Source organism: Semicossyphus pulcher, unplaced genomic scaffold (assembly GCF_022749685.1).
Source record: "Semicossyphus pulcher isolate SPU_LCO1_2020_fin unplaced genomic scaffold, fSemPul1.0.p SCAF_2, whole genome shotgun sequence".
In the NCBI taxonomy this organism is placed as follows: domain Eukaryota; kingdom Metazoa; phylum Chordata; class Actinopteri; order Labriformes; family Labridae; genus Semicossyphus; species Semicossyphus pulcher.
In genome coordinates, this window is record NW_027211693.1 from 15,171,944 (window position 1) to 15,316,122 (window position 144,179).

At 43.4% G+C, this 144,179-nt stretch overlaps 1 protein-coding gene across 4 annotated transcripts; it reads right to left on the minus strand.

The window, feature by feature from the left end:
* Nucleotides 1–35,229: 35,229 nt before the first annotated feature.
* Nucleotides 35,230–94,451, minus strand: pcdh19 (protocadherin 19). 4 transcript variants are annotated; one of them, XM_069670481.1, is made up of 5 exons: nucleotides 91,986–94,451; nucleotides 89,426–89,540; nucleotides 63,166–63,224; nucleotides 60,280–60,452; nucleotides 35,230–37,898 (listed from the first exon to the last, which is right to left on the minus strand). In XM_069670481.1, exons 1-5 carry the CDS (start codon nucleotides 94,130–94,132, stop codon nucleotides 37,339–37,341), a joined length of 3,054 nt encoding a protein of 1,017 aa, XP_069526582.1. In that variant the 5' UTR covers nucleotides 94,133–94,451; the 3' UTR covers nucleotides 35,230–37,338. The 4 variants fall into 4 exon arrangements, with proteins under 4 accessions (XP_069526582.1, XP_069526580.1, XP_069526581.1 ...); XM_069670479.1 differs by having other exon boundaries at nucleotides 89,213–89,540; XM_069670480.1 differs by having other exon boundaries at nucleotides 89,426–89,558.
* Between the last annotated feature and the right edge of the window lie 49,728 nt (nucleotides 94,452–144,179).

Sequence of the window (144,179 nt, forward strand, 5' to 3'; positions counted from 1 at the left end):
TTTAAAGGCAGAGTACGCCGTCTTATTTTGTTTTACTCATGTTTGCTGTCAGGCCACCTAATTCAGTCAAGGAAACCGAGACACGGTGTTATCAGTGTGCTGATATGCTTCATGAAAACAGACCATTACTCTTCAAAGTGCCATGATGAGGCCCATCAACATGTTTCCTTTGAGCACAAAGAATCCAACATGTGTAAAGGAAATGGAAATGCATTGATTCCACATGCTGCCGCTTGTTCTCTAATACTTTCTGCCGAGTCTTTGTATGTAGACATAATCAACCTGAAAAGCTAGCGCTCTGATTTTAAAAATAAACCTCCTCTTTGAAGCCCAATTTACATCACTGCTGGGTAACTGCCATGTTGCTCACACCATCAAATGATTAATAGACAACCGAGCCAAGAAAGACCCAATCAATTTAAAATAGATACATTTGAAGTCGGCAAAAAATAAGATTTAACACAGTGTCACAGGCGGTTTTCGTTTGATCCTCAAAATAGGCCCTCTTCATCCTAATTAGCTGATGTGACACCTTTGAAATGATGTGCAAAGGTGCGGCTTCAAAAACTAAGAATTCAAATTGACTTTATTTCCAGTGTAGTATAGAGGTATGTTTAAAAATGTATTTTCCACTGATAGAGAAATCTGAAAGCTTTCAATCATCACTTTTCCATCTTCTGTCTCTCGATATTGACACTGGATAAAAAAAAAAAAAAGCACCAAGTAATCTCAGTCATCTTCCACTTTCTATATACCCTCTATCTTTTTCCCTTTTTCCTTCACAAAAGACAGATTTGAGTTGTTCAAGTGATAGCTTGAGTGATGGCCATCTCGGGGGAAATGAAATATTTGCTCAAACTCTGTGCCCTTGAAAGTTAATTCAGAAGAACACAGGAGGTATGGTGGAGACCGTGAAGGAGAGCAGTAATGGCTTTTCTATCTTACTTGGTCAACTTTTCTGTAGTTACTTCCACTCTGTAGTACCAGCCACTGAGAATACATTTCCTCTTTTCCTCAAACAATCACTTTAAATAAACGTGGTGGTAATACTACACAGTGAATTCAGAAATCTGTATCATCAAACAATTGACAGTTCTAAGAGTTATATGTAGAAGATGGTCTTAACATTGGGAATAAAGGTGGGCTCAGTTTACTCAGACAATACTGAACTAAAATACAGGTGCTGGTATAAGCTGCAATGAATGCACAGAAATGACTATGATTGGGTCCAGAGCTGACTTATAAATTAGCTGATTAAAGTAATAATCTCCAATTTTCATTTAAATGAATGTCTGTTAAGTCGCCATCTATCGCCGAATGAGGTAACACAATGGCGATTGAGCCTATGGCCCACTGATGCAGTATTACAGACTGGGTGTCTGGTACAACTTTCGCGGAAAAATCGCAAGCGGCGCCCAGTTAGTGACGCGTTTTCCATCAGCCAGCACTAGTTGGTCTGCCAGACAGGGTAGGCGGAGCTAAGCGGCTGCTTTTCCAGTCTCTGCATGTGTTGCGAGTAAACAGTAATCTACTATGGCTGAACAAACAAAGAGAAAGATGACTACAGATACAACTTCAAAAATAAGTGAAAATCCAAAGAAAAAGAAACAAATTTGACGCTCAGATGAAGGCAAACAGTCTAAAAAGGAAATAAATTCTCGTTATCATGGGCCACGTATTGTATCGTGGGTTACCCCACGATTCCTACCCCTAGTGAGGACTACCTATTATATTGCTTAATGCTAGAATAAACGTATCTCTGGGTTTTAAACTGTTGGCTGAACAAAACAAGCAATTCAATGACATCACCACTTCGGAAAATCTAATTGGCATTATCCTAATTTTCTGATATTCTGTCGACATCATGATTAATCTCGGAAAGGAACTGAATATTTCTTAGTTGTAAGTTGGTGCCAGAATTGCAGATGATGGATTCACGCTTGCTCTCTAGCTTGCGTGTAGTATTTTGGTGACTATTCATGGATTTGAGTGGTGAGACAAAAGGAGCAGCAGGGGAGAATCAGGAGTGATCAGGCCCTACAGTGCTCCTTTATGTCCTGGATGATGAAGATTTGCACTTGGACAGCCCACATGCTCAGACGATGTGTAAGGTCTACGGGGGCAGTCACATCTTTGCTGTGTTTATCGCTTTACCAAACAAGGCTGCCATGATCCCTCTAAAAGCCCACTAAGCATTTGTGGATATGTCGGCTGTTTGATCTGTGATACAAACCCCTTAAGCAGGAGAAATATGACTGGATTTTTCAGGGTGGGCACATTTTTTGACACAGAAGTGTCACAATGTGCAGAGTGAGGGGTTTTCTTTGGAGGTGCCACTGACTGCTTTTGACAGGAAGGAAAAGAGCTGATTTGACTGGTTATCGGTGACACCACATAATAACACCACGAGCAAACATTCAACACCATAGGAGAGTAAAAGTAACTCTCATTCCTACAGACTCAGGCTTGTAGTGGAGAAACTAGTCCCTACTGTCCATTTCATATTTCACTGTGACTGACTACACTGCAGCTGTAATCCAACGTGAGAGCAAAAGGCTGCGGTGCATCATCCAATCAGCTGAGAAAATCTCAGTATGCAGCTCGCCCTCCTCTCAGACCTTTAACCACATTGGATCAAAAAGTGCACTTAAACACACGTCTCTTCCCTGACCCCTCTCACACCAGCCAGAAAGCTTTCCAAGCCCCCTCAGCTGGAATGTTCTATAGAATTGCAAACAGCAACAACACATAGAACAAGCACAGCTCTTTGAGAGCCCTCTCCCCAAAGAATCAGAAGATCCAGACCCCTCTGACTCACCTACTACTAACGGTTACCCGGCTTTGTACGGATGCTGCTCTGCATGTACACCATGTCCATTTCCTGTTTTTTATTTTTATCTTTGTGAGGTTTTAGTCATCATAATTTAGTATTTCTGTACAAAGAGCTGAGTGCACAGTAATGTACACAGAGTTGTATTGGTGTAGACAAGGTTACGGTTCTGCACTCACTCATGCTAACTAACGTAAAAGGAGTGGCTAAAGCAAGCGTCCAGTATGCAACAGTTGTATTTGCACATGAGCTTGGAAAAAAACAGGTTCAAGTTTGAGTTATGGGTCTGATTTGTCAGTAGCAGAGTAGAGAGAGTCTCCTTTCAAATATGTGCTTGTTTTAAATGTTTAAACCATTTATGACCTCAGAATAGTTATGGATGCCAGCTTTTTACTTCAGGTCCGCAGCAAATCTCTGTCTGCAAAGTTGGTATGGAGGGAAAGCACAAACAAAATTAGATTTACTGTAGTTGGACTTCAATGATGTTTCACTTCAGACCCATTTTCCGCCCTCCAGACAGCCAATTGCAGACCACAGACTTGAGTAATTGGCCAAAAGTGTCAGCGGTACATCTGAACTACCTCTTTGTTTACTCTTCTCTCCTGTCATTAAGGCTCCTGCAGATACAACAGGGGTGTGGTGTTCTAGGCAGTAATTGCAAGAGGTGAGGGGGGCCACGGCTCTCTGTGAGGCGCCTAGGTGGCTCAGAGGTGACTGCAGTCCCTGCAGTTCGAAGGGCCGTCTGCTTGAAAGGGAGGTTGACCTTGACAAGGCAGGAGCCTCTCTTTGCCTTGTGGGAAGAAACGGGGAGGTCAAAGGGGGCCTCTGTCTGCCCACATTGCATTAGACCTAATGGCAAATTGTCACTATGGAACAAACCTCAGCCACAAAGACATGTTTCAGGACAGAGGCAAAAGCCACCTCGCCAAGGTTGGACAGTCATTGCCAAAGGGGAGGTTTGAGTTGATTCCAACAGTAGCATAGTTCATGGTCTCAAGGCTAAAAAAACAATCTCAGCTGGTGTGGGGATTTTTTTTCTCCTAGTAAATAAAAGGTGTAAAGGAAGCGCCCAAAGGAGAGCACTGGTTCTGTATCTGCTGCATTCCTTTAGGTGATGCCAGGTATACAATCTCATCCAACCTAACAAGGCTTATTAGCTTTAAATGTATTCTTGGTGATAACATCCACAATAATTGATATGACAAGTCATTATAAATACTATACTTTAATAATGATTGTATTTATTTAATTGTGTGTCATCATTCAACACGATGAAGCCTCATTCTGGTTTGAATTTGGTGTTTTCTAATATTAAATTTAGCCTGTGTCAGAATTTAACTCCCCTTATAATACATTGGACAATTTATTTTGTTTTATTTTTTATGCAAATCACAGTGCACTGAAGCTCCCAAACAGCAACTGTAGCCCCATGTTAGCATTTTAAAGTGCCCCTTTTTGCCATCGCTCTGATATTACATTTAGCCATTTCATATTTTTTGTTTTGCAATCTCTCAAATTAGATTCCAAACTGGTTGTTATTGAATGTCATCGCTCATCATTGAAGTGATATTATGAATGCATTGTCATACTGCCAGCGTTTTTCCAAGATAAAAATTGCTTCCCCCTAAATGTGAGTGTTAATTTGTGGTTCAGCCGAAATGCACGATTGCCTGCGTGCCAGGCTGAGCACAAGAACGGCTAGATTAGATCTCACATGTGAATGAGCTCTACGGGGGCGCTTATGTCCAGGATATTTATTTCAAACATTGTCTCAACTTCTGTCAGAGACTATTTCAAAGTATAAATTACAACACGATGGCTTATTATGGTGAGGGTGCGTCACTGTTTTTGGATTATACTGTGTGTTTGCAGGCATGTGACACAATTAGAGGAACATGCAGATCTGAGACCTCCCGGGGCTCTCCTGATCACTCTCTGCCAAATTTCTCATCTCTCTCCTCTGTACAGTTTGCTAAAACAAATTAAGTTCTTAGGGAGGGTAATTTGCACTCGCTCTCTACAATAAAAAGCATATTCTCACTATCTCTCCATCGCAATTCTACTGCAGTGTAATTCTCACTAAGTCAAGCATCCACAAAATTACAATGGCTGGACCTCAATTTCCCTTTGACCAAATGAACTGTGCTGTAAACGCATAGTAGCACTCCATTACAAAGTCATTCCACTCTGCTGTTTATTTTGCAATTGAGGGCCCTTACATGTACTTTATATCTGAGAGAAATCCAACACAACTGTACTAGTGCAGCCCCTGCAGATGTGAGTAAGACACTGCTTTTTCTTTTTAGTGTAACAACTTTGCTGAGATGAGTAGCAATCAAACTTTTGCTGAAGAGTCCTTATAAGGCTGAATTTAGTGTGCCCCAGTTAGATTACAAAATGTTCCAGAAGCATCTAATTTCAGCTTTTATACTCTCGCTGCAAAATCATTTCCTTTAGTCCTTATTTATTAAAGCTCCTGAGAGGAACTTTCGGTTTGTGTTAGAGAGAGACCGATATGGTTTTTTCAGGGCCAATACCGATACCGATTATTAGTAGTCAAGGAGGCCGATAACCGATATTTGAAGCCGATATTCATTTGCAGTAAAAGTGAAAATATTGGCGTCAAAATTTTGAATAATACAAACTCCAACATTTAACTTTGTTTAAATGCCTTTAAGCATATGCATCAGAGCCAAAATAACCCAGTTTTAAATTGATCTCTTATCAGCCGTCTGATTAAAAAAAAAAAAAAAAAATGCCGATGCCGATGCCGATATGCGTCAAAATGCCGAATATCGGCCCGGCCGATAATCGGTCTATCCCTAGTTTTTGTTGATTTTGGCGCCCCCTTTGGACAAAACCATACTGCTTATCTCTTTGCTGATTTTGTCCTGTACATGCTTAAGTGGTGGTTTTTAACAAAAAATCTCATCCTGCTTTCTTTAACAGTCACATGTATCACTCACTTTAAATTTTTGCCCTGGAAAATGTAAACAAAGGCAGCGTGCAGCTTTAATACAAAAATGTAGGCTAAATAGTAAACAAATGCTGATGATACTTTGTATACTGACAAAACAAGGTCAGGGCAGGACATCTTCTCTTTTTTGCACACTGTCTTAACAACACTGCAGCTGTTATAACTCAGCTGTCAATCATAGAGTCACTATGTTCCAATTTATGTCATGTGTATCCATTCACACAACAAACTACAGTCCAGTCTGCTGCTGCAAGCTTGCTCGGAGTCAGATAAAACAGTCTGTTCTGGTCTCTGCTTTACTGGAAGTACATTCTAACATCAACTTATCAGATTGTGAGAAAACAAGAGCATCGATCAATAATGTGAGTCACACACTGGACTTAATATGACCAGACCACAACCTGTTAACTGCTATTAGACTTATCACTTTCAGTGCATTTATTTCCAACCACATATTTGGAGTATGTGTCAGCACTCTTTTTTCACTCTGTCCGCAGCAGAGTATGACCAGTGTATCTAAATGTTTATGTAAGCCTCTCAACCATTTGACTGCAGTACAATCCACCTCTCCACTGTGTGGCACAGTGGTTTGCACCACCCCCTCCACTGGTCTGGAGAACTAGCAGAGTCAAGTTTGAGGTTCGGCCTCCAATAAATGCACATAAAATGCCTATAAGCAAATAAGCACAAAACAGACAGGCACATTCTGTTACATAATACATGCATCTAGTAGATTCAATACAGCATAACCTGCACATAGCTAAGACAATAAGTACATTTATGATTACTCAACTATAAATAATTGGCCACTCTATTAATATTTGATAACCACTTTTCAAATGCAAAATGTATGCTGGTTTCATGTTCTCAAATGGGACAATATGCTGCTGTTCTTCTTAAGTACTATTAAACTATTATTATCGGCATCATATTTATACTGTATCCATGCCAACGTAAGCTGCCACAAATACTTCAATGTTCAAAGGTTTCAAATAATTGAAAACAAAACCCAACAAACACTATTTGGCCTCAATGTCAAAAGATAAAACGAGCATGCGCATCTAACTTGTGTTAAGTTGCATGATTACAGTTTGATATGAAGGCCTTTCTGAATTACAGCTTCAACCCACCACCACCACTTCAGCACTTAACAGAGCCACTCCGCTCATAGCAACAAAGGTAACAGACTGTCAAAGAGCAATAACACCGACCACGAGCACAACAACAGGCTGAGGTGACTGTGTAAACTGCAGCTTATGAAAACAATGTCACACAGAGATGAATCCATAACAGAACTGATGTTCATTAAGCATCACAAGCAGCACAACCAAGCCAAACAGAAACCAGACACGATAAACACCTAATAACAAGGCTCTAAATACTGCACCATAAACAAACATCTTACCACCAAGCTGTAGCACACTGTGCAAAGTTAAGGAAATAAAGTCTTACCTCTAGAAGAGTTTCTTTCTTGACCTTGTGAATGCTATATGATCCAATCCTCAAAGTCCATCGATCACACCAGTTTGGACTCCAGCAAAGAGTCGGTCAGATCTTGGCCGATGGCAGCAATGCATAGTCAATGCCAATCCCTGGTAATGAAATAAACAATTCTCTTGGTACAGTTTGTTTAGAAGGCCAACCCCAGCAAGCATTTTTTCGCTGAAAAGACGTTTAAATGACGACTATGGCTCCCGGTGAAAAAACGTTCATAACTGGTTTAAAGGTTTTTGCACCGTCTATTTGAGGACGTTGATTAAACGTTTATGTTTAGACCAGATTTCATCACACATTCACACACATATTAACAGCAATTTTCAAGTGTCATAGTGCATCACAAATTTTTTTTGCAAAATGGGTTGAGCCGGATTCGAGCTGCATTCAAGCCGAGCACTCAACCCTGTCGGCTACCAACTTCTCTTGAGAAGCATCGAGGGGTCGTTCTGGCTTCATAGTCAGATCTGCACAGCCGAAGTACCTGGGCATGAGCGGTCTTCTTTTTCTTCTTCTGTGGAAAATTTTAAAGAACTGCTCCCCACATGATTTCTCTGAACCTTCTTGTTAACATCACACAGCCCATAAAGCGCAATGTTTTTTTCAGATTTAATCCACCACTGTAAAATAACTTTGCAGTCACAATATTCATTTCCATCCTCCTTTCAACCATAAGGTGAACAAGTTATAAAAATTTTAGATTATTACAAAAATATGTTTTCTGACACATTGATGTCATAGCCGTATTTTAGCTGAAATTAATTATTTTAGTTGAGATTAGGTCTTAGATGAACCTGTTTTCACCAAATTTCAAGGCTGAAATCCCAGTTTGTGCTCACTGGGACAGGCAAGGGAAACTGTCTTCAAAGTCAGATTAGTCAGCCTTACTTTTCTACTCATCGATTTGGGACCTCAATAAAATTATTAATTTTCTGACTTCTTACCTTAAACAGATGATGTCCCATGTTCATATTCAATGCTGCTTCCCTTCTCACGCCCATCATCTCTTCTTTCACAGAGCTGCTCCTGGTCTTATTCTTCCTCAGGCTCGTCCCGATTGCTGGCCCGCCAGAATCCCTCTCATCTCTGCTTTATCTGCCCCAAAGGAGCTGTCGTTCACGGGCCTTGCCAAGCAAACAGTACTTCCGCCGCTGATGACAGCCATGATGCTGGCGGCAGGACTAATGTGTCTGCTCCAACACTGCCACTATCCTCGCTGCTGATGAGAGATTGTGGCTTCTCTCTTGGCAGCCAGGCTAACTGTTGAAAGCACCTGTTGATGATCCCACTTGAGAGGTGTGCCGGCACGCGGTGTTTTCATCGACACGAGTAGAAAATTCTGGAACATTTAGCACGCGACCTCGCCCTGATACTGACCGTCATGCTATTTATTAATATCTGGATGCTAGCTTATGGGGCATTAGGTGCTAATTAAGAAGCTAATTAGACGCACGGTGAAAATAGGGACCAAGTGAGTTTACATTAATGTCCAACATCTGTGTACTTCTAAAACGAGTACTTACAGAGCGCAGGTAAATCCATTTATGTCGACACAACCCCATATAAATCCAAGATAGTTTATAGCCTAATCTCTTCATCGGTTATTCAATGCAGAGCTGCAGCCGCGCAGTGCTGCCTTCATGGGTGGCTGCCCCTAGTGGCCGGAAGTGGAACATCAGCTACTGTAGTAGTAGAAATGAACAATCCATTGCAATTCAGTACAACAACTCTGACATTAATTATACCTTTTGAAGTTTATAATATAACGTTTTTGAAGACATCCTTTATAGAAATTCAAAACTCAATTATATACGTATTGCATTGGTGATACAATGATTTTAACTTTTATCTTAATTGCTCATTACATGAGACTCATCATCCATTACAATACAGTCTAGTATAAAAACACTTCTAACTATGTATTCAATGCTAAAACTAGACGTGTAATATGTTTGTATCTACTTTGATTAAAACTAATTCATACCTTACCATTCTCACAAAGCTGAATAAACAGGGCAGCACTTCTGAGCTCATAAAAGGTGACTTTAATGAGACACATGGTTCTCCTTGGAAAGCAGCGCTCATATGATTATCTTATATATGTTATAGATTCCTACAGATTAAACTATGTAAGAGTGTATAGGGAGTAGTGGAAAAACCCAAATCTATATTTATATGTAAATATACCACTGGATTGTATAGTAGAACTTGAGCACCTTATCATTTTAATATAGATTATACAGCATTCATTTTATTTGCAATCAGATAATACAGCTCTCATAAGGCTCCGACAGTGTCCCGTTGGATCATACTCATGGGATATGTTTATCATTGACTGAAGGTTTACAGTTGGTTTACACAAGGTTTACAATCTGATTTGCATTGGCTGAAATGACTTGTGTTGCCTGGGTTCTGTTTATGGTTATTGCACTCAATCCCTGAGCTCTTTACAAACCTAGAGAAAACTCTAATTATCCATGGTTACACTACAATAGTGATGCATCGTAGAGACCAGAATTTTTAATTAAGTAAAACACAACTGTTGCTCAGTTTGGTTAGGTGCATCCCATATTTTCTGTAAGCGAGGGATCCTGTTTGAAATTGTGGTGTCTGCTACGTTTTGTATATTCACATGTCGCACTTTTCTTACTTATGTCTTTTCTTCTGTGCTTATAAGACCCAAAATTACAAAATACTGCAGAGGTCTGAGCTGGATAGATGTCCTTTGAAAAGAAGACTCTGATGGTTCTTACCTTAGAAAAAGGTTTGCCTCATGGGAAAATCTTTTTCAAAGATTTTTCAAAGAGATACAAGATAAAGCTATCATTAGCATCTCCTTGGTATGAGCTGTGACCAAGGATATTGTGCCTCTGAAAACAACACTTCCTATGACATTCCACTGTTTGATTCTCTGCAGTAACCTTGGCAATTGCCTCAATCACAGGGAATTAATTCCAGTCATGCCACTCTTCCGCCCTCCCCTGAGTTGTATCGAGACCATGCATCGTACTACTGGCCCTGGTTCACCCTGAATACCAGCCAAGCCCAACGATTTTCAGGTCCCCAGGCCCCTATTGGTCTCTGTCTGCCTCCTCTCTCAGAACGGGCCAGTCTTTGTCTACACACACTTTTAGCTGCCAGATAGTGGCAGTTTTTGTCTACACACATACACAGGATGTCAAAACGCAAAAGTTTGCTTTCATTAGCAATGTAATTTCACGAGGTAATCCATTCGACCAAACTGTAAAGACATGCTTCACAATGAAAAGTAAGGAACACAATATTTGCACTTATCGTCTTTATAAAAATTCACATTTTCTTCTTGTTGCATGTAGAAGGAAGTATTTCTGAAACATACGAGGCTCCCATTATAACAACATAATTATATGTTTCCTGTTGAATGCACTGTATTTGCTCTGCATGACATTTAGGCCAGCATCAGTTTAAAAACAACAGAATAAAGTTGTAACACTCTAAAGAGACTTCTGGTATTGGGGTCACATGAGGACTATTCCTGTTCGAGGTAATTTCATAGCAGCTGTGCATCGGTGCATTCTGGGTAAATGCACTTTTCTTTTCTATGGAGGTTGGGCAATGATTATTGCTCTCAGCCTCAATTCAGACTTCAGTAGGCAAACAGCAGCTGCTTACTCTCTTTGTGCTGAGTGCAGCCAAACTGCACCACTAAGCCAAGCTATTCATGAGGACCATGAAGTTGCACCATCCAATACAGGGGCTGCTGTGATGCCAGGCAGGTAGCCTTATTTCCACCGCCTCAGCTTTGTAATGCACAATTAATGAGCCATCTCATACGGGTTACACAAGGCCTTTTAAATACTGAGGTACTTATAACAGCACTCTTACTAGGAGCCTTTTGTAATGCTAGGCTGGCCTCCAACAGAATGCAATTTTACAGGTTTTCTGCTCTTTAATGGCATCCCTGTTGGAAGCCACGATGCAAACTCTTACAACGCTCTGTTGGGAAGTTTTTGATGAAGCGTAATTGACTATATAGGGCAGTCACCTCGCAGCAAGAAGGTCAAGGCTTCAAACCCAACTCGACCACTGAAATTTTCTTTTTGTGCTTTGAGTTTGCATATCCACTCTGTGCCTGCGTGGGTATCTAACGATCACAAAAACTGCATAGTTTAGAGAATGCAGTTTAGGTAAATGTCTGTAGATGTGAATGTGAGTGAGTGTCAGTGTGTATATGTTAGCATTGTGATATATGGGTGATCTCTCGAGGGTGTACACTGCCTCCTCCCCAGTGTGTGCTGGAATTGACTCCACCCCCCAATGACCCTGGAAGGAGCCAATCAGAGCATGGGTGGATGCATAATTGACAAGTGAATCAAATAATGCGTGCTTTTAACATTGAGGATATGAGTATACTTTAAAGAGACACTGTTTATGGTCTTTAGCACTTTAGTTTTTCCTTTTTGCTCAATTGTTGTTGGCTATTTTCTCTGCTAAATCATGCATAATGTATATCCTGTATGGATTTTTGTCAGGGGGAAATGATGTATGTGTGCTCATGTAAAGGAATGGTGACTGAGGAGGAGGAGGGGGTAGAGTCTACGGTGGGAGGTTGTCTTGGACCAAAGGCATCTGTCTGGAAGTGGCTGTAATTGGCTGCAGTGTGGCGTTATCTCATTAATATGGAGCCCAGGGGAAGGAGACAGCCATCTTCCCCCTCTGTGTTTGGTTGTTTGACTGTATCTCCATTGATGCTAAACGCAGTGCTCCCGGGGCACCCCATGCCTGTTGCCTGCTTCGTTAAAACCAAGAAAATGAATATTAATGTCATACAGACTGGAAGCCGCAGAAGCAGAAGGGGGTCGTCAGTCTAAAGGCTGTTACCGCCGATTTCTGGGTTTACTTAATAGGGCCTATTCGGGAGAGTCTGATCCTGCAGGAAGGGGTGCTCTGTCAACATGCAAAGTGCTTTTGACACCTTATTTTCCTGTCTACAGGGGACCATAACACACAGTGTCCCTAATCAAATTCACAGGACACATATGGAAAAAGTGGCCAACTAAGAAATTCATTACTTTAATATGCTAGGTATAGTCCCATGCCTTAATTCTCACTGGCCACATACACACTGCAGGAAGTTTTCTGGGTGTAAATATATATTTATGGAACCCACTGGTGCAGAGTGAAGTAAATTGACAAAACTGTGTGTGCATGGGCAACTGGAGTAGCTCCACTCCTGGAGCCTTGATATTGAGGAAGCAGTAAATAGTGTCTGTAACCACCACAGTCATATTTATGACAGCTACCACTGCCTGTTTTCAATTTACTTGACACCAGTAACACCAGGAAGTGGACGTGTCAATTCATCCATATGACAGCAGCATCATGCACTCCCTTTTCAGCTGATGAACAAGCCTGAAAGGACATCTGACAATACCTCAACACATTTTTTTTACTCTTTGAATGTTTCTGATTTAATTAAACACATTTAGAAAAGAGGCACAGATCCGACAAAAAACTCCTAAATAAAACAGACATTCAACTCTTGAAGGACTGGTTGGACATTTTTGAAAAACACGCTCATTTTCTCTCAAAGATTGAGAGAATATATGTCTTACATGTCCTTTTATTTTGAGGCTGCAGCAAGGAGACTGTTAGCATATGCTAGCTTACCTTAAAGACTGTTTGCAGGCAGAAACACTGTCCAGGAGTAAAATAATTCCCCCAAGAGCAATTCATTGTTTATAAATGTTTTTTGTACGGATTAATCAAATGGGATATAAACTGTGAATTGGTGAGTTTAGAAGGGCTGGTCAAAGAATGTTTTGTTACCTTTCGGCAGACCTGCTAGCTGCTACAGTCAGGAGACAACCTTCTGTCAAGCTAGGCTGTGTCCTGGCTTCATATTTATGAGAGTGGTTTCGGTCTGCTCATTTCTGCACCCATAAAGTTGACTGATTTTGTTTGTTTTGAATGTTTTTTTGTTTGTTTTAGCTGCATCATGCGCACAGAGCAATGCCGGAAGAACAGCACAGCTAGCTAAAAGCTATACCAGACTCAGATCTACCCTTCAGTGTTCAGCGTTTACAAGGTTTTTACCGGGAGTCAAATCATCCGCAAGTCTCTTACTCTTTTATAAGAAACAGAATTGATGATTAAAACCGGTATTAAAAAAATCTGTGTTTCCCTATCGCTCTTCCACAGTAGGCAGAGGTTGCAGGAGGAGCTGCTAGTTGAGCAGCTGCTAGCTTAATTTAAGGTGCACAGCTTAGGTTAGTATTCTTTCAGTGTTGTTCATTGTTCAGGTTTTTACTGAGAGCCGTATCAACCGCAGAAGTCTCCACCTTTCCAAAACAAACATGCTCGGTGATGAAAACCAATAAAAATCAGTGTTTCTCTGAAGCTCTTTGGCGAGGCTTCAGGGGCTGCCAGCTGAGTTGTCGCTAACGTTAGCTCACTACCTTACTAAAATCCTTCGTCCAGTTAAATTATATTGTTAAAAATGGAGGTAACGGCAGTTGACACTATGAGAAAGTAGTTGGCTGAAAATGTTTTGACGTCTAATTTACAGCTGGTGCTTATAGAAAATTCTAAAAAAAAGTGAGTCTTACAGGTAAAACATGCTAACAGCCTAAGTGAATATGCTCAAAATGTCCAACTATTCCTTACACACTTGGTTCAATGTGTTTTTGGTATAATAACTGTTATCTCAGTCCAAAAACTACCTTTTTATTCTTATTGTTTAAAGCTAATGATAAACTAAAATACTGTAAAAGGACAGAATAAGGTGCAAACTAAATCAAAAGGGTTAATAAATTGTCACTATGCTTTCTGAGAAGGGGTCTAGTTTATTATTTTGACAGTGGTAGGAAGAAAATGTCAATGTTGAATATAGTATTGTTACATAATCAACTATAAACACCTAATTAAAGTTGAGTGAAGCGACTGCCCCATACTACTAATGTGTCAGTCCCTCCGCCAGACTGCTGTCTGCTAGCAATGAGCTGCTGAATTATTAATTATAGAATACATAGAACTCTCACTAGGGAGCTACTCTGTATCCTCGGAGCAGACAACCGCAAAGGGACATTCAAGGTCAAATAAAATGGGTTTCTCCGCCAACTATGTACGGATAAAGACACTAGAAAATACCCATAATTGGTTTAAAACACCACGATGTGGAAGGCTCCCCACTAGCCCTGCGGTCATGTCTGCTCTTTTCCAGTCGAATTTCAGCAGCATTAATAAAACTTCAATTAACCATCAGGGGTCCATCTTCCGGCTCACCTTCCTAATCTAGTTTGATGGAAGCAGTTAAAGAATCAGCAGAGCCAATTTATGCCGCTCCCACCTTAGTAGTGAGTGCAAGTATCAGATACTTGTAGTCATAACAGAGATCCCCTTTCACTGTCAGACAGAGTGTGCCAGGCGGCATCATGTAGTGTCACACTTTCTTCTTTACCTTCTCCCATTATTTGTGGCTCTATAAACACTGCCACAATGTAGACCTGATGTCACACTGCTTAATAGGATCTGACCCCTGATGGTTAAATTATTTAGGTGCTTTGAAGAGAGAAACCCAACTAGCCTCCTTAATTGATACACTCACACACAAACACACGCACCGCTGTGAAAGGGTGTGCAGATCCCCAGCATTGCAGAGGCCTTTTGGGCCGGTTGCCATTCTTCTCCCAGCAAATTGGAGGTTTTTAATGAGCGACCACCCTGTCTGTCCAACATTGTCTGCAGCACAGACATCCACAGCTGGACTTTAGGGTCTTAAAGACCTTCTATTATGTTTCCTCAGTAAATGAGATGAACTGCGGTGATGGATTTTCTTTCTGTTCCAGATCCGCTCACAGTTAAAAGTTTCCTTATAGGTCCTTTTACGAGTCACTTGCATCTGCACAAAATAATCTGTCAATCTGCCTTATTGTTTGGTCAAATTATCACAAAAATATATATCTTTTACTGTCCCTTTTAGGCTGATTTAAAGGCATTAATCATTGTAATTTTGAGTTTGTCAATTATAGCCAAGTTTAGCACTTTTTGAACAGATTTTATGTCCTACTTTTGCCATGAGGAACTATCAGTTTTTGGAAGAAAGTAGTCCCCTTGTCCAAGTTGTCTCCCCCGCCGAAGCCCAAATGTGCTGAGCAAAATAATCATCTCATCAATAACATATCAATTTTGTTTGCCTCAGACATCACGCTGTAATTCCACCCCATCTTTTCCCCCTGGGGGAATCTTCAGAGCATTTGAAGGACTTGAAGGACAAGTGGCCGGAGAGCAACAATGAGCAGAATGCCATTCGGGAGCTCCATGGTGCGTAGGTAATAACATAACAGCATAATTGCTACACTTTCTTGAAAATAATCTTTATGTCTTTAAAGGGACAATTGCTCAGAAAATATCATACCTCAGCCAAAATTACAGTGAACACATTGTTGTTTGGGGTGCTGTGGCGGCTGTCACGGGTTTCATCTTTTGTCTGTTTTTTTAAAAAATGAGTCGTGAGGATTTTACAGGGAAGTTGATTGACCAGTTTTTTGTTTTCTCGTTCAGAATAGACATTTTTGGAGAATACAAAACTTGTACACAAACAAAATTAAACAATAGATGGAATAAATAGATCTGACAACACTCCCAACATGTGTTGCTGCAGCTGCTGTGGTCAACAAGAGGAACATTTGTATCTGTCAATCTTCACTTCACTCATCGATGCATCCTGTACTTGTGTTAGATGAAAACTTTATAAACACTTTTTCTTAATTCATAGCTCGTGGGTTTTTTTTTAACACTTACAGACCAGGGACGTGTACAGTGTGGTGGCCAGGGGTGGCCCACCCTGAAGTCTGATTGAACACCCTAGGTGCCACCCTATAATCCTTCACAATGACCGCAGATCAGAGGTGGGACTTAAGTTCAAATTAGCTTTTTGGGCTGTGTCTGAACAGCATGCGAATGACTTCTGCAGCATTTCAATGTGTGATGTGTATTTTTAACTGTATAGCCATTTTTACACTGCCAGTTCAAAGCGGGATTATTACGCTTCTGTTACGTCTTGTCTTCTATGTAAAATGCACAGAGGCAGAATGGTGGGGCGAAGTCGTACCGCCTCTGAGCCTGCATCGGAGGTAGTAACAGAGGTGAAACGGCGTGAGTGTAAATGACAGAGCGGGCAGGGGAGAACAGCGTCTTGTGTGTGTGTATGTGAAGCGCACGCTGTTTGTTTACACCTCGCCACAACGCCGGAATGCTATGTAAAAGCACACAACGGGGTGGCCTCACACCGGCGTTGTGTGGTCCAATGAAAAATGCGGCATGATGGCGGAGCTTTTTTACGGCGCTGTGGCGGAACCGCAGTGTAAACAAGGCTTGTGACTTTCGGAGATACATCTGTTTTTGATACATCACAGTTTATGTTGCTTTCTCTTACACTGAGAAATTATGGCATTACAGCAGCAGGATATCAAAGCGAGCACAGCACTGGAGAAAATAAATACAAAGTAAAAACTAAGCCTAATACTAGAAGAAGGAAGGGAATATATACACCAGGAATTCTAACAGCAATACTAACCTCAACTATATTAATCAAAAAATATAAACCAACAATCCCTCAACATCTATTCTGTTGTTTTGCTTTGCACAGGACGTTTTCAGGAGGGGCGCTGTTGTGGTTCCCTGAGCCAATCACAGCGTATAGGTGAGTGTAGGAGTGGTTCAAACTAGCAGCTGGGCCCCATTCAGACAGGAGAACATGGCAAAAGAGCGATGCTGAGTTGGCCTTCTTTCTGTTGGACAGGAAGATGCCTCAAAACGGGTAGGACAAGCTAACCAGCGGTTAGCATGCTAACGCAAAGATAACCGTGATGCTGCCGGTGTTAGCTCGGCAGGGTGGCCGTGTTCTCTCATGAGAGAGTAACAGTGAGCTTCTGGTGACGAAGAGCCCAGGAGGAGGGGCCCAGTTTGAATGTGTTATTGACAAAATGCAAAGAAAAATCCTTGTTATTAGACCTTTAAGTAAATATAAAATGTAAACTGACACCCATCTTCAATGTAAACATACATTACAGGGAGGTAGAGGTGTGAATGTGCCATACAGTCTTCTTTGCTTACTTTTCAGCGCCCACCTGCTGCTTTCCATATAAACATGCCACTGTGTAAATTAGTACAATATAAATAGCTGAAAATGGCACTTCATACATTAATTGAAAATGTCATTAAAATTAGAGTCGGCATGAGCATGTGTCAGTATGATGCACATCACACGACTTCTACAAACCTCTGCACAGGGTGTTACGATGAAAGAGCTCACCTGTAAAACATTCATCTATTAACTGAAATAAACTACTGTGTGAAGCTACATTAATTATGATCATGAGAAAGGAATAATGAAGCATTTTATAATGAAGCATGGTGTGTCTGATGCTGAAAGCTGTCAAGATGTCATTTGATGATGTCAAGTAACATGTCGAACCTTATTGCACAGCGAAAATAAAGTTGATCTACTCAGGCTGAGAGGACGGAGACTTCACCAAGAGATGCTTTTAATTCATTGTCATCATGGGTAATGGTCATGTTTTTGTTTAGGACAATCAATCTTAATTTTTTGAATGGAAACACTTCCTGCCAACACGCGCGCAGAGTGGTAAAGGGGGTATTGCAGCTGTCAGTTTGTGAAGCAAGGTAAGGGTGATTTAATGCTCCCTCCATATGCTTAATCATGTAAAACAAACAAACACGCTGGTGATTTGTTGGCTGCCACTCTTCCCCACATCCAGGGTGAGCCAGTGGATGGATCAAGCCAGCTGGATATTCCAGGTCCACTCTCACTTTAAAGCTATTAATCCAGGCCTGTCTTTGTGCTTTGCTGTTATTGAGCTGAAATTTAAAAAATCTATCTGTTTAATATGCAAGGAGATCCAACACCTCATATACAGCTCCGGAAAAAATCTGTTTTTCTCTGGTTCTACTATTTATAGGCTTGTGTAAAACGCACTTTTGTTTTATTGTCACAACATTTCTCCCTACTTCCAAATAAAGTATTCTCACTGAGGTCTTTTTTTTTGCAGAAAATGACGACTTGTTAAAGAAATAATCTCAAAGATTTTCATTGTAATAAATGTCTGTTAAGTCACTACCTATCAGCGAATGAGGTAACACAATGGTGATTGAGCCTATGGCCCACTGATGAAAGCCTTTGCATTTGCAGTATTACAGACTGGGTGTCTGGTGCGACTTTTGCAGAAAAAATCACAAGCGGCGCCCAGTTAGTGACGTGTTTCCCATCAGCCAGCAGTGGTTGGTCTGCCAGAGAGGGTAGGCGGAGCTAAGCGGCTGCTTTTCCGCTCTCTGCAAGTGTTGCGAGTAAACAGTAATCTACTATGGCTGAACAAATGAAGAAAAGATCGATGACTACAGATACAACTTCAAAAATAAGTGAAAATCCAAAGAAAAAGAAACAAATTGGACGCTCAGATGAAGGCAAACAGTCTAAAAAGGAAAGCGACCATCAGCGAGGAAAATGAAGAGTTACAACCAGAGCCAACCGTGGACGTCACACATGCGACACTGTCTGGATATCTGGGAAGTGTGCTCCCACAATTACCGTTTATCGCCACAGGTGCCGCCAAAGAGAATGAAACTGAGATCTTCAAGATTATCACTTTAAGAGGCAAAGAAAAGTTGTTTTTCAGACCTCGAATAAAGCAAATAAAACAAGTTTATGTTCATGTTTAAACAACAGAATGCTAATGTTTTAACTTAAGAAGAGTTCAGAAATCAATATTTGTTGGAATAACCTGGTTTTTACTTACAGCTTTCATGCATCTTGTCATGCTCTCCACCAGTCTGTCACAGCGCTGTTGGGTGATGTTGTGCCACTCTTAAAGCTTCTCTGCTTTGTTCAATGGCTTGTGATCATCCATCTTCCTCTTGATCACATCCAGGAGGTTTTCAATGGGGTTCAGATCTGGATTGGGCTGGACATGACATGTAGAGAGAGATGCTGATTTACGGAACATTAAGAGTGGTTTTTCCAGAGCTGTATTTCTTTTTTATTTTAAAGATTATTTGTTTGGCATTTCATGCCTTTATTAAGAGGACAGTGGATAGTGTTGGAAACGGGGGAGGACAAGAGAGTGGGGATGACACGCGGCAAAGGGCAGAGGGCGGGAGTTGAACCTGGGGCCGCCACATCGAGGACTTTGGCCTCTGTATATGGCTGCCGATTTAACCGCTGAGCTAAACCGGCGCCCAGAGCTGTATTTCTGTCACTTTTTCTGAATGCTGGATTCAATCTGTTAACATTGGTGTATGCATTATCGATGAATCCTCTGTTTATACAGTGTGTGCCTCCTTTAACAACAAAAAAAACACAAAAAAACAACTTACTTACTTCAAATGCATATTTAAAAACAAATACTATATGCAACCCACATTAGAAGTTGAACACTCAAGTTACAACAAAAGGTGCTGTTATTTTTTAGTCTACAGGTACACTATTGCAAACAAATCCAGGTTAAACTAAAGAAGTCAAGATGCTGAATAAGCCAACACAAATGTAGTTTTATATTCTAGGTTCATGCCAAGTGTGAATATGTATGAGTTATGCACTCCAGCTCCATTGTTGTCCGTTTATGTAAAGTAGTGTGAAGAGCCAGGTTCAAGTGGCAGGTACATTCGAAACATATTTAGATTTGGAGTATGGCTGGATCTCTCTCTTTTACTCTATCTATCTCTATATATATATCCATCTACTGTGCATGCATGCAGAGAACATTAAATTCTAGTATGACAACAACACTGTAAAATGAATGAACATAAGTGTCATTTTTGACAGGAGCTGGCTTTAGTGGTTTCTTCCGCTGTGTGTGCATGCTTATGTTCATGTGAAACTATCATTCTGTCTGCCATTACTAATCTGGCCTATATACACTGTAAATATGAGGTCATGCATGCGCATCTGCAGCCCACGATCAGTTGTTGACACCTAATCCAAAGCTAATCTATTAATGTTGTCTGGACAAGGCAGCATTAATGGATATTTAGTCCAGGATTTTGCAAAGGTTAGACTTTGCTCGTGTGTGAGTCGAACAAATATCAAACAAGTGAAATGTCAAAGTTTGTACCCCCGAACAAATCAAATGTCAAGGACAATACCTCGGCCCGAGCCCTGCCTCACCTGGCTGATCATCTCTAAGCAGTTATATTTGTAGGCAGACCAAATAGGCTTTTTTCCCCTCTAAGATGACCTATTAGCAACCTATTATTTGAGCTCCTCGATGAGAAGTGCCAGGGTCCCTTCAGCACTGAAAGTCAGGGTCACAGAGTCAAAATCCTCTAGTGTATCCCTCCTCCGTCCTCTGGCTCCTGACTCTGCTGTCTCCTGTTTCCTCTGCTTGGCACGGAGCCTCGATTCCTCCCAGTGTGGACATTCTCCCATGCACCAACTCTGACTATCAAAACAACAGTCATTACGCAAATTTGCTTTGGTGCAGGATTACGTTAATTATCATGGAATTATCACTTCATTAAAGCAGGCAGAGATAAATTATCTCTGATGAAACGAATGCAAAATGAGGAAATAATGATCAGGCCAGGAGAAGAAAAAAAAGGAAAAAAGGAAGAATGAAGAGACTACTCGTCGAAGGAAATCAAGTCATTGTGCTCCACGGAGTGTGTTCTCTGAGAGGCATTGCAGCACAGCGCAACATGACAGAGCTATAGTGGGTTTCCACAGAGAGGACTGAGGACCACCCACCCCCTTTACCCAATGCAGTACAATGTTCCTCCCTGAGCCTCAACAGAGCCTGTGCTTTTCCCTGCAAATTGCAAGTGTCATTAATCATGCCAAATACCAATTTTAATGAATGCCTGCATCTGCCCAGTGACGCTCTTTGTTTCAGGGCAAAAGGCTGAGCTGCTGCAGGACCACAGTGTGCTTTTTTTTGTAAATGTAATGATGATTTTGTTGCCTCCTCGATTGTGTTTTCATGGTCACACGCTTTGCTCTGCTGACCTCACTGCAGCCATGGTGAAATGATGGTTATTCAGATGGCACTGCCCAAAAAGGTCCATGTTTTTTTTGTGTTGTTGTTGCTTACAACAGAAGTGATTAAAATCTGAAAAACCTTGGCTGAAAGATTTGCTTATTTGCGAGAGCGGGGGGTAAAAAGGAATCTGGCAGATTTGCTCTGTTAGTTATTTATAACGCTGCACGCTCAGTCTTTACATTGAATTAATCACTGAGTCACCCTTGTTTTCCAAATGTAAAAGAGAACTGAGGAACATACATTTACAGCATTGGTATTGCAATTTTAATAACCTATTTCTTGCTTGATTTAATGAAGGTTTCGGCTTTGCACAACTTGTTTGCTCCTGATCTTTTCATAATGCTACAAGAGAGAAAAATGAAGTCCTTGGGGTGATCAGATATTCTTTTCCCTCCTTTTTGTTTTTTTAATCCCAAATGACTGCGGCACAAGGACACCGTTCTCTGCTTGATTTATAATCACCAGAATAATCATATTTCTATGGCAACGTTATGCATGTAGCAGAGGTCATTTCCATTGCTTAGCAGTAGCCACTGATGGTGAGTATAAAAGAAACAAAAGGAGCTTTGCACACTTCACAGAAACATGAGGATTCACATACACCTGTTTATAATCATTCCTTCTTACGTTGCTGTTTTTCTTCTGAATGCAGCAGGTCTAATAATGTGTTTGTAGCTTTTTTCTTGAGGCCGCACACTGTAATCTGTGATGTCATGTTGACTGGCAGATTGCTGCTCTGCAAAAAGCTTTAGTCTGAATGGAGCGTAAAATTATGTTGATATGAGGGGGCCACAACAATTCCTGTCTCCCATTGCCTCAATTACTGTTTCAGGATGCATTGAGAAAACATTAGCAGCATCTCCCTGTTAGGCGAGAGGCAGGAAATCCTCTGAAAAAGGATGCTGGACCTTGTGTGAGTACAAATCTATCTCTGTATAAGTTGCTGAATGGCAATGGAATTGTTATCATACTGTACAAAAAGATGGACGCCATGACAGCTCCCTAAAAGTGAAGCCAAAACATCTCTATCGCCCCCTGCTGACTGGCTGCAGTATAGGTCATAAAGCCCGCCTCCTCCATGTTAACAGGTGGGACATGAGTCAAACTATAAAATCAAAATACACGCCAAATAAATGTTTCTCAAACATGGTTTCTGTCATTATAGTTAGTTCTTATCATGCTGATTAATGTTCAAGTGTTCATTTTTCTGACAAGTTTAGTTTTAATTAGTTATTTGATGTTGTCAAAATGATGATTGACAGCTCTGTTGACAAATAAGGCTCCTGCAGCCAATCTGTTCTGGATTAGCAGAGTTTAGGAGGAACGGTGAGAGGAGACGTAACTAAAACAATCACTTCAGTCATTGAAGTTCATATCTGTGAACGTCTGCTTCAGACCAACACAAGAAGCTGTTCTGCTGTTAAACACGCCGACATGCAAAACCTTGTTTTTTTCCCGTAAGTTAAGTGTGTGTTTTGGTTAGCGGAAGAGGCTACAGCGGCTCCAACCGCTGATCTCTTCTGCGCAGCTCTGGCTCCAAATGATGTCACCATCGCAGGATGGCAGCGCCCGTGAAAGGGAATTATATTATTAGAGTGAAGAATGTATAATCTGTGTGAAACATATATCAAGTTGACCTAATCAAGTAAAGTATTGGAAACTCGTATAAAAATGATTAAATGGTAAAATTATTGCAGTTAAGGAACTGAAACTTATTGTAGCAAGAACAGACTGCACACAATGTACTTTATGCTGAAAAAAAAAGGGATTTTGCTGATTTTTAAAAAATAACGACTGACATTTGGGCTGAAATAACAGTGCCGCAAGTTAGCGGTTTTTCAGGCAATAGCAGACAGTAGCAGGTTTTTTTTTTTACACAAGTTAAAACCAGACGACCCCGAATGTCAAGGTTTAGGTTTTGCACAAACGGTTGAGGACCCAGATGCCGACTGAAATAAGAATGTATTTAAACAAAAAGGCAGGCGAAACAAAAAGCTTACTGATCTGAGGAAATCCAAGGGGTGCAGGCAAACAAAATCCATTGGCAAAAAGGTCCAAACAATACAGGCAATAAGTAATCCAAATAAAACCGGAAGGTGAAAAATCCACACAGGGAACACTAAGACCACTGAGAATAATACGCATGCATGGACATGGACATGGACATGCACAGACGACACTCCAGAGGAAGGACGACAATGAACTGGCCACGAGACAGGGGAGCACAAAGACTAAATAAACTTAGGAGGTGAGGCTAATCAGACACAGGTGAGACGATCAAGGGGCAGGTGAAAACAATCAGGGCAGGGCACATAATCAAACAAGCGGGAAACACAAAGGCAGGTAGTGGACCAACACGAGAGACAAGGTGACAAAGTAAAACAGGAAATGATCTATCCAAAGAGTGACAAGTGAAATACTTAACTAAACAAGACTAAACACTGACAAGAACACAGAATAAACTAAATACAAAACTAAACGATGAAAACTCATGACAAAGTGACAAGGTAAAACAAGAAATAATAACTGAACACCGAAATACAAGACAAAACCAGAACTAAACTAGAAACTCATGACACCGAAAGCAGTCAGTTAATAGCTGAAAGGTCAGTTTCGACCGACACCATTAAAAACATCCCAATTTGCACGTAACATTAAAAAAATGGAAGTTTCTATACATCTGTGAGCAGCATTTGGGTGGGACATCCCAAGAGAATATAAGAACGAGCTTTGTGAATGTTAACTCAGTCTCTATTGCCCGGGCTTAGATTCTGGTTGTATTGTAGTTCTGTTTTTGGACTCAATAAACCCTGTTGCATCAGATCTTGCTGTTTTCTCTCCTCATTGAGTGCTTTTAAGTGAAGTTTTGTAGCCTGATTTTTTTAGACTTATAGAAATATCACTTGTCAGTGTTTAGAGAGGACCAAGGCCTCATCTGACCCTAGGCCTGAGACTTTTTTGACACAACATGGACACCCTCAAGTTCAGACAGATATCCATCCAACCTGATTCGGGACTGGCCAATCACAACCACTCATATAATATCAGCAGGGTTTGATACAATGACTGACAAAGCATTTTTGTAAACAACTAAGATGGCCACTGCTGACGTGGAATGTTTTTGATCTGCTAACCTGTCACTTGACTGTGTTCCAGGCCTCTTACAAATGGTTAGTGTTGGCTTACACTCATGTCATGCCATACATTAGTGTATTACGATGAACTAGAAGCGATATGACTCACATGTTGGAACTAGCTAACTTGCATAGCAGCCTACCGCTACGTCAAATATTGTGCTGCTCCTATTTGTTGTAGCATCAAGAGCCATTTTGGTGTGCACGTGTTAATGGTCAGTGTTTGCTAGCAGTCATGTCATGCCATACATCTGTGGATTATGTTGAACTAGAAGCCCTTTGAATTGGATGTTGGAACTAGCTACTTAGCATGGCAGCCTACCGCTACGTTAAATATTGTGCTGCTCTGATTGGTTGTAGCATCCAGAAGTATTTTGGTGAGTTAATGAATACAACTATAACTGAAAGATTACAGGCTGTTGCAAATCGGTCTGCCAATGCTAAGCTACGTGGTTCTATTGCTAAAGAGAGCACTGATAATAAAATAATGTAGGTCTATTATCACTGCTGTTACAACAACCTTCCCTTTTCCACTGCATTTGCCAGTACCTGATGAACTGCACTGCTGAAGCTGTAATACACACTCCTGTAAATCCCTTAAGGACCGTCTTGTATGGGTGGAACACTGTTCCATAAAAATGCTAGTTTGCTTTGTAAATTGAGGCGCAGGTTCATTAGAAGCCATCCTGTTGAATTTGAGAAAAAGCTCCCAAGTGAGCCAGGGAGAGCGGCCAAAAGAGACGAGGGTAGGGAAGCTTCTAACACACACGCTTTCTCTTTGTGGCTCCACGGCAGGTTTTTCCCTCGTTCCCTCTCCTGCAATGTTGGTGGTATCACCCAGTCCTTCCACTGTTGAGGTCTGTTGGGGGAAAAAACCTCACACCGAGCTACTTATTCTTCATGAGGTCATATTAAACAAAGACACTTAACTCCCCTGGGTTTTCTGTGACTTCTGGAAGCATTGCAGTGCAAGACTGAGCTGCCAGGTGAGCCAAGTACAGCTTTCAGCAGAGGAGAAAATGCATTTACAGTTCGAACTGAATCACATGCACAGACGCTGGCACGTTTTAATGAAACCATTTGGAATGGTATTTAACAATAAATATGATCACTGCATACGGCAAACGAAGATGTCTTGCAGGCAAACATGGCCACAAGTGTTGGCAAATCTTCCACTATTGTGTGCTGAACAAGAGGATTTTACCGCTACAATAGTCCCAGCATGGAGATATATACACTGCTGTGCTGACTATCCCGGTGTCGAGTAACAAATTACATAAACCACCCACAAGAAATCTGTGAAGATGTATTTGTGATGATACAGCTCCCCGCCACCGTGGCCAGAGTGCACTCTTTCTGTTCTAACGCTTTATTCCAGGCACTATTTCATGTTCTGCCTCTCTCTTGTGGAGAAAATCTGTCTCCGACAATTTCTACAACTTAGGCTCAAAAAAAAAAAAAGAAGAAAAAAACCATGTCCAATTTCTTCCAGCAGCTGCAGCAGAAGCTACACACACCTGTAGTCAAAGCTCTAGGCGATCCGTTCCCTTTTGTTCAGAGATTTAAATAACATAGAGAACAATAAGCAGCGTGCACTCGACACACCGTTCCAATTTCAGCTCTCGGAGTAATCTCTCATTCTTCTCTGCAGAATAGTGAAATCCATTCAACCCTTTTTTTGTCGCTGCCTCTTAAGAGGAGTACAATGGCGTTTATTTGCAGCAGTCTCGGGTAAATATTATGCATACGGAAACATTTTATTTGCATGAAGTTGTCTTAATTAGTTAGACGACTTGAGAAGTGATTATGCGTGTTTGCATACTTTATGTCTGTGTGTAGCACTTTATTAGCTTCATGCAAAGGGGGAAAACACTGACCAGGATTTTACTGGTTAGCACAAAAGTATAAAACATAATGCTGCAGAATCACATTAGAAACGTTCGGATGTATCTGCCAAGTGGCAAAATGTTTAAGTATTTGCTTTCCCTTTAAAAGCAGCTCTTTAAATACGATGCCACTAGGTCAGTATGGGATCATGTTCTGTAAACGTCAAAAGGACGGTTATTTTATTAATATTTAAACAAAATATTGTTATCGGGGCAGACGGTAGTTTTCTGGGTAGACTGGGTAGAAGGAGCTGGCACCTCTCCAGCTACTAGCTCCTGTCAAGGTTTAGGTTTTGCACAAACGGTTGAGGACCCAGATACAGACTGAAATAAGTATTTATTTAAACTAAAAGGCACAAGGCAAAACAAAAGGCTTACTGGTCTGAGGAATCCAAGGGGAGCAGGAAAACAAAATCCAATGGTAAAAAAAAGGCGATAAGAAATCCAAGGGAACACTGAGATCACAGAGAAATAACACGATGCATGGACATGGACAGACGACACTCCAGAGGAAGGACGACAATGAACAGGCAACCAGACAGGGGAGCACAAAGACCAAATAAACTTAGGAGGTGAGGCTAATCAGACACAGGTGAGACAATCAAGGGGCAGGTGAAAACAATCAGGGCAGGGCACATGATCAAACAAGCGGGAAACACAAAGGCAGGAAGTGGACCAACAGGAGAGACAAGGTGACAAGTAAAACAGGAAATGATCTAACCAAAGAGACACAAGTGAAATACTTAACTAAACAAGACTAAATACTGACAAGAACACAGAATAAACTAAATACAAAACTAAACGATGAAAACTCATAACAAGGGACAAAGTGACAAGGTAAAACAAGAAATAATAACTGAACACCGAAATACAAGACAAAACCAGAACTAAACTAGAAACTCATGACAGCTCCTTTCCTGGGCAAGGCACTGTAACCCCAACTGCTCGGGGGCGCATGTCCATGTGCAGCCCCCTCGCTCTGACATCTCTCTATTAATGCACGTCCATAGAGTCCTGTTTGTGCATGTGTGTACTTCAGGCCTTTGTGTGTGTAGCAAGTTTGTTTAAAAAAAACAGAGTGAAAACATTGAATTTTCCCTCGGGGAAGAATATCTTCTTCTTCTAAAACTGTCTCTTTCTAACCTTGACTAAGTGCTTTCACTGCATTAAAACATTGGTATGGGCTTATTGTTAAAAGCACTGGATAATGTAATAAAGTACAAAACAGGAAGTCCAGTTTGAGGAAGAGAGTTGAAAGCCTTACCAAGACACGACAGAGAGGTTTGTAATATGCACTGAAAGATAGTCTCAGTCATGTATTTTATCTTTTACCACAAGGTAAACATACTCAAAATACATAAAGAGGAAGCGTGAGGAGTGTGTGCTTGCGTGTGTTCGATATGGCCGAGCAAAGCCGGTTGACGTCACCATGCATTACAGCAACATTTTTACTCTACTTCTTCTCGTATTTTTTGCAAGATCCCTATGTATTTGCATCCCTGCTGCGCCAACAGATTGCTTCTATTCAATTTTTTTTACGAGGGTCTACTCGCACGGAGGACTAAGAATTTGTTGTACAAAAATGTAACACTTCTTTCATTTGAGTCTATAAAAGTTTGCCAAAGCACACGAGGCGTATGTAACCACAGTTTGACTAGCAAGGACTGCGCCGAAGATGATGATAAAGATGATGCTTGGTCACACTTCTCGTGGGTTGGGCGATTTTGGGGAAGCTTTAGTGGTGAATCCGCGGTAGCACCCGGGCAGGAGCGAACACCCTCTAAGATGTGTAGGGTGGGAGGGAGGGTTGCAGAATGCAAGAGTTAGCGAGGACGAGAGGGTGAGGTTTGAATTTATTCCTGGAAGATGCATCTTGAGGTGCGGTGCTGCTTCTGAAACCTTGATGTATAGCATCAGTTTTAGGAACCGTGTTGACAAGGACTGAGGCAAAGGGAAGAACATGATTGTGTTATTGTAGTCCTAAATACTGAGTCATATGTTCCTTCATATGATCTATACTTGATATGCTGCAGGAGGATAGTTTAGCATAAATCTCCATTGCCTCTGCTGGTCATAGGATTACAGCTGAATCACAAAAGGCCGATATCGCTGTCTGAAAGCTACATTTCATGTCAACATTAAAACAAAAAGATGAATAATTTATAACAGTTAGAACCAGTGTTTTTTGGATCAGATGTTACTCATTTCTCCTCCTCTGCAGCTCAGGAAACAGGCAGCCTTGTTCTGTCACAATGGGACATCGCAGGGAAATTAATTAGGTGACATGCAGGACAAAACAAGTGGTTTTTATATTCCAGCTGCCTGCCTTTGATCTTTCTACAGTTTAAATCACGTTGTTTGCTCCGCCAGCTGGAAAACACGGTATATCTTTCTTTAAGCACCATATGCCTTTTGTACTAGTGTCTTTCTTCTTTAAGCTACACCGCAGATCACGACAGGTATGCACGCGGGGCTCTTGAGTGGTGGGAAACTCAACGCTGTAATTGCTATAGCACATCAGCGGCGTTTTGAGGTTGAAAAGATAATGTGTTTTATGCTAATAGCTAATATGGTTTATGACATTTTAATCACAGAGACGGAGGCAGACTTTCTATGGCCTTATTGTCGGCTCAGTTGCTCTGATAAAATCTCAAAAATAGCCCAAAAAAAACAGCTCACAACTAAGAAAAGATACTCTATTCATGACTCAAACTCATATTGGAAACAAGACAAATGAATTTGTCTTCTTAAAAGTCACATTTCGCTCCGTCAGACTGTGATCTTTTTGCTTGCAGAGGGAGAAAAGAAAACACAGCAAAAGGGCAGCGAACGAGTGGAATCACTGGTTTACTAGACCGCACAGCCAGTCAGACAGCTCTCTCTCATTTACCGCCTCCACTGACAGTTCAATTCAGCCTGTTGAATCGGCCGAACGACTGCTGATGAGGGCCGAGAGGAGCCAAACGGTGCCGGACACTCTGCAGAAAACAGGTGTGCGGTGGCTCTTAAAGTGCTCATCTTCATTCACCATTAGCTCGCAGAGCACCGAGCCGCACAGGCCTGCCTACCAAGCAGCTTATTTCCATTCTCCTCTACCTGCACACAATGGAAGCATTATTTCCCCCGGCACTCCGCGGCAAAACGCGGGGCCAAGGAACGAGCACCGAGCCGTGTAAACTGTACAGCTGGCTTAAAAACATTATGCGATATAGTAGCAGCAAAAACAAAAAGGTTAAAATCAATATGTCATCAAATGCATATAGAGGGTGATCAATACAGCCGGTTAGATTGAGTTACCGTGTGAGTCACGCAGGTGCAAAGAGAGCAGGTAAACACTTGGAGAGCACTTTGGCTCGGCTTATGTTCTGTCTTCACTCTGCACAAGTTTACTGTCAAAAGATCAGAGAGCAGAACAACAGCTGGAAAACAAAGACCTCTCACTCCCGTAGAGATTGTGAAGATATTGCATATTTTAGGAAACTGCTCTCTTGTCTGCGAGCGCACCTCAGTAACCATGAGAACTGACATTTGAAGTGACATGCTCCTTTGGTTTTTAGCTTTTCGCAGCACATTTTTGGTCGCAAGTTGGACTGTAATCCATCTTTCTGGATTACTGCAGGAGTGGAACAAGTGATCCGAACTTTTAAGTCCCCGTTATACTCCTGTAAAATGCTTCATTCCACAAAGGGAGAAAAAAGTATTTGAGATTGACTCCAAAAAATTGATTAAAAGTGGTTCCTAAAACTTTTTTCAACCTCTTATGATCCACTGTTTTCTGTCAATATGCTTCCCTCCAAAAGGGCAGAGAGGTCAGCGAAGGTACCAGTGCCAGGGTACAATAAATCATTGGCAAGCAGTGACTTTAGGTCAAATAATCACCCCTCAGATAATGCACGTCCATGGAGAGGACCGGAGAGATTCATTGCTGTGCTCCTGCTGACAATAATGGAGGCTTTCAGAGGCCACAGTCTTTAATTTCTCATCCCTGCTATCAGTGTTTTTATCGTCTGGAGAGGGGGGGGTGGGGGAGGTCAACCGCCCCCTGTTCCCCAGCCCTGCAGCCTGCATCCTGGGCATTAAGGGCTGAGAGAGGTGACCGAGGTCAGGCTGTGATTGCTGCTGGAGATGGCAGGCTGCGGGGTCCTGGGGCTCATCGGACCCTTCTCTCCGACAAAGAGGCTTCACAAAGCAGCTCCCAGGTCGGTTTTATCAGGGCATCGCTAATGGTTATGATATGATCTGTCTGGCATCACTTCCAATTAAAGCTTGCTGGGGGAATGTGGCAGCGGCGGCGTCCCATCTCACTGAGGGCCGAGCAGTGGTCAGTGAATGTAGACTATTGTTTGAGCCGCTCATTTCAGAGGCGATCAAAGTTCCTTTGTGACCGCCACAAAGGGAATCGGCCACTGGCCAAGCCTATTAGATATGTAGTTGTGTTGGGGAGACGGAGAGGGTAATCAGTCTTCTTACTGATAGCAACGACCAGCCCACTTCTCACTGCGACAAAGACTAACCTCTTCAACACAATGTAACGCTGCAACAAAAGGTTATTCTTCTTGTCTGGGCAGCCTTGCCTTTAAGAGAGGAAAAATATGTCCTGGAGAGTCTCCATAATTTCTGCAAACTTTCTCTGGCTTCGTCGTCTCTGAGCTAATATAGTATTCACTGAGCTTGTCACAGTCAAATGAGCGGGGCTGCAGAAAAGTCAGAACTTGTTCTCCACAAGCGTCCGCAGAGGAATCTCCGTCCAGGCCCAGGCTGAGGACGGTGCAGATGTGGTGTGAGGACACACGCAGGGCGAGGTGAACCCAGCTCCGGGGCGGACTGATTCCTCTCCAGCTGGGATGATAATCGTCCTGTTTAAAGGTGTGAACCTGCGGAACAAACCATTAGCTGTTTAGTAAACATCCGCAGAGAGTTGGGGAGGGAACACAGAGACTAAAAAGTTGCAGCACTCTTCTTTGAAGTTTTAATTCGGCAAGTTTGAGGAAGAGAAACAAAGAATTGCAATTAGAGTAAAAACTTTTGTTTCCTTTAGTTTTTGCTTTTTTGTTTTTTATGTCGACTACAGTGCAACTCTGGAGTCATGACCACTTTACCCGTCTTTCAGTGGATGAAATAAGAGAGGAGATGTGAGTGCCCAAAGTCAGTGTCTCATTTGCATGCCTGAAGTAAAATGAAATTGGCAAACTGCAGCAAACCCCAGAGAGAAAATCATTACTTGTAGATAAGAGTATTTGAAGGTGCAGCCATTGAAATAAACACTCTTATACGGTACTATTGGAATTTCCAGCGACACAAACAAGGCCTTCCAACACAAATGCCACTAAAATTGTTTTACTTCATCATCATCTCTGGCAGACTTGTGGTGTTCAAACTGTGAAGGTTCTCAGTCGTCCGTGCCGTGATAATTCAAAGCTTAATCCAAAAGGCAACTGGACTTGGTTGAAGTTTTACCTCTCATCCGAAAGGCTTCTTCAGTTCTGAGGTGAAACAAGAACTTCAACCAAGTCCAGCTGCCCTTTTGGATTCTTCTGTTGAAAGATTGCAAGTGAAGAACAATTCACTTTGTCAAACATTTTGTTGGCGGTCACTTAATCCCACGGTGAACCTCCACCAGAGGTCGGTGAAAAGAAGAGGTTGGTCATAATGAGGCAGGAGCAGCTGCGAGCCCTTCTGATAGAATGAGGTCACTGGAGCGACAGAGATCAGCGCGGCTGATCGGGGGGTTGGTTGGAGAGGACGACTCAAAAGAACAGACGACAAAGTCTTCTGCATTGAAGGAATGCGAGGCCGCGGGCCCTCCTCCTTCCTGCGCTTCTTCACTGCGTGTCTGTGTCAGGAATAAATCACTTTAATTGTTCTCTGATTCCCCCTCTCACCATTTTGCAAAATGATAATTGAAACATTAATAGGATGTTAATAGGATGTGTGTCCTGGTAACCTTTGATATAAATCTCGCCCGTAATGGAGAATATTCTCCATGACCACCATGAATCAGGAGTCATTAAATATGCGTGGACAAGCACCATTTGGGGGATTTACAAATACGGCTCCTGCATTGCAAATAAGCTTTGACCCAAGGGGATACTGTTGGAAGACAAAGTTTTACTTTTTTCCACAAGAATTACTGCGATATTGTGCTTCTGAGTCACTTTTTCCTGTTAATGATAATGAGTCTGCCTTCTTTAAAGTGGGTTTTAAAATGCATGCTTTGCCCTTCAGTCGGAGGCTGGGCTGCACCTTTAGCTCGGGCGGGTTTGTTGTGGAGACCCAGGGGTCTAAACACAACGGAAAGGGCATGAGGAACTCGTATGAGGGGGGGGCAGGGCTAGAATAGTAGTATTGCCCATGAGAAGAGAACTTAGCTGGGAGAAACAAGATCCTCCTTATAGACTAATGGATGTGTTAGCAAGTGCGCTTTCAGACCAGCTTTCATGTTGGCTCCACCAGAGGGTATAGAGGGAATGGCAAATTAATTATAGAAATGAAGCCAACCCTCCTTTTTTCTTATCATGGAGGGCAGCTGTGTCTTCTCCCCCCCCAACCCCCCGCCCCGCTTATTTCCCCTCTTCTCTGTCTGCTGTGGTGGAATGCGTCCTGTTCTGCATCTTTCCTCGGCATCTCCTCATCAATCCATACAAACGAACTCAAGAGAGAGATCCTCTGTGTACGAGCGAGGTGAAGAGTGGGGCCTTTATTGAGTGAAAATGTCATAGAAATAATTGCAGACTCGCAGAGAAAGAATCAGGCTCTGTCTTGCCTTTCGAATTACTTCACAGCTTTTAGACCCTTCCACTCAAAGTCGGCTAATAAATCAATATTACAAGTGGGATCTGGTGTTGTAATGACATCATACGGTTAGCTGTGAAAGCACATTAACGACCAGACGAATGTGAGGCTCGATGACAGGCTTCACGGTCCTGATCAGCGGCTGTATTGTGGTGTTTTTAGACACATTCGGAGATGTTAAATGTCTGAAAAAATGGTACGTGTGACCCACTCGAGCAGATGAAAAGAGCACGGGCATGAGAAACAGACACGAGCGCACGCTCACCTCACTTGTTGGATCATTCCCTGAGGTCTGCTTTGGAAATAATGGGAAAGAGCAACAGCGAATGCATGGAATATTAATGCAGAGCTGCAGCCCGCCTCGACTCAAACTAATTTCCATTTTATCATGACAAATAGAAGAGACATCACTCCGTGTGTTATAATGCTGCTTTCAGGAACACTTCTTGGGTCTTTAACGGCTTATTACGGATTGTAAATATATTATGTTGGACACAGATTTGGTTCAAAATTGACAGCTTAATGCAAAAAGGAGAAATCCAAGTTTAGTTTTCCTGCTGTTGGTGTTTGCACTGGTAATCTGGTTGACTCAATATCTGTGTGGGTGGGCAGTTTGAAAGCTCGTCAAATCACCTCCAGGGGCCACACAGGCAGCAGCTGGGAGCCACATTGTTAGTCGCTGCTTTGTCCTATCTGTTGATTGAGAACTCAGTGACTCTGTACAGTCAGAGTGCAGGGTGCTGAGGTTACAGGATTACTGCTAATGTGACTCTTGTCAGTCCAGTCATTCGTCAATATCACATCTAAATATGGTGACCAGATGTCCCTGTCTGTCCGAAACTGTCCTGGTTTCAAGTTGGGTGTCGCTATCGACCCAGCTTAGACCTTATGAAAATACAGAAACAATGTGCAATATGTCTGAATTCAACACTGATTTGTCCTAATGAACACCTGTCAGACAGTTGGTGATGAGACAAGCAACATCCCATATGAAGGCTCCTTCTCTCAGGACCTGTCTGTATGCTAATGGTTAGCTTTCATGCTTTTCTACAGAGCTCCAGGAGGCGTACTCCTCCCTCTATAAAGAACACAGCAATGCAAATTTTCTGTACATGGCCTTCAAAGCGTTAAATATAATGTCCCCTAGCCTGATGAAAATGTCCGTGTGTAAGCGCCTACACATGTGGAAGCACATGGTACTCATGTAAGAAAGGCAGCTAACACATGCTAACCCTGTGCTTTGTATTCAATCGGAGGAGCACAACAATGATTAAGAACTTTCAATGACTAAGCACGTGTTGAAATAACATGAACAAAAGTTAACAATATTGGGAATGTGTTCCGATATTAGCAACTTAAGCTAACTAGCTTTCATTTTCCCAGTGTAAGTTAGCTAAATAGCTAGAAGCCTAGCTTCCCTGACTTCCACTGTCCTAAAGAAATACGATGCTAATAGTACAGTAGTTCCTCACAAGTGTTGAAAGTGATGATATAAATAGCTAACAGTCCAAGCCGACGCTATGTTAGCTTGTTGACAAAGAGGGGAAAATGCTATGTCAATCTTATTTTGCTGTAGGCCTACGGGGCTGTGAGGTTCTACAGCAGCTCATTACAGGGATCCGATGTTAGCAACTTAAGCTAACTAGCTTTCATTTTCCCAGTGTAAGCTAGTTAGCCTAGCTAACTAGCTAGAAGCCTAGCTTCCCTGACTTCTACTGTCCTAAAGAAATACAATGCTAATAGTAGAGTAGTTCCTCACAAGTGTTGAAAATGATGGTATAAATCAGTCCAAGCCGACGCTATGTTAGCTTGTTGACAAAGAGGGGAAAATGCTATGTCAATCTTATTTGGCTGTAGGCCTACTGGGCTGTGAGGTGCTACAGCAGCTCATCATGGGGAAAAACGGCTCTTACCCAAGCAGTGCTGACCCTCCAAAAAATAATCCAAGCAAAACACCCCCACAGAGGCCTAATGTTCACACAAATAAGCCCCCCAAAAAACGTTTTATCCTCTTCTGAAAAATGGGAGAATTCAAATATTAAAACCGTCTTGTGTTGAGTAAAGACAAGGAAGCAAAGCGGAGGACATTTAATAGTTTAATTATAAGCTGCTGTATACATTCAGTGATTATTCCGATTTTCATGTTGCCAGAAGCCATGGGTGAGACCAGCAAAACATTCAGCTACAAGTTCTAGTTTGTTGTATGCAATTTTGTCCATTGTCATTCATATTTTTCCACATTGTACATAGTTTACTGCAAAGCAACATAAAACCACATTGCTGATGTGCAACACGGTTCTTCCGAGACGTTATCCACTCAAACATGATTCCACCCGGTCTGCTGTGTGGTGTCTGTGGGAGGGGAGAGCCCTGTTTATACCACTCTGCTCTGCGCTTTATCTGTGAGATCAACTGAACACAGATGGCACAATGTGACAGCAGTGCTGAGCAAAGCACGTCTGCACGTCCAAATGCCCTCAGTTGAAGCTGAAAAAGTCTTGTTTTTAACGTGATTGGGCCCGATAGGAAGCCGACTTATTAAAATAGGTGGAACCCCGTCACCAGTTTGAAGAACACTGGGAGCCTTTTGTTCTCCTCCTTAGATACTAAGATTCAGCAACATCCTGCAATCTTTAAGGTTCTGTTTGCATCTTTTTTTGGTATCTTTTGCTATCTCACTCTAAGCTCGTTGAACTGACACACTAATGTTGGTGCTGATATCGCTTTTTTTTTCTTGTTGATTTTTTTTTTTTTGTCTTTTTTCACATTTTTTAGTAGCCCACACAGAAACTTGATGGCACAAGAACTGACCAATAAGAAACTCTTTACAACAAGGTAGACTGCAACAGTTGCCAGGGGGGTCACACGTTTAAAAAAAAAATTATAATCCATTTTTCAAAATAAAAAAACAAATCAGGTTCAATATAAAAGCAAAAGACAAATAAACAAAAGCAAGTTAATTTCAAGTATAACTTACTCATAAAATAACTACACAGCATTAAATATTCTCATTATACATTTTTAAATTATTTATAAAATATATTTTGGCATATATGTTTTTTTGTATTTTTGTGTTTGTGTAACAAACGCTACTGTAGCTTCAGTTGAACACCAATGTTTATTTGTTTTTTTCTCTTGAAACAAAACATTAAAGGGATTGTCACATAACAACGGGTTATTAAAAATGATAATAGTAAACCCTATGGAGAGTTTCACATAGCAAGACATGAGTGACGATCCCTTCTATCCTAGCCCCATAGTCAAAAGTCAAAAAAAGTACAAGACCAGAGCACAGAGTTCTAACTTGTGCTCCACTGGCTACAATCAAGGTTGGGCACAGGAGATTTCAAAAGCAGTAAGAGTCTTTTTTTTTTCTGAACACAAGGATGTGTCTGTCCCACTTCCAGTGTTCGCAGCGGCTGGGCAGATAGCGAGAGTTCATTTAGCTCCATCCTTGATAAAATATAAATACTGTAAAGACCTCACAGTCTGATGACACTAGGATGTCCTCAGGGATACGCAGACAAAGTTTCTCTTATTAGCCGAGGAAAAGGGCAAAATGAGACTGCGAGGCCTCCCTCTGCTTTCTCCCGAATGCACTGAAAACTGTTGAAGGAGTAAAATGGAGGATATTTTTAGATGAGTCCTGTGTGTGTCTGCTGTCGTTTATTACATTGATGAAGCTCACTATACAAAGGAACAAAGAGCGATTTTGGCAGCTAGAACAAACTGCAAAAACCAAAGAAGGCAAATATCAGTTTGTGATACAAAAGTAGTTCAAAAGGCATAACTGTACTTAAGAATTGGCACCTCGGGTGTCCAAACACGTAGTGTCCTGCTTTGGCGCTGGAGAAGGCTGGAGAGCTCCGCCGGCCGTGTCCATGCAGTCGACAGTAACCTGCCTCCCCACTCATTGCAGACCGATAGAAAGAAAACGGAACGAAAGCAAACAAGGAAAAAGTACTGCGACTACGACAAAGCCACATCCACTACCTCGGCTTGAGCACACAACTAGCTGCAGCATACTACAGTTCCTCATCCTCAGCCCCGGCTGCTGCTTGAATATTGTATACTGCAAATGGGTGTGTCAGCCTGACTTTCTTCTGTGTACACACAGCTATTGCGGGGTACATATATGTGAGTTTACACTGTTTGTGTGTATGCATGTTGGTGCGTGTCAGAGAGAAGCTCGCTAAAGCACAATGTCCTTCAGGCGCTTGCTGCTGGGGGACTCCTTGTCTCGGCCATCATGGAGAAGCGTGTTGATCTCCCTGACGGCCGGCTCACTGTCCTTCCCCTCCGGCTGCCGCAGCAGGCTGTGGTTGGCGATTCGCTCTGCGTCGCGGCATTTCAGCGTGTTGTAGGCAGACGACGGCTTGGACACGGGGCTCTTCAGGTGCACAGGGGAGGTGATGGGGCTGGCTGCCTCGCGCCCGTTGCCAGCTTCGCGGACAGCCCCTCCATTGGCCTTTGGGCTACACACCTGCGACTCCTGAGTCCGCTTTCCCTTTAACTCGCCCCGCTCCACGTCCTCGGGCCCATCCTTGCCGAAGGTGGCAAAAGTCCTCTTGGTTGTGCCGTCCTCGTAGTGCGGCACGTCCACCGTGGTGGCCTCGATGGACAAAGCGATGACGTTGCGGGCGTGCTCGGGCGACTTGGCGCGGGCCGGGATGGGGACGCGAGGCATCCAACAGCGGTCGGAGTGGCCGAGGATGCGACACTCGTCCTGGCAGTGGAAGCCTTCGCTGGGATCTGCGGAGGACAAAGAGGACACGTGATTGTTAGATTTGATTATAAAAGCAGCTTCATTTTCAACTCTTAAACACATTTTAATTTTAATCTTAATTATATACTTTGCATAAGTGCATCATCTCAACACAGCCGCTCACTGATGTCCAAAGCTGGACGTTTGGGGCGCCTCTAATATGCCAATTAAATTAGGTATTGTGAAATCAAAAGTCCATTTGCAGCTCTTGCATAATCGGGTTTTCTGTAGCAACAGCAGATGAAAGGCAGGTTTAAACAGTGCAATCAGATAGCTCACACGGAGAGACAGCAGACGAGTTGCGGTGTTGTTGCCTGGTTCATCCCTCGCTCCCTCTCTGTCTCTGTCATCTGGCGCCGAGTTATAAATATGTAATGATGTTTAACGCTGGAGTGAAAGAAAGATTCGCCTGAGTCTGTATAACTGTACTCTTTTATACTCCGTTGTGTCGGAGGGGGAAGGACTTTCAAGACAGTTTTTGCATCTTGTAACAACAAAAAAAGTGTCATGCTCTTTTATACTCAAACTGAAATGCTGCAATTTTTTGTTTTAATCCACATAAAAACACTCGAATCTCTTAAAGAGCTCGACGTCTTTTAAAGACACTTTCTAGAAATAGACATAACAACGCAGAAATCTCTGTCTCCTATGTCGCCGCGCGGTTGTGTTTTCCACCTGCTCCCTTCCTGAGAAGGAACCTGCCGCTGATGACACATTTCTGCGCTCCCCTACTGCTCGTTTCACTCCAAGCAAGAGCCATCCTGCGTTCCAGAGGCCCAAGGTGACAAGCAGGGGATTGTGAGAGGGATTGCCATCGACCCAAATGCATACGCTTACATCTGGCAATCGCAGCTTGACAGATCACCTAATTAAAATCACTAATGATCTGTTTTTCTCCCCTTCTTTCCTGCGCTCATGAGAGGCACCTCCGCTAAGGCCCTGGGGATCGATATTTAAAGATCGGAGACGGGCTTTTCGGGGGCAGATACGCCAGAGCTGTCCCTCATAAAGTATAATCTGATGAGAGTGACAGATAACATGGCGACTAAATGACTGGATGAATGAGTAAAGGGTATCGTTTGCCGTTTGAAGCCACTACAGGAAGTGGAGTTGTGGTGGAATCATCGCGCTCGGAGGCTGAAAGCATGAACACCAGCTACAAAAATGCAGACACATGACTGACCAGTGTGCACATGAATGCCTCACAGTGAGTCACAGGCGGCAGGGAATTAGCTCCCTTTGATGCTGCTTGTGTGTAAATGCACACACGCACGCACACACAGACATGCCATTCTCTCCTTTAAACGCAGATTGAGACATCGTCTTTCTTACAAGGGCCGGCGTTTTAATAAGAATCTCGTATGTAAATGGCTCCTTTTACTGTGGGAAATATTAACTTTATGAAACATCATTACATACTATTATTCATTTTGCAGCATAAATAGGCAGTTTTATACAATCTCCGCGCAGTTAAGAGCATTTTATGAGGCCGAAAATGAGCAGATTGAATATATTCTCCGCTCCCGTATGTGTGTAGATTTGCATGAATGCTGATTGGTCGTCGAGTCTGCACAGGCGGCAATCAAGGAGACAAAAGGCACAAAGCTGCAGGTTTTGTTTAAGGAGAAGGGATCCAATCAGAATGTAATAATGTAATCACAACAGAAAGTCTGCAGCCAGGTAGCAGCAGCATAATGGAGGGCGCCGAATAATATAGAAAAACATGCCCACACACTAGATTACATTGTCCGGTGCAGCAGTATTTTTAAAGCCTTTATAAATCCCGTGTTCTTTTTATAATCCTATGTGGCTGCTTTGTTATTAACTGTACTTTGAGCCTCCTTTTTTCATGCCTTTTCCTTGATAACTTGAGAACAACAACTAAAGCTTTAGGCCGTCAGCGCTTCACTTAAAGCAGTAATGAAAATTAGATTACATGTTGTACATGTTTGCATTGGATAAACTATATAAAATGTGTTTAGAAGTGTTTTAGCCCTCAGCTCTAAATCCGAAATTTCTCCCCGAATCTTGTTTGACATGTTTGACGAAGTCGATCTTTTTTTTTCTCCCACTGATTAAAGATTTACAAGCATTTCGCTAATGAATGCAATTTCCTCTAAACACTTTGGCTTTTTTTCTATAGCCCGCAGCGCTTTCTAAAGCACGAAAAGCCTCGAGGCACAAAGAAATATACACAAGTTGTATGCTCTCTACTTAGCGGCGCATGCATATGCAGTGAATACCACTTTCCCTCCTTTCCTTTAGGGGTCTATGGGAGAGCAACTGGGTTGTAAATGACATTGTTATGAAAGCCAAGTGCCATTAACGCTCACACATCCTGCCTCTGCGCTGAGCTTCATAAAACGCAGATGTTGCTTTAAAAAGACACAAAAAAATGGAAAAAGACCAGATTGAAAAAAAAAAAGTGACAGGCCATCGACCTCTTACAAAACACAATCTCCTCCTATTGCAGAAAGTCTAATGGTGGAAGATGAATTAATGGCTTTTATAAGTACGGAACACAAAGACAGTGAAGGCATCTCCTGCTGTGAATGTGTATTCAAAGTCATCAGGAGAATAAGCCCGCCAATCAGTTCCAGGAACAGACTTTAAGGTTCGGCACGGAGCAGGATGTCACTGGGATCATTTCCTCTCCTCCATTAAATACCTATTAATCACTGAGGGAGCTCGTACTGGGAGGGGGAAGCTGCTTGTGTTTTTAAAATATAAACAGTCTAATGGTAGCGGAGGCAAAAAACACATGCATCAAGTAGCACAGCACTGCGATCAAATCAGACTCCACTGTAATGCTGCAGGGCTAAAGACAGGCAGAGGCACATGGCAGCTCTCTAAATATGTATGTACTGATGCACATGGCTTAATATTGCCACTTCAAATGCAGGAGCTAAACTCTCCTGTTAATGTCGGCCATGTTTTTCTGTTTGCAGCTACCTGGAATAGCATCACTTTGCACCAGCACAGGAAGAAAACCCAACACACCTCCTACAATCTCATCCTGCGTCTGCAGCCGATTCTCTCCCATCTCTGCGCCTCAATCAGATAAACGCGTCTTAACTTCAACTTACAGCAGACAGATCCTCCGCTTCAGCACGGGGGATTCCACAATCCGACAAGCTCATTTCTCAATCCCCCCCCCCCCTTGCGCGCGCCATATAATGATGCCTTCATGTCATACAGCTGGAGGTGCTATTTGTTTGTTGCTAATGTAGCAAAAAAAGAGGAATCAGCAAAAGGCTAAAATCCCCCGACACAAAAGGGAAGGGATGCGTTCACTGAAAAAAAAAAGAGGCAACTCCCCGAAAAGCTCCCTGAGCCATCGCCAGCTATTTTGTGCCCTGTTTGGCTAACACGCGGAGCCTGGCTTGGAAAACAAAGGCGCTTTTCCCTCCAAAAGTAGCGCACACAGCCCGGAGGTTGAAAACAATGATGTAATCCTGCAAAATGAGTGTAAGCGGCAGCATGAAACAGGAGGGCAGATTGGAGAGGGCCCGGATACAAGACGGGGCGATGCGGACGCCACGTCCAGGTGACAAAAACCTCAGCGTGTGTTTCTTAGTTTAACTGGAGCCACGAGGCGATGGGGACTAGCAGTGTGACACAATTCAGTCAGTTTGGTTTTACAGCGAGATGAACCTAAAAAAAAAAAATGGAACAGCAGCGTGGCACGATAAATCATTCTGCAAAGACTGTCTGCCACTTTTGGCTTTAACTTCCTTTTTTTTTTTTCTCTATGTGACATTTTTGTTGTAGCAGAAACAATAAATGTCCTGATTCTGTTTGTCATATAAAAGAAGACGCTCCTTAACAGACAGCCAGACAGTTTAATGTAGATGTAGCTGTTATAAAAGGAACATGATTTAGAGCTATTTAGATATACTTAACTTCTTGTGTCTCGCGCAGCCTTCCCTTTGATTTGCTGTTATTTCCTCTCTGATATTAAACCCTATAACAATACACTAACAAATACAGCCTGTCTATACTGATAGACAATCATGGAGCTCTGGTGTTGGGGACGCAGACAGCATCTCTGGCATGCTGCTTTCTGCCTCCTTTCATCGCTGCGTGCAAAATCCAGAAGAATTAAATCTACAGAAAGTTAATAAAAGTCGCCGTCGCCCTCATGACCTTTCCTCGGACAGCCTCGGACCAAACGCCCGCGTTGGACAGAAGGATTTCATTTACTACAACAAGCAAAAAAAAAACGCTGTCCACTCTCCTGCTCTCATCTCGGCGTATCTCTGACAGCGCGATGGCTGTTTTCTAATTGCTCTCCATATTAATTTTCCATCCTGGCAGTCACATGGCAAAGATTGATTAAATCTAAATTGTTACTACAGAGTCTTGATGGAGCCTGTGATGCAGGAGCTGAGAGCAGTATCACAGGGGAGGGAGGAATGTGAAAACATGGCACCGGCAGAATAGACGACGACTGTCTTGTAGCTCGGCGTCCAAACCGTGCTTGAGAGCTAACAGGCTTGGCCCCCGCCTGATCCTAACACTGGGGATGGAGTTTAACATCCAGTCTGCCCTAACTTCAGCAGAGGGCAGCTCGGCGGCCAGCTGAGGCCGAGGCTTGGCCGAGCAGCCTCCTACACCACTCACCAGGGAGAGTCCAAGCACTGCTGTCATCCCAGCCAGCCAATTCAGTCTGCGGGCCATAAATCAGCCTGGAGGCCCGGCTCCTGCGGGAGCGGCAAGATGGAGTGTGATGGTCTTGTTTTTACAAACAGTAGAGGGGCACCCTTACTGCGCCACGCAAGCCATCATTCTCCACACAGCATCGAGTCCTCTCCTTCTCCCCGCAGCATCTGGTTCAGTCACATCAAGTTACCCCCCCCAAACATCCCCAGATTCATCCCCGCGCAAGCCCCATCCTTTACACCTCTCCTCCTTCTGTCCTCCTCTTCGGGCTCATCAGTACCGCCGTCTCACGTACATCGTTGTAATTAAATAATTCCTTCACCCAAAAATCTCTCCCTCTCGTTTCTGCCGATCTGACGAGAATTTTTCTACTCAGTCAAATATTAATTGTGGAGGAAATGAGACTCACTGGGCAGCCTTGTTAGTGCTGTCGTACGGCTGGTGAAGCCAGGGGTTCACGTGGCCCTGGTTTCTATTTCTGAGCATTAGCAGCAGCCAATTTATCAGGAGTGAATTCACTGTCTAATCCATCCAGGACTGCAGAGAGTGTCTGACAGCCTGTCGGCCTCTGTCCTCCCAGAATCGGATGTAAAATGGCATGTTAGCTTAATTTTAAACCACTCCTACATTCTTTAAACACACTTGTCAATAATTGTTTTAAAGCGAGGCAACAGTCCGAGCAAAATCCTGCACAATGTTTACCCTCGCTCCCTCCCCTGCTGCCGGCCCGTCCACCCAGCCAGCACGGTCTCCAGCCGGCCCCGGTATAAAGAATGAATTTCCAAACTGGTGTTGACAAACAATGCACTAGCTTCTAAATTGGTACAAACAGCATCTGTTTAACAGCTGTGTAACAGCAGCGGGAGGAAAAAAAGCAATCGCTGCGCCGTTTTATAAATCACTATGTCATCGCAGTGCACTGTTTTGCTCAGAAGCAGGACCACTAGGCGATGGACTGCCTGATGTAGTGGAAACGATGCAGCGGTGCTGCTTGTCAGGAGGACATACATGAGTGGGCTGCTTTCAACAAATCCCGTTTTAGCTGGGAGGATCCTCTCACCTCGCCGTGCCCCGCTCGTACCAGCTCTGCGTCCGAGAGGTTGTAAAGTCTCTGAAACAGTTTGTTGACTTTTGGCTTCTGTCACGACATGCGCAGCGCTCGGAGATATAGAATTTATGGTGGTCAGATTTTGTGTGATCTGTAGGTTTTTAGACCAGAAGTTATGCGCTCGCTTGTGTACGGTAAATGAGCCAGTGACTGTTTAACACTCTCGACAGGCCCTTTGGACGGGATTTAACCCAGGCAGAGAGGCAAAAAGCCAGGCTGCATAATGCTTAACTGGGCTGAACAGAAAGAAAGAGGTTACAGAGAGGCTCCCGAGACAGAAAGAAGCAACAATATAACAAAACTTACAGAGCAAAAATCTGAAAACTTTTTGCATCACCCTCGCCAGAAGGAGTTTAATGTTTATAAAAATGCATCACATAGATTTTTCAGATGCTGTTAGATATCTTATACCTTATCTAGTTCAGGGTCACAGGGGGGCTGGAGCCTATACCAGCTGTCATTGGGTGAGAGGTGGGGTTATACCTGGACTGATCACCTGTCAATCACAAGGCTGACACATGCACCCCTTTCCCACCTAAATTTAGCGTGCTGACAGGTTTTTCAGACCCGGGAAGGGACCTGCTTATAAATGCCGATTGTCTCTGTTCCCATTGCCAGTGAAGTATACTCCTGTCGGTCTCTTTTCTGCTGCGTCACCGTCTGGCGTTACAAACACGCCAGAAAAAGGGTTAGTAAACAGTGAAGATGTTACGGTGGTTAGGTCTTTATTGTATCTATTACTCATTCAGTCTGTGTATCAAACTCGGCGCCGACAAATTTGGAACGATGTTCTAGCGCTGCTCGGACAGATACAGGAGAAATTTGTAGCTGAGATGACAAGGAGTCGCAGAATTTAACGACGGAGCATAGCATCGTGCTGGAAAGAGGGCAGAGATTAGCGTGTCGACACAGGTTTTGTGTTTGCATCAATGCCGATCAGAGCCGAGGCGATAATTACCCGGGTCTACTGCAGAGACATTTGACCCGGGTCCTCAGTTTGTAGCCTTTCCCATTAAGCAAAAAAGCCGGGTCTTAGCAGGTTGCAAACTCCACACAGTAAGGCATCTTTGTCCGAACCGAGACTCAAAATTGGAACCTTCTAGCTGTGAGGTGACAGCGCTAACCACTGCACCACTGCACCACCGCGCAGGCCGAGTTCAGGTCACATAAAAAGAGAAAGAAATCTAATCCCAATAAAGTTTGAAAATAAGGTTTTTTATGCATTATGATAATGGGAAGAGTGTCATTAGGTTTATGTTTTTCATTTCAAACATTAACTCTTTATTTATTGTAAGCATTGTACGTTTTTTTATCTGGACCTCGAGTCTTTAATAAAGTTTTGATTGAATTGTACATTTGTTAAATGTTCTGGTTCTACAAACACACAGCAAACACTTAAAACCTGCAGAAGAACTTGTAATAAGTCTGAGCTTTTACAACAAGATAATGATGCCGAGCGTATCGCTGTCACAGGAACGAGACATCAGCTTAATAACTTTTTATGGGACTAAATTAGATACTTTTGGAGCCGCATATATAACATTACAAAGTAAAACTAATCAGGGATGTAATTCAGTGATCAGAGTAAATTCATCTTTTTGGTTTTAACTGTTTTAAAGGGATAATTATTTTAAAATATGAAAGACAGGATGGGAAAAAAAATGCAATTAAAGTCAAAAGAAACTGCAGTTCGAGCTCGTTTTACTCGTTTAATTTGATATATTTCCAGTTAAAATAGGATATCGTGGGGAAACATCATGCGGAGAGGAATCATCCCAAAAGGCTAATGGGAGAAAAAGGTAATTTGATGTGATTGAGGAGGTTTTTTTTGCTAAAAGATTTGCTGTGGCGCTGCTTTATTGGTTGTGACAAATTTTCATACTACCAAAACACTTTGTAAGTAAACTACGGGTACTATATTGGGTTTCTGACCTCCCCAACACTTTATCTAAGTAACAAACTTTATCTAAAACACATTCAAACCGCTGAGTAAAATCTGGCAGTTTCCAAGTATTGTGTTGCACTAAGGTGTGATGTACTTAGCAATAATCACAAAGCAAACATCACCCTTGTCAATTCCCAGCGTCCCAAATCGGCCTTCTAATGACAGGCTTCAAATTAACCTGTGCTCCGACGCTCCACGCCCACAGCACGAGGAAAATACACCCCCCCAAAGCACAGCTCAGCAGGCCACTGGCGTCCAAGCAGCAGACCTGCCCACTCCACAACGCCAGCCAGCCTGTCTGCCTGCCTCTTGCCTGCCTGTCTCTGTCTGCTCGGCTCGTTTCCTCTAAAACGCATTGGCAGAGGACATCTTTAAATACACTGGAACAAATACAGCAATTCTGTGTTTAAGCTTGACCGATCTAGCAAGCTAATTTTCTCCTAAACCCTGGAGTCTGGGAGAAACAAGGGGGGGCACAGAAACAGACTCTTAAATTACATGTGTGATTGGGGTGGAGGGGGTAGGGGGAAGCTAGACGGGGAGAAGGGATGGAGAGGAGAGGAAGACATGGCTTAGTGATGGAAATAAACAATGCAGGTGAGTTTATTTAAATCCAAAACCGGGAGGAACAATTAAAAATTCCTTAAATAGAGGCGCCGGTTTAGCTCAGCGGTTAAATCGTGCGTCCCATGTACAGAGGCTCAGCCTTTGATGCAGCGGCCTCAGGCCGGACACCCTTGCCGCGTACCCTCTCCACTCTCTCCTCCCCTGTTTCCAACACTATGCACTCTGTCCCCTCTCTCAATAAAGGCCAAAAAAAATATTCCATTAAATAATGTATTGGCGTGAAATAGATCACTATTATAGAATTAAAACAGTTCTGATGTGCAGGAGAGAAAAGATAAACTGCAAACGTCGATGACGATGATGGAAAACAATGCTTTTTGTGGCATGGGGGCTTTTCCTTAAAAAAACAGCAGGCCCATGACGAATTAAAGAAGCTTCGCAGACGCCAACAATTCTATTTTTAAATCCTATTTTTCTTCCCTACAGCCAAAAAGAAAAACACAACTAATAAAATGTGGGAAATTAGATTTAGAATTTAATGGTTTCGTGCGATCTATAACCCATAAACATCTGAGCGTAAGAAACCATTACGTTCTCACATTCGCCATAAAGACACATTTCTCATAGTTTCCCCCTTTTTGGATGATTTTTTTTCCTCTCAAGTGCTGTTTCTATTATCCGTCTGAAATAAACACAATACTTCAGCACCTGTCAGTGTGTCCGGCTCTGAATAAGTGGAGATGGCACACCGGGCAGCATACCAATATCTGAGGACTTCCACTCTCTGTGAGCCGCAGCTTCGCCTCAAAAGAAGGGGCCTTACATAATTAATATAATGTGGCTTCTCATCCAGTCATGTTCACTTTGTGTCAGCCAGGACTGTGTGTTTTATATTCCATTTTATCTTGTCGCAGAAGCACCAGCACGCTCGCTGCTCTCTCTCATTTTCTTCCCCTTTTTTTCTTCCTCTTAAAAAAAAAAAAAAAAGACTTGTCTCCTTTCCCGACAGTTTTAACAACCTCTGGAAGTAGGACAGTGTAGCGTGGTGAGTGTGGTGGTATGCAGAGTGATGGGCAGGTTTAGCTCAGCGTGCGGGGAACACATACAGTATGGCCACATCCGCGGGGGTCGATTGTGGTTTGATAAAATAGAGCCCGCCTTCTTCACACTGAGCGGAGCTGACAGTGTCACTCAGGGACGAGGAGCAAATAAAAGATGATAAGTAAAAGACAGCGAGGTCCTGGCTGCGTGCAGATGCATTAGATTTACACCTACTGGGCAGAGGAGAAGCCGGAGGGAGGCCTTTCTTACACGTTTCATTTCCCCGTCACAAAGGCCATTCTGTTTGGCATCTGGGAGTCACGCTGCTTCTCTCCTAGCTTCTCCATTATTCACCACAGTGAGGTCTGCACCATGATACCACTTAATATCAGGCAGTCAGAAGCAATGTCCGTAGCATTAGCCACCCACTAGCGAGTGCTACACTATATAGAGGATTGTCAGCGGCGAGGAAGCTGCAGCTATCTAAGACACACAGATTGAAATGGAGGTGGGAGACTGGGTCTGAAGAAAAGAGAAGAACTAATAGGCACATCTCTCCTGATTTGAGGAACATGAGTATAGCATACATAAGGATGATGGCAGGGGTCTGACACAGTGGTAGTAATTGGATTTCTCAGGCCCCGTGCCCACTCATGATAACATGCTGAGCTGTGACATGAAAAGTCCTTATGTGTGGCGAGGGGAGCAAGGTGCAGCAGAGTGGAAGTGACAGGTGTCAAAGATCCAATTCCCTCGCTCCTCTCCATCCTCCGGTTCCCTTTTCTCTGGAGGAACAACCTGCCCTGTGGTTAAGCCAAACACAGTGCTTGACATTCAGTTGCAAATCCAAGCTGGTTAAACCTATGTAGACTGCAGAGGAGGAGGAGGAGGAGGTGGTGGAGGAGGAGGAAGGAGGGAGGGAGGGGGGGGGCCGGCAGCAGTGTGGATATAAGAGGTCACGGCCTGATTGCTTGCTTTATTTATTTTCTGATGCTAATGTGAGCTGAATGCAGAAGGAGCGCAGGATTGCTACGATGTGCCGGAGAGCACACAAAGGAGCCCCAAGACCCCCGCTGTGGGTCTTAGAGATGTTGTGTGTGTGTGTGTGTTGGGGGGGGGGGTATTGCAGCGACTGGCCGCACTCTCCCCCCCCTATCTCCGTCCTCTGCATGCATCCTGGCTTCGTCTTTAACGAGGACTGCATGAGAACAGGCACATCATTAAAAAGAGCCATTCTGAGACTTTCCTGTCTGCCATTAAACTTAACAGCCAACCTCTCCCATTACCTTTTATCCTCCCCTTTAAAGAGGTGGGGGACAGCGGGGTTTGAAAAGTCACATTCGGCTGCCGACATGCGCGCCCATTGAGTGAATCTTGTCCTCCAGTCAATCGCACATAAAAGGAACAACAGTAAAGCCTCCCTAAATGCTGCAAAAGCACAGTTTTTGCATGCTAAATCAGACTAATGCAACACTTACTGTAGGACTTCCATGCTTCTTACTGACCTGATTTTACATAATATACTAATGTGATATGATAATTACCCTAATGCCCACAAATATGTGTCGTAGCCTAAAGGAAGCGTTGTCAGCAGCACAACACAAAAAGCAAAGCTCTGGTGAATTATGTTTCTAATGTTGATGAAGTTACTCTAATGTGATTATCCAGCACCGCCAGCGACGCCACAATGCAGCAACACCACGCGGCTTCCTGTTCGGCTCTTGACCTTTCTCACACATGAACATGAGACGCACAGCTGCGAGTGCGTCACACAGGCGTTCACACCGGCTAGTGAACTCCATGCGTGGTTTGGGATCTTAATTCAGCTGAGATTAAAACTGCTCAGTAGCCATTCATGTTTCCTTTAAAGCCTCTGCAATTTTTTTTGTCTGTTAAGACTGTGTGGGTACGGCAGACCAGGTTTTGATTGACAGCTGCCTGGTTACACACAAAGCAATGGTGCACAGCACAGTGCAGCATTAACAGTATGTTTGAGTCGTCTGAGTCAGAATGAGAGGAGGAGAAGTAGAAGCCCTGCTGAAGGAAAATACTCGTTTCAACAGTTCACTGGATGATGAGCTACTAAATGCTGTCATAGTTAGCAGTTAGCATACACATGCAACGTTAGCCGCTATTTGTTCTGTTGAATCGTCACTCAAAATTGGTGAATGTAGCTAGTTCCTGATTGGAGATCGGGGCGGCTGTGGCTCAGAGTCGGTCGCCTCACAATCAGAAGGTTGGCGGTTCGATCCCCGGCTGCTACAGTCACACGTCAGAGTGTCCTGGGGCAAGACAGTGAACCCCAAACTGCTCCCAGGTATGAACGGGCATAGATCTGATTGGAGATTGGCACTTAGGCCTTTGCCATCAGTGTGTGAATGTGTGTGCGAATGGGGAATGTGACATGTAGTGTAAAAGCAGCTTTGAGTGATTGCAAGACTAGAAAAGCGCTATATAAGTACAGTCCATTTACCATGTGCTTGGCATAGTAGCCTTTGCCATCAGGGTATGAATGTGTGTGTGAAATATGTGAGTGATCAGAAGACTAAAATAGCGCTACATAAATGCAGTCCATTTAGCAAAGCGCTAAATGATAGGATTGTAGCATTAGCGTAGCGTGCTTTATTAATCTTAGGCGTGCTTTAAACTCCCTCCATGCTCATCAACGAGCTAAAACAACAGCCGGTGATAGGCAGGTGATAACAGACGCCCGCAGACGGCATGGACGATGCTAATGCGGGGTGTAAATAGCCACACGGCTGCTGCATAGCTTGGATCGTGGCATCGATCGCTCAAACCGATATCAGCAAAGTTTACAGACACTTAACTAAGAATATTTCCAATTTAGACTTACTTTTTAGAAGCTTATTATTTTACATATAAGACCCTAAATTACACAGTTATAAGTTGTGGAACGTGTGCATGATAATTCATTGAATAGAAGACAGAGCACAAAGACTCTCCAATATGAAGACGTGTTGAAAGATCTTTCATGGACTGAGAAAAGGTCGGGGGGCGGCTCCCCAGGTCCGCACACCTCAGCAGGCCCCTCCCCTCTCTCTCCCCGTGCCTTCACTCCATCATCAGTAGTTTATAATCCGGGTCACGAGCAGCTACATCAAAACCTCCCACTATTGAGACCTACTAAAAAATTGTTGAATTACAATACAGTGAGATCATCCCTGCAAGGTCACGCAGAGGGCAGCGGGGGAGCACTGACACTAATTGCTGAATGAAAGATAGTAACGATCGGGGTGATTTGGATGACTCCACTTTAACCTCTGCTACACTTCTGCCGAGCACAAATCCAAAGAGTACATCCTGTCGTGCCGTGTTTTACAGTATATACACAGGCTCTGTGTGCGGGAAAAGGCTGCATTTCACAACTATAAAATGCTACAGAATAAATTATTCTCACTGAATATACATGAGGAGAGCAGAGTAGGGGAATATTACAGCACCATGCCTGAGGTAGTAACCTTTTGTTGGTGCAACTGAGGAGGGCGATATAACTTTACATATTCCTGCTACATATTCCGGGTGAGTGATAATGTTGTCAGGAGAAACAAGGTGATGAGAGGCGCGATAAAAAGCAGGAAGGCGACGACAAAGGCATTAAATTGAAAGAAAAATAGAACGTAGGAAATGCATGAAAGATTGGGATGTTTTTCCACACAGAAAGGGGAAGTAATAGGGGTTAAAAAAAGAAATGCACATTGCTGCAGCACAGGAGACCCCCCTCCTTCCCTCTCTCTCTCTCTCTTTCTCTCCAGCTTCCTCCCTCACCCCAGCTGCAGTGATAAATGTCTCTTTGTATTCTGGACAGAAAACTGCGGGCTACAATGTACTTGTCAGAAGACAGCTGATTTTCCCCTTAAACAGAGCAGAGTATATTCCTAATCTTTCCCTTTCACCCAGGGAGAAGATAAAACAAATGCCTCATGCCAAGACACATAATGCACGGAAAATCTCTCCCTGTTCGCCGCACACACGTGTAGCATGTCATCTTAAACGTGCAATGTACGTTTCTGCAGCAGGTGTAGCTATAGCATGTGCGACCGCATGCTACTTGTACTTTAAATTCACAGCATCTATAAGCCCCGCAGTGTAGCCGTGGTTCCACTATGAGGGCTCATAAATGGGAGTCAGTGCTACAGGTAATGGAGCTGATTATAGCTATCTGGGCTGCGGGCCAGCTGCCAGGCTCGGCCCTGCCTGGAGGGAGCACAGGCCGCCTGGTGTCTGATATCCTGGGATCCCTGTAATACAAGCCCGGCTTTGGCAGTCACTCGGTTCCCCACTTCCAAGCCACACACTGAGGCTCCTTTGAGTTAGTCTATGTGTATAGTATGTCCTCATCAGGGTGTTTACTCCACATGCGAGCGGGCTATAGTCAGAGCATTTCAGCAACAAGGCTGTGGTAAAGGTGGGGTAGGGGAGTCTTGAGGGGAGGCCAAGATGAGGATCAGGATCAGGTCTGGAGGTGGACTTTTTGTCCTTGGGGTAGAGGGAGGCAGATTTAACTGTTAAGCACACAAATTGCATAATTAACAGACAACAATGGCCAATCAGCTTCGGACACAATCCCCTGTTGGTTTCATGTCCAGTCCAAGCGATATGAGATAAAATGTTAGCATCATCAGATTGCTTTTCCCAGTAGGACCGTAATGTTAAAAGCCATTGTTAAACTGAGTCACCCAAATAAAACGGCAACTAGGTAGTGAGAGTCCAAGGACTTTAAAGCCCCCCTCCAGTGAATATCAAGTGTTTAACCTTGTAAACGTCTCCATGTGGTGTTTCTCATGTGCTACAAGACATATCAGGGACAATATCAGCAGTCATCTCCATGGCTGGGCCTGTCTGCTTTTAAACTGCAGTGTACCAAGGACAGGCTGAACAACACGTTTTCAGATTGGCAGGTTTGAGACGTCACAAACCTAAGGAGCCAATCCCGTTAATGGACGGGGTGACGCTATGCATATCATTATGTTGCCAACCACTTGGGCGATGCGCAAGCCAGCTGTAACTGTCATTTTTGCCAACTCACCAAGTTACTACCACTAGTTACCAAATTTCAAGCTAGCTAAGTTTCAACAAGTTGCCGCTAAACGTTGGCAAAGACGTGTTTTGTTTTCGAGATGGAGGCGGCCGTTGTAATTGTGCATAGCGGGCGGGGCCTATGCAGATTGGGGAATTTTCAATGAGGGAGAAGGAGGAGATGCCTTGGAAGCAAGCAATTTATATGTCTTTAAACATGACTGGAGCTGGTCTTGCTGGTTTAGCTCGGTCGGTAGAGCAGGCGCCCCACGTACAGAGGCGTACAGTCCTCGTCGCACTGATCGCAGATCGTCCCCAACTCTCTCTCCTCCTAACATTTTCTGTCTATCTTCAGCTGTCCATCAATAAAAGGCAAAAAGCCCGAAAAAATAATCTTAAAAAAAATAATACACCAATGTTGACTGTCGACAGAAACCAGGAAACAAAGTGTGCTCTATGTCACGACTCGTCGTGTCGACCCGGGCCACCTCCCTCTGCAGACTCCTCTGATGGAAAAATAATTTGCCTCGGCTTCACTGTCGATGTCACTGTCACAATAGTGGTACGGCCTCTGCACTGTTTATAGGTGGGATGGATGTAAATAAGGAACACACTGGCAGAGGAGGCTTTGTTAACCTCTCATTACAATGAAGATAAGATTATCACTGTCGAATGTAAATCAAGTTCAGATAAGAATCCATGGCAGAAAGCCCACATCAACCCTGTGGTGCAAGAGCTCGTGTTAATAAAGATACACCTCACTGCTGAACGCTGGTGTGCGGGGATGTAGGGACAGAGGGACAATTAAAACACTTAATGAGTAAAACTATCTTTATAAGATTACTGAGTAATTATCAGAAGTAACTCGTGTCCTTAAGATGAGTGTGATTTAAGTACAGATGGAGCTGCACTCCTCTACAGGCCTCTGCTTTACGCCGAGCTCTTATTACCGTTTGCTTTGTTTTGCAGTGGCGGCAGGGTTGTGCCCACGCCTTGACCTCAAAGAATTAAAAACACAATGGTGCGGTTAGGAAAAATGGCCGCTGCCTCTTTTCCCCCGGACCAGAGCTGGAATCAATGGGAGCCACAGAAGGCGAGCAGACCGGAGACAATGCTGAAGCTCTGCTGCTCGGATTTCACTCCATTTCCCTCCCAGCCCATCGTTATCCCTCTCCTCTCTCCTCTCCTCTGCCGTCTCTTCCTCCCTCACTCTCCGCCTCCTTTTTTCTGATTAACCTGCAGCCACACACACTCCACACACTATGTACACACACTCTCAGGCAGATTTAAAATGCAGGTACTCTCCTCTCTCTTTAATACACACTCGGCCCCCATCAACTCCAGCACATTACCTGTTCTTAATCTCCCTCCCTCTGTCTGGGATCATCCTGATCCCCCTGTTTTCCCATCTGCTGTCGATTGGGGCCCAGCTTGGCTAGGTGTTCAACAAACAACTGTGATTCACTTGGTTTCTGCGGAGATTATTAACACACCTAGCATGCCACAGCGCCATGAATAAGCAATGGAGATCCGGAGCCCTATTTTCTCTCTGTCTCTGTGTTTCCTCACTCTCTCTCTCTCTGTCTCTCTGTGTCTCTCTCTCTTGCCCTGCCGCGTTGTGAACTGAATGCCAGGATTGTCTAGAAAATGAGCTGTCAGTGGAGGGCCTGCAATGAGATACATCAGGCTCATTGTGAGCCCTAGAAAATAATGAACTATTCCCATTTCTCTCTCTGATATGTTCAATACGCTATCCATGACAAGTGCAGAGAGATAAGCAGTCCCCTCTTGAGCTGATTAAATACACTGGGTATATTTAGGAGAGCTGTGGCAGAACGAGGGTTCCATTATACGATTATAACATTACTATATGTTTTCCAGCCCGGGCTGGAGAACAGAAACCTTCTGGTTGCAGTTTTGTTTGCGTCTGTGCTGGCGGAGGAAGAGCAGCTAGAGGCGATGCTTGTAAAAACTTAGCGGGGAATCAAAACATGTCAAGTTTGTTTAAGTCTTTCTTCACATCTCTTAACTTATTCCCTCCTGGGATTAACTAAAGAACTAAAAAGAGACGGGCGCGCGGATGATTTTTAAAAAAAGATCTGTTGACTTACGCGAGAACTGCAAACAAACAGTACCGAGAGGCCAGGGGAAGATTCTTCAAATTTAGAACAGAGCGGTGGAGTTTGTGCAGAAGCAGATAGAGGGAGGGAGCACATCTTCCCTTTAAGCAATCGCGGTCACTCGTCCGTTTTACAAGGTGCAGAATCAATATTTGTTTTATTACATTAGGTTTAATTTCAATGAGACAGAGGCAGAGCTCTCGCTGCGTCGCACTGTTTCACTCGGAGACGATAAAAGAGGCGAGCGCAGATGGACACAGCTTGAAACGACATTTTATTTCCTTCTTTTTTTTTTACCTCCTCAAGTCTCCACATCTCAGAGGCAGAATCTGCATCCTGGTTGTTCATTACAGACTTCATCACACCTGCTCGCGAGCATCCTCTGGTGTGTTTGAGCCTGCAGTGTGTGTGTGTGTGTATGCGTGCACGTGTGTGTGCACTCTGTCTTCCTTATTGCTCGTATTGCACCGAGCTCTTTGTCACTGTCAGCCATTTTACCTCCACCACGGGTTACACATTAGATTAGACAAATCCAAATCAAAATGGATGGTCCCAGTATGGAGTTTGTGTGTTAATCTAATCAGGAGACATCATAAGAGCAACACATGTTGTCTCCAGCATCGGAGAAGAGTTTTGGTGCTTAATTCAATCAAATGTTGTTTGAGAATCAGTCAAACCCTTTGGCACGTTCACACACACACACACACACAGAAAACACAATCCTACCTGTCAGAGAGATTGTTCCTCTTTTCCTCTCTTTTATTCCCCCTCGCTCAGACTGCTTACTAGACTCTCAGCTCATCTCTCCATCTCCGTCTCCCTCACACGCAGCCTCCCTCTCTCTCTCTCTCTCTCTCTCGTGTTGTCAGCAGCACGGCCCTGTTCCTGTTGCCTTCCTCATTCTGACACCTGTCAGCATTTTCGTTAGTAGATCAGAGGACTGCAAACTCGAAATGTTCCCCGTGTTGAATTTAGGGCAAGTTTGCAGCAGAAACACGCGAGGCTGCTTTTACTCTTTCTTTAATTCAACAGAGGGGGGGAGAGCAGGGGGGTGCTTGAGTGGCGCGAAGTTGGGAGATGTTTGCAGGCAGCAGGAGGATGTATGGAAGGAGAGGGGGAAAGAGGAGCGAAGGGGGGGGCTGAAATCAATTAGGGACAGGGAGACCCAGCGGATCTGCTGATGGAAGAAGGGAATTTGGAAGAGTCTGCGGCCCACAGAGGGGGCTTCCATTCCTGGGCTGCAGCTTCAGGCACACACCCACAGGGAGCGAGCAGATAGATGAGAGATATTCTCCAGAGGTGGAGGCCAAGGAATGTGTCAGAAATAAAAGAGGCCTGTTCCCTGCTCCGGCTAATTGAGCAGTCTTGGATCCCTTTGAGTCTAATAAAGCGAAAAGGGAAGGGCTTTTATTTTCTAACACTTACATATTGACCTGGTAGTAATCCCAAAACGAAGCGCCACAAACCTCTAAACCCACAAATCGGACGCTGTAAAGCGAAATCACGCTCTCTCTCACTCTCTCTCTCTCTCGTTCACCCCCTCCCCTCCTGCTGAGATAACTCGAGCGATTTAACAATACATGAATCTTAATCCCTAAAAACCATGGCTCATCCATATCCGGGAGGAATTAAAGTGTGAGCTATGACAATCAAAGGAAGTCGGGAAAAAAATAGATTTAGCTCCCTTTGTCGCCGGCCCCCTCCGAGTCTGTTCCCTGGCTTCTCCCCTGACACTAATGGTTCTGCAAGAGCCAAAGCTAGCATGTCGCACATTTCAACCAACCCCCCCACTCCACCAACTTCACAGACATGCCTATAAAGATAGAGAAGATTTTATATAGCTCTCACTTTTTAGCTACGTCCCTTTTTATTCTATTGGCAGATATGAGGGAGCCATTACATGTTTAAGAGAGTCCTTCTTTTATAGATTTGAGGAGATTTAATGTAATTTGTTCTTCAGATACTTCCCTAAATCTAATCCACTGGGTGAGGGAGATTTCAGGTCAGGTTTTTAAAAAAAAGAGCGCACACACACACACACACACACACGCGTGCGCCTCTTTAGATTCTTGGCAGGGACTCAACGAAGAAGAGGCAGATTTAAGAAGAAAATCTCTTCACAGGCACTTCTCTGGAAGTTACCTTGGCGGCGGCTGTGGCGGGAGTGTGAATGGCGTCGTTGAAACCTTTGAAAAACACGAATGATTCCCACGGACAAAAGCCAAATATCTAATAAATTGATACAGAAAGAAAAATAGTGAGCAGCTGATTCTTGTCACACAAACAAAAGCCCCCGACGTGACGTGGTTTCGAGGTCTTTGTGTAAAGGTAACGTCTCGTCTCCTGGACGACGTCTTTTACACGACGCCGTGTAATGGCAAACATTTGCACTGAGAGTTTAACCCCTTCCTTCTCTTTCCAGCCTCCTTTTGTTCTCAGCACTTATCAGCACAAGAAAACAGAACAATAAAAGCACACAGGCCTCTTCGCTCCTCGCCTCGTCTGTGTGTGTGTTTGTTGTCCTTTGGCAATTGCAGTCTCTCCACTTGTTTTCTGCTTTCGCTGGCAGGAGAGGCGCACTGTACAACACAAGCTACTCCCAGAAGACATCTTAGCAGCGGGGTGTTTAGCGAACATGCCTATTTGTTTTCTGACAGTTCCCTCTCTCCGCCCCGATACAACCAGCGAGAGAGTGTCCACTTTTTGTCAATTAAGACAGATGAGCTCAACGCGAAACCGCCGTCGTCACGTGACTGTAACCACGGCCGCTCTCGAATTCTACAAACCCGCACTGTTCTATTTCTGCCTTTGTACTGGAGGCTCAGAGGAAGCAAGGCAGGAGAAGAGAAGAAAGTGTACAGTCCTCATACAAGAGCAGAGCGTCTGCGTCATGCTGAATCTGTGCCTCTCCGTCAGCCCTATAAGCATGTAATTAGACCGTCAAGATGGTAACAGAGGGACGATTTCATGTGCTATGTCATTATATTTCTGCATCTGTTAGGATCTTTGGTCAACAAATTTAAAGGAGCAGTTCGCCACTGGAAAAAGCTGCTGTCAGTCAAAGCTGGTGTTCTCTGTAATCCATAGAAGCAATAATATTTGAAGTTGGCGCCACAGCTGAGGAGAAAGTCGTACAAACAGCTTGTGGTCTAAAAGGCTGAAGCCGACTGGGTCGCATTTATCACCTTGATTGCTAGGCGTTTAATATTACTCAGATGGAAGGATGCTCACCCACCCACCTTTGCACATTGGATACTTGATATACTCTATTTTTTTAAACTAAAGTACTTCCTGAGAGGCTCCACAAAGACCTTTTATAAACTATGGAATTCCTTTGAATCACATTAAAGAAGAACTCAGCTGCTGAATTTCAGAATCATCATATTAAACTTCCCCGGAATGACACGCGTCTCATGCGACATCTCCTACATGTCTTTTTTCTTCTTCTTCTTCTTTTTTACAATTTTCTATTGTTATTATTATAATTATCATTATTTTATTTGTTTATTTTATGCGGGTATTATGTTTCCTTTTTGTAAATTATGATCTTTTACATTGTTGATGACTGATTCCAACCTTTAATCTGTAATTTTTTTTCTACCACTTTTTGTAAAAATCCCAATAAATGAAATTGAAAAAAACCAGGTCGTTGTTTCGCCCATTCTACATTCCTACAACACCCAGCATGCATTGCGCCCCTCCCTCTGAAAGGGAACGGCCCAGCGAGAGACGCTGGAGTGAAATACTTAAGTGTCGCTGCAGGCAACGGCTCAGAGCGGTACAGAATCTGAAATACGACCAGAATATACCGGTGGATCGTCTAAAAAGTCTTCGGGTCTGGCGTCTACATTTCAAACCTTACGATTTATAACATCGGAGGTGGGCGTCCTATAGTGAGGAAGGTTGGCGGAGGTTTTCCAGGGCCCATCGGAGAAGCGGATAGCATCCTCCAAAGGCACAGAGCGAAATAGCATTTCTTTTCCTACCACGACTGCATTAGCTCCCCATAACAGCATGATTGGACTGTGGATGAAAATCGGCGAACTGGCCCTTTAATTATTATGAACAGCTTCTCATTACTCTCTGGTAGGACCACTGCTGCAGACTTCCTCTAAACAAAGCATGGAAAGATTCCAGAGGAGACATTTTTTTTTCAAGGAAAACTGCCCGCCAATAACAAAGCACCTAATTGTGATTCCAAACAGATCCTTCGCTATCATCGCTTCGTTCTGGTCAAAAGAATGGACAGCTCTGTGAAATAGCCTCTCGTCTCTGTTTACCGCCGACGCGTCGCTGCATTACACATTCAGCCGGCGCGCGTCCATTTTGCTGAAACAGATACAATCATCGGTGGTGTTAATGAAAAAAGCAGCGCCTCAGAGAGCTCTCCCCACTTGTAATATTCTTCATGTACATCATTTCTAATTGTCTCCAATAATGAGATACTGCTACAAGAAGGCCTGTCAGCGCGGATGCCTTTTTTTTTTTTTAAAGGCCTGATTTTTCCGCCGCTTGTGAAGTCGTTTCAGCCGGCAACCAACAGTCAGCAAATTTTCATTGTTCATTAGCGTCTGCTGCCGGGCGCCGAGGGAACACACAGTTGATTCTAACGGTCACCATACTTCCTGACCCCCATAAACGTCTCAGCTAATTCATTACAGTACACGGGCGAGCCGCCATGAAGCCATATCGTGTGACTCTATTCTGGATTAACATAAAGTGCAGGTTGCCTAATGTTATTATCCTCCAGTCAAACAACATCATCGGCCACATTGCTCCACGTGAAGCATCTGGTTAGTTAGCTCTGCCAACGGAGAGCCCGCACATGTCTGTTCCTCGCTGCTTCAGCCACACCCACACACTTCACACTCCTCGGATAAAAATAGATGAATTATTTAAGATTCCTCGATGCGTTTTTTTTTAATGTAGGATTCCTTTTCGTTATCTTTTGCTCATTAAAATGTCTCCCCCGTACGAGGCGAGGAGGGGGAAAATGTAGAGTGGGGAGGAAGTCAAAGCTTTACTGGGGTTCGGTTTGGAGAAAGGGAGAATTTGTTCCCAAAATAAAGCTCAATGTAAAGAAGAGATAGTGCGAGCGATATCTGCAAGTGTCCTCGGGAGAATAAAACGTCCGGTGTTTCCTCCTCACTCCGAGTAAAACTGCTAATGTGAGTCATCCTCAAATGTCTGCAATTTCCACACAGTCTGACTCTGGAGCTCTGCTGAGCTTCTGCACCTGTGCATGCGGCGCTTCCTCTGAGCCCGGTAAACACCCTCAGGTGCATATATAGTCACATCCCGGACAGCTTTATCCTCCGTTCTCCTCTGTCTCTCACACACACACTGACCCGCTCCCTCCCTCGCTCTGACTGGCAGCAGTTAAGAACGAGCACGACCCCTTACGCTGACTCCTGCCAACCAAGCGGATGTCTTTTTAAGCGGCGAGTCAGAAATGAAACATCCACGTTAATTCGCCGCTAAATGATCCCGCTGAATAATGGATGAGGGCACGTGGAGATATGTAGATTCCCACCTTCTACCTTTGTGAGCCTAATTGCTGCCATTCAGGCACATCTGAAGTCGGCCGCACTTCAAGAGCCGACATGGCTACTATCAGTCAATAATGTTGCCTAAGCCTGTATCAAAGGGGAGCCTTAGCTGTCAGAGATCCTGCACATTAGCTGCTCTAGCGGGACATCAAAGACAAAAAAACTGCGCTGTTATTCATACTTGCACATCTGAAGCTCGTAATGCACCTTAAAAGATGCTCCTGTGGCAGAAAAACAGACTCACACAAACACATATTGGCCTCATCTTCTCCAAAAGATGTCCCAATCCTCTGAACACACACACACACACAGGCACATACAAGCGCAGATTTTCCTTACCTTGGTCTGGCAGCTGGCAAACATTAGGGGGCACGGTCATGTTCAGCACGTCATTGACAGCCGTGTCAACATAGTGTCCTCTCTGGACGTCGTGTTCGCTGTCGGTCTGGTCGCTCTCCTCGTGCCCGCTGTCCTTCAGACTGTTCCCCTCCAGGTCCTTGAATGTCGACGTGCTACATGGGGGCCAGAAGGGGGGACAGGGGGGAATGTTGATTAACTGTCACGTCGCCTTTTCTCGCAAGCACACCTTTCGTTTGTGATGAGCCGTCCGTCTTCCCCTGCCCTGTCCTTTCTGTGATTTCTTTGCCCTTTTGAGAGGCCTATTTTCCATGAATTCAAAACAGACAAATAGTGTTTTTCTGCTGTTGCTGCGAGTCGTAGTTAAATGCTACACTTCTGCAGAGAACAAAGCTTCTCCGCGGCTTCTTTGCTCGCAGTAATCATGAAATAAGAAGCAAGTTTAAGGGAGCCTTTCTGGATTAAGTGCACATTCTTTAACTTCACAGATAGCGCAGCAGCTACAGGGTGTCTCAGCCGGGGACATTTTTGGATGGATGCACTGGCTTCAAGGACATCGCACAGAACAAACAGGAGGCACTCGCTCACTACAATCAAACAAATACTGCAGTAATCAGGAATTCCTGGAAGGAAGATGGATGCAGGAAACGCTGGAAGCATACAAACTGAGCATCTGTCTTGTTTGGGGCTCACAGTCAATAAAGAGGGTGGGGTTGGGGGGGGGGGGGTTACAATCAACAGCTGCACACTAACAGCGTGATTTCCCTTCATTTGATTTCCATCCCACTGGAACAAATTCTGCTTTACAAACAACACTAAATAGGGGGGAATATATGAACATGTGTTCGTGCAGGAGGAGGAAGAAGTATGTGAATGACTTGTATAGGAGGAGAGAAGAGGTTAGAAAGCAGAGAAAAGAAAGGACGGAGAGTCAACAGAACTGTGCAAACATAAAGGAGAGGTAGAGGAAGTGAAGGGCAGTACAAGGTAGCTGCATTCCCCAGCCAAAGGCTCGCATTCTGCAGCCTGGGAGAGAGGACTGCAGGTAATGCTGGCTCTCTGATGTTATCACTGTAATTGCACCTGTCCCAGACCATAGGCTCCCCGGCTCCTGAGGGGATTTCTTTGTAGTGTGCTGCAGAAGGCCCCACACTTGAATGCTCTTTGTTTACATTAATGCGGGGGAATCTTTTGGGGGGGAAATTGCCATAATGGGTTTTCAAAGGGGGGCCGGGATGGCCTCAAACAAAAGGAAAAAGGGCTGGAATGATCCATGGCTGCAGGTAAGAAGGGGAGGGGGATTGTAGTTTTCCAAGTGAGCCTGGTGAAGAGAACCTTAATGGCTGGAGGCAATTATAATGTGACCCCCCTAACCCCTAGCCCTGCATTCCTGCTATCTAATAAGCTGGTTCAGGTGGACTGAAATACAAAGAACAATGAAAACATTTTATTCCTCACTCAGGGGGAAAAAGAGGACTAATAGTACCCCTTTCCCACCAAAATTAGCGTGTTGACGAGATGTCGATTGTCTCTTTTCCCATTGCCAGTGGAGTATACTCATGTCGCTCTGCTTCGTCACCGTGTGACGTCACAAACACGTCAGATTCAGGGTTAGTAAACATTAGCCGCCCTGTCGCCGTATTTCTTCTTCCCCTCAGATCAGAGGACGCTCTCTCACATCGCTGCCTCACCAGTGTTGCTCCATCTCGCACGAAACAAAGAACAAATTCGCCGTTGTATGTTCTTCTGTATTTACAGCGGCCAGAACTTCAATGCGCGGCATAGCATTGCACCGGAAAGGGGGCGGAGATTAGCGTGTCGACCTGGGTTTTGTGTTCCCATCATTGCCGATTGGAGCCGAGGCGATAATCTGGTCCAGGTCTGAATGCCGATTGTAGCCTTTCCCACACTAAGATTTTTCAAATCTGAACAGATGTTGAAAATGCGAGAGAGCCCACACCTGACGATATGTAATCATAGATTGAACAGTTTTGCTCCTGCAGTACAACTAACTCTCCAACTTTCAACACTGGAAATCTCACGCGGACAAATGAGACTTTAGAGTAAACAAACATGGCGGACAACAGGCCGGAAGAATTGGCGATGATTTTTTACTGAAAATTCAGAAAGAAAACAGAACAAACTGTGGATGAAGAGGTGGAGACGGCGTGAACATGGGCTACACGTGCTACTTCGCGTTTGCGATTGTTGTGCTTCCTTCTTCAGTAAGCTTGCTTCACCATTGGCTATCGTTTCGCTCCACGTGACAATCCACTGAGTGCGTGCTCGCAACAGGAAAATGGATCGTAAATATTGAACATGTTTAATATTTGAAATCGGTGCGGCTACGACGGCCTTCCGAGCAGAACGGGGGAAGTAAGATCACCCCTAACATGCCTCACACCACGATTATCTTGTCGTGTGTACCACGCCAGGTTTTTTAACCAGTGTGAAAGGAGCTTAAGTGTGCTGTGTTTAAAAACAGAGGAGGGAACGCGCTAAAAGAATATCATTCATTCAATGAGTATTTATTCAAACCCGATCAAGGCACGAGTCTGCTAATGAACCAAATTATCCAGGAGTAATAAGGTTATCTGTAAATGTGGGAATCATTGCAAGCTGCAGCTCGGTGTGATGTAATAATCTGCTAGTACGAGCCCGTGCCTCATTTCAACAAGTGTCTACTAAACGCACTATGAAGGGAATTCCATTCATCCCCCCAAAAATCTTATCCTCCCATTACAATTACGCTGAATGAGAAACATGCAGGAACAAATGCAGCACCGGTAGCTGCGCGCTCATTAGATAAAACAATTACAGATAACAATGGTAACGAGGTGCTGGTAACAATTCCTAATCAAGACATACCTTTTAATGAGGTGGGCTCTGCTGTTCACGTAACTGGAGTCAATGGAGTAATTCTCCGTCTGTAAGAGAGGGTAGGGAGGGGGCGAGTGGGTGGGGAGGGGGGGTGGTGGTTGAGGGATGATGGGGGGGGGGCAAACAGAGAGAGAGAGGTACTTTTAATAATGGAGGCAACCAAAATAATGTTAGCTAGTAATTGGCTTTCAGTAGAAATGTTATTTTACACAAAGGCCCCGGTGAGCAGCCCGGGCTTTCAAAGGGCTGAATCCTATTCTCTTTCAAAGCACACACACAGAGAGGCTGACTGGGAGTCGAGAGCTGAGGAAGAGTGCTGCAGCGAGCGCGCGCGAGCCTCTCCTCTCCTCTCCTCCTCACCCCTCTCCCTCTGCTGCCGGTCAGCCCAAAGTCTTTAAAATGGAGTCATTAGGGCGGACAGACGATCACGCAGACAGAGGGAGAAGAAAAGTTTCCCTTTATTCTCCTCTGAACTCTTCACTTTTTTACCATGTTTGAGCAGACATTAATGTGGAGATATTAAATAAATAACTGCGAGAAAAAGTAGATGAAATTAAGAGCGCACCGAGGGAATCTTAACTCGGCAATTGCAGATGAAAAGGCTTCCAGAATATGCATACGATAGATCTCTGACCCACATTAGAGAACACAGTTCAAAGGCATCCTACATTCATTTCTCCCCCCCCTCCCCGACATTCATTTAGTGAGGAGAACGTCTGACGAGAAGGAGCACATGGACAGAGGAGTTAGTGTAACGCTGAGCAGGTAGCCCCCCCCCTCCTGCATCTGCAAAGCATCTCCTCACACTGGGGGGAAGATGTCAGAGGGTATCAAAGCCTCTCAAAGGACTTCCCCGGTCATGCGAGAAAGCCAGGATACGACCCTGCCGACAGAGTTTGATAAGATGCAGGTGTTTGTCGCAAAATGAAAGCAGAGGCTTCGCTTAAAATTCCACGGCACAGATATTGTATCCAGATAGAAGCTGCAAGTCGATGGGTTGACTTCCGAGGAAAGCCTCGCTACGGATATAAAAGAAAAAAAGTCACCCCCATGATAAGAAAGGTTAATGCAGGCTCTGGAGCACAATAGCTGATTAGGACGTGAGCTACACGTTTGACACACGGCCTGCTTGGTGAGGTAGAAGCAGCCTCGTGCAGCTGCCATACACAAAACATTCCCCTCGTTAGATGTTAATGGGTTTGAACATTTTGAACTTTTCCAGCCTCTGCGTGGAAGTGAAACCACAATGCTCCGGAGCGCGAGCAGGCAGGACGGGGGAGCAGCGGAAAATGCCAAACATCACAGTTCCAGTCACCTCGCATGGCGTTTGAAATAAAGAAATAAACGCTTAAATAAATAAAAGTGATGCTGTCAGATCACAGGAGCCACCGCGTGGTGTTTACCTCTGGCAAATCGCTCCCGTGACCTGTTTGTAGACGATGAAAAATGCAAGGGCTTGTTAATGCTACCAAAAAAACATGCTCGTGTTTGTTTGGTTTCTTGGTGTTGATGGAGTTTTCATGTGTCTTCAAAGACAACACAAACTGGTGGCTGAATGGGGGAGTCGGTCGTCTCTCAATCGGAGAGGTTGGGGGTTCAATCCCAGAGTGCTACAGTCACATGTCGAAGTGTCCTTGGGCAAGACACTGAACCCCAAACTGCTCGTATGATCTAATAGATCCTGATTGGAGATTGGCCATCAGTGTGTCAATGTGAGTGTGAAAGAGTGAACGTGACATGTAATGAGCGGTGGGAAGACTCCAAAAGCTTCATATAAGTGCAGCCTATCTATAAACTGAGCAGCTTTACTGTCTGACCTCTCTCAGATGTCATCGGCTAAGGTCTCAAGACGATATAGCCTCTGGGGACAACGGTGAACATGCCGGGCGCATAGCCAGTGGTTAGTGATAAAGGACTTCCTTTTCCGCGTGCCGCATTGTTCACAGAAAAATAAACTGTAGATTTACTTTGATTAACGGGTCTTAAGTTTGATGATGCAGATCAGTAAAAAGTCAAAATGAAGCTTTGTCAGGTCTGTCCTAAAGAGGAGAAGAAAACTACTTTTAAAATGCTCGTTTGTTGAACGGAGGTCGGATCGACCATTTCTGATGCATTTGAGGAAATCGGGAAATCTGACACAGCTTCAAGGGAATTCAAGTTGAATTTTAGATCTAGAACAGATTGTTAGCGGTTAGCATGTAGATGTCTGTTTAAAGAGATTAACAAGAAGCTAAATCGTCGTCAGATGACGCTGATGGGAGCCGGGACGTCATGACAGCGCCTGCTTTTGCTCTCCACACGGACTGTTTTTCTTGCACACGCCGCAGCCTGCCGATACGTGATTGGTCAATATTACTCAGACTACAACCGTACTACAAACGGACTCCACGTCCCTGCCTGTAAATAGAGATTATTGCCTGACTGATGCTCATCTTCAATCTCTGCAAACTTTAAGGAACTCGTGCATCTCAAAGATGACGTTCCCCGTCAGTATTCTCAAAGTGCAAAGGTCTCCCTTCAATCATGAGCAGATAAGCTGTTGTTTGCCATCTCCCCTCTTTCCCTCCTAATTATCTGTGCAGGAAAATGAATAATTAGCAACAATACGAGGGCAGGCCTCTGACTGCGCCGAGCTGCCTTATGATGCAATGTGTTTGCGCTGAAGGTTAGCATCGTCGCGTCTCCTTTTTACCATTTAGCCCTAATTAAACTTTAACTCATTACGATACAGAAGATAATTTATAAAAGGAATTTAATTAACATTTTATTATTAGCCTTTAATTTGGAGCGCGCCATGTTTGTTCTCTTGTTATTACCCCCGACTCCTTTTGTTCCCGTTCAGTTTGACTCCATTAAATATCAAAGGTAACAGCAGCGGCAACATACTGCAACACAGATTACGTTATTAATCACACATATCATGGAGTTCATTTATAAATTAAGCCACCTTTTAGAAATATATCCGTCTTTTAAAAGATGCACGGCTGTATAACGCGTCTGTGTTTGCATTGTGTTCACCTGAGCTCCACTCTGGTCCTGAAATAAACCCGCCTCGTCTTCGACAGTGCCTGCGCGTCCAGAGAGAGGCTAATGAAAATGCAAGGCATGAGTAACAAGGGGAAAACTTCATTTAAAAGACAAGATAGGAAATTTCTTGTGAATGTCACTCGGGCTGCAGCCTGTAATTGGTTTGGATGGCAGGTTTGTGTGCGAGCATGGCCTGGAGAGGGAGGCAGTATGCCCCTGCTCTCAAGCTGTTCCAGTCCAGAAATGGAACTGTACTTTCCATAATGCAATTCTCTCTCAGGGTTTTTACACGGAGCTCTCTTAAATGTGCAGCAGTCTTCATAGTACTCAACCATTCCATGCCTTGGCTTCTTCCTCCACAGCGACCCGTTAATCAAAGTGTTCGGCGGAGATAACCGCATTTCCTCCATTTATCAAACTGTCAGTGGAAATAAACAAACACCCATGTGAGGGCATAACCTTGGGCAGAGATGAGTCCCTCATAAGCACCTATTCTGAGGAGGAATCGGATGCATTAGCCGAGGCTTCCTGTAAAGAAATGTAATGTCTGCCCCCACGTTTTCTAACCGACCTCAAATTGGAGGACATGTCAATACATCTCGCTGCGAGGTCAAGTTTCAGGCAAGAGCACGAGGGCTGCTTAACTACAGCGAAGACGCCACAAATGGCTCCTTAATCAGGTTGGACAATGTGTTGTTGTGATCTGAGCGGCCCCGGTTTGGCGGCCAGAGCCACTCTATCCCCGTAATTATTGTTCCGTTTCATCCAGAGGACCAGAGGGAGGAATGTAGTCCCTGGTGTCGCCGGGTGACGGATAGGTAGTGTCAGGATGAGTGCGGAGGGAAGTGGAAAGAGAGTGGAGGGTGAAGATGGAAGGGAAATGGGTGAGACTTGACCTGCGGGAGACTTGCGGTCCAGCTGCTGCAGCCCAGTAGCTTTCCCCTTTTCACCCCTTGCGCTTCTTTCTCTCCAGTAAAACCCGAAGCTCAGGGACGCCGGGCCTCGCCTCTCTGCCACTGAGAGGAAAAGCAATCTCCTCGCCTAGTTGCTGCCGTAAGATTTGATTTGCCTTCCTCCCAGCGTGACAATTGGTTCTGTAGTCTGGATGCAAGTGTATTCATTGTGTGGGGGCATGGGGAGCAGCAGAGAGAGGAGGAAGGAGGAAGGAGGGGTGAGGTGGTGGTGGTGGTGGGGTGGAGGGGAGTGACGACGCCAGTTGTTACACCAGTAAACACCCGACAAGTTCAGCAGATGTCACAGAGATAGGAGAGAAAAAGAGAGAGAAAAATGTCACACAGCTGCCCTACTGTATGCATTATGGAGGCTGATAAAGCAACAATATAACATTTAAACAAGGAAGCAGGCTGCAAAGAACCCACTGATGCAGCAGCATGCAGAAATAACATGTTATATTGTATCAGCAGTCTGTTTTCTTACTTATAGACATTATTTTTGTCTTAAATTTGCATTTGCAGCTTAAAAAACGGACGAACAAAAATCCAGAATACTGCGATTTTAATGAGGAATGTTATCCTGAATTAATAGCATTTCTAAATCACAAGATTAAACCTTCCTTTGGGAGAAAAAGGCTAACATTTGAGATAATCTGTGTCTATTAAACAGCTTAAAAACAGAAGGTATTTAAGCAGGGCCGAGCAGGTTGTCTCTAATAATTTCATAAGTGTTTGTTTCATGTCTGTCAACTCTTTAATGTCACCATTAATCTGATTAAAAACATCCAGCCGTGCTTAAAACGTTCTTCCTGCCATATTTAAACGCACACGCTGAACATACAGGACAACACACGAGACAGAATCAATTAAAATCTGTCGCATCTAATTTTCGCCGCTCCGTGTGCTGCGCTCGAGGTTGTGCCTCAGCCCTTTTCTCGTTTACTGCCGCCGCAGCTCGCTCGTGGACTCCCCTCGGTCCCGGAAGGAAATGTTACTTCAATGTGCCTTGTTATTGATATCCCACTGCTAAAGGAAGCCATGAGGAGAGAGAGAGAGAGGCAGGGGGTTTACAGGGCGAGCCAGCTGCAATTAGAAAATAAAAAGGCTTCATTATCCGGCTAGGTTTTGGTTGTGGAGAAGTTAAAAGACGAGAGATGGATAAAAAAAATTAGGAGAGCAAAAGCATGTGGAGTGTGTGTGCGCGTGTGTGTGTGTGTGTGTCTTTGTCATCCTATCCACTGTGACAATGAAAAGAAATGCTTCACTCTGAGCTTCTTGCACATTCTTGCACACACAGACTCTCTCCTACAAAAGCACTTCTCCAAAAATCCCCGACTCGCAGGGCTGAGCTGGCGTGCTCCCATCATGCCTCGGGGGTCGGCAACCCGGCAGCACCTCTAAGCAGCTCACAATCAGCCCGTGTGACGCCCCATGACAAAGGCTCAGACCGCGGAGGCACGTTCTCCACGTGGGTTTACATTTTGTTTACCATGTGAGGAGGAAGACGCGCTCGCTGGGCCCCGTCGCCGTCGTATCCCTCCACCCGTCTGCCCTTTGCCCCCGACGACCATCATCACCACCATCTTCCACATTACAGAATTTCCCATAGCTGCTCTGCCATCTGCTAGATTATAGATTTCCCTCTTCCTTTAGAGAGGGCAGGGCCCCACAGGGAGGATCAGCGGTAAAAAGGGTGAAAGAGTGCCTGAGGCGCAGCCATGGTCGAGGATGAGATTACATTTTCTATTTCTGCCCGCTAACGGGGGCCTGCCGTGATGAATACAGAGAGTTGTTACCATTTAATATCAAGCGGCTCGCCTGCATACTCAAATTATACACAATCAATTGTGACAGAAGGGTACATGTGTGACAAATAACCTGCCACATTCTCTGCATCATTTCACTTCATCACCCATCAATTCACCTCAAACCCAGCAGCCCATTTGGGAATCAATCACGTTGTGAAAGTGAGTGATTCTGCAGAGAAAGGGGCTTAAAAGCCTCCTTAGCTCGTACGTTTCTGCAGCCGGAAGAAAAAAAAGCAAACAATCTGGGAGAATTAAATGCTATTATGAGGTCACTTATGCCCTTGACCACATGTGTTTAAGCGTATTGTCTGAGCAAACCAAATAACAGCCTCTGTGGAAACACAATGAAACAGACACGTAAACACAACACCACTTCCTGCTGGCATTTCCTCCTCATTTCTCTCGCCTTTCCGTGCGGAATAGAACAAATATTTGCTCATTCTGACCAAAACAATCAGCTCCCCGCTCTCATAAAGTGAGGGAAGAAGGCCAAAGGCTATTGCTCTCCCCACCTGTGTGCCCCCCTCCTCTCCTCGACACACACACGCGCAGGAAAAGTGCCGACCGCGCGGCTGTCTTTTATTCTGAAAACAGAGACGACGCTCCCGACCAGTCTCCATGTCACTCAGGCCTACAGGCTCCACACAGGTCCAGTTAGCAGAGATGTGATTAATTATACATACATTGATAGAAACAACATTCATTATTCATGAGCTTCTCAACGTCAAAGCTATTTCCCTCCCTTTCAGCATGATGAAAAGATTTTAAATAATAGGCCCCCTCTGCAGACGTCTGCATTCCAGCGGAGTCGGCTGACGCTAAAGAGGCTTAAGTCAGAGCTGTTGTCTTACCGGGGAATCACAGCCCTGCACAGGCATGTTTCGAACTGTTGGTGGTTGTGCGGGTTCCGGGGGTCGCTGTTTTTGTTTAGTCTTTGTCTTAAGAGACAAGGCTGCTGCGTTTAAGCCTTTCACATGGAGTTATAGTGTCCACTTAGCATGAATAGGGGAGCTAAAGCGTCACCACGAGGCAGGATCCAGTTTCATTGAACACCTGTTCTGCGCTCAGGTCTGCCTGTGTTTTTTAAAGCTCATTCTATCTCAAAGTCAGGAAGAAAAGCCGAGTATCTCTATGAGATTACGATTCATGGTTTTACATAGTAAAAAGGGGGGTGGGAGGAAAAAAGACTCGACTATCTGCGCTGTTTCCTAAGAGAAATCGGCTTACTCTTCTTAAAGCCTGCGGAGCCTAATCAAACTCAAATAGCAGGAACTTCCCCTTTAGGCAAGTCTCGAGGGATTTTCTTTAATTTGGATGTCAGATGGAAAAGTTTTCACACTCCTCTCATCCCAAAATCCGTTAATGTGTGTATGCCGCCACATGAGAGAGGCAGGTAAGTAGGTGGGGATTTTTTTTGTTCTCCGGAAACGTTGAGGGTGACGTGTAATCCAGGTAGGCGCTGCGGTTTTCCGGGCCCTCCGGGAAGGAGCGCTTCGACAAACATATGTTTTTAGCAGCCATTTAATGTCCGTGAGAGAATTGCTCGATAGCGTTTCATCATCTCGGTTGTGGCCTATATTAGCCAGTGTTGAGGCGGAGGGGGAGGGGATTCCCAAAGGGCTCTCCCGCCTCCCCTGGGTTAGGCCTTAAAAATAAACACTCAGTACCACTGCAGATTATGTAAACACGTCCCTTTAAATGCTCACACGAGAGCAGTGACCGAGTAAACAGCGTAACTTTGAGTCATTTTTGGAATTAATTTTAGATTAATTCAATCCACACGAGGACGACACAATTAGAAATCGGTGCATCTGCGAGGAGACCTAATCAACTTGTACTATACGCTTTCTCTCAGCAGCTTCGCTCTGGCTGCGAGTCACACCGCTGCAGCTGTAGTCTCCCTGTCTGTCTCTCTCTCCTTCTCTCTCGCTCCCTGTGACAAGGCATCTTTCCAGACATTTTAGTTGGACGGAGATTTGCAGCAGCTCATTACAGACTGGGAGGCTCTGTGAGCGGATGCAGTCACTCGGAGATGGATTGAGTGGGTCTGTTTATTGACATGCCTTAATCTGACACTGGGTAAAGGGAATGAGTCACCGCCTGCAGACACACTACCACCACATCACAGCCACTCCGGCAAACAGGGAGGCAGCACCCGGGATACGAGGGGAACTTCATCAGCGCTCATTAATCCAACTACCCGAGGCCGCTCGCTCAAACAAACCGTGTTTACACTGCTGGATGGAGGGGTGATGGGGCTTTTCAAAGGCCATGTGTGCAGGTGCTCGGATCCGCAACGCACACACAAGCATGTACTCCAGACTGTACTCCAAACCCCACCCGCCCTCCTAACCCGCAATCCCCCTAAACATAATATCTGTGTGCACCAGCTGCTAAAACTCACTCCATGCACTTTGTCTGGCAAATCAGGGCCGCTGCTCAAATCAGGGGTGGACGCTCGGGCACGGTGCCAGAGAGCGTATCATAGAAAGGGGCTTTTTATTAAACAGATGGGCTCTGGAGATCTTTTAGCTCGCGTCACAACAAGGCTACTCCGATCCAGCTATACGGAAGCCTAGTTAGCTTTTTGATCCAGTTTGCTTTAATGTGAGGCACATCTGGTGCTAATATTTGGGGCGGTCCCTCCAGGCAGCTGTCAGCTTGAGATTGACAGCAGAGTATTAGCTGCTCGCACATTATCACCACATCTGTAAATCCTGCTTGTTAACAGGGCTGGTGCAGGGTGCAGGCAGAACAACACAACACTATGTGGTCTGACGCCACTGTGCAATGCTGTTTACTACATTGTCTGAGAGATGTGAACATGCGAATCCACTATATTTTACACTTAACTGTAAACTTACTAAAATATAGACCCCAGCTGAAACAAGAGATATGTGCGAAACGTGTAAGCCGGGCACAAACAGAGATAAAGCTTTCCTGGAGAAGCGCACACATGCAGACACACGGGCGCAAAGGCAAAACAAGCAGAGTGGAATCAACAGCGACTGAGTCAGAAAGGGAGTAACAATACAAATTTACAGTAGAGCACACGTGTTCACACACAAACACTCAGTACAGTCGCGGCGGGGGCCGTCTGTCGTCTCCATCAGGGACCGACTGGGAGGCTGGCAGCTTGAGAGCACGGCTAGTTTAGAGGGGGCCAGATGCAGTGGGCTTGACCCACTCGTTTGTGTGTGCGTGTAGGAGAGGAGGGGGGGGGGGGTCGTTCCAGCAGCTGAAACACACAGGGATTAGCCGCACTGACTTCATTTAATTTAATTTGTATTAGGGCCGTCTTTGGGGGCAAACATCGTTTTTCACTGCGGGGGGAAATATACGGGGTCACGGAAAACAGCAACAGACGGTGGATCTCTGCCTGGATCCACAGGGGAAAAAAGGCCGCACACACACACAATCGCACACACACGCCAGCATCTTCTCTCCCTCTAATTATGTCTATATTATGAAGCCAAATCTCTCCCATTGAAATGCATCTTAGACCCCGCATCCACCTTTCCACAGCTTGATTTCTTGAAATGAATACCTTGAATCCTTTTGTTCTGCCACCATAAACAACATGTAGTAATTTTCTGTGCTTATCAAAGCTGCGCTCGGCGTGTCAGTGTTTGTGTGTGCGTGCTGCAAACACACACACACACACACACACTAAGCTGTTATCTAGCGAGAACATATCTTAGGGGTGGATGTTTATCTGTGCTGATGCAGATTGGAGTTCTCTTTGTCTCAGTGCTGTGGTACATCATATTATTTGTCTTTTGTTTGTTTTTTTCCCAGCGTTTATTTCTCCAAGGCTGATATGGTTTCATATCCTATAGTGGAGAAATCCTTTTAGTTACCGCCAGGCATCTAATGTGCTTTTACTTGTAATCTGGGAATTTAATAAATGAGAAAGAGAGGCGGGAAAAAAAAGACTGCACACAATCAAATAATTCAACTCCCCGTTGTATTCCTCGGAACATGACTTACGCTGTTAAGCAGAGGAGGAAAACAACGGCAGAGAGTGAGTGAGTGCCCGACATGCCTCCTCGCAATTTACAGTATCGCTGTGGAAGAATATGGCAGCGATCATCCATGAAGCCTGCTGTAGCTAAAGCCCGCGGCCGTGTGAAAGCTTCCTCTTCTGTCACATTCTGCAGGTGACACACACTCTGAGAGAACTAATGTCACGTGCATTGGGAGGAGTTGTTATATTACAAAAAGCATCCAACGTGCGAGCTGCAGAAGAATTGCTTTGTCTGTCTTTGACTCTTCTGCTGCAGCCTGTACGCGACTATCAGGCGCTCACCAGCAATCTCCCACCACCACCCCCCTTCTCTCTCTCTCTCCCCCTCAGCCCCTATCAAAAGATGTTACTGTGTAAAATGTCAAAGAAAAAAGAGGCAAGAGAAGTAATCTCTTCCTCCTTTTTGATCGCAAGTGGAATAATTGGAACCCTCTTAGGCTCATTACAAGAGTTGCCCGCCAGCCAAAAGACGACTCCAACTGCCCCTCTTCATTCATGTCGGAGCTTTGAAAAATGCGGGGCTCCTCTGGTAACAATTCTTTATGAGATGCGATGACGAGAGGTCCTGGTACCTACACACTAACGGGTGATCCTGCAACGCCTTTGAAAATATATCTTTTAACTAGCGCCGTCAAACATCGATTCAAAGCAATGGGAAGGAAACAGCAACAACCTGCTTCGGTAATAATGTCTTGTGGTCGTGACGTTCTCCGCAATAAGGTATTGCATCCAGCCAGTTCATTTAGATCTCTATTACTAATAACCTAGTCTTCATTGTTATTACAACTATGCTTGTAATTATTGTGACTCTAATTACTATTACTGTATTACCCAAATTAACCTTATTCTGGGTTTAGATCACCCCCACTGATGCTAGCCGAGACAAGCCCATGAAGAATGGCACCAATGTCCCTTCAGATAAATCCAGTATAATTAGCTATGTGCCTTACAGGGCCTGTGTGATGGTAATAATTAGAGCTACTGTAGCAAAGGTCATGCAAAACAATTTAGAGAGGATGCGGGCTGCATGGGTAATCGGGGGAGAGAGGGGGAGCGACGAGAGCTCGGGTGATCGTGGAGACTCGTCTGCTTCTCTCAGGGATGGGAGATGTATGGTCGTTACTCTACCTCTGCACTTGGTTCATTTTTAACCAATGCTCTCAAAATAATAGAAATTGAAAACCCATTTTGACGGCAAGTAGACTCCCAGCTAACGCGGTTTAAATGGATCCGTGATTAGATTGGAGGAAAGTGCTACAGGGTGTAGCTGTGAACCGGTATCAGCTGAAATCGATTCGCTGCCTTGGAGGTGTTATAGCCGCCTCGTCGGCCCCGTTGTTGCATCTGTTCATTAGCCGGAGTGTAATGTGTTTATGCGTATGCCCTTAGTTATCATTATTAATTGCGAGAAAGAGAGAGAGAGAGAGAGAGAGAGAGAGAAAGCGGGAGAGGTGTTGCTTCACTCAGGTGCACAGGTTAATGAGCTGAGTCAAAAACGTCGACACTGAAGTAAACAAGTGCTCACAATAAGCTAACAGAGCCTCTATTGCTGCCCCCTCCCTCTGGAACTCCCTCCCCCATCACCTCAGACACTCTCACTCACTCCCCCACTTTTTCAAATCTGCTTTTAATCTGTTGTAACTGTTTTTTTCTTTTTAATATATACACATTTTAACTTTATTTTTCTGCACCTTCATTGTTTTATACTGTATATTGCTTTTATTGTCTTTGCTATGTTGTTTTTTATATGTAAAGTGTCTTTGAATACCTTATAAAGCACTATATAAATAAACAAGATGTATTATTACTTCTATTTCTGCGCTCCCCTCCCCGTGTGGCCGTAACTCCCAGAGTGCTCCTGGGCGGTAGAGCTCAGGGTTCGCAGCCTCGCTCCACCAGGAATTCGCTCCGCTCCCTCACCTGGCGCCCATGATCTCACCCGATGAGATGAATAGCAGCATCTCACATTTAAATATAGCATGTCAGACAACAGATACGTGTGCTAGATTGGTCTCTATTCCCTGCTTGCCACCCCCTCCCAGGTCCTAACACCACTTCATTAGCAGCGAGTGATACAAACAGCCCTAAACTGGTAGGATAAACCTTCTCTTTAGCTTCTCTCTGTTTGTCAGGATCTGAGCTGCTAACAGATCAGATCAGAGTTTCAGCTCATTAACTACATATACATTACTTTGTTCTTTGGCCCCTGGGCAGCTGATGGTTTCAGTTACGCTGTTAAGGACTAGTTTGACATTTTTGGAATCACTTGCAGAGAGTTAGAAAAGCAGATTGCATCCATTCATCCAATTCAGCATACGGTTAGCTTAGCTTTGAATTGAAACAGGGGGAACAGCTAGCTCTTGCAGCACCTTTAAAGCAGATTAATTAACATGAAATGTCTTGTTATACTGGAGGTTATGTGTGGGACTACTTTTTGGCTTGGAGCAGTGGTGGATGACAATCTCATGGTGACAAGAACACAACAAAATGTCAAAATATTCCTTTAAAGTGATAATCTCGAATATCTCAGTTTTGTTGTCTTTGGCGGCACCTGTGGCGATAAACGGTAACTGCAGTGTTGCATGTGTGACGTCCACGGTTGGCTCCGGTTCTAACTTGATTTTCCTCACAGATGGTCGCTTTCCTTTTTAGACTGTTTGCCTTCATCTGAGTGTCGAATTTGTTTCTCTTTCTTTGACTTCACTTATTTTTGAAGTTGTATCTGTAGTCATCGATCTTTGTTCAGCCATAGTAGATTACTGTTTACTCTCAACACTTGCAGAGACCGGAAAGCAGCCGTTTAGCTCCGCCTACCCTCTCTGACAGACCAACCACTGCTGGGTGGTGGAAATGCGTCACTAACTGGGCGCTGTTTGTGATTTTTAAAGATTAAAGAAAAAACATGGTTATGATGCTTTGATTATAAGGTATTTCAATATATAAGAGGAGTACTTATCAGCACCATTGGCTCTACAAACAGAGAGAAGACAACTTTATTTTGTGAAAAATGTATAATCTGCAAATCATGTTAAATCTTTCATTGTAACTTTGCTGGTTGATTTCTACTCGTCCAGTTTTCCTTATTTTCACTGTGAGCCATTGTGTCAATCAGTGATTAAACGTCTGTGTGAAAACGATAAAAGGCAACAATAATTGTACTTACAACACACTGTTGGACTTCTGATTTAGCTGCTTTATTTAGTTAGAGCAGAATAACTGATGAAAATGACTGGGGTGGGAACGCGGGCCTAAGCTATGATCCATATGCCTTTGTGGCTGCGAGGCTTTAAAAACTGTAAATTGTGATTATCATTGATCTCAGTCGTCAGATGCCTAATCTCTTTGACTCATTTCCATGCAGGCCACATTGGGTGACGATGAAGCGTCCTCCCCCACATCTGAAAACCCAAACAAGTGGTGAGGGAAGCAGTGATAAGCAGGTCCTTATCCTTTTAAAGACACTCCCGTAATCCAACAGCGGTGGGGGGACGGAGGGGGCTTCAGCTTTAAGGGACTTAGTCTGGATTATAGCTAGTCCTCCAAATTAAACCAAAAGTCAGCTTTCTGCAGTTGCTCATGCAAGCTGGCGACTGGCTTGTTACCAGCTCTACTAACAAGGAAAACGATGGAGGTCTATAATTAGAAAATGCTCTCGTTCAGCCAGCGGGCGAACAAATGCGGCTAATGCTGTAGCAAAACTCGACCCCTCCTCACCTAACCTGACTGTTCTGCCTCTCGCTCCCCTTTCGCTTCCCAGTTGACATCCTGCTTCTCCACTCAAAATGTCTTCCCTGCTGTGTACCTGACTCTCGCTGCCAACCGGCTTAGCCGCAGACAAGCTCCTCAGCCAGGACAAGGCTGCTCTGTCCCCGCTGATGCTGCTTCCCATAGCAAAACAAGGCCAAATCTGGGGCTTAGAGGCCAAAATAATCATTACTGGGTAGCGAACAAATGAAAAGTCAGAACATCACTCCCATGTCTGTCCTCCCCCACCACCCTTGGTATTTTGTCTGATGTCCTCTTCTACACAAACAAAAAGGGGGTAGTCACACATTAACATTTAGGATGGACAGTATTTTGGTCTGATAATGGCAACCAAGAGAAAAGCAGTGGTAAGACTACATTAAATTTTTTTCATGGAAAATGTATTTAAAGATAAATTTAGACAACTGACTTTTGGGAAAATTCTCCTGTTTACTTTGTTGCTGAGAGTTAGACGAGCAGATTGATACCACACTCGATGTGTGCGCTAAACATAGAGCTGTAGCTAGGAGGTGGTTAGCTTAGCATAAAAACTGAAAGCACAGAGACACAACCAGCAGTGCTCTGTCTAAAGGTTAAAAAAATCAGCATATGAAGCCAGTGAAATTTGTCTTCCAAAAAAATACAACCAGTGGAAACTCCAACAAGTCACAACTCCCAGCTGACACATTTCATATGAAAACTTTCTTGTATAACTCTAAACAAAAAAGCAAATTAGCTCATTCAAAAAAATATTGAATTGATATTAAAATACTCCTGAGAACATTTTAAAACAGTAAGCCCCAAATAAGTTGTAAATAGTTCCTTTAAAGGGGATATTCAGCCATTGTGGGAAGCACATTGTTTTTCCCCACCTGCATTGTTTGTGCTAAGCTAGGCTAAACACATTACACAGCAAAATTTTCATAATATTTTCAAAATATGGTGAGATCATATTATTTTCTTTCAGTAGTTTTAATGACTTAATGTTCCATTAATGATTTAAAGAACGATTAGGCTTTAACAAAACAGAGCGTTCATATTCCCATACATGAGAGCATCTCTGCTATCTGTTGATACATTCACAGTCCTCCCAGGCTGCTTTGCTGTAACAATCCTTGAACGAGATAAGGGTACTCAAACTCAGCTCCATGGTGACCTTCCTGTCATCCTCTGTCATTAAAGCTCAACATTATAAGCAGTTATCCCTTTCACGAGTAGGTAGGCTGCATGCCTTCTCACTGGCTCCCCATAAGACTGGACTGGGAACCGCTCTGGAATAAAGAACAGGTACAGTAAAGTAATCTTGAACTAAGGAGGTTACTGGGGAAAGAATAGCACTCCGAATAGTCTCACAGAGGCCAAGTGCTTTTCATTCATTGACTTGGCTGCCTATGCTGTGGTATGTCAAACTGTGGACGTGAGGGGAAAGTCAAAGCTGACGTCCCATTGTGCTCCGCAGCCAGACACTGACTCAACCCTGAATATTGTTTTCTGATGCCATAAGAGAGCACAAAGAGGCGAGTGAAGTCGTTATCAATCCCCTTTGCGAGGCAATCATAACTATTATCATTAGTAGTGTTTTCATCCTCTGAGCTCAGCACAGAGAACATATCTAATCTCTTCCCTGGAACACACAACTTGACCTGTAGTGGTTTCACGCCTCCCTAGAAACCAGATATGGGCGTTAATAATAGGACCGAGCTCTTTCTGAAAAAGCCCTAATCCCAGGGAAACAAACCTGAGCGAAACAGGCCCACCTGAATTGCTTTCAGGAGAACTAGATAATCAAAATGCAAAACAGCCTTTGATAGAAAAATGAGCCGACTTCTAACAACAAATCCCCTACACCTAACATCAGCGAATTCTCCTCATGAACTTTTATGTGTGTGCTGTGTTTGGGTTTTTAATGTAATCACACTGCACACGGCGCTCCATCAATGAGCTGCTCTGATTTATGTCAGCCTGAATCAGACTGACTGCTTAGAGCTTTACAGACATCATGAATGAGAAAAGGAGCCACACATAGAACACATTAGGGGTCCCACCATCTCCTCAGACAGGGGGACAAAGGGTAAGGGGAGCGGAGATAAAGGAGGGGGATAACAGGGGGTGAAGGAATGGTTGACGGAAGAAAAAGGGGAGACTGGGTGAAAAGAAAAGAAAGAGGCCCGAGACATTGGCCACACAGGGCAGGGGGAACGCGAGGGCTCTGAGAGGCCTATACTCGGTCATAGCCCATTAGGCTGGCTTGGTGAAAATGCTACAGCTCATTACATGCTCTGCCTCTGTTCTGTGGATGAACAATGCACAATTACGCTACCCTGCTGCTCCTCCAGCCATACTGCTGCATGCCTCTGAGGCGGCCGATATTGCAGCTATAGTGGCTCGCCTGCCAACAGCCTCTGCGCTCATCAAACGTCCCATACATGCGCTCCCTAATGCGCATCCAGGTTTATGTCTAGAAACAAAAAAGCGGCATATGAATTTACAGAAATGAAAGGAGGGGAGAAACGGGAAGGGCTGCTCCGCTACGAGAGCAACACAAAGGTATAATGCAGCATTTGTGTGTGATACAATGACTCCCCTTTTGTCTGCGCTTTAAAAAAGACATGTGACAAAGGGGATATTCTTTCATCTTTTTGCAGCTGAATTAAGTTTCACTTTACGTTGCGATCACTGTTAGGCGCTAACATGAAGGTACGACAAAAATAAAGAGCATAAAGTGCAAGCGAAAAGTTCTGTGACAATATCTGCAATGCAGTGAATACTAAGCCCAGCATCCGTCTATCCACCAGCAAATTGGTTCCCTCCAAGTCCTCCTCCTTTCCTACAATTATGCATGCAGAAGTTGACATTTAATCTGATGGGGGGGGAAATGCTAACTAACATCCTCCTGCTCCCTCTTTGTTTTAGGCAGAAAACAGGACACTTGGAAAGGTCATTCTTCCCTGGTGTCAGAGCTGGCTGCTTGGAAAAGTTTCCGTTCACAGCGTTATTTCTCAGAGAATCCCTCCCCCCCCAGCCCCATTTCCCTGTCATTCAAAAGGAAGAGCATCTGCACTCAGAGGGGGAGGGGGGAAAGACCCTGGGAGCTCTCTTAACAATGTGGCAACAAGTCTCAAAACCTGCAGTTCAAGCGAGAAAAAAAGATATCTATGAATATTAATTAAACCGTTTTCTGTCCTAACATTGGGATGGAATTAGTTTGTGGCACATTTTAATCATATCGTCATTAGTAGAGGATTGTAATTACTTTTCTCTCACTTTAAAAAACATTCTGGTTTTGTTGTGCCACAAAAGATCTGAAAAGAAAAAAATTATTCCCCCACAGACTGATTATGAGTTCCTTGGTATGCTTATCTGCAAGAGGGGACAAACACACTGGAGCTAACACACAACGCACCAGTGCTGCTGTTTTAATACTTTGAAGCCAGAGGGACAGAGGTGGGCACATCCCTCTTGACTGAGGAGTAAACAGCATTGTAAGCTTCCACAGCAAATAGATTTCACTCCTGGCAATAACAAGTCTTAGCCTTCGTGTTGTTAAATATGTAAGCTGACCTTTTCTAGCCTATATTAATATAACTATAGGCAAACACGGGCAGCAACATCTGCATTAATGAGAGACGGGGTTATTTCTTTATTCTCCTGCAGCCTTGTGTTGTCATAAGTTTTCCTGAGACTTGTTTAGCTGTATTATTTAAAAAAAAAGTTGCAGTGTGACAAACTTTTTGGCAAGAAAATGCATATACGATCGCTGCGAATCCATTTTCTCTGATGGTAAATTTCCGCACGGTAACAGGCACTTTGCCGGCACTTGAGAGTCCGAGGAAAGAAATCAGAGAGTTTAATTTGAGGAATAAAAAAAAAAAAAGCCCAACTCCGCGGGAAACTCATTTCAATGGGTAATTACGTCCACGCAGCATTGCTTGCAGGGCTTAACAAGGTGCGTAATGATGTCCCCTTCCCCTGCGATAAACATCATCACTATGTCCATTTCCTTTCCTTTCCATTTAGCCGTCTCTCATTTACGGGTGGACCCATCAACCTATGCGCCTAATGCCATTATAGGCCTGTTTGCAGTTAGGTACGTGTCCAGTAGGAATCTCTTCACATAAATAGTTGGGAGAAGTAATGCCATTATCTTTGGCTCCACAAAAATCCACTTCCTTCGATGTTTACGAGAAAGTTAATTCTTTCCACATGATGCGGCTTTTAAAGCATCCTCTGCTTTTCAGGGCTGTTGTTTTAAAACAGGTCGCATTCATCGCAAGAGATGGATGAATCATTTAACTGAATAGAACCACATGCTTGTACTTTATTTTAAAGTAATTGCAGGTGTCTGACACAGCTTAAAAAAATGTCTGTAGCTTATACAGTCTGACGCCTGTATCCTGGCCTGTACCATTTAAAGAAAATAGCTGAAAAACTCTACAGCACTCTCCTTTGTTATCACTACTGTCGACGTTCACAGGAACACTGAAATAATCACATTGGTTTGTTTCTTTTCAGGGGAGAAACAGCATCTTGTACTAACAATAGAAGCGTGGTATTATTGCTTTCTGTAGAGCCTGATACGGTTTGTGCAATAAAACCTCTCCTCTTCCTAACACTGCATTTTACAGAGAGAAATAACATGTTTCAGGCAGTAGCGATACAGGTTGAGCAAAATCATTGGCATTCTATAAATAGATCTGCCTGCCCTCCCCTGCTCCTCTCTGTCTCTCCTCGTTTCTCTCGGCCTCTCCACCATTCCTCCCTCTGTATGCTCCTGCAGTCGCACGCTGTTAAGGACACATACAGTGACATGTGTACATCAGGCGCCGTCACTCGTGTGTTTTGACTCCGCAGCTCTTTGGCTGGATGCTCTGATCCCGACGAGAGGGTGGCAGCCCGGCGGGCCTGGCCGCTTCTGACTGGCTGCCTGCGGTTGTTATGTCATTTCATTGTACCTCCGCGACATCGGGAATGACATGCAGTGATGGGGTGTTGCGGGTTGGGGTCAAGGCTATAAAAACCCAACCGAGTGTAAAAGTAGCGCCGCTTGTGCATGAAGTGAAAAGCATCTTGTTGAGTAATGTCACAGAATCAGCCTGCAGCTTCAATTCAGTGTTAAACATAAAGGGAGGAGCCAGCTGAGGAATGCAATAAGAGGGCGCCGAGTCCATCACTGTCATGCCGGTAATTTATTTCTGACAGACTCGGCTTTATTTCACCTTATAAACACTGACACTTGAAAAGCAGAGCATTCTGAAGCCCGTGCCTTACAAATAACCTCTCTAAATAATTAACAGGTTCATCTGCCACTCAATCAGCACGCAGCTCAAGCTTTTGGAGATGAAACGATTCTCCCTCAAATCCTTTGAAAGGAGGAGACTTTAAAGAATGTTACATACACCTCCCACTCTCCCAACACTTCACAAATAAATATATAAAGACGCTGGCTTTTAAGAACAAGCAGTTATGTATCCGTTCCCTTATTGAACAATGTCTGTGTATCTGCCGTTGTTACTTTTCCATCGGGATTGACAAACTGTTGAGAAGCTTCTTTATTATCACAGAATCTGGCTGTTTTCCCATGAAGACATTGGCTCTTTCTCTTTGAGCTTCTTGTACTGTAAACAAGGGCTTTGTGTTTGGCAAGAATCTGGTGATACAGGGGTTATCTCAAAATATACTGCAGGTCTGAGCGGAAGGTTAGATAATGCAACTTCTTAGACTTATTATAGGAAATAAATAACAAACCACAGTATGCAAAAAATCTAGGTTAAGAGTTTTTGTTTATGCAATCCGACCAGTGGGATCTACTTTTTGTTTCAGCACTACTGCTGCTGCTGCTGCTGTGCACAGCACTACTTTTTGTGCAATCTGAGCAAAGAAATAGATCGACATTTGCCAATTTTAGTAAAGATACCTTTGCATGTAAACTTTAGAGTTAAAATTGGAACCGTATGTTTGATAATAGACATTACTACACATCTGTGTTAAATACTCGATTCTGATTGGTTAATTACAGCATTCCGAGGTCTGTTATTTCTCGATAACAGACTGCTGTTATGAAGAACAGATGGTTGCTAGGGATGCAGCCCTAATCACACAATCCGGAGGACTAACTGTAATCATATCAATCCGCCGAAAGAAGTCCGGTAAATCTGACGTCGGTTTGTTCACAGAGGGAAAAAAAGACGGCGTTTAAAGAACATGAAGTAAACATTAAACAGAACACAGCACGGGATACGGCGGTGTTTAAAGGCGGTGAATGGAAAAGAAAACGTCAACAGACTCTGACAGCGACGAGACAGGAAACCTCAATCAGGTGCTGCAGTCTCGTTCAACTTGTCTTACTTCATCATCAGTGCAAATGTTTCCATTTAATGTGAGTAAAAACAGCTAGCTTAGCCCATTTCAATGTGAGTAACACAGCTTTGTGCTGCATTTAGAAAAAAGGGATCAGGAATCATTACATTTACAAATACTATTATGCATTAGGGAACTCTTGTTTACTGGGAGTGCACAGGGGTTGGTTTGAGCTGCTTCCTAAATTCTTGTTATGAAAGTTTTTATTTACTTAAAGATAAACAAACCTATTGCATCATTACGGCCCGTGGTAAATTTGCACATTTAAAACAAAATAAACAAACATTTAGCAGTTACAGAAGTTCAACCAGATCCTCACAGTGTCCCGCTATAATGCTATGAGAATGAAAGCAGTCCTCTTAAAGCTAGCATTTGTTCATATGAAACTATTTCTAACATTAATTCAATCCACTTTTTAAGATCTGGAGAGGATGTACTTCCTCCTTCGAGCAGCCGTGACAACCCCCGACCTGTATCCTCAAAGGATGCAACATTTTGATGTTTTGTTTCTTTGAGTACTGAGTCAAATTCTGATGTTTATCCTGTTTGAAATCAAAGACCATGACTCGGGACATTTTCAAATTAGTTCTTCTGGAAAAAAAAAAAATCAGACTCATTCAGTTCTATTCACTTCCAAATGGCATTGAAGCCTGAATACAAAGCTGACAGTCAGAATCTGCCGAGCTGAAATCAGGCTGAGAGCTTCCACATTGTAAAGTACCTGCCAGAGTCTGCTGTCGCACTAATGCGTGCATTCAGCGACATTGAAGAGCTGGAGAGAGAAAGAGTTTTGCTTCCACTTTGTGCATGTTGTCCTCTCCTAATTACACTTTAGACTACTTTTTGTCAACGCTAAATGATTCTGCCGGAAACAGTCTGTGAAGGTAAAACGAAAATAAAACTTGAATTCGCACTCAAAATCCACACAATCCTCTTGACTCAAAAAAAGACCTTCAAAATGTTCATATATATTTTACAGTTAAATGGGAAAGCTGTTAAGAAGAGGGGGAAATATAAATTATTTCATAGGCTCTAAAACTGTCTGCACTGAGGAAGAACTGAGGAAGTGCAGTAAATGTGTTATGTTTTCATTAACGCTGGAGCTGTCAGAGGAGAAACTACTAAAGAAATCTTATTAGCATCATTTATAGCCGAGCACATCTCAAACAACAGGGAGCGATGACAATACCAGAAACAGCATTACAAGAGTAGTTTAAATGCAGAATCACAACATTGTTTGATTATCCAAAACGCTGGATTAAGCCTCTCGTTCCTGCTTCTCTGAGACTCCTGAGTCGGCCATAATGATGTAAATGATAATGTCAGAGCCCGTGTTTCAAATAAATGTGACACTCCATCAGAAATGTTTGCGCGCGTGTGTATTCATGAGGATATGTGTGGGAGGAGATTGGCACTTTCAACAGATGTGTAGTATGCGCTGACAGCATGACATCTACTTTGCATGCTCAATATGACACGTCTGAATGCTCCCATGCATATTGTCCTGATGTGAAGTGATAGCGAGGGATGTGCAGCCTCGCTGGAACCACTCCCTGTTGTCTCTGCTGCATCCATATCAACAACATCTTCCTTACTAACAGGCAGAGACGGCTGCACACAGACACCTTGTCAGATGCTTTGTTTCAATTTTCATTTTCTCATTTGGGCGACTTTGATTGACTGTGAACAAACTAACAGAAAATGTACATCCTATCTCTTCTGTCAGAAGCTGAACCTGACACTAAAGACAGGCTTGGGGAGTAACGGAATACAAGTAACGGCGCAATAAGGATACAAAAAAAGGCGACGGTATTATGTTACAGTTGCAAAAAAAGGAGGTACTTAGATTACAGATACATTTATTAAAATGGGGATTACTAGCAAGGTTACAATTTTGAAACACATTTTATACGATATAACACCAAAGATGCTCTATAACATCTGGCGTCTCATTTCTAAACCGTACATCTGACCGTCTCTGATAATACCATGCACCTGCACGCACAAGTTTCGACACTTCACGACACAAAAGTCGCATGACACCACAACTCAAAAGTTGCCATCAACAGTCTGTGGTTGCCAATGGCCTGTGGTGATAAAAAAATGCTTCCACACCGTGGAAATTTCATCATCATTTTGTCTTCAAACGAGAACAAAGTTCTGCCTTCCAGCTGTGAAGATGCTGTTATTATCCAAGGACTCCACATGTCATTTAAAGTAACATTTACAGGTAAGACCAACCGCTAACGTTAGCTGCACAGAATTCCAGTTAAAAACGTTAGCTAACCCGTCGTCTTCTACTACTACTACTGAGAAACTGTTTGTGACTGTGGCGATGGCTGCGGCCGGGATGGTGCGGGTGAAAACACAAGCTCCAGACTGGAATAAGTTTATGGCAGTTTACTTGAAGTTTGAGAGTGAAGTAGTGTGAGTAACAGACTTAACAAAGTACATTTAAATGCATCATTATCACTGTTAATTTAATTTGCACACTTCAAAGTATTGAAGTTTCTTTTCTCTCGTCTTTATTTGCAGATTTACTATTGAAGTAATCCAAAAGTAACTGAAAGTAATGAGTTACTTTAGAATTGCGATACTTGGATTAAGTTAGTGATTACACTATTTAACAGGTAGTTAGTAACTTTATCCCTGCGCACAGACTTCTGTAGCTGCAGCACCTTAAAGGGAACCAGTACAGGGAGCATTTGGACGAGGACTGCATCAATTATCAATTTACCTCACTTGTGAATATTCACACCCTGTAGCACAAACTCCAACCCCCTTTTTTTACTCATTCATCACCTTTTTCTCGTTCATTTATTATCCGTGTAAAAGAAAAATCGACAATCTCCTACCTGAAAACGGCTAATCAATAACATAAGATAAGTTCTTTTTCTGCTCTGCTCATTATCTGGAATCACAGGTGTGCGAAGCCTTAGTGCACATTACAAATTCAAAAACACATTCTAGCCAAAGGCCATTCCTTTACTGTATAATTGTCTCCCCCACCAAGTGATTCACTATAATTAAGCCATGGAAGACAGCTCTATTCTCCTGTGAGCATTCATATTAGTGCTACCACGGGCAGGTCTAACAAACATCTCACAGCTGAGGCTTTTCAAAACAACGGACAGCCATGTTCAGGGAGGTATACGCTGGTACACGTTCTCACAGGGGAGGCTACAATATACACAATGCAATAGCAGGTATGAGGCCTTCGGGGAGACCTGTCACTGTTATCTTGGCCGAGTCTGCTGTGTTTGTGTGTGTGTTTTTTGTGTGTGTGTATGCTTTGTCTGAAGCAGGAAAAGCTCGACTCCAGCTGACATAAGCGGGATGCTCACTGGCCCAACACTACAGGGGAACTCTGCACTGATGACACAGACCCGAGCCTATACACTCTTTTAGCTCCATTAGCAATCAGCTAATCTGACCTCCACAATCTGATCCCCGCGATCACTTTAAGCTAAATGTTAGCAAAATAAACAAACACAGAGGCATCATTGTGCCCCTGTGCGAGAAACAAAAAGCTCTTCCGCCAAATAAATGAATCATGGGTAATTATGAGGTCGCCCTCAGGATGAAAACAATTTTTTGGGGACAAAAGCAGCCTCAGTAATCACAACAGTGCAGCCACTCGTGTGTCCTCGCCAGTCAATGGGATACGGGTTGAGGACTTGTGGAGTCAAGTGGTTTCAATCCCGGGCTTGCTCATCGTAACGAAGCAATTATCAGTCATTGCACTGCTGTTTGTTTGCGCTATAAATGGCATTGTAATTATAGTGAAACATTTCTTATTTAAGAGCAACATTTGTACGTACTGTAGAGCTTCTGTCTGTGCAAAGAGCCACAACGGGGAGGAAAGACAACAACGACAACTGTTGTGTAGCTAACACTAGTCCTCGCTAGTCCTTACTTTCTCCGTCACACACACACACACGTTCTCTATTCTAAGTCCAGGGAAAATATGCAAAGACCGGGGTCAAAGAGATGTTTGTCAACATCATGAGCAAGGCGGAGAGCAGTGGAAGCTGCATGCTAAGCAGGCCCGGCCTCTATCAAAGCCAATCAACCGCCTCTAAGAAGATGAGAAAATGTGGATGGGCTCAGACACCTGGCACTGAGACTCACTCACCCATCGCTCGCTCACTTCATCTCCTCCTTATCTCTCTATCTGGCCTCACGCAGCTCCCAGCTTTGCATATGGAATCATCAAAATCAATCTTCGACCCCGTTTGTCTCCCTCTCCACTTTTTCATTAGCTGAAACAAATAAAGGCTCTCCTAATCCTGCGGCAAATGGGCTTTTATTGGATGTTTAAGCCACAGAGACGGGGTGCTAGTGGAGCCTTTCACAGCGTCCGTTGATTTCCTTCTGCAGTCAGACCCACTTTTTTTTTTCTCCTCCTCTTTGGCAGGGAAAAGGGTGGTGTTGACCTGCGCAGCGCTACCTACCAGCAAATACAATCACAGCATACGGGTCACTGCATGTGCCCGCTGAATCCCCCCACCTCTGCCTCTCCACTGACCGGATAACACCACAGGACAACCCCCACCCCCTTTCCCTTTTACAACATCTCTCATTCTTTCCACCTGCGTTATTCACACACACACTCAGTCAGAACCGGCTCAGACAGGCCCAGTAAATCAGCGTGCCTGTAAGTAGGTCTCATTGACCCCTCAGGATCCATCGGTGCCTGGATCTCTCTGGATCACGCAGTCAATACATCAATATCCATCTTGTGTTTCTTGTTTTAAGACCCCCGCACCCCACCTTCTCTTCTTCTCACTGAATGTCAAACGGAGATTGGAGTCATCAATTACAAGCGTGTGTGTGTGCAAGGAGCCGGAGCTTATTTGCTGCTGTCTATGGGAGCGAGCATTCTTGCGCACACACTGATAAACATTTTCACGCACACAAACAAACATAAACGCATCGTTTCTCCCGAGGGATCGAGGAGAAGTGAAAGGAAGTGGAGAGGTTGCCCAAACAATCCGATAGACCAGTTCATACATACAAAAATCCATAAACTAAAGATCAGCTGGTCTGCATATACACTCTCAACGCCAGACCTTCACTGCTCTGCTGGAGCCATGCGTGGTATGTCAAGCTAATTCGATGGCTGGCTGTGCAGAGCGGCCATGCGCTAACACTGCAGCCAAACGGACAACACAACGGATAAAGCATTTAAGCAATGATTATTCTCTCTGCTAGCACCTGAAATGACTGCTGTGTGCTGGAGCTGATTAGCCGGGTCAATACATCTGGCAGGTGCTCAGACTCCTGTTCTGTTTTTTTTTTGCAATAGCTCAGCAAACACACACACATAAAAAACAAGGAAAAACAGAAAACAAGTGGTGCGATGGGGCCAAATAATCCACTTTGTCAGGCCTCCCAATTCTGCTTGGCAAAGCGCTCCATCCGAGGCGCAGGTCAGCGTCGGTGTCTCGGCACCTTGAAACGCCTCGAAGGATTCCACTCAGATGGACGGACACGACGTCAGGCGTGTCATTTCTAATAGCTCAGCGCTCCATCAATAGCAGACAGAGAATTTCATGGACACTTTAAACCGGGGTATGAAGGAATGAAAAATATCACTGGACCTTGGGATGTGTTGAAAGGTGGTGCATTGAATCTGTGTGTCTCATTCAAGGAGGCCTATCATTAAAAATAAAGAGATGTTCCGATACCGTTTTTACTTCCCGATACCGATTCCGATACTTGGACTTGAGTATCGTCAATACCGATATTGTTGCTTGTTATTGTACATCATAATTTACTTGAATCTTTTCGATTCCTGGTGCACTGACAAGCGCATTTGCCGATTTCCCCAATACTTCATTTTAGGCGGTATTGGAGGCCAATAACGATACTGGTATTGGTATCGCTATCGGTATCAGTATCTGTACCGAGACTAGTATTGGTATCGGGACAACTCCATAAAAATTTAGGAAAAAGGGGATTTAATAAAGCTTATTTATCTTCTCTACACTTAAACCTCACGTTCAGTGTTGGGAATCATTTTTTAAAAGCCAAACTCCCCCGTTTTTTTAACCCCCTAACAACCCAGAGCAGCCCAGCCAAGGATTCAGGACAGAGCACAGCGAATTGTATCTCACCTCTGGCAGCGGCATGCCGTTGATGATGAGGTCTGGCTGCTGGTGGCCCTGCCCAGTGAACGGGTGCTGATAGCCGTGGTTGGGAGCCGCATTGCGCGAGTTCTGGTTCTCCACGTTGAGGAAGGTGCTCTCGGAGCGCCTGCAGCCCAGCGGCAGGCTCTGCTGGTGGTAGTCGAAGTAGTTGAGCGAGGAGGTGAGAGACGAGCAACTCACCACATTCATCTTGTCCGTCTCCTCGACGTCTCGCGGCACCAGGCGGATGTCGTTCTTGCTCAGCTTCTTCTTCTTGCTGGACTTCTTCTGGTTGCCGTATGAGTACTCCGCCACCCTGCGCAAGTAGAAGAAACTGAACAGACTCAATAAAGCAGTGTTCTGCCTTCCCCCTCCCCTGTCCACACGGTCACAAAGCTCGCCCGCCATGCCAGCTAGGCCCACTGTTCAACCATGGGTGCCAGACGAAGGCTCATTGCTCGTGTCCGGGGGTGGAACGGCACACTTAAGTGACTCCCCACTCCCCGGCCTGCAATTGAACCCTCATCCCTTTTTTTTGGTTTGCATTTGCATGCTCAACAATCGACATGTCACAAACAGGCAGACAAAATGCAAACATGCCAAAACCACAGAAGCAAATAAAGCAAAAGGACACACGGGCACTGAGCAGCACTACCGGTATATGCAATCATATTCAAAGCACACAGCCAACACTAATTCCACTTTTTCTTTCATTATCATGCTCCCCAGTAGCAAGACGGAGTGCAGGAGAACTGCAGATTCACATTCATTTAGCTGCTCTCTGTGGCTGCTGCAAACTTGAGCTGAGTATTTTGACTTTAATAAGAGCAAATGAGCAACACAGCCATGTTTTATCAAAGGGAACTCCGACTGGGGGAAATATTCATTCTTCACACAGCCTTGCAGTTTTCAACGGGAGAACAGATGCTCTGTACTCTATAGTGAGGACTACAAATTCCACTAGACATATTTCATACAATTTGAGATCTTTTTTTATCGTCTGCATTGCTTGAAACTCTGGTTTGTGGCCTTTTCTAAGCTTAAGGCATGGAGTAAATGATTTATTTTCCTATAAGGCCCACAACAGAACCATCGTTCCACATGAAATTGGAATATCTGGAATGTGTCTGCTCCTGCCACTTGTATTGTCTAGACTGTCTCTGCTGCAGCAGCCCCCACTGGCCTCTGTTTCCCACTAAAAGGCAGCTCTAATCCTCAGTCGCTTCTCCAATCACACTGGTTAAGATGCACCAGTGTACTTTGTCTTTTTCATTTTTCTTTTAGATTGCATCTTGGAAACAGCTCCCCCATTCTGCTCCCCTCTCCTGATTTAGAGCAAAGAAAATGGGAAGCTGCATGAAAATACTCCATCTCTTTTCCATTTATCATTTTAGCATGTAGTGTCTCTACTTTGTGCACAAATTGAAATCGTGGAGGGGAAATCTTCAGAGTCAGACGGACTGACAGAGGACAAGCAATAAATTGGAGATAACTGCTCCTCAAATTCGAGGTGGCGACTGAGGAGCAGAGCACATCAGGGCTGATTAAAGCTCCCAGCAGGGAGGGAGGCTCACACGAGAGGAGGACTGAGAGCAGTTTGAAATGTGGGATTTGTTGTTGTCGATCAGTGTTTCTTCTCTAAACAAATGTGGAAGGGACGCTGAGGATATGATAATGCAAGAAATAGTCGTGATCAAGATGTCAACACTGGTACTATTTTATGTTAAATCAGGCTTTTGGAGCAGTGATAAGGAGAGATGTAAAGTTGATTTCAATTAAGAAGAATTTATTTTAACATATAAGTATAAGAAAGGCTGATATTTTCCACAATATTAAAAGCATTTCAGGGTAATGAAAAACAACCATAATTAATCTATATAGAGGACGAAAAACCAAAGCAATATTTGGGCATGTTTAGAATATTCTCCCCGTGCTACATGCTTGAAATACGGCCTGAGTTACCTTCAAATTAACAAAATTATGTTTGGAGCAAAATATGATTATAGCTGCAGGTTAAATTCTCAAATCCAATCTATATGTAAATTCATGGTGGTAATGTGGCACAGGGAAATCAAAGCCAGAGCTGATGATCAGATCGATGAACAAAACAGAGTGTTCAATATGCAAGGTCCGGAAATAATAGTGTGCTCCTTTCAGGGGAGCTGGGTAAATATAGTAGATGGTGACTTATGTATCATCTTAACAGCATTTTTTCTTTTAATGTTATTTTTATCTTTATTTTAATGTATTGTGTGTTTGTTGGTGCATAATAAAGCAGAGGTACATCTGAATGACAGAGAGGACTGTCCATAATCAGCTCAGATTAGGGCTGATAACAGCCAATCAGCCACGGTGCACGTTAAATAATAAATGTCTGGGACTGCTATTGAGCCAGTGGGACGTTAATTGTCCGGCTACACACCCGCAAATTGAACATGACAGTTGAACGGTCATATTTATGAGTCAATTGGTTACAATGGGTGGATTAAATCAATCAATCACGTTGTCTTTAACGCGGAACAGTGGGCCTCCTCAGCGGATTGTGTCTGATTTAAAGCAGACTGCTTCACTTTCAGCTGTGAGGAGGAGGAGGAGGGGGGGGGGGAAATCTGCAGTCCTCACATTCAGGCCTCTACATGCTGCATGACAAAAGCAATGCACTGACAACTCGCAGTTTTACAGGCACGATGGCGGGCACACGCACGGGCGCACATACTCACACTAACACCCACACACACACACTCACAGATTTAGTCAGTACCTGCAGTTGTACGTCCGGATCTCCTTGTTATCCCTCTTGCACTTGACCGCCACAAAGATCATGGTGACAAACAGGATGGCTGCGATAGAGCCCAGCGCGATGATGAAGATGAGGGACAGGTTGACAGGTCCGATAGGCTCCTGCGCGTTCAGGTCCGGGGAGAGGTACACCACTATGTAGGCCGAGGCGGACAGGGAGGGCTTTCCGTGATCACGCGCCACCACAGTGATCTCATACGTGGATTTGGCGTTTTCTCCAAACATCCGGGTGGAGCGCACCTCTCCGTTCACCTGGTCGATCTCGAAGAAAGCCCTGTCCCCCTCGGAGATGGTGTAGGTCAGCCTCCCGTTCTCCCCCTCGTCGTAGTCGTCTGCTTTCACCTGAGTCACCATGTAGCCCACCCCTGCGTTTCTAGGGATGGAGACCTCCGCTGTGCCATTAACCAGGGGAGGGTTTGTCATCACAGGTGTGTTGTCATTCACATCCAGGACAACAATACGCACAGTGGCGTTGCTGGATAAAGAGGGGTTGCCATTGTCTCTGGCCAAAACTTTAAAATCAAAAGTCCTGGTGTACTCATGGTCGAATGATCTCATGGAGTAAATGCGGCCTGATGGGTTTATGCTGACATATGTGTTTACATCCATGTGCTTAATCTCACCGGGGACTATGGAGTAGGAAACTGTGCCATTCATGCCCAGATCTGGGTCTTCTGCTGACACAGCCAGCAGACACGAGCCGGGGAGGTTGTTCTCCATCACCATCTCTTGATAGTGCGGTTTGAGGAAGTGGGGAGGGTTGTCATTCTCATCAGTGACTTTGACTACCAGAGATTTGGTGGCGCGTAAAGGAGGGATGCCACTGTCCTCCGCCTGGATGGTCAGGTTGTACGTGTCCTTTTGCTCCCTGTCCAGCCTGCCATCAACAAGTATGGTGGAGAAGCTCTCATATTCTTGCAGTCTGAACGGAACATTACCCTGCAGCCTGCACTGCACTTTGCCGTTTGCCCCTGAATCCTTATCTGACACCCTCACCAGCGCGATGACATACCCGCGCTGCGCGTTCTCGCTAACTTCCACCATCTCCGTGTTCAGGGAGAGCAAACTGATGACAGGTGGGTTATCGTTCGTGTCCATCACGTTCACTGTGACTTTGCAGTGCGCTGGGATCGAGTTGGGACCTAAATCTTTAGCCTGCACGTCGATCTCGTATATTTGCGCCGTCTCATAATCCAAAACCCCGTTGACGGTGATGATCCCGGTTCTGGGGTCAATTTTGAACGCGTCCCTCGTTTTCTCGGTGACGTAACTGTGGAACGAGTACACCACTTCTCCATTAGTGCCCTCGTCAGGATCCGTTGCGTTCAGGTCTATGACTAATGTATTAATGGGGGAATTCTCCATCACGTTCACTGTATACACTGTCTCGTCAAAAACAGGGTTGTTGTCATTAGAGTCTATTACTTTGATATTTAACTGGACCGCGCCTATCTTAGGAGGGTCTCCTCCATCTTCTGCGCTGATTTCATACGTATAGTGGGACTGGGTCTCTCTGTCTAACGATTTTTGCACAACAAGCTCCGCTATTTTGGACCCATCCCCTCTGGTCTTTATTTCTAGTCCGAAAAGCTCATTTGGGGTGATGGAATATGATTGCACTCCAAAGATCCCCGAGTCCGGATCGCTTGCCCCCTCTAGGGGAAACCTGGTACCAGGGGAGGCGTTCTCAGAAATCTCAATATCAATGTGGCTCGTTGGGAATCTGGGTGCGTTATCGTTCAAATCCTCGATTTCAACTTTGATGACACAGATCTCCATAGAGTTTGACATCACTTCTAGGGAAATAATGCACTTGGGGTTCTGTCTGCAAACTACGTCCCGATCTATTTTCATTTGGGTTGTAAGGATTCCGGCTGGACTCAGTTCCACCCATCGTGGCTCGGAATTGGAAATAACCCTTAAGTACGGGGGCTGCGGTGCAATCTGAAATCCTTGCTTTAGCGCGTCCTTTGTCACATTTCCAATCACGGAGCCGGGCTTCATCTCCTCGTTTATTCCATACTTCAGATTAATAACAGCCCCAGCCCCGACCCAAAACAAGAGGAACACAGCAATTAGTTGTATTAATTCCATCTCCTTGCTTTGCATTGTACCTGTTGAGTTTTTCTAATGAAGACCTTGATTATTACGCACAAGAACGCTCGTCAGAGAAAAGAGGAAAGGGGTTCCAGATGAATCATCTCATTCAAGTGTCCGATAAAAAAGTGTTCTGGTGACGAATGGTTCGTGTGTATGCAAATTAAATCATGGTGTGGACGCTAGAATTGTTACAAGTGCCTCAGCCTATTTGACTCTTCTCAGGCGCAGCACATCCTCCGGTCTGCTGCAGCGGACGGAACAGATCTGTGAAAACATGCTGAATCTTCTCACAACACTGATTTAGCCGTGTAAATCCGTGCAGCCCTTATCAAGCGGCAAAAACATGATGAACTGTCCATATTCAAGTGCGCTGGAAGGAGGACACACGCTCGGACTGCATAGACGCAAAATGAGAAATCCTGGGAGCCAGAAAAGTCCAGAAAAATATTACAAAAAAAATCTTCCGTGCAGATGAGGTGGTGAGGTTCAAAGGTCCGTGTTTAAGTCTCCTCCTTTATGCTGATATTTAAGTCGCATTCTGCACGAACATCTCACTCTGTGATAAATTACAAGCAGTGATAAAATTCCTCTCCGGCCGGCAGCTATGGTGCTTTCAAACTGCACATCTGATGAAAAAAGGTACAGGGATCTGCAGTCACAAAATTATTCAACAGCTTAAGTCCGGATATCTTTGCCTAAAGAACAGGGGAATGTCTCATCACATCACTGAAGTCCCGATTACCTTTTTTATTATTTCCAGCAGATTTAGTCTTTCATCCCCTCCGCAAGTCTTGAAGCTTTTACTTACTAATTAATTTCCTCACTTGGAAAAAAAAAGGCAGCACGTATCCCGGTAATTAGTCCATGCAACACACACAGAAAAATCCGATGAAACTGTGGCAGCCAGAGGCAGAGAACGCTGGAAGAGCCTGCTATATGTCGCCTAGAAAACGCATTCTGGGCTGCAGCAAAGTAGAAGCACAGACGCCTATATCCAGCCTGGTGGAGGCAGAGAAAAAAAGAAATCACCACTCGTTGCCAGTAGGCTGTCTATAGTTGACTCCAACAAGCGCTCCTCTCGCTTCACTGGTGCACACTGGCGGACGCGCAGCTCCGAGCTGAGCGCTCAGTCTCAGGACCCGCAATCCCCTCAGCCAATCAGGGGTTACACAGGAGGGCTGGAGCTGCTGGTGGGAGGGGCAATGTACAGGCGAGGAAACACGGCCAACTACCTGTTCTGCTGCAGATGGACGATTCAACGGGCAATTATAAAGTACAAGTCAAACAGGAAGATGTGTATAAGATTATCTTTTAAAAATAAGTGCCAAAAGTCTGGATCTGAGGACGCATGGTGTCTTTTAGAGGGCCCATGGGTGCTGCAGAAAACAGACTTATTTCCTTCCGCAGAGGCACAAAGGAGATACTGAGGATAACTTTCCCCAGATTTACCCTTATTTCCTCCTTTTTCTGCAGCAGATTTTTTTAAGGTTACAACTCAGATCTCAATGGGGATCCTGGACTTCACGCGGATAAATTTAATCCTCAGAAGTCTTCTCACCTCTGTGCCAAAAGCAAACATAGCAGTTTCCTCTATCTTCTACTGCATTTTACAAAGTCAAGTGCAGGAGGCCCTGTTGATCTATACAACCGTTGCAACTGTGCGCGTTATGTTACATCATTTATAGCCTAACGTGTGTGTGTTTGCACTACATCTGAACTGAACCCCGGCAACAGCATGGAGACGGGCACCATAGTGAGCCAATTCCCCAATAACTAACAAACATTATAGATTATGGGTTTCCATGTAGCAGCATGCTGGGAGGAAATCTCGCCATAGGGTAAATCAATACATAAATAACGAAGGTTTTTTATTCTTAGTGGATGTCAGGGAAATAAAAAACCTTTAAGGGTTCCACACTAAATATTGCCCCTGAGCACTTCTATCAATTACTCAAAACACACCGGGACACAAAGAGTTAAATGTTGTATATTATATCCATTTAAATGCCAAGAGCACGAGCTGGTCAATAATTGTTTTCGTCACGAGCGATGTCTCTACTGTTAATGACTCGCAGGTTGGATTTTTACATTAAATACGTTTAGATGGATACGTCATCAGTGGGCGTCAGAGTCTAATGGAGCGAGTTTAATAACAATTTAATAAAACAGGAAGCAAATTCATACTGTTAATAATAATAACAAATTGCCTTTACTGTGATTAAATAGCGTTTTCAGCTACACACTCCTTATTTATGCAGGTTAATAATAAGTGTGTGCACTTTGACCTCATTTCTGTCGCTAATCATCATAACAAAAAGCAACAACAAATCAATTATTAGCTATTATTCAGTGCGTCTCTTCTGCTTTATCACCGTGTAACTCAGGTTGACATCATAAGTAGGCTACTTATGACGTACAACTCACGCCTGTCACGTGTCAGCACCCAGAAAGTAAGGAAAAAAAACTCTCTCAAAAAAAGGGGGTGAATATAAAGTTCCACATATTGACTCCCCTCATCACCCTCCTCCCTGAAATCTCGCTCTTCTCATTCAGAGAGAAGTGTCACGCGGTCACAGCCGGTCCCTCACACTCACACACATACACACACAGCCTCCTCCCAGCCTGCCTGCCTGCGTCTCTACAGCACGCGCTCAGCCGCCATCACATCCTGTGGAGGGCAGGCCGATTTCAAAGTCACAAGGGTGACACCTAGCGTCCGCTCCAATCTGTGATTCCAGTTTGTCCATTTCTTTTTACCCCCAGACTGTTTCACCCCGATGCAAAAACAACTAGAAGAATAACAATGGCAAACATTAGCTAATCAATTTCCGCTTTATTTGGGACTCCAAGTGGACAGTTTGGCCACAATTAATATGCTGCTCCTAGAGGTGAACTAGCTCTGAGCTATAGCCAATCATTGCTAATCAATAAGGAGTGATTGAACTGTTTATGGAGGGCAGAATAAGGTCATTGCTGTGATTTATGGACGTGCAATTTAGCATATTTATTAATGTTTTTATTTATTACAAAAACCTAAAGTGTGTCAGACTATTAAACACTTTAAAGATCAATAGCAGCAGCTTAAATCAGCCTATTTTAGGATGCTAGACGGAAATAAAACTGTGTATATCAGTCAGAATATATGCAAAGGAACACATTTGTTACTGTATCCTACAAAAGGAGATCATTATCCTTAAAAGTGAAGAATGACTGGCCAGCATTTCTGAATAATAAGGTTGTGAAATAAATGAAGGAAAGGCCAAACTGTCTCCTAAAAGAGTCCCTTAGTGTGGTGACGTCCACGAACGATCCGGTTCTTTTGAACGGCTCTTTGGTGCGAACGACGGGAACCAAGTCGTAGGTGAGGTGAGAGCAGTTCTTTTTATAGTTGTGCCCAAATTTCACTGCCCGTCCTAAATCCACTCTCCTTTGTGCCGAATTACTGCAGGCAGCTTTTTTCAACTGCAACTCCGCGACATGAGGTCACGAGCAACAGAATCATGTCACCACAGCATAGTGTCAACGGTCAGCTACATTACAACCCTCCGCCAAGTTTGTTGTTTTTTGTTGATCAATGACGTGGATTAATTGTGTTGTTTCCTTTTAAATTTTAAAAGCGCTGAATTTTAAATATGCGTGTCGACACAGGAGAATATAGTACAGGCACGTTCGCAAGTCCGACCACTCTCTCACCTCGGATCTTATGGCTCCGTTCCTTTCCGAGAGCCGTTCAAAGAGCCGTAATTCCCGACACTCAGAGTCCCTCAGATGACACACCCTTGTAGTGAAAATATCTCCTCTTCTCCTGCATAATGCACTCGCATCTTGACAAACAATAAAGTATCAACAAAGCAACTTGTTTGCTCCTCCGTAACACTTTTCAAGACATGTTGCCGTCGCGTAAGGAAAGCGCCGGAAGATTCTTTAAGCTCATAAATTCTTAATGTCAGCGAGTTAAACAACCGTAGGCGGTGGCAGGGGACTCGCTGTCTTCTCCTCGGGGCTTTCTGATGGCTGTATGTACAACACGGTGGATAGTAAGCGTGGTATTTCTATCTGTCTCAGATGATGTTACAGACGCTTGCATTGCCTGCTGAACAGGTGCAAGTTCTCCATGGTAATAGTGTCAATTAAAGTACTGAGTGGTGAAATGTTCTTTTCCTGCTACGAGATGTCTTTGAACATTCAACCAGACTGCTTCTATGGGTAAAAATATACCATGAAAAGGGAGTCTTACTATTGTTCTTCATGCACTTATGCGACTCTTATGGTTTTTACAATGACGACAGTTGTTTCATGTCTTAAGGGTTGATTTAAAACAGAACCCTTTAAATTTGAGGGTTTGGCCTGCATGTTTAGGTCCCTTTTGGATTCCTACAGTGCCTGATGAGGGTTAAAAATGTTGCAGGTGTTTTTATCCCTGCAGTTGAGTGCAGCGTTTAAAAAAAAAAAAGGAAACAGCAGTGCCTCGAGCAGCAGGGTTGATCATAAACTACAGCGCAGTAATTTAGCCACAATGTATTTCTTTCTCTGCGAGAGTGGTGGCATATTTCATTTATGAGCTACCATCCACCTCCATATACTTCCTGCTGTCGACGTTCCTTTGTGTCCTTTATTGATTTTGCTCCTATGTTAAAATCCTTAAATTTTCCATTGTGAGCGGCGGCGCATCGACTGCGTAGCATCAGTGTTTGTTTTCACGGCCATTATTTTGGTCGGTGGAGTAAAATGGGGAGACGATTGTGAGTGTGTGAGTGTGTTTACTTGTCTGCTGATTCATTGAACTGTCAGTCAGTCAAGGTCAGGAGTGTCTGACCGACCACAGTTTATGTCCTGGATTGATTTCTGATTTTCACCATGGTACAGTACGTATTTACAACCATAGTTCCCCCTTAAAGCAGACTAATATAAAATATGAAAGGTATTTAGCTTTTAAAAAGCCATACTTAAAGTAACAATCTCGAACTTTTTCATTTAAATAAATGTCTGTTAAGTCTCTATCTATCACTGAATGAGGTAACACAATGGTGATTGAGCCTATGGCCCACTGATGAAAGCCTTTGCATTTGCAGAACATCGTATTTTTATGGACAGGGTGTCTGTGGCGACATTTGCGGAGAAAATCACAAGCGGCGCCCAGTTAGTGACGTGTTTCCCATCCCACCCAGCAGTGGTTGGTCTGTCAGAGAGAGTAGGCGGAGCTAAGCGGCTGCACTTCCGGTTTCTGTAAGCATTGCGAGGAAACAGTAATCTACTATGGCGGAACAAACAAAGGAAAGATCGATGACTACAGATACAACTTGATGAAGGCAGAACAGTCTACAAACGAAAGCGAGCAAAAGTTAGAACCATGACAAAGGGAGCCAGCCATAGCCGTCTGGTTATCACTGCTTACCGCCAGTGGGTGGCGCTCAAGAGCACAAAACTGAAATATTTGCGGTGTATCTTTAATACAGAAAGATGTTTGAAATGGATAACAAATCTTCATTGAGTTGTCAGTACATGATAATGCTTTCAAAATGTGTTTTTAATTGTAATATCTCTTCATATCCAAACACAGTGAATTGCATTCAGATGTTGTCCATCAACAACTCTATTATAATGCAATATCTAATCTTAAAACTGTGTTATTTATTGTTAAGGTATTAATATCTAAATATAATTGTGGACATAATTGTAGCACTATTGTCATATTTTCTGTCATATTTATCTGTATTTAACCAAAAAGGTCACATTAAAGCTCCTGTGAGGAACTTTCAGTTTGTGTTGATTTTGGCGCCCCCTGTGGACAAAGCTGTGCATCTCATCTCTTTGCTGATTTTGTCCTGTTCATGCTTAAGCGGTGGTTTTTCAAACAAAATATCATCCTGCTTTCTTTAACAGTCATATGCATCACTCACTTTAAATTTTTGCCCTGGAAAATGTAAACAAAGGCAGCGTGCAGTTAATTGCTTCGTCTGACACCTACCCCCCGCCAGCAGTTTCAGCCATTAAAAATAACCATATAGAAATAATCAGTCTTTTTGTTGATGGTCTGATTTTCTTTTGTAGGTCATATAGAGTAACCAGCAAAAAACTCCTCACAGGAGCTTTAAGAAACAATATGTCTTCTGCCACAGATAAGTAGTAAACCAGGGCAGCATAAAATAACATAAAAGGTTTAATATCAAGCTAAAAGAAGGGACATAAAACACCCCAAAACATGCCAAAACACAACCACCAGACACACAGCATACAGGGATCAGGTGCTACAAAGACTCGTGGAAAATACTGGCACTTGTTCAGAGCAATACCGTTGTTTCTAAAAAAAAAAAACAGAATTCAAAATATTGAATTTTAAAGCCGTGCCGTGGTTTATCTTTAAACTTCAAGTCAAAAGGCAGAGCTAGGCTACTTAAGACCATGGGAATTTCACAACCTCGCACCGGTTTTGAGCATATTTGAGGTGTTTGTGGTGGAAAGCTTGAACCAGTTGAAAGTACACAGAGAATGACTGATTTTACTTCGTATCACATTTTTCCCTGCTGCCAACGAATGGCACACGTCTGTAGTCGGTCCCTGCTGCTTGCTTGGAAAGGAATATCTAAGCTGCTCTGACAGATGCTGGCATTATCACCCCTATGTCCTGCCCGCCACTGGAACTTGGCCCGTGCAGGGAAAACAGACTTACAGGAGCAAGAACAAGACTGCAGAGACAGACAGACAGCGGCGCATTGATTCCGAATGAGCGAGATGGCCACGCTTATTTTGGCTGGAGAAGACGATGACGTTATTATTATGGTCTTCATCCATACTGCTTCTCAAAAAATTGATTCCTCCTGAGCACCCCTTGCCAGAGGCATAAAAAGGAAGGGGAACTGACAGGCTTAATCTACGGGCGTCTCGTCAATGACGAGACGCCCTCCACTCCATTCCACACTGTGCCTGTCCATGATACATCAATTACTATCAATTCTCACCGTCCGTCTGAGGGTTCACAAAGTCCCCTGAGATCGCCAACATGGCTGCAAGTAAAAGTGGCTTTTTCTCAACTCTTCTCCAACTAGTTTTTTGTTGTGCTGACAGTTGTTGTTGTGCTACTTTTAATTTAATCCTGTTTTTAATCCTAATTTCCCCAAAGCACTGGCCTGGGACCCCCATCATGGTTGAGTTGCAGGAGAAAGGAGTACAGTGGGTCCGGCTTGGCTGTGTGTCATTCAATCAGTGTTAATACCACTTAATACTATTTCTTCCCCTCCCCAGCCTTCTCTGTGAGTCACTGAGCAGAAATATAGTGGAAGAGGTATTTATGTTTGTGTGTCTGGGCACCATTTTTTCCTCTACAATCTACTGGAGTGTTACCATGGAAGAAGCAAACGGAACTTTCCTGACTGCTGAGCGTGTGTCCTCTGTCACCAGCACAAGAGCTGCTTTTGATTTTCACATATTTTTTTTGATGTGGTAGTGAAATGGCGTCTATTTCCCTGAACAGCCTCCCCCAGGTTTAATGGAAGCGCAGCTCTCGCCATGCTTTGCCTGACACGAGCAGGAAATGGATGCAGATGGTCCCCGTATCAGAATGGCTGCGGCCCTTGATGCATACAAATGCAAATGAATGAAAGAATTGTTGAACGAGGCTGTTTGAAGTTGCATGGTTGGTGGCCGCTCCTGATCATCAAGAGCCCGCATTGATTTAATATGCAGTTTGTTGATGTTTAAACAATTAATAATTAGTAACCCAATGACCCATTTGTTTCTGAAATGAAACATGTTAAAGAGAAGCTTGTTTTTATTTGTGCATAATTGCTCCGGCTATTTATGCTGTTAGGCGGCAATTAACAGACTTTGTGTACAGTCCTCTCATGTTTGCAGCCAAATGTGGTCTCAGTCTTTCTTTGAATGTCTCTATGATAAACAGCATTTAAACTCTAAATGGATATTTGTTAAAGTGCTCCCTTTAAAGTGGAAATGCGCTTTGAAAACATTAGAAATTCACTTTATTGCATGTTATTTCAAATGCTACTAGTGTATCTTTCATATTTTGAATCTACTTAAAATAAAACAGGGTCTACAACGTTCCAATGTTAGAGAAATATGCACAGGCCAATCATATGTTCTCTTTGTAAATTACTGAGATAATCATATATTTAGAAAAACTTCATAATACATACCAAGAACATTTTGGTTTTCTCTTCTCCGCCTCCAGGAGCTCCTTTTTAAAGAGAGGACATTATTAACACATCGGTCGGAGCTTCACATCATTCTAGATATTCGCTTTTTTACACTACTATTTATTTCTTCCAAAATGGTTTGACCTCTGAACAGCGATCTTTTGAACATGTAACTGGGAAATCGAACATTTAACAGTAGCTACGAGTGCTTTAGGCAATCAAGGCCGGTAAGAAACATTCTTTCAGTCCGGGTAGTTTGGACAGCAGTTCCTATGTTCATTTTGGAGCTGTATGCTCCTCAATGCTTCACTTTATAAACCTTTCCTTCTGCATTTCCATAGCATGAAGCACAATAGGTGTAATCACAAGAACAAGGTCAAGCTAGGGATTTCATTTTGATCTAATTACCCCTGTGTGCAATAATCAGCTGTCTTTGTGAGCAGTAAAAGAAACAAGAAAATATAAAGAGAAAAAAAGCCAGACAAACCCGAGTCTCCGAGCAGACAATAGAGAGGATCTGTGAACACAGAAGTTTCTGTTCACCTGGCGTACGGTCAATTAGCTTTGTGTTGCTGTGTTTATTCAATGTCAGCTCTGATTAATAGGCACAACATGGTGGATGGAACACCTGAAAATGTAGCATGGCGCCTGGGTGGGACATTGTTGCCATCTGATACCATCTCCTCAACACGGCGCTTATCTCCTCGCCCCCCCCTTGGGGGTGTTTACAGCTGTTTTCTCGTCAAGACAAATTAGTGCGGCTGTGCTCCTCCTTCACCCTCTCAGAGTGAAGCAGTGAACGGAAACATCATGGTCACTAGCTCTCGCTGGGGATTTGTGCATGCTCGGCCATGCTTAGCGGCATTTTGAAGTTGGTGACATATGTCAGTTTTAAGTAAATGTGTTTGTTGATCTTTGTATTCATAACCTGGGGATGCAAGAAGAGGAAAACATATTGTGGGGATTATTATTCCCTCTTTAATCTGTCTATCTAATCTAATATCCAATTTTTTTTCAGCGGCTGGGACTGATTTAGAGATGGTAATACTCTAAATCCCTACTAGGCTGACCAGGCCGTGTGCTGTAAAATGAGGGTACGAGTTTATATTCACAGAGGATAACACACAAAGCCCCCTTCTCTGCCTGCCGTAGACCATATTCACACAGAGCCCATTTTCCTCTGATGTCATGCTACGGATGGGAAGCTCAAGTGGTGTTAAATAGTCACACCTCTGTGTTCCAGGAACAATTGATAGTTAAAATCCAATCCAGCTAACCCTATTAGCTACTGGCAGACAACAGCTAATGTTAGCATTAAGCCACTTACTAGCTAATATTACTGTTAGCTCTGCGTTCTAGAGACAATTGATAGTTAAAATCCAATCCAGCTAGCCCTATTAGCTACTGTCAGACAACAGCTAATGTTAGCATTAAGCCACTTACTAGCTAATATTACTGTTAGCTCTGTGTTTAAGAGACAATTGATAGTGGAAATCCAGATGGGAATCCGGCCATATTTCAAGTCAAAGCAACATTTGATGTCATGCTACGGATGGGAAGCTCAAGTGGAGTTAAAAAGTCACACCTCTGTGTTCCAGGAACAATTGATAGTTAAAATCCAATCCAGCTAACCCTATTAGCTACTTTCAGTCAACTGTTAAAGTCAGCATTAAGCCACTTACTAGCTAATATGACTGTTAGCTAGGATGTGGCTAATATTAGCTGGTGTCTAACTGTAGCTATCAAATGTTTGGTCGCGCTACTCAATAAAATAAGACGCGTAAATTGTTAGCTAACTCACTACAAATTTACTTCTTAGCTAACGTAATGGTAGCTAGAAAGAGGCTGAGCTAACTGTAGCTGTGTTGTTTTTCTTCTAAACATGGCCGGTTCTCCTTCCAGATTATTACCATCAATAGTCTTGTCAGTTGTTAATAAATCATCAGAGATGCTACATTTATACGATTAAGCTGTAACAGTTGCACAACATTAAAATAGCATAAGAGTTTCCCGCCTTTTTTGTAGTATCTCAAATGCAGCTAGCTAAACAGCTGTGCACATTGTCACTTACACAACAGAAACCTTGGTGACAGTACTGGAAAGGTTACAGTCTCACTCTAACAAACTCCCGCTGGTGAAAAATCAGGTTTTGTTAAGATAATGACATTTCCTTTCACACTGACCATGACAGTGTTGTTAGCAAACCCCAGGCGGGGAGGCACAGCCACTCCTGCGGGCACCCATATGTTGTCTGCGTGATAGATGCAGCACGAGGGAGGGGGGTCACGTTTATTGCTTTTCATAATGTGCCACCGGTGCCTTCACGGTAATGAGGACTTTGCCCTATGATTGTGCCAGTTTAAAATGTTACACTTCATCACCTTAATACTGGGCTGCAGCAACATTTGATGGCACAGGCTCCATAAGGCTGGCCACAAATTAGTAGCTCTTGTTATTCCAACATTAGCTTGTCGACACCTCTTCTTAATTTCGCAGCTGAACCACATCTGAACCGTATAAATGGAGGCTTCGACTGCTCTGCCTGCCTGTGTCGAGGGGAGATGGGAGGTGAGGGAGCGTGTGGGCGTAAAGCACACAGGCGTATTTGTGTCTATGCCACTATGTATGGACGTGAGTGCATGTGCGTGTCAGCATGTGTCGAAAAGGCATTCTCCTCCTCAGAGGGATTCAAAATAACAGACACACACGGAGAGAAATAGAGGCAGAGACGCAGTGAGAGAGAGAAAAATAATCTCATGCTATGTTATCCCTGCAAAAACCTGACAAACCACCCCCGAGACTGATCTGGCTTAGCATTCAGTGTGGTTAGGGGCTTGTTTGTGCTCCTATGATTGGAGCAGGCTGGCTAAGTTGGCCTCATAACAGTCCAGTCACAGCGGAGCCCCAGTGGAGTCACGCTGCCTGGGGATGGCAGGGCCTGTCTCTATCTGGCCGCAGATATCAATAAAGGCAGCAGTGCAGTCTTCTGGGAGGCTGGACAGTCCAAATTCTCTCCCCTGAAGGAGGGTTATTAATTGTCCCCATGTTGTATGTGGTCTGCCTGCACAACATGCTTTTTTTGTTGGACATTCTGAATTCCAGGCATGTATCCCAGAATGCAATTAGTCCTCTGCCATTAGATCAAGCGACACATGTCTCCTCGCCTCGTGCCTGGCCTGGAATTACGTTTTGGGGAGGGAGAAAAGAAAGAAATTAGTATGGAAATTAGCTGTCTTCAAAGCCTTTGGCGTTAAAGGTGGCGTAAGGTGCTACAGGAAGGTGGCAGTTCCCTTTGCAGATATCCGCGTACGAGAAAACGCAGGGATAGAGCGGGATTGATTTCCTTCATATCCCTCTGTGCAATGTGGGATTAAGGAAATGGCACATGAAAGGCATATCATGCTGTCTCACATAAACTAATTGTGCATGTGGTATGAAGTGGTCTGGGCTAAGCAGATTGTATTTTAACATCACATGCTGATTTTTGATCCATGGAGAGTTGGAGGTCCTTAACATTTTGAAATAAACACATTAGAGTTTGTAATCTTCACCCGAGCCCGATGGAACCGAGCCCGAGCCTGAGAGACGAGTCTGGTCTGCCTTCTGATGCTTTTTCTACTTCCTCTGGGTATTAGGAACGGTGACAAACTGACACATGTTGAAACTCCTCTGCAGTAAACATGGAGCCCTTAAAGGTACAGGCATTTTTATTTGATCTAATTCAAGTTCAAGTCAGCTGTATATTCTTTGGAAACAGTTGACAGTATAAAGGTTTATTTAAGTCATAGTATATTAAGTAAGTCTAGTGTTTCATGACTCGACTATTAAAATATTGAACCGAAGGTGGAGATTAAAACTGCACATATTTTTCATGTTGAGCTCAGATGATGATGATGATGATGATGATGATGCATATTGACATCTTACTGGGGGGAGAAATTACTCAAAATTGCACCTCCAATAGGTCACACCTAAACCTTTGTAATTCCATGAAAAGAAAACCATCAAAATCTTTTTTATTTTGTATTGATACAACAATTTATATCCTTTATATCCATTCAATTCTAAGTATCCAATTATATGCTCAGTGTTGTTCAGTCTTGCTCTGGGTTGTTGTTGCTGGCCGCAGCAAGAACTCCAGACTGAAGCACTATAACACGGGACTAGTATTACCTGGGGAGCTCATGTGATTTAGAAATGACCCCCTCACGTCTGTGTCTCTCTGTGCCCTCTGTGTTTGCCAAAATGTGGTTGGAATTTTTACTTTACAAATTACTGACATGGCCGATTCGCACAGGATTAAGATCGCAGACGACCTCAGCAATTATTACAAACTACTAGAGATCCCCAGGTAGTATGAGTCACATATGAATAGGGCTTAAAACACAATATATGCCAAAATGACACTCACATGCCTTTTCAAAGTTACAAATATGGGTAAAATATATTAAAATATATATTTTGTTCTGCAACCGCTATGGTTAAGGTATAATAAGTAGGATTTTCATAGAAAAATCTAATATAGACTTTTACAAATATAATATAAATCTTCACTTATGGGCCTCTACATGTGTGCGTTGGTGAGTGTGTGTGCAGACCCTTGTGAGACCCTTCCCTTTGCATCTATTCTGTTGTTTTGCTTTGCACGGGACGTTTTCAGGAGGGGAGCTGTTGTGGTTCCCTGAGCCAATCACAGCGTACAGGTGAGTGTGGGAGTGGTTCAAATTAGCAACTGGGCCCCATTCAGACCGGCAAAGATGGCGAAAGAGCGATGCAGAGTTGGCCTTCTTTCTATTGGACAGGTAGGTGCCTCAAGGCGGTTAGCATGTTAGCGCAAAGGTATCCAACGGTTAGCATGTAACGGTAACTGGTGGTTAGCATGCTAGCGCAAAGGTAACCGTGATGCTGTGGGTGTTAGCTGTTCTCGCACAAGAGAGTGAGAGTGAGCTTCTGGTGACCCAGGAGGAGGGGCCCAGTTTGAATGTGTTGTAAATCCTTATTATTTACCTTAAAGGTATGGTTAGATTTTGACTACTGTGTTTCAATTTAGGGAATATTTTAGAGATAAATGGCCAACTTAATAGGGTGCCTGTTTAGCTCAGCGGTTAAATCACACGTCCCATATACTGAGGCTACAGTCATCAATGCTCCATCCTTGGCCCTTTGCCGCGTGTCATCCCCACTCTCTCTTCCTGTTTCTGACACTATCCACTGTCCTCTCTCTCTAAATAAACGCACTAAAGGCAAAAAAATGATTTCTAACAAACAAGGTCACAGGTAACAGAAGAACGAGGTCAGGGAAGATTTGCAAACATGGTTTCAAAAATGAAAGTTGGTTGGACAAGGGATACAAACAGTGGTCTCCCATATTAAAGTCACACACTATATTGACCCAACAATCCATGGCAACATATTACTGAAGAGCGTTTAATGCTAAACTGATCTATATGTCTTCCTTTGAGTATGGCAAACAACTGTCCTAATTCATGTGGCCACTAGAGGTCCTTCAGGTAAATATAAGTTATATTTGGATTTGAACCAACAACCCACGCTGTCCAACCAAAAGCATGTTGCAAAACTAAGCATCTCTAAGCCTATGGTTACAACCACAAGTAGGTCACTCTTCTTAATGCAAAGGTTATATTAACACATATCAAGGGTACGTTCTATATCTCGATCTATTTCTGCCACATGTTCCTCTTTTTATTCCACACGACCTCCAGGCATGCTAAGGTCCCTATTACCTGAATGTGTATGATAATTCCTCTCTCTGGATCCTCGTGGTTCCATTATCTCTCTTACTATGTAGTGGGCTTGGTGCTGCTTATTTTGGCAGGAGGCAATCTGGCCCTGAGGCTGTGGGGATTCCTTTCCCCCATGTGTCAGCTAATGTTTACCCAGGCCTGAGGACCGGGGAGGGATCACAGGATTTCATAATCCACTGCCCGTACAGTGGAGCAAGGGCAAAAAAATAATTCTCTTTGTGTCAACAGTTGTTTCATTCATGGGTAATTTCCCCATAGCTAGCCTCATGCTGCAGCCAGAGATAGCAGCAGGGAGAGAGAGGGAGAGATAGCAAGAGAGATGTCCACACTCAAATGCTCTGCCTCCCTGGAAACCGCTTCATGACTCGGTTGTAAAGCCGAGCTGTTTGTATTCCACCTGAGTTCCATCTCCTCATTCATGTGTTTTAACCAAGCGTGGATGTGAATTTATGAGATCCATATGAGTACAGAGATGCAGATTATGTCAGCACTTCTTTAAGGGAAGGGGGGATGGTGGGGGGAGGGGGGGGGCACATCTCTGGAATCGCCTCTCAACCGTTTTCTTCTTGCTCCCTGGGCACTGGCTATTTTCCAAGACGCAGTTCAGGATCAATGCACTGTGGAAGTGAACTCTGAATGGCAGCACTGGAGGTAAAACTCACTCCTGCGGACCTGAGCAGAGGCTGTGGAGAGTGGAATTTCAGAAATGTGATGTTTTATGTGCTCTGTCCTCTCTCCACTAACTCCACTAAAACTAAATAAAAAGTAACCTTTGAAGTACAAGAACTACAAAACACTGTGTTGTGTTTTTTTAGCAGGGAATGAAAAGTAAAAGCAACAATTTTAAAGATAGATGGACAAATATCTTTATTATTGATTTAATACAATTTATTCTGATCTGCATGCATCTGCAGTCCCACATGGTAACCAAGCTGCTGATTAATAAACCAGTATCTTACAAGGCCCAAAATATCTCTTGTTCAGAGGCTGATGCAGCTGTCTGACCTGTTGTACTGACTTTAATAGAGGCATCTCATATTCAGAAATGCTCTGTCTCGGTTAGTTATTTTATCTGATGTTAACTGTTCTTGGAATTAAAACATTTATGAGCTAAAACCGTCAAAACTCAGAGATAAGACAAGCTAGGGCAAAAACCTTCAGGCGGCATGCAGATTTTAAAAATGTATTAAAGATATTAAAGATAAAGATTTATAAAAAGGTAAACTACAACCGTATCTCGGCTGTGGATAACAATCTAACACCAATCTTGGAATCCATCAATATATAGTCTGATGATGATATAGCTTCTGGGAGCAAGCGTGAACATGTCGGGCATTCCGGTTTAGCCAGCATTTAGCGATAAACGTCTCTCTTTCCTGCATTGTTTACAGTCCAGTTAGCAACTTGAGAACCGACCGTGTGTTCAGATCAAAAGGGAAGCGCATTTCAACCCTCCAGATATGTCGGCAAATTAAACGCTGTCATTTCTTGGTTCATTAAATCCCCCGGAGGAGCGCTCGTTCATCTGTTTCTGGTGAGTCTCAGTTTCACTCTCAATAGTGACTTACACAGAGGCTGCACTCTGGCTAACTACTGTGGTATGAACCCGAAAAAGAAACCGTTTTTCTTGTGATTGACTTTAATTAACGGGTCTTAAATTTGCCGAAATTACAACATCATGAAGCAGATTAGCAAAAAGTAAAAATGAAGCTTTGTCAGGTCTGTCCTCGAGAGGACAAGAAAACTACTTTTAAATGCTCGTTTGTCAAAAGGACGATCAATCATTTCTGGTGCATTCGGGAAATATAAACGCTGAACGGCTTTTGTCACAGCTTCAAGCTGATTTGTCGCAAGTTGAATTTTAGATTTAGAACGGATTGTTAGCTGAACCTAATAAGAAGCTAAATCATTGTCAGATGGCGGCATATGGGAGCAGGGATGTCATTATGGTGGATTACGTTCCGCCTGCTTTTGCTCTCCACACGGACTGTTTTTTCCTGCATACACCGAAGCCTGCTGATACAGGATTGGTCAATACTACTCGGACTTCAAACTTAACACAAATGGAGACCAGAACACCTTAAATCTGGTCTGTAAATAGAGATGAATCTAACACAAATATTACTTTTATTTTCCTGCATGATGCTATCTGAAGAAATGAGTTCATCACTTATGTCAAAAAGGCATGAAGTCTGACTGATGGATGCTACTTTACTGTTTCTTTATTTTTGTTAACTACAACTTGCCAGGAACTAAAAAAATAGATCATGATTCAAAGAAAAACAAAATAGAAATCAGCTGCAAAAATGTACCCAGGGTTCATTGCAAACATTCAATGTAGCAACAAAACATTGTGTCCATCCTTAAAGCCTAACAAACATTTTAACTGCATCTCCCTCCTCGTGAAACACAATTACTTTGATATTTACCTTCTTGTTTACTAGGTTGCCTTCCCATTATGCAGCAAACTGTCAATCAGCAGAATGATAGTGTGTTGCATCCTCATGCATGTGTACAAAACAAAGTGGGGACACACACAGAGTATCTTTAAATGATCCAATACCCAGCTTACACAAACATAGACCATCTTTCTCCCCACTGCACACCTTATTAAGTTAACTCACACCACAGAGAGAGTCGACTCGGTTTGGACTGGCCTCTGCTGCAGCTACACTGGTAAACTTTCCCATCAATATGTGTTTATTCTGCTGTCAGCGCTCCACCCCATCTCCTCCTCTGTGTGTCCCTCGGTGATCACAAAGGTGGAACAACCCCACGCTGTTTGTGGGCGAGTCATCATGGCCCTTTGCAGACCTCAGGATGTACATTCTACACAAAATCGTGTACTTTTTCTCTCCTCGGCTCTGACTGATATCTGCGCGGCACAGGACTGCAAAAGCAGGATCATCTTAAGGTGGATAAAGAAGGACTTTCACTATCATAACCCCGTGGATTAACTGGTGCCTTCTCTATGCTGATATGAAAGTGCACTGCATTGCAGGCAGACTATATGAGCACTGCAGGCAGAGTGTATAAGTCAAAGGTGCATTGTTTGGCGGTGTATCAGAGTGAATGGGTGACTCAGTGTTTTTGTAGCCGAATGGTTTAGTGGCAGAGGTGGGCATTTAAAAGTTTGCTGTTAAAAAGAATTAAGTGAGAAAGAAAAGGAAATGATATTATATCATGAGCGTGCGAGGGAAGGTTCACATCCTTCTCCCAGTTGTTATTATGAGGATGAGAATTTTGGACAGCTGCGATATCTCCCACTTGCTAGAAAGAACTGCTGAAGCTTCAACAAACTGGTGGCAACATTTCTGCAAAGCAACGTGGTTGGCAGTTCAATGTAAACTAAATCCAATATTAAGAAATTGAAATTGATTCGGTTAATTTAAAAGGACTGCAAAGTTTGTGGATATCTGGTTTGACTTGTTAATTTACAATTAAAAATCATATGGTGTGACTACAGGGCTAGCTAAGCGTATAGCCATCCATCCATATCCAGGGTCAGGTCGTGGTGGCAGTTAGCCCAGACGTCCCTCTCCCGAGCAACATTTCCCAGCTCCTCCTGGGGGATAGCAAGGCATTCCTAAGCCAGGTGGGATATATAATCTCTCCAGCGGGTCCTGGGTATACACCAGGGTCTCCTCCCAGCTGGACTTGTCCATGAAACCTCCACAGGAATTGCCCAGGAGGATCCTAATCAGATGCCCGAACCATCTCAACTGGCTCCTTTCGATGCAAAGGAGTAGCGCATACTCCCTCCGGATGCCCAAGCTCCTTACCCTATCTCTCAGGCTGAGCCCAGACACCCTGCGGAGGAAACTCATTTCGGGAGCTTGTATCCACAATCTTATTCTTTCAGTCACTACACAAAGCTCATGACCGCAGGTGAGGGTTGGAACGTAGATCGACTGGTAAATCAAAAGCTTTGCCCAACGGGTCACCACAACAATCTGGTACAACGCCCGCAATACTGCTGACGCTGCACAAACCTGTCGGCCAATCACACGATACATTTTACCCTCACTCGTGAACAAGACTTTGAGATACTTGAACTCCTTCGATTGGGGCAGTACCTCTGTTCCCACCCGAAGGGAGCAATCCACCGTTTTCCGGCAGAGAACCATGGCCTCAGACTTGGACAACAGCATGACTTCTTGTGCTTGTATCCATAATGTCATTCTTTCGGTCACTACGAAAAGCTTATGACCATAGGTGAGGATTGGAACGTAGATCGACTGGTAAATTGAGAGCTTCGCCTTACGGGTCAGCCCCCTCTTCACCACAACTGTCCAGTACAAGCCCTGCAATACTGCTGACACTGCGTCAAGCCTTCTGTGAATCTCACCGTCCATTTTAACCTCACTCGTGAAGAAGACCTTGAGATGCTTGGGGCAGCACTTCCCACCCAGAGGGAGCAATCCACCGTTTTCCGGCAGAGAACCGTTGCCTCGGACTTGGAGTGAATAACCAACTTTAAGTAACGTGGGAACACTCCTTGATGATTTCTTGTGTGACCAAATATGACCAACCAACTTATTTAGCATCTGAATCTGCTACTATGCAAAATTTCGTCCCGCAGACGGTCTCGATAAAGCCGTTGGAAGCAAAGGGTCACACCTATAATCTTCCATTCAAAGTGCAGAACAAACAGGGAAGTGACTCAGCACACTCTTTTCTTTGCAGCTTTGAATGAACTTCTCCGTAAAGGTGACCTGATTAGGCACCGCTCCAGCTGGACCTAATAACCTTTAAGTGATAAGTTGCATGACTTCCCTGCACAAGCCGTTTCTCTGGCCAGCGGGCTTTAAACTAACCTGCAACTTTCTGTGCAACTTCACAGCCGGTCACATTACTCAATACGGTAGCAGAAACATGCTTCTTCCCGTCTACAGGAGATACTTGAGATATATGAACAACCTGTTTTAACACTTCATTGATTTTACTCGTGTGTTCTCATGTGTTTCATTAACTTTTGCAAGGAAATGATCGATACCAGCAGCATGAGATCTAGCTCAGCTGCGGGCGGTGTATACATTGACTGTAGGTCTCATGTCGGTGGTAGTGTGGATTATTTGTTGTTTATGTTCACGAATGGGTTTATGGGGCATGTCAGAGTCAATAGGCAGCATATCTGCACATGATGGGCGCGCTTCCTCGAACACACACAACATATCCGTCACATTTTCCTCAGCATCATAGTAAAGAGGATGCGCTTTCTTTGACATTGCATTGTAAACAAGAGAACCTGGAAGTGTAATACATCAGCATATAAAAGGATGATGGAGCAATCATCCGTTTTAGAGGCTAATCTAAATGACCGCTGCATTAGGAAAACCTTAATTCTGCATTTTTCCAAACAAAAGGCAGCGAGGCCGGCGCCTGCCCCCACCTCACTGCAAGCTCACAAGCCCTCAGTGTTAGATAAGGTTGTAATAAGATATAGTCAAAGCCTGGCAACTAATCTGATATTTCACCTCGGTGAGAGATAGGAAAGATATAAAAACGTATTAGGAGTGGGCTCTAAGAGGATTAGAGTATGGAAACGGATGTGTGCCGGCGTTTTTAATCCACTCATGCTTAACCCTTTCAAGCTGCCCAATCTGCTACACGCAAACAATGATTATTTAGTCCTGCTTTCCATGCAGCCCATGCTCTTGTTTCAGACCAGCGACTCTCTCCCAACACACACGCCTCCCCACCTCCTCATTTAATTTGATTTTGTGTGAGGGGAAAACACAAGGTGAGCAGCAGACTGACAGAGCTCAGGTTTGATTAAGATTCTCTGTCCTGTGACAACACAGCACGGCTCTGTGTCTCCGCTGAATTACTCTGGATTGAAGATTGACATTTGGTGGTTGGTTTAGCAGCCTGTGTGTGTGTCTGTGTCGCATTCGCTTACATTTGTTCAGGTTGAACCTGTGTACATTTGAGCAGCCGCCCACGTAGCTGTGTGTGTTTTATGTTTTACATATGTGTGCATGCACTCGGAGATGTCCCCGTCTGTGTGTGTACACCAAGCGCTTAGTGGCTTAGTGCAACCTAATCTCACATAGCCACACTTTGAGGACGTGAGATTAAGTACACGCGGGCTGTAGAGGGCAATTAATCTTCCTTCCACATTCAGGCAGCGGCTTTAATTTCGGGTTAGGCTGATCATAGCTCGAGCGTGTTGTGTGAAAGGTGGAAACACACGCATTTGACCTTTTGACACATGTTAACGCTGATATTAGTTTCAGGGGGGCAATACCGTCGAGGATCCTTCCAGGAGGAGTCAAAATGAAGTCATCACTCAGCTGACAGCTGTTACACGGGATATGAGCAGTCAAGCAGGAGAAAAGCAGTCTTTTACTGTCATAGAGGTCTTCCCTGAAGGGTGGCGCCCAGCAGCCCACCAATCCTCGCCGTCTATGAAGACACGACCCTCGTGGCTGCGCAGCGAGCTCAGACGAACAGCGTGTTTATAACCTTACAAAAAGGGCACGGCCATTAATAAACCCATGTCTGCGGTGGGTGGAGGAGATAGGGAGAAATAACAGGTGTCAATCTTCATTACATTTGATCTGCCGCCTCTCCAAATTCCAAATTATTCCCCAATTAAGAAGAAAAATGAAGGCAAGGATGCTCTGCACATTTGACATCCTAATTAATTACTTCCTTCACATGAAGAATTGACTCATACTTCATGTCACCTTGGAGCTCTCTCCTGTGTTTCGCTTTGCAGAATGAGCTCGCTGCAAGAGAAAAGTTGCCAAGTGGAGGGAGCGTTAAAGGTTTTGACAAGTTATAATAACATATGGTGTTAATATAATTATAGTGCGTGTGTAATATCTGCATGATTGTATATGTCACAGTATTTCCAAAATAGATTCATCAACACAGCGGTTTTGGATTTTCCACACACTTGATTGTGAGGCGTAAAAGTCTGACAGGCGTGATGGCAGAACTCACTGAGGACATAATTGGCTATACTGTGAAATGGGCTCCAGTTTTATTATCAAATCAGTTGTGGTGAATTAAAGCAGTGTCTTTCATCCTGTCCTCATATTTGTTATTCAGCTCCCTCATGCAATCCCTCCGTCAATTTCTATCCGGGATCGTAACGGGCAATTTCATTCTTACAATCAATTACAGGACGATTGTGAATGGTTTACTGTGAGGGGAAATGTGAAAAAGATTGGAAGTATGATTTTACTTCCACGGGTAATTGTGCCAATATGAAAGAAAAAGATTTTATGACTGTCCTTCTCTTCCCCTCGGTTGTGCACACACACACACACACACACACACACACACACACACACGGACACAAATCACCACAGATATAAAGTCCTTTACAGGCAGCACAACAGATTTTTGCATAAATTTGGCGTTTCGGTGTAACTAGTGTCCTTGTGAACAGTGTAGTGATAGTTCTGCAGCGTTACAGATGGCTCGATAAAAACACCTCGAGGAAATAAATAAAAAAAACTTCCCTCATAATCATGTCTGCAACATGACAAGTGGATGGGAACATTAAGCACTGATGGAGGACTCGGCTCCCTCTGTGTACAGTAGCACATCAGTCGCAGCAGCTCCTCATGCATGCTGAATGTGTGTCATTCCAGCTCCGAGCCAACGCCCTCCTTTGGTGCAATTTTTACTCTTGGCAGGGTGATTAACGCATGTGATGCACTAAATCTGGGTAGCCCAGAAAGCACCAGCGCTAGATAAGAGCGGGACTCAAAATCCCTTCCATCTTCTGCCTTCTGGCTCCTCAGGCTCGTACTGTACTTGGTTGGATTTCCTTTTCTTCTGATGATCGCCACTAAACAAATATTTACTCCTTGAAAAGAACAGCCATGTTGTGTTATTTGGCTTCATAAACTTCCTGCTGGGCGCTTCTCTGTGCGCTGAATGAGGATTCCATATTTCGGGTTTTTCGCTGCCATGTATGAAATGTGAAAGTTAGATGGTTCACATAACCTTGCAGAATTGTCTGCAGAGCTTCTTGTTCTGTGACGACGCTTTAAGCTGCAGCACGTCTCAGTCTTCCTGTGTCCCCGACTCAACTGCTTAGCAAATTGTCAGACAACCTACAAAGAGAATTATGGGCCCTGAGGGGTCTTGAGGAAATTGCACCACTGGCAGTTTTGGGGGGAGCTGCAGGGCCTAGACAATGCTCCACTTAAGTATGATGACAGACCAGAGGGGATGTACCCTGGCCTGTTCTATAAACTTCACAAAAACCCTCACAGCTGAAAACTCCCGGCATCCCTCTGCTGAAGCTGTCGCTGTAGGGCAAAAGTCAAAAACCAGAACTTATCAGCCAACTTGAAGACAGAGAGCATTTAATAATTCTGGATGTGTTCCATTAGCAAAGTAAAGTCTAATTTTGCCAGGCTATAGTTTCAGAGCATAACACAAATAGTGCTTCCCATTCATCCGAATGGTGACAAGCGACCGGCTCGACAGCCCTGATGAATACTCGGTGTTGAATTCATCCATCACGTGCGGGCTCGTGCGCGGAAACAAATCAAACTAAAACGCGGACGGTTGACTCGCACGGCGACAGATAGAGCCGGCAGGTCGCTGTGCGTTCGCCTTTGGTATGTTTACATGTAGAAGCTGCTTCGGGGGATCATAACAGAGGAAGATAGACCTCTAAATGCATGCACAACACATTCAGGGGGGCGCGCTCGCTTTGAAGTAGTTATTAATACACAGACGGAAAATTCCTGCAGGGATCAAGACGAGACACCAGAAAGACACAGAAGTAGCGTGGTGCTGCTGCATCTGAGGGAGCTCATTTTTCTTCCTTTGCTAGGTTAACATGTTGGTTTGATGTTCCCTCTGCTTCTGTGTAATTTGAATTAAACACCAGCAAGAAAAAAGAGACTACAGATATGACTGCCGTGTTCGCATATTGGCCTGTTTATTAGGGGGTTTTTTTCCCCTTGCATGTCACGTTGCCTGTCACATATTTGTGATGAAACTCTGCCTCCAGCTCCTCCTAAACACATTTCCCACTCATTTGTGAAATGTGCGCTCGCGGTGCGTCCTGCGTGCTGTATGCAGAAGTTTCTCATTAAACACAGTAATGAACAGGAGTATCAGCGGCAGGCGGAGGTGTTTTATCAATACCAGGGGCGGAGTAGTGAACCAAGCTACACAGCGGCACTTCTGACACTCTGCAGAGAGCTAAGTAAGTGAACATTGGACTTTTTCCCTCTTTTCAATACTCCGAGTGAGAGATAAACAGAGGAATGAGGCCGCCTCCTTGTGTATGTGCTGCTAGTGGAGCCTCTTGCCGCCTGACCCGTCCGCGCTGATGAATAATGAATGAGCAGGACAGAAGCAGTTACCATTTGGAGACAGTTTCCTGATGAATGATTACTGGCTCCATTGGGTCTGTATTTGCATAGGAGATGAAAATGTCGAGAGGAAGACACATGGCTGTTACAGTGGAGGCTGTAATACTTCTGAATGCTGAGCAGGCAACTCTTCTAATGTTATAATCAAGCAGCATGGCTGCTCATAAGAGACCACACATAAAAACAGAGTAAGTGAAGACGGGTGAGGGGTGCACGGGGTGACATTTCAAATGAGATGTATTTATCTGTTGTGCTATTAAATGGGTTTGTCTGCTCCGGCACAAATTCCGATTTATGCTCGTACCATTCTGTACAGCTGTTCTTTTAATAACCACATTCATTACCAGGCGACAGTTATTAACAGAGCTAAATAAAAAAAAAGCTCTGCAACTGAGGTGAGGGGGATTTCTCAGGAAACACACACGCACACACACACTGGAATAATGAGGGTGAAGATAACGATCAGTTTTGCAGAAAAGGAAACAGAACCAGTTGATTCATCCCTATGCAGACAGATAAAACCAGGCTGTCACTTACTGTCGCGGCCGAGCCTCTGTGCAGCAATATCTGCCGGTGCTGAATTGAGCGAGATAAGGATTTCATGGTCATCGCGTCTCCTCCTCACAAGGTGGCTGGGTGGTGCAAGGAGGGAGGGTGGCGGTGCGGCCTCCGTCTGGCCCCTGCAGGGTGAGATGAAGTGTCCCTGTCAATGTCAGAACTGTGTTTACACCTCAGAGCAGCCACCTATGCCACCACTTCTCGCCTCGCCACGCAGAATCTTGCTCGGTTTGATCAGCTTTTTGAGTCGGCTTAATCTTGTCAGGCCTGACAATGAAGCCTGATCTCCTCTGTTCTTCTTCGCGGTGGAATCGGCCTACAGCTCGCCCTATTCAAACACAGACCCCCCCCCCAGAATCCATAATCATTACTACGAGGGGATTTTTGTATCAAACATTTTCAAGTAAAAGCACTGATCTGCATTCATCCCTGCCATAAGCTGGTCTGGCTGAATGCAAAAATCTGAAGGCCCTCCTTTTAAAAAGACACCTCATGTCTAAGATATGCATAAGAGAGAGAAGTCATCATCTTTTCTGAGTCGTTGAAAAGAGATGAGGAGACAAGTGTGTTTTAGTGCTCTCGGGGTCGTTCGGAGCGAGGAAAAAGACAGAGAGGAAGGCAAAAGTGCGCCAGAGAGAAAGAGAGAGAAGGTGGGAGCCATCATTACCACAAGGCTACTTAAAAATCCTCCATTGAGGGCACTTAATAGAACCATTTGTAATAGAGGCTTCCTTTCACTGCACACATCGTCTGCAAAGTAAGGAGACGCTCTGCGTGTGGGTGGGTGTGCAGAAAGAGCTCAGAGTGGATGTTCTACCCCCCCAGATGTTTGCCTTCTTTGATAGAAAAGAGAGTCGCACGGTACGCTTTTTTGTCTCCTAAGAATGTAATCAGCATTACTCGTCTGGCTCACACTCCGAGCTTTCATGTGTTTAGCTGCACCTGAAAGATGCAAGGACAGCCTCAGTCAGTGCACACTGCCGCTCTGCTCATTTAAGACTCTCTTTGAGTACTTACCTGGAGATAAACATGCGACCTTATATAACACCTTATTTAGGTAACTCTTTATGTGAGATCAGCACAGAGCAGTTTCATAGTCTCACTTTATAAGACATGCTCCTTCACACTTTATATTACGGGAATTCTATAACTACTACAATTTGCATTTAATTTTAATAATCATTATACAACAGTTAGTTCCGACCAAGTAATCCGATTGGATAAGTGCTGATGTAGAGCACAGCATCACTGTGACTTTTCACTCTGTGTATCACTCCGCCTCATGTCCCAGGTGTTCTGAATACTGTTAGTTAACATTACAGCAGACCGTGTATGTCTACATTAATCAAGCTGGTACCTCTGGTAGTTGTGTCTTAAGTGGGTAACACCAGCAACCTCACGAAACACATACGAGTTCTACAGTCTATAAATCTAAAGCAGTGCAGCGCGTTTGACTGCTTTAGCAAAGCGTCTAATGCTAACGCCATTGCTAGCGTTACTGCGAGTACAATAACAATAATAATAACTTTATTGATCCCCAAAGGGAAATTCACTTACTGAAGAATCTAAAAGTCTAATGGCTGTGGGTACAAAAAGATATATCTCTCCGTCCGGCAGCGAAGAGAGCGGAGCCGTCCGCCACCGTTGTCTCTTTGATCCATCAAGGTGTTATGAAGTGGATGATCCGCGTTGTTTAGAATGGCCTCAACCTTCTTCACATGATTGAAGTCTCGGTATACTTTCCGAGTCTTCACCAATACCTCCAGCTCATCACCCTTGCCGGGCAGAGAGTTGACACCTCCCATGATGACTGATGGCAGATAGGGGCTTACATCTCCATTTCCAAGCCTTCACCTCTGCACCAGCACGGCAACCACAAAAACACACCTCTCCATCTCAGCTGGAATACGATGGCATCCTCCAGACTTGGTCTGTTTCAATGAAAGAAGCTCTTCTCTTGAACACACTCTTCTCACCACAGAAATATCCATCAGTAGTTGACAAAACATGATAAAAATACAACAAAAATAAAGTAAAGATTCAGAGAAATTCAGACTTTGCTGCTACCAGCAGAAGCGCGTGTTCTAGAATGTACGTCCTCAGCGCAGCCCCCAAGTCTTGGTGGCTCAGATAGCAGTGCTGCAGATGGGATTAGCCAAACTCAATATGCAGGGAATACGCATGGTTCTTATAAATAAGCCTGTAGTTATTCAGTCACTGTTGTTAGCTAGCTTCAGCTTTTAGCACTTCTAAGTTATCTATAACTGTACATGACCAAAACAGCTGATCGGCTGTAGACACAGAGTGCAGGAGAATCACAGCAGTGATGATATTCAGAACATCACTCCCGCTCGTGTGACATTACTTCCATAAAATCCAAGAATAAATGGATCTGTAATGTTAGGATAGGTTAAGTAATAACCTCATAAAGGGTAATTAAATCGTAAGGAAAAAAAACAATGTTCAAATAAATGGGAAAATATACTTGCTAATCCATATCTGCTGAATCCTCCAGTAAAATATACCATCTAATTGAATCATATTTAGTTTTTTATGTGTAAAATATAAGCTAATTCATCACCACCAATACACGAATGAAACACATATACCTCAACATGGCAAAACAGTTCATCTTGGTGTCTCTTTCAGAAGGCATCAGGTTGATTTAGAGGCAGTTTCATCCTTAACATTAGCTCAAAGCTGAAGCTAATTTTAGCTTTGCAATAGGGTAAAAAAAAAAAGAAAAGTGAAAAAGTTGTTGCTAGACAACTGGGAAGTGCAAGTTCAAGAGCAGGAAAAGGGGCACACACTATAATGATACATAATGTATATGGAATGTAATCATTACGATTGTTATGGTAATTCAAGGTGGAAATACTCAGGAGTCCTTAGTGTTTTGTTTTTAAATAAACTAACAATGTTAGGCATTTAGTAAAGGTCAGAATTCTATAGCTGCATGGGTGTAAACAAAATTATTCCTTTGCAAAATTAAAAAGTAAATAAATGGTAAATTAACTGCACTCATATAGCACTTTGCTCGTCTTCTTACAGCACAACATGTCACATTCACCCTTTCACACACTGACGACATGGGCTTCTTTGTAAAGTGCCAATCTCCAATCAGGAAGTAAATATTTTCATATAGTTAGGAGCACTTTGGGGTTCAGAGTCTTGCCCAAGGACACGTCAACATGTTGGTTACATGACTCCACTTGATGTAAATCAGGGATTGAACCGCCAACCCTCTGAATGGGAGTCGACTGACTTTACCACTGAGCCACAGCCACTCCAAAGTCAAAAAGACTACCTTAGAAGTTCAATCCATCCATCCATCCATCATCTATACAGCTTATCCCATTCAGGGTCGCAGGGTGGACTGTAACCGATCAGCTGTCACTGGGCGAGAGGCAGGGTACAAGCTGGTGTGAGCACCAGGCACGTTGGTAATTCAAGTGTGAAAGGTTTTAACAATAGTTATTGTGATTCTAGTGTTCAAGACATGACAGCATCAACTTTCTAATGATCAACATGATTTTCAGACATTTAGTAATGTAGAATAGAAAAACAAATCCATAATTTTAATAACCATTAGTTTGAAAACCTACTTTGATTCTAGTCTACATCATGATGTAAATAGTGTCTTACCTAACACCAAAACAGTGGCCGTTTGATTTCAACTGCAGCCCACAAATTTATGGCATCGATTTAAGCAGCGGCTTTTTCAAAGTGGAGGCATGTAACTAAATTTGAAAGTACATGGTTTCAAGCTTAAACTGATTCATGAGTGGAGATTTGCCAGCAGTCAGCAGTAACTCAGCCACAGCTTCTAAAATATTTGCCAGGGCTGTTCTCTTAAAGAGCATGTAAAGTGAGAAATGGAGCACCTATAGCATAAATAGAGCCGGGGCCAAAATGTTCCAAAGAATTATCCTCAGTGTACATGTGGTGCTGAAACAGGTCCCATTTTATCTGCCGTCTCCCTTTGAACACGATGAAGGTTTAGTGAGTCATCTGGCACTCAGGGGCATGACATTTTTAATTGACATCTTTTAGATGTTTGAAGCTCTTTACCGTCATACCCGGTGAAACAAGCACATAAAGTTACGTCATGCACCTTCAGTAGGAACATGTGCATATTCCTACTGCAAACACAGTATGCTACAGCAATTATAGTGTAATTATAAGCATGAGCAGCAAAGAGAAGCAGGTAAGGATGAAAGAGTGAAACCTCTTGCTTAACATGTATGATTCACAACCTGCAGGTGTGCCTGTTTAAGACTACATTAACACTGCAGATGAAAGCTGGACAGGTTTTTATTTTCCTCTGATATTAACATCTGTGGGGTTTTTTTTAAGAATACCAATAACTGATGCTGACTGAAATGTTCAATGACATTAAAGAAGGCTAATCTGATTCTGGAGCGTCTTTATGCAGGTTAATCGTCCCAATTCTACTTCATGATTCTTATTCATTCTCACCAAACTCCAATATATTAAGAGTCAAGTCTTCAGAAGTTGATTTAGCTGCATGACTGGTAGGGATGGGTATCAAGAACCGGTATTTTTTGCTAGCAGTACATGATTAGTCAGTACTGAAAGTACCAACAAGCTCAAGTACAAGCGGTGCTCCTACCGGTACTTAAAGTTAACATTCTCTCTTACTTAATGTCGTTTTCATTAAATAGTTTCACTGTATCATAGCTGGCATTCGTCCCCTAGTGATGACGAAGCCGCTGTCATCAGGCAATGACGTCGCATTGTTGTGGTCTCATGCTGGAGAAGGTCCAGTTGGTCTATATGGCGGACAGAGCTAAGCCTGTGATTGTTTAGGCTCACTTTAACATTTAACTTCGCTGAATCTTCTTACAATGTAAAAAGGTAGCTGAGTCCAAAGAGGGTAACACCAGCAACCTCATGAAACACATGCAGCACGTTTTACTGCTAATGCTAATGCCGTTGCTAGCATTACTGCTAGTAAGTCCTGCACAGCCTCCGATTCCCGATAGCTTGATAGCAGTGCTGCAGATGGGATTAGCTAAACTTAAAAAGCAGTTTAAACACATGGTTCTTATAAATAAGATTGTAGTTATCCAGTTACTGTTATTAGCTAGCTTCCGTTGTTAGCACATCTAAGTTATGTTCCAATTTAATCCTAACCCCAGCTTCATCTGCAGTGGGTAACGTTTGGAGAAGTCAGACACCCAAATTAAACCCATTCTCCATCGCTAAACGAAGGGAAATGACACAGAAACAAACCGCAGAATGTCACAGAGCTGTTGCCATGGTTACTGTAATAGATTTACTTCACCACAGTGGAGTCCAGTCGGTTTAGGTGTGCGCTAGTAACTGATTGCTCACCTAACTGTGAATTTTAAGTTGCCATGACAGCCAGGAAACTATGTTTGTATTGCTTATGATTGTTACTGTTATTACATTTACTGTTAATGTTAACTGTAGGAAGATGACCACAGCCCTTAACCCCAATTACAACCCCCCTTCCAAAGGCACTTTATCAGACACCCTGATAAAGATGTCTTTATTTTTGCTAAGAAAATAGTTGTATTATATAACGATATACTGTATATAAATATACATTAAAAAACACCAATGACTTACAACATCAATAAAATAATCACAGCCTTCGGTCGTAGAAATCATTGAAGATTTAGGGTCATGTCTTTACATGTGATGGCATCTAAACGTTCTGGTGTTTACATGTGCTGACGCATGTATTTGCATCTGCTGTGTGACATGCTAAAGTAATGAATACGTCATGCATTTATCTTCCTCAAGGACTACCTTTCAGCAGCAACCCATTCAGCTATCTGTCTTTGACCCGTGTTTGATCTGCTCCCTGATGATGGATGTCTATCATCTGGTCAACAAAGTAGTTGCTGTTATGAGCATTTCCAACAACGGAAGTCCCCACTTACATACGTCGACATGGAGTGAACGCCAAGAAAGAGCACAACACTACCCCTCTGTCAATTATTTCATTTAGGTTGGGGCTAATTTATTCTGACTGAGGTGCCATATAATTGTAGATTTAGAATGTATAAAAGAAGCGGACCGTGACGTCACCCATTGGTTTGTGGACCACTCCTTTGAAGCCACTTTGAAGTGCTCTTCAGAGTGATGGCCTGTGGGAGGGTGGGGAAGGAGGGAGGGAGGTAAAGAAGGAAGGAATGTATACTCAAGGGCAGAAGTTGGAACTGGTTGTGTCCGGGTAGTGATGGATCGTCAGTGACATGTTCGGCTGGTTTCCCGACTCTTGAGATGTGTTGTTCCAGAATGGAGCGCCGATTGGCATTAGAGATTTTATTCTGAAGTCCTGACTGTCCGTTTTAGTCCATCCAATTGTCGATCCAATCCAGAAAGTAAAGGATGTGCAGAGCACAGACTGGATTATTGTAGAGTAGAAAATCCTTTGCTGTGTTGTGGATCGCAGAAACCTGAATGTTTCCTCAGCAGACACAGTGCTATTGATAATGCATATGGGGCATTGTTATGGGGCCCCTCCTTAAGTCCACTGTCATCTCCACTGTTTAGTTCAAACCTCTAGAATGAAGCCAATGACCAATGTGTCGTCTGCAAACTGCCGGAGTCTACCAAGCTGCAGTCATTAGTAAAGAGAGAAGAGTAGAGGGGAGAGCACACATCCCTGGGGGACTCCATTGCTGATTGTCCAGGTTCTGGATATGATTTTTCCCCGGCCATCAAGTCTACTGTTTTATATGTTGGCACCATACCAACCTACCTTTTATACCTATCACCTTACCAACTGCAGATCACATACATTGAAAGTTGTCACCTCAGAAAGCTTAGAGACATAAACATTTTGAATGAAACACGGCTGAAAACAAAAACAGCTTCAAATACATCAAACAGGAGGGAAAGTAAAACTGCACGCAAGCAAATGTGTGTGAACATTCCAGATGTTTTGTCTGTTGTGTTGTTCAAATCTGTGACCTCTCACTTAATGTGATTAAATTATCACGCGTGTGATGTGATCAGTTTGACAACATCAACAAAGCAGCAAGACTAGATGTAGTGCTAGCATAGTCTGATAAAGTGATGAATCTAAAGAAGTGCCTCCACTGTGGAATAAATGGCTTCCTATAGAAGAGGTTTGGAGCAGTGTTAGACTTACCAAGGGACGACTCTCTGCCGGGACCTTTATAGCATTCACTCCCAACTTCTCAAATTTGAGATCAGGTTTTAGGAAACATCACCTCTGCGATCGTCTCCTCATTCCTCTCTTGTGGGATCCACCTGTGAATACAACAAGAAGGAGACGTTAGGAGAAGCTTAATGTCTGAGACAGACGTTTTAATTGAAGGAGTAAAACATCTCCAATAATTTGCAGGCGCATATCAGCAAAATCCTGGGTTGATCAGACACAACTGAGTCAGGATGGTCAGGTGATGTGTTGTTTTATAACCTTCAATGTATGATTTACACCACCTCAGTATATGTCTGTATTGGAACAATCACACTGTGGAGGTCAGGCTGGTGGACGGGCATGTAGCGCATCCATCATTCATGCAGGAGAAAGACCGTGTATCCCATCACAGACCTGCAATAAAAGGGTTCCAAAGCTATTTTATATAACCACAATGTTTCGTAACCTCAACATACACTCCTGCACATATCACAATGTAAAGAGAAAATTTGAAAAATGTTGGCATTGACATTCTTTGCTAAGGCCTATATTGACAAAGATGTTTGCTGGTCTCAGCGGTTTCAAATAAATGTCACACAACATGCACACTCGTTCTGAACATACCGAACATGAAGTAGTTCATTAATCCTAAAAGACAATTGCAGTGCAGCGTTACAGCAGCTATGACAGAATGACATAGCTGAGAAAAAAGTTAAAAGGCCAAATAATATCCAGCAGACTAAATAAATGTAAGATAAGATAAGATAATCCTTTATTGATCCCCAGAGGGGAAATATGGCTGTTGCAGCAGCACAAAGACAAAATAGCAATTAAGTAAACACAAAAGTTATGGCAGTTATGAGATAAAGTGACATGTATGGGCAATAACAGCAGCATTTTAACAGTATGAGATAATACAGTATGATATGAGGTATAAAATATAAGATATAATACAATACAAGGTGCAATATAAAAGCGGCAATAAATTCAGTAAGGTATATTACAGTGTGTATACGTATATCAGAATCAGAAATACTTTATTAATCCCTGGTGGCACGCGTGGTCGCCGCATGTGCACTAAAACAGTATGTACAGCTGTATAATATATATGGAATATTAAGTCAATAGTAAAAATCTAATATAAAAGTAAAATTGCTTTAATACAGATCAGTGGTTCTCAACTGTTCACCTCCTTCATGACAAATCGTGACCCAAAATCAACCTCTCAAATATATTTAATTCAAAATGCTGCAGTTTGGACCTGAGACGAAACGAAACATCCCGGTATGTCAGCATCACAAAACACAACAGTATAATATTCAACTAAATGACCAGCAGGTTACAGCGCGAGGGAAAAATTCCCTCTACAGTTCATTAAATAAACAGCATTTTTTAGCAGAGATAAACTAAAAAACTGCTAAATAAATGCAACTACTGTCGGCTCATCAAGTTCCAAGAATGTAAATGTAACTGTAGCTGGGATTAGCCAATCAGTGGATTCATGGAGTGTGGATAAACCACTGCACGCACATCATAGGAAACTATGTCCTTCAAAATAAAAGCACAGCAAAGACTTTTTTTTTTTAAACACACTTCGGCAACACACTTTTGGGTCCTGACCATCAAGTCGAGAACCTTTGGTATAGAATATGGTATAGTAGTATAATATAATAAAGTACTATATAATATAAAGTATGTGGTATCAATAAAAAATGTATGTTTATAATAATAATGTAATAATGTATAGCGGTTCAGACAGAATATGTAATATGGTGTTGTACGGTACAGTATGTTTTGTATGCGTAGTATAATATGAATATATACATATAGAATACTGGAATATAATATACTATATAAAAACAGTAACAGCAATATTAATACAGTGCAGTATAAGAGTGTAACAGTAGAAGGTAAAAGTATAGGACTATACTGTTACACATATGTACTGAATGAACTGTAATGCATACAATGCTGGTACTGATAAAGTGACAGATTACATACAAACAATACAGAAGAGTAAAATAAGATTAAAAAGGATATAAACGTAACATAAAAAGCATTAAAGGAATGGATGACTATACACTTAGATAACATAAACAGATGGTGGATAGACAGCCGAACGTTGATCATAGTAATTGCCAGAGGTGATTAAAGGGTGATTAATAAATAGAGCCGTGTATTTCTGCTATGTGTGCTATAATTCTTGCTATTTTTCATAGTTTATTCTGAACTCCAGCTTGTTGAAAGGAAGGAGTCTGTCGGCGAACAATGACCCGAGTTACTCTGCTTATAATATCCATGCAGGAAACTAAAATGTGAACTGTTGCTTGGCATCTTTTCACTTTAAAAAATCGTTGTGCATTCCCACTTGCCATTCAACACATTCCGCCAAAATGTGCTTTGCTGCGCTTACTGTTGTAAAACCACTTATCTTCAGGCTAAAACTGCTTCACACAGGCAGCGGAGAAGAAGAAGAAGCATATGCCACAGGTGATTACTGGAGCTAAGGGGTGTGTCAACTTCTCTCCTTCAACTATGGCCCTCGTTCTGCAGCAGGCAGCCGAGGCGTCGAGCGGGAGTCGGCACCACAGGTTGAGCGCGGGGGTTAGATGTCGGAAGTGCTGGGCTCTTCTGGCTTAGAGGCGTAGGTCTGCGCGAGCATGCAAAATTGGCTGTGAGTTCAAAGAGAATCAGTGAGAGCGGGGAGTTGAGTTGAAACCTGTTATTTCTCTCTCTCCCTCGCTCTGTTTGATTCCGTCTCTCTCTCTCAAGCCTTTTCTAATGATGACTTTATCTGCCTCCCACTGGAAGGCAGAGGAGCAGCGGCCTCGGGGCCTGCAGCGCGAAGGTATCGGCATCGCAACTCATGCTTTCCTCTATCTCTGCTTTTCATGTCAGACCTACTTTGCCTATTTAGCCTTGAATATGCACAAGAGGAATAATTTAAGGATGTCCAGAGTCCAAATTTTTGCTGTCTTGTACTCTCCCCTGGTTACCATCAAAAAACTTTTTTCCTCCTCTTTCAAACCTGTCAAACGGATACGGATATGAATGTCAGACATTTAGGGAATAGCTGATGAACTAAATCTAAGCGTAGTGATGAGCTAAATAAGATGAAATCTGTGTGCTCACCTGTGATGGAAGGTTTTCTAACAGGAATAAGCTGACAAATGACAATCTCTTTGATCCACCGCAGATTCTTTGACGACGAGACAGAAAGAATTATCCTCTCACATGCGAGATGACGTTAGCTATAGGGCATGTGCAGGGACTTAATCACGCTTCTTTGTAGAAGGAAAGTTTGGGTTACACTTAAATGAGGGTGGAAGCTCTATGACTTCGCAGGTTTAAAATAGTTTATGACACAAAGGTGATCCAGGGTTATCTTGTTCGTAAAGTAGGTCACTTTTCACACTCTTCTACCCCATTGTGAACTGTTGACACCGTGTGCTCCCTGTATGACGCTTTAGCTTAGCAGTACTTTTGCTGGAACATATGACATTTTCCCCTCTTACTTTGTGCTCAGAAAATATCTGATACAGATTGAATTATTGAATTCAGAGCTGGAGTTGTGTGGTTTGCTGTTTTAGGAAGAACATGGCGTCTCTTACAGAGGCAGTGCTTTTAACACTGGTGATTTATTCAGCTAACGTGCAAAAGAAAAACGGATACAATCTGTGCTCACAGCGTGCTAATGAAAACACATTTTCACCAAATTGTTACTGTATTATTAACAGCTTGCAAACACAAATGTTAAAATATTACGTCATTATAGCAGCATTAACACTGAATACAGAAGGTGTCGGGCCTGCCAAACATATTCCTGGTATTCTTCACAAATGGGTAAAAAGAAAGGAAGGATAAATGACCTCCAAAATAAAGGCATAAACTTTCCCTTTGCTTTCTACAGTAGAAGCAAAACTGTGCGGGAAGAAAAAACATGTTTAATTGACGACAGCAGTTTGCCTTTGAAGTTTTTACCAACAACAATGATGGGACTGTGAAACAATACGGGATAATACGCAAATCAATTGATAGTGAATAATAATATTTATATTTATATTTACATCCAAATATTCGTTTTTCTGACAGGTTTACTTTTAATTCGTTATTTGATGCTGTAAAAACAATGATTGACAGCTCTGTTGACAAATCCGGATCCTGCAGCCGATCTGTTCCGGATTAGCAGAGTAGAGGAGGAACGGAGAGAGGAAAACGTAACTAGAACAATCACTACAGTCAATGAAGTTTACATATCTGTGAACATTAACTTCAGACTGTTCTGCTGTTAAACATGCCGACGCGCGGGACCCTTGCTGTGTTTTTTTCGGTAATTTAAGCATGTGTTTTGGTTAGCACAAGTTGCTGTAGCGACTCCACCCGCCGATCTCTGATGCACAACTCTGGCTCCAAATGACGTCACCATCACAAGATAGCAGCGCCCATTACGGGGGCTATTTGGCTTCAACTTTGTACAATGAGAGCAGATGGAGACACGTCGTCCATCTATAGTCGTTGGTGCAAACAAACCGCTTCAAGACAGACAGAAGCAAGGCGCAGGGTCTATAGAAGCAGATTTTTCATTTATTTATTTATTCTTATTTTATCATCATCCTCATCAACAACATCACTAATATGATCATCACCATAAATATCCTAATCAACATTAACAACATCATCATCATCAATAAGTTTACCAATAAGACGATGAGATGGGATCAGCAGTAGTGACGGGTATCACAAATGTTTCCATTACATTTGTGTGCTGCCTTTGTGTACTTTAAAAAATAAATGAAACCAAATATCTTTTTTACATGAATTGATTGCTCTTAAATTCACAACCTTGTATTCTACAACAGATTTATTAATATTAGTGATGTAAGTATAATAGCAATTTCAGGTGTCAATGGACGGATGTGGAGAGTGAATGTGTCCACTTCCAAGTGAAATGGTTAATTGACTGTACTTATAAAGCGCTTTTCTAGTGGCTGTTAAGTGCCCAACTGTCAATTGGTACACCGATGGCCCAAGGACACTTGCCCAAAGACACTTCAACATGTAGCCTGAGGGAGCTGGGGATCGAACCACTAACCTCCCGATTAAAAGAGGACCGACTCTACCATTTCATAATCTGTTAGCATAATAAAGCAGACTCTGCAGCAACAAGTTAGTCACTGCTGATTGTGATTTTGGATCAGTGGTTAAAAGCTACTTTAGCTTTAACTGCCTGTTAATTTCCCATTGAAATCTTTATCAAAAGCTGTTTTTTAGTCATTTAACTGAGTGGATTCTTTTGTGTTGCTCCTTAATGATCTTGTGATCCATGCTGCAGAAACATTTTCAAACCAAGGTAGAAAATGTTTCATCAAAACACGTGAATGTTTCAGTGTTTGTGTCCTTGCTCCTTTCTTATCCAAGGACTGATTTAGGCTACTCCTGACTTTACTTGCAAAATGCTCGTAGGTCCAAATTTAATTAAAACCCAATTAAAGTCACAGCAGGAAAGCTCTAATAATAGTCAAAGGTTTATAGAAATTATTTAGTCTACAGTTTGATTCAACAGAGGTCACATCGCTCTGAAGGCAGAGGAGGAAGAAATGCTTCCTCAATGGCAAACTGACAAACAAAAACACCGGCTGAGAACGACTCCAAAACCAGAGAGGTATGATTCCTCTATAAGCCCTTTGTGAAGTGACCTTGCCTGACAGGAAAAATCAGCAGCAGGTTTGTTGGTTGTGTTATATTAGAGGTAACTAAAAAGTCCTTGTGTTCTATTTTCTACAGTGACCACAGCTTTTTTGGTTCAGCAAACAACAGTTTTTCAAAGGTTGCTCTGATTTAAGGGCTCCCAGTTGGGCACAGACCAGCCGATTGGACAAAGTGTGAACTCATTTTCCTCTATGCTCCCGACCTGCCCACTCAATCTATCGAGAAACAGCCAACAACAGAAACAGAAAGCTGCATGTCAGAGGGAAATCTGAGAAGCAAACGGCCAAATGTATAACAAAATATAAAAACACATGACCTCAAACCTGACATGTCTGTCCACTTTTGGCAAATGTTGCAACTGTTTCCAGTCTACCTTTAAACAGTAGTTTTTAATTGTAGTTCTTGTTCTGTTGTTTCTCCTTTGAATGAGCTGTGAAGAGAACATTTCCTAACATAGTTCCAAAGTAGGAAAGATGGTGAATAGAATCACACACTCTTAACTTTAGCCAACGGTAAGGTGAGTCTTGAGCAGTCTGATTTACTTAAATCAAGTGAGTGTCTTCCAAAGCTACAGGGTTTGTAATACAGTACTCTTTGTGCTTCAAAATAATGTCAGAAAGGTTGCACTGGATCCATCCATACATTACCTATACCACTTATCCAGGTCAGGGTCACGGGAGGGGCTGGAACAGATCCCAGCTGTCACTGGGCGAGAGGCGGGTTACACTCTGGACTGATCGCCAGTCAATCACAGGGCTGATACATCGAGACAAACAACCTTTCACTCTCACATTTATATCTACGGCCAATGTTTAGAAGGATCGCCAAGAACATGCAAACTCCACGCAGAAAGGCCAACTACGTCCAAACCGGGATTCGAACCAGGAACCTTCTAACTGTGAGGCAACACTGGTCGAACTATTGAATGAATTTTGGATTTCATCACTTACATTGCTCTTCTTCTTTTTTGCCCTTCCAGTTGAGGCAGATGTTCACCATGAGCCTGGTTCTGCTCGAGGTTTCTGCCTGTTAAAAGGAAGTTTTTCTGCCACTGCTGCCAAGTGTTGCTGCTCATGGTGGAGTCATGTTGGGTCTCTCTTTAAATTAAACAAAGAGTACAGTCTAGACCTGCTCTTTTTGTCATGTGTCTTGAGATCACTTTGGGTATGATTTGGAGCTATACAAATAAAATTTGATTGATTGTTTCTTTTGTTACCCAAAATTGCACACCACTCACATTACAACCTGCGGTCTGTTGGTAAACTGAAGTTAAAGTAAGTGGTAATATCAGATTTAGATTCAAACCCCACCTTGCATTCAGGTGGTGTCGGAATAATCAGAAAAATGAGTTCCCAATTGGGAAAATTCCCATGAACACACCCTCAAGTAGAAAAAACTACAGGGAAGGTTGAAGAAAATGTTGGTATCCAACATGCCAGTTAAATAACTTTAAATAACATAAAATGACACTATGAATTGTCAATTTAATGTTGTTTTGATGGCAAGAAACGTATTAATTTGTGTATTTCATATCATATTTTTTGGTCCCATGTAATGTGTAAAAGATATCAGGTTAGTTAATGTAAACGAGTGGCCATGATCAGTTATGAGAGATACAATGCAACATACAGTATTGTCTTTGTAGCGTCCATTTTTTCCCCACATTACGACTTCAAGGCTCCCGAACACGCCAAAATCAGAAGAACGACTTCCCAACTCAGGAGCTAGGACCATCTGAGGAGCACCTGAATGCAGCATGAAGAAGAGTCCAGAATATGGCAGAGGCCACTACGTAAAGTGCCCAACTGTCAATTGGTCATCACATTCACACACCGACCTTGTGAGATGCTAATAAAAAGTAGTAAACCAAACTCTGCAGTATTTAAGAATGAATCAGGAACTAGGACCGTCTGAGGAGCACCTGAACGCAGCATGAATCCCAGAGTCCAGAATATGGCAGAGGCCACTACGTAAAGTGCCCAACTGTCAATTGGTCATCACATTCACATACCGACCTTGTGACTGAAAGACGACCGACTCTACCACTGAGCCGCAGCCACCCTGCAAATGTTGTAAACATAATTATCATAACATAATCTGTTTATCCCAAAACAGATGCTAATAAAAAGCAGTAAACATAAACCAAACTCTGCAGTATTTAAGAATGACTCAGGAACTAGGACCGTCTGAGGAGCATGCGAACGCGAGTCAAGAATATATTTTTTGAAGGGCCTCATTTTTACCAAAAACCCTCTTGCCAGATAACACCTGACTGCTGCGGCCTTTTGCCCTCCTCACCACTGTAACAAGCCACGTGAATGCAGGTGAGCTAAGACCTAACCCAGCAAAGCGACTGCAGGTGGTGCCTGAGGTGAGGGAACAACAACTGATATCTGCAGGAGAAAAAACTCAGCCCTGATGTGAACACCGGTTCAGATGAGGATGTTTGACATTTCAGCTGTGCTTCTCCGAGTCTGAAAATGGAGGAAGATTATCTCTGTCTGTTGTTTTTACAACATAGTGAAGACATTTTCCCTGCTTTCTGTTGTTTTCACAGGCACGATGTGAGTGATAGGCTGTGATTTTTTAAGCTCCTTGCATTTGCATACAATTCGCACAGAGATAGCACTTTCACAATATTGCGATTGTTCAAACCTCAAATTAATTTCCTGACTTCAGTATATTCTTTGACAATGTAACATGGTCAGATAGTGATATTTACACGGGCCCAAATCCACTGGTGATATCTTCATCACTTCTGCTCTAATCGTCAAGGAAACGAACAAGGCAGAAAATTCCACCCTTTAATAAAACATGGCCACTGTCAAGCTCTTGTGCAACACACACCAGCAGTTAGTCCTCAGAGGCAATCCAAGGTTCCATAGTGATCACGTGAGGCAAGTTATAGCTTCCTTTTGTATAATAAATATAGAGTTAATTATAGAGCTGACACTAGCTGTATACTTATATCCTTCAAACCTGGAGAGCTGGAACCCAAGCCTTGTACATCACCATAATGTTGAAGACAACAATACAGTTTGCGACGCATGTATCTTTCTTTACAGTGAATATTTCTAAAGCAGCGCAGTGCTTTTGGCAATATATAGCACATGGGTGTACTGTGCTGTGCTTTATATGCTGCTGTTTGATGGAGAAGGCCAGCCACTAACATATCTCACTTGTACCAGCGCCTGGGGAAGCGGACTGTATTTCAGGCTCCACTACAAGGCGCTTCCAGCGGTGTACTAAGCAGAGCATGTGTGGTTTATGAACAACATGGCTGTGTATTTGATTTCATACCGCACCGCGCCGGCCTCTCACTCCGCATCACCTCACTGCCCTCTCTCACATCCACAAAAGAAGCCACTCTACCCGAGCTTTTCCAAGCCAGCAGAGGTTACAAGCTGCATTCATTACAAGCGCTTCTCAGACAGATCGAGCAATTACCATGTGAGGGTAACTCGCGGTGTTAACACACAACTCTGTATGTATTGTACCAGAGAAAGTGGGTGGGTGTCGTGGTGGGTTTGGAGGTTGAGATGGCTGCCATCCATGTCTTTTTTTTTCTGAAAATGAGGCCCGGTGCTGCAGAGAGGAGAGTGGATGTGCTGCTTTGAAGCAGAGGAGGATGGCTGTCAGAGTCAGTCATGGATGAGATGTTCCCATCCACAGCCTATTAGAGAGCTGTTTATCAATGCAGCTGCCAATCAGGCCGACTCATGGTTCGCCCATTCTAATCTGGACTTCATAACCTGCTACATATGGTGCAAGTTCGGTTCATTATGTGCGGCATGGGCTCTCCCATCCCGACCCTGATGTGATTCTAGTGGAGCTGCAGGTGAACTGTGAATACCAGAAGGTTGTAATGTACCTGTCTGTGCAGATGGTGGCAGGTGTGTGTGTGTGTGTGTGTGTGCAGGGAGGGAAAAAAGTAATACAAGAAAAAGCATAGTACTTCAACCATAACTATCGGTAGGACTTTCAGCCTGGTCATTCTTTGCGTGCATGTGTAAAGAGAGGAGCTGCCACTCAGCCTTGCAGCACATTTTTCCTCGTGGCAACATGTGGTAATGCAGTGGAGAAATTCCTCCATGTTCCAAAAAGAATTGCCCCCTGTGGGCCTTTTATATTTGCACATAGATTATAGAATGTAAAGTATAAAGGGGCAAACAGGAGAAACACCATTGCACATTTGTATCAGGCGGCACAACCCACAAGCCCACCAAGAAGCTAAAGAAATGTGCCTCTTGGACCTCCTCCTGAAAGCCTTTCTTCTTGTGAGACGAGAAGAAGCTGATTCCACTGTGAAAATCCTGACTGCTTCTTTATTACTGTGTCTTTTATATGTCTAGTACAAGTCTAGAAGCATGATATGATATGATAATACACATCACATGCATCATATCTTTTTTAAAAGGTTCTTATGATCTCTTGAGGTCAAAGGTCACTCAAAGCTATAACGTAGAAGTTGCTTTTGTCTTTGTCTGAAATCAAGGATCAATTTCTTTCAGGAATGGCTGCACGGTGGTGCAATGGTGTCGCCACACAGCTAGAACGTTCCTGGTTCGAATCCCAGCGCAGACTTAGTGGGCCTTGTGGAGTTTGCATGTTCTGCCTGGGTCCCGTCTTCCTCCCACAGTCAAAAACAGGCAGAAACCTCGAGCAGCACCAGACTCATGGTGAACATCTGCCTCGACTGGAAGGGCAAAAAAGAAGAAGAGCAATGTAAGTGATGAAATCCAGATTCCTTGTTCTGTGCAAAAGTCATTCTTTACTTTGACCAGTGTCGCCTCACAGTTAGAAGGTTCCTGGTTCGAATCCCCGTTTGGTGGGCCTTTGGATGGAGTTTGCATGTTCTCCCATGTTCTTCCTCGGTGCTTGGTGGTTAATTGGCGATCCTTCTAAACATTGGCCGTAGATATAAATGTGAGAGTGAAAGGTTGTTTATCTCTGTGTGTCAGCCCTGTGATTGACTGGCGATCAGTCCAGGGTGTAACCCCGCCTCTCGCCCCAATGAGAACTGGGATAGGCTCCAGCCCCTCCTGTGACCCTGAACAGGATGAGCAGTATAGATAAAGGATGTTTCAGGAATCATTAAGAATTGTGTCAATCAATCAATTATTTTTGTAAACATCATGTGTTCTTAGAACACATGATGTTGAATAAGGGGGCGGGATCTATTTGTCAGTTATTGGTTTTCGCAGTTTTTGCTGCACCATATTGTATATATATTTAAATATGCATTATTCCAGGCTGTATTTACTTACAGTTACTATGTGTTCTTTGCTAATAAATTCATCAGGAAGTTGCATAACCTTTTACAAAGCACACTCGGGGTCCCTATGACCTTGCATACCTCCCTGAATGTATTCATTTTGGTGATATCCCTGTAAATAAGCGGGGTCACATTGTATTCCTCGAGGAGAGCAGCTTGGACTACAGTGAGCTTTTCTTACATTTTGATATTGATAGAAATGACCAGACAGGAGCTAAGGTCACAAGAAGTTTCACAGTGGAAGAACAGAAGGTGAAAAAAATTTGCCCTTCAATTGTCCTTTGTGGGATCCCATCGCTTCTTGATGCGTAAAGTTTAACTCGACTCGGCTTCTTCCGGTCGACAACTCCCTGCTGTCTCTGCCCGCTGTGTGCCACTGCACCCTCTGTTGTCTTTTAGCGATCATTTGAGAATGAAACATGAAATATTGTCTCCTCATAACGAGTCACTGAAACCACATACAGGTGTTTGAGTCGTGTTTTTGTTCCATATGTGTTTTCCTGCAAATGAAAGTGTCACCAGCGTCTCTCGTGGAGGGTGTAATGACATCAGGGATTTCTCGACTTTCAACTTGTGTTGTTTCTCCACACTTTGCTGAGCAGAGACCTCTGAATGTAATCTCAGTAGGAATTTGGACCAGGCTTGCAGTGGTTAATAATTCAGCTCGGAGCTGGAGGCTCTCATTGAGGTGAACTATGCAGCAGGCTTGTTAAACATTCATGTTCGCAGCTATGCCTCGCCCCTGGAAGGCATTTGACCGCTAGAGCGATAACTCAAAAGGTAAAGGCTTCTCATTGATATTAATATCAATTTGATGTCTGTGGTGTCAGATCTGCCCCTACTCAACAATACGCCTGTGCTTCTCAGGGCCACCGTTGTTTCAGTCTCTCCCTGCTGCAGAGGCAGAGTCTGTGTGCTCGCAGGCTTTATGGAGATTTACATCTGCTTGTATTGCATGGCTTTAGCATGCAACAACGCTTATGTGTCCTTTCAGTTTTTCCTGGAATGAGAGCTGCCAAAAGACAACAAAGCAAACACGTAGAATATCACAGCAGAGAGAGTAATAACAACAAAGGCAAATGTGCATCATAAACGGCATCATTGGTTCATAATCTCAGCTGCGGGGGGGGCTTTTTTTGGCAGGTATCATCTAAAAAATACGAATGGGGAAAAGAGAAGTTTAGCTTTTATTGTAGTGAGCAACAATGAAGAATCAGCAGGGAGGCGATACAGACACTGCCTGGCTGGAATAAATTCAGACTGTACAGTCACGAGTGACAGCTGCTGCACATAATTTCAAGGTGACGCGTTTGTCAAATCTTTGTTTCTGCGGCGCTGAACAAAAAACGGCACGAACACAAACAATAAAGACAATCATTCTTTTGGCTTCTGCCTGCGAGGAATTGTGTTTTTATAGGTTAAAAGTAAGGCTACATCAATATCAATAATGGATGCTAGTTGAAGAGATTAAAGACACTACATTTTTTCAGATATAGTGCAGCATTGGTGAGCTGTGTCTCCTTTACCGCAACCCCGAGCGTGCTCATCAATCATGCTCACAGTGCAACAACACAAATGAGTTCTTTTTGGGTGGCAGTGATTTATTAGAGCGGCAGCTGGATATGCAAGGCTAAATTGTTTTTCTGCACTTTCATAATTCATTTAATTCTCCAAACAACTATTTTGTGGCAGGTCAGTGTTGTGCTCAGGGTTTGAATTTTTCAAAGTAGTGGCTGATGTAATTGTGTTTTGTGCTCCTCGACTATGAAAGTGAGCCCGTGCCTACGGGTAACAACGGGTAGGTGATGCAGGCAAATAGACTCAGTGCTCACTGTATCTGAGGAGCCTTTGCAGCCATGTTGAAGTATTTATATTTCTGAACAAACAGTGCACAGACAACTAATTACATTCTGAAAACAACAAATAATGAATAACAAACACCAAAGCTGCTCCCGAATATAATTTTTTACACACGTATCAATAAGTTAAAGGTATTTGTCTGTTTGTACATTTGCATTTCCCAGAAGTCGTGTGGGCATGTTGTGAAATGATCGTTATTTGTTTCAAAAACAACCATTAGCAGGTTTGACCTTCCTGGATCGCCTGCAGATGTTGAGATGAATGTTATTCGCTAATGCTTTAAATTACTGCTCGTTTGTTTGGCCAAATTTTGGAGGCCAGGTTTTGCAGGACTTTGACATTGGAGATGCAAGTTTGCATGGTAAGTCCTACTTTTGGTTAGGTTTAGGCAAGGTTGGGTTTGGGCTTAATATAAATAAAGTAAACACTTTGTGCAAAGTTTTAGCCTTTTAATCTCGAGCCAGGAGCACAAGCTTCCCCAACCTTAAAGTTGGGTTGAAACATTTCAAGTGTGTTAGCTCCTTGTAGTTGGAGCAGTTCTCTGTAAAATGCATATTCTGGAGGGTTAACAGATATAATTTTCTGTAAGACTATTACATTTCAGCCAGCAGGCCCTAACTTACACTCATTTGGTGAAACAGAACAAGGTTTCAGGTGGCAAACACCGAAAGACACATCCACAAAACATGCTGGTTCTAGCTAGCCAGCTAACGAGTGTTCGAAATCGCATGCTATTCTAACAGTACGGACTGATTTGGCCAAAATCATAGACTGTACAAAAAGATGGACGACATGACAGCTCCCTAAAAGTGAAGCCAAAACATCTCTATCGCCCCCTGCTGACTGGCTGCAGTATAGGTCATAAAGCCCGCCTCCTCCATGTTAACAGATGGGACATCAGTCATACTATAAAATCAAAATACACGCCAAATACATTTTTCCGAAACATGGTTTCTGTCATTATAGGTAGTCATGTTGATTTATGTCCAAGTGTTAATTTTTCTGACAAAGTTATTTTTAATAAGTTATTCGATGCTGTAAAAAGGATGATTGACAGCTCTGTTGTCAAATACGGCTCCTGGATTAGCAGAGTAGAAGAGGATCGGCGAGAGGAGACGTAACTAAAACAATCACTACTGTTTTGAAGTTTACATACTTCAAACTGCTTCAGACCAACTTTAAGAGTGTGTTTTGGTTAGCTAAAAAGAAAGGGTTAAAGGGACATGTTTCATGTCATCTGGACTATAAATGGCTAACGTATCCTGTCTTAACACTGTTGTTTTTGTTGCGATACAATGTTGTTGTTGTGTAAGAGTGGATATTTATTGTGGGGGGATATCTGAGTCATCATTTGGTATAAACATTTTCAACTTGGGAGACAAATTCATTAAAAATACATTTTCCAGGGGCATCGTTCAGGGGTCAAGATGTGAGTCACAACATGAACCACAGCTCCCAAAAAATATTAAATACAAGATTCATTATTTTGCATTTTTCACACAATCTGTTTGCTGTTTGTTGTAGATGAAGGCGATGTCCCAGCCACATAGCTGTGTTCCTCCTTGATGTCCAAATAACAAAGAGCAACAGAAGTCCTTATTGCCTGGCAGTGAGTTACAGAACCCAGCTTCTGCTTTAGATGACCCCCTAAATCCTGACACTGTTTCCAAGTCCTCAGTGTGACCCCAGCTGACCCTCCATCTTGGATTCTTATAATCATCTTCTTTGCAGCCACTGTGATTGGCAATTTGTCTGAACCTTTGTCTAGCTTCTATCTGTATTTATATGCAGGATGTTTTGAGAGTAAACACAGGACTCAGACATGAAATATGATATATAATAGATATTCTACACTCAAATCATATTGTATGCGTGTCTTACTGGTAGGGACGCACGATATTATCGGCACGTTATCGGTATCGGCCGATATTGGCTTAAAAATGAACTATTGGATATCGACCCACACGCCGATATCCGCCGATATAATTAACCGATAAAATAATGGGCTGCTGCATACTTGATTAAATGCCCGACCTCGGCGCAATGTCCCCGGCGTGAAGAAGACCTGCGCGGCGCAGCGTGATGACGTCACGTGTGTCTACCTGCAGCATGAGAGAGTTAGAAGCCAAAATGTCCGTGGTGTGGAAGTTTTTCAAAGTGTCCGAAATAGATAACAAAACTGCTGTTTGCAATGACTGCTCAGCTTCGGTGATGCGAGGAGGAGCCAAGGCAAAGTCTTTCAACACTACAAACTTGATTAACCATCTCAAGACCCGTCACCCCGACCGTTGTAACAAATGTGATAAGAGTATCACCATTATCACGTACGCTAATTCCAATACAGAAGAGAGTTGATGACCTCTGCAATAAGGTGTGCGGGAAAAAAATATCGGTATCGGTATCGGTAATCGGCTAAATATCGGCACATCGGATAGCGGCAAAAAATCCAATATCGTGCATCCCTACTTACTGGTCATAAGAACCAATGGACCCAAATCAACATCATCTACGGAGCTGAAGTTAAATATTTTAGTCATTGGTGCGGCAGACCTCCACTGTTGTCCAAAAATCATTATTAACACACCGATGAGCTTCAGTGTTGGTGTACTATATTTTATCTTTCATACATCACTGTCCTGCTGCCTTCTTGTTTACAAGCCCTCCTATTTCTGCCTGAAAATAGTCCCTAACAAAAGCCCATTGTACTCCAGTTTGAGTAATATTTGCTAAGAAACTGCAATACCCAGCAATTTCATTAAATTATTAAGAGTTTTATAGAATAAAAGTGCATTTGTGATTGGTTTTTAAAGATTTACGTCTGTATTAGCAGCACACGGGCTTAATGCTGATAGCAGGAGACATAAAGAAGTCGTACATTATTGAGAGATAAAGTAATGCAACGCTGTTTTTGGTCTTTTTGTTGGATTTATTGACAATTAAGAATAATACACAATATCACCAGCCTTACCCTGTTAATATAGGTGTAAATTATATCCATACTGTACAGGCTATGTGGAAGCTGTTCCTTGTTTTAGCTCCCTCCGTCTAGAAATATGGTCTTTCAGGGCCTATTGGAAAATGTAGAATGGAATAGGTATATTATAATAGACATGTGATTATCATTACACTGCATAATGGCCCGTGGTAAGGCATTCATTTCATTCACAATCCTTTTAAACACGGTTTATAGAGGGAACAGAATATGATTGAATCCATAATGGCGGATATTACACGACCTCTCATTATCATCATCACCATAAATTTAATCCTGATCACTGACCCGTGTTTACCTCTTGTAAAAGTTGCAGTATGAACCCCCTTACTATATAATTCAAGCATGTTCATTGGTTCATCTTGTGTGATCGCATGTTGCTGGTTGAGTAAAGCAAAGACTTAAAAGCAGATTCAGAACATCTCGTTAATTTATTCAGTGTTGATTCCCCAGAAATGCCCCCATTAACAAACACCCACATATAAACATGCCTCCAAATACATGCAGTGCTTTGCAGATTTGTCAGTCTGATGCACGTTTGTGATAAAAGTTTTATAACAGTAATTAAGGAATCACAGATGCTGGGCATAAACGGAAGAACTCAAATACACACATGTTCAGCGCTTTCAGAAGTGGGCGGGGCCACTCGATTGGAAATGCCTGGAAGGCTGCATTCCAACAGGAAGCCTGTCAGATCTAGATATGTAAACATATGAGACTTCACACTGCGACAAGGGCACGAGGGGAGAGATCTATCACATAGATGACACCCCAGGATTGTCTTTAAGCTTTCCTGGTGTTGCACACATAAATTAGCCCGAGCCAAACTCGGATCAGTCAATTATGCCGGGGGCGGCGATTAGTGTTTGAACACAAACGTTTTGGAGGGGGGGATTATCCCTGTCAGCCCGGAGACCCCAACCTTCACCTCTACAAGGTGAAAACGTTGGCAGAAGGTGGGATAGAAACTCCTGTTCCCGTTTTAAGATCAATAAATGAAAAGTAGGGCTCTTATAAATTTACTTTCCTGTTGTTAAAAGTAATCACCTCGTCCTGCGATCACACTGTGAGGTGAGCCCAGAGAAGTAAAACATTTAGTACCATTAACATTTATTAAAACGAGTGGATAATCTGCACTGAAAAATGGTGAATTCCACTTTCTGTAAAACCTCATTATGCCGTTAACAATTTTGGAAAGTAGTATTAGCTGAAAGGAAAAGTCATTTAAGTGATTAAGTGTTTAAAAGAACATTTTTCTGCAATAATTTTGATGCTCAACTAAGCAAATATTGACAGTTATCAAGCAACACGGGGATACAATTATTACAGATCAGCGATTAAAACACAAACACGTTTGTTCCACTGTCTCCAAAAGCAAGAGGAATACCTCGGGTCACTCAGTGTGGGCTGGCTTAGTGCCATTATCATTCTTTTTTTAGTCAATGTGTACATAAAATCCTAAAGACAGCACGGAAGGTGGGAATACTTTTAGTTACTAACATATTGCTTGAACTCATCCAACCTGGTAACTTCAATAAGATTTGAAAAGAATCATTAAATGGTACCTGAAGCTTTCAAACTTCTGCTCTACTATAACTGCTGCACAAGCGGCCTGTATAGAGAGGAGTACAGTAATCAGTGGTTATCTGATTAATGCCATTATAGACTTCTCCACAGATTTTTGACTGATGGTCGCACGTAACTAATCAATTGAAGGAGTTTTATGCTGTCTTATAGACAATGATACTTATCAAATGATCAAAAATGTCCAACCAGTTGATTGATATTGGGGAAAAAATCTGAAGCCAATATTTAATTAGTTAAATTCAATTCAAACCTTTATTTAAGTCTGGAAAACCATTGAGGTTTCTCTCATTTACACTGACGTCAAGATACAAAAAGCACGATTAAAACAAACCACAAAGGTCGATTCTAACAGAAAACAACTGCGCACTGAGGTGAAGTGATTTGAGATTATTGTCTTAATTTGTCCAAGACAAATTAAATTGACGATCTTGAGAGTCTGTTGTAAGTAATTCCACATATTTGGAGCACAGGAGGTAAAGGTAGATGCTCCTAGTTCAGAGTGAACCTGAGGGACTTGAAGCGTTATTCAGTCAGAAGAGCGGGTTTGGTAGGGTCCAGTGGTCCAGCTCAGCATGGATGTTATGTAAGATGGCAAACCTCCACTTAGGGACTCGTAGATGAAAAGATACAAGCGTTTATCATGCCTTTGTCGAAAAACAAACTTTGCTATACAGAATACAATGATGTGAGTGTTGTAGGGATCTCTGGTTATGAATCAAAGAGCAGAGTGATAAACTGAATCAAGGGATTTGAGAGTGGAAGCAGCAGCATGTCTGTAGATAATATCAGTTGCAGCCCTAGTAGTGATATAAATATAACATTATAAATGTATCTACTATAACAGTCCTGCATCTGCATTTCATTCAGAAATATTGCTTTCTTCATTGCCGGATATTAGGGGTGGGATATTAGGGCAACCCATGCTATGATACGATACGATACGCAATACGTGGCCCACGATAACGAGAATATCACGATACAGTGATTCTGCGATAACTGATATATTGCAAGCCAATCATATAATGATACATCACGATATCCGATTAACTTCTTCTTCGGCCAATTAATGTCCGTTCACGCTACCTTCATTAATTTCATAAGCACCACCGTGAGGAGTCATGAAGTAGTGATGAATTGTATTGCACGAGTCAGGACGACGATGCATTGCGGTACCGATATTTTGTCCCACCCCTCCCTGACATGGTCAGCATCCTAAAGTTTAACATGATAGAAGAAGACACATTGAAAAAGGAAGCTAGCTAGCTATTTGCTATATTTTAGGGTATGTTTGTTCATAACTTAATGTTTCTGTGGCTTTTATTGCGTCTGTGTTATATGGTAAAGAAGGTGAGGGAGCTGGGGATCGAACCTCCAACCTTCCGATTGAAAGACGACCGACTCTACCGCTGAGGCACAGCCGCCCCAAGCCCCAAGTTCTAGCTTATATTAAAAGTGTAATTTCTTACTTTTTTTGCCCTTTGTGTTTCCCTAAGAAACATAGGCCAACGACATCCCATCAGCCTTACAATCTTGTCCTGTGCTTCTTCTCCAGGTGGTTCTAGCTCTTCTTAAATAGTAATATTAACCATAACATTTTTGTAGTCTGTCTGTGCCACTACTGCCTGTGCTGCTTAGAGCCCTTGTC

Bases quoted from the DNA above. Each gene is read 5' to 3' on its own strand.
- pcdh19 (XM_069670478.1), bottom strand. From the start codon at position 94,132: ATGCAAAGCAAGGAGATGGAATTAATACAACTAATTGCTGTGTTCCTC. The intron at 89,559-91,985 runs GTACTGACTAAA...GAGTCTGTTCAG, and splicing joins ATCCGGACGTACAACTGCAG to TTTCTTCTACTTGCGCAGGG. The intron at 63,225-89,212 runs GTGAGATACAAT...CCTCTCTTACAG, and splicing joins ACGGCATGCCGCTGCCAGAG to ACGGAGAATTACTCCATTGA.